The 144,179-nt window shown below is 37.2% G+C and overlaps 1 protein-coding gene across 3 annotated transcripts; it reads right to left on the minus strand.

Moving 5' to 3' along the window:
- Positions 1-4,760: 4,760 nt before the first annotated feature.
- KCTD8 (potassium channel tetramerization domain containing 8) lies at positions 4,761-104,580 on the minus strand. 3 transcript variants are annotated; one of them, XM_084519041.1, is made up of 2 exons: positions 103,647-104,580; positions 4,761-6,065 (listed from the first exon to the last, which is right to left on the minus strand). In XM_084519041.1, exons 1-2 carry the CDS (start codon positions 104,488-104,490, stop codon positions 5,605-5,607), a joined length of 1,305 nt encoding a protein of 434 aa, XP_084375167.1. In that variant the 5' UTR covers positions 104,491-104,580; the 3' UTR covers positions 4,761-5,604. The 3 variants fall into 3 exon arrangements, with proteins under 3 accessions (XP_084375167.1, XP_084375168.1, XP_084375169.1); XM_084519042.1 differs by lacking the exon at positions 4,761-6,065 and adding an exon at positions 89,249-90,107 and having other exon boundaries at positions 103,647-104,571; XM_084519043.1 differs by lacking the exon at positions 4,761-6,065 and adding an exon at positions 97,913-100,051 and having other exon boundaries at positions 103,647-104,571.
- Between the last annotated feature and the right edge of the window lie 39,599 nt (positions 104,581-144,179).

Below are 144,179 nucleotides of genomic sequence, written 5' to 3' on the forward strand. Positions count from 1 at the left end.
GATAAAGCTATGGTATTTCAGCATTAAATGTTGCTTGAGAATCTGGAAAGATTATTTATTGCCAATTGTGATCTCCCTTCTTTTATGTTAATTTAATTTTCTTGTTGTTACTGGTACTCATCTATTATTGGGTGACTTCTTGCTAGGAATTACACTGCACTATAATTGAAATGCTTACTATGCTCAGTACTAGAATTACATCCAATACGTATAGGAAAGATTATACAATCTAGTATCTCAAGACCAATGTCATCAAACTATTTCTACACTCTGTGCATAAAGGAAGATAAAGTAATATTTTAAATAAGCAGATTTTAAAAGGCAATACAACACAGAGACTGTCAAATTCCTACTACCTCTATCTAGTCTGTTGCTTCTTACTCTTTTTTGCTTTTTAGCCCACCAAAAAGAGGACGAGTCCTCAGGGGAAGAGAAAATTCCCAAATATTTATTCCCTTATAATCATCACTCACTGCACTCACTGCATTTGTGGTTTCCCCAATGTGTTTTACACAATATAATGCCTGAAATTGAGGGTTTCCAGGGTGCCAGGCGCCAAAGAGATGGGAGTACAGTCAGTGCTGAGTTTCTCCTCTGGGCACCATTTGTGCTGTTTTCTCAGCACCCCATGCACATCACCATGAGGCCGGTTTCTAAGAAGGAACAGTGTGGTAAAGCAGCAGAGATCTCCATCTGCTGCTATGGAGCTACACGTAAGGACTTGGCCCCATGGGACAGATGTTCTCAGTGCAAGCAGTGATAATCCAGCAGGATGAAACAATGGTCCCAGGTCAGATACAGTAATGTATCTGGGTGTGCCTCTGGAGAGGCAGCTATCCACCACAGCAGCCTGTAAAAAGTGGTATATCTTTATGAACAGACATACTGCTCTTACCTGCTCTGTGAAACCCAGAGTCACTGTGTTTGAATTTGGATCATTGTCTCTCAGCTGCAGTACCAACACAAAGCGCATGTGTATGGTAAGATGAATACTGATGATACTAGGATCTTATTTATCTGTTAGTAACACTATTAGGGATTGCTTCATTGGATGACTTGACAGTGATAAAGAGATGTAGGGTGATCCACCTGACTTTGCCTTTCAGCTTGTGCCTTATGTTATCTTCTTGCCAATAGTATTGAAGTTTCCTCAAACAAGCAGCACTCAGTGTGCTCAGCTTCCCCCATCATCTTCTAGCATGAAGCCTGCTGTAGTCCCTTCTGAATTCAGTTATGTAACTTCAAGTAAAGAACAGATAAATAGAAGTGATTGTAAGAATGTCCGTAGTAACAATGGAGAAAGGAGAGGCAGAGCAGAAAATATGAAATAGGATGAAAATTACTTCTAGATAACAGGTCCTGGAAAAAATAAAGCTATTTGATGGCCTTTACTATATAAGCTAAAGTAATGTGTGAATGCTATTTTTATGGTGAGCTATACCAATAGTGTGATCCTGTAAATAGCTAAAGCCTTCTTGAGAATTTCCTAGCACTCCCAAGGAACTTGGTTCAGGACATGAGTCACTCATAGAGTGAACCCATCATTGCCCTGTTGTTACCCAGTATACTAAATTGAGTCTTCCACCTCCAGTATGAAGTGTATTTTTGAACATCATTACTTGAACAAAGACAGCATTAGAAAGTCAAATGATTTTGAATAAGCACACTTTTTAAAGGTGGACATGGTGTTTTAAATACAATTTATTTCTTTAAAAATTTATCGAAAGTGAATTCTAAAATATATTTCAAAATTAATTTCAAAGCACGTGCTCAGTGGCAATTTTATGGACATTACTGACTTCTGTCCAAACATTTTTGCTCATCTGATTTGTTTGGTAGATTTTTCTTCCAGTAGATAAGTAAAAAGAATAAAATACAAGACTTGTAAATTTAGGTTAGAAATAATCCTCAGAAATAGGTTCAGAAGTAATCTTTCAGCAGTAATTAGGCCACCATGTGATTATGATCTTTCTTCACACGTTTAGAAGGTGTAAAGTCCATTGCATGTACCCCTGTTTCCCATCTGCTCAGTTAGGACAACAAAGAATATAAAAATAGACAGATGTGATATCCATCATGTGGTCTTAAAAATATTTTTTATAGTGAGTAAACATGGGCAATGAGAACCATTTTTGTGGCAGATTCTAATAGAGTAGAATAGAATAGAATACTTGAATTTTGTGAAATATTAGTTCAATTAGGAGATTGCTTCTAAAGGAAGTTTTATTTTATTTTTCTCTGTTCCAAATCTTTAAAAACAGTTTATAATATAGCTTTCTTATTATTCTTATTAGCATTGCTTAGCATGTTAAAACTTAGGAACTAAACTTGGCAGAAATATATAAGGGGAGATGGTTTTACAAGTTAAATCCTCAATAACATAATGATTTAAGCAATTTTGTTGATTTAGAAAAAAACTTTCTGAAAACAAAATATTTTTTTCAAAAAGACTTTCTTTCCTTCCAGAAATAAGTTTCATTTATATGTTATGTGACCTATTAGTATTTTATCTTAAATTGATTTTTATTTTTTACTTTTTAACAAAGCAAGTGTCATCTAAAACTTATAATATCATATGCTGGCTAAAAACAACTTGTTCTATAATGAGATAAGTTAAGGTCATTATTCTAACTATGAAACATAACCCTTTAAAATGTGAAAATAATATGAAAATTATAATTGAAATATTGAGAGAACAATAATAAATTTATTTTTGACATTCTTTTTTAAATTTAAGATTGAAAAAAAAAATCAGTATTTTGATCTATCTTTGAAAAGAATGTGTATTTTAAATGTATAAACTTCACATGGAGTGGAATTTTAATGTACTGATCAGCTCTACTGAAAGCCAATAAAGGACACAGAATTCCAAAGTTTGTAGACTATTCCTCTGTAACAAAGTAAATAGCTGGAAAAGAAAGACAATGAAAAAGACTGAAATGGATAAAAGAAAAAGAAGCTAATTAGAAAAATAAGAAGAAGAAGAGAAAGAAGAATGCAATCAAAAAACCCAGCTCTTACCACTTTCTGCTTAATTACAGAATTCTCTTATAACACTTGGGAATTTCCTGTCAACCCTATCCATCTAATCACCCACAAGCTCCTCAGTTACACTAAATGACATGACTTGCTATCTCCCTAATCACAGCCTGTAATCTTAAACCTGTAAATTAATAAACACATAGATGGGGTTGGAGCTGTAACTGTGTGAACTGTATGAAAGCTTGACAGGCATCACAGAATATGATGGTGGATTCACAGGAGCCATTGTTTTTTCCCAGTCTCTTACTACATGTGCCAATTTTTCACTCTGAAAGAATCAGAGTATGCTCTGTGTAACCCCCAGACCAAAACACTTTATCTGAAGATGCTGGTGGGGTTGCTAAGTAACAGCAATGTGGTTTATGTGACACATCACTCATGCCTTGTGAGCACTTCAGTGCTCTTCAAGAATGAATTAAATATGAGAAATTTTAGGTAGTACATTAAAAGAAAAAAAAAATCATTAAAAAAAATCTACATATTGACAAATTAGAAGGGATACACAGGTCAATCAAATACCTAGCCATACCATAGGCAGGTAGTGACTGAAGTGCAAAGAGCAAGTAGCGCAAAACAGTCTCCAAACTCAATGGCAAGGTTTAATGGAAAGGTTCAAGTTACTGTGTGAACCTAAAAGGCATCATCCCCAATGGAAATAGCATAAAATAAAGACAGTGGAAAACCGTATAACCTGTGAGAAGTGCTGTGAAGTAATATTCAAAAGGCAAGAAGAAAATTCAGTGTGAAGTTCTCAAAAATTCTCATTAGTCTTAAGTCATGAAAATGCTTTCAAAAGATAAAATGCTGGAGTAAACTGATTAGTTGAATGGGAAAGAGCAATAACCTCCAGATATTAATTATATATATTTATATTTATATTTATATTTATATTTATATTTATATTTATATTTATATTTATATTTAAGTAGTGAATGAAGTCACTGAGCTGCTATCAAAATTATGCAAAATTGCCTGTTAGGAGACTAAAAAATAATATAGGTATTAGGAATAATCTTGGAAATGGAAAAACAAGAAGCCCCATTTTGCCAGAAAAGCCGCCAGAAAGAAAACATTTCACATGCATACGTACAGTTCCTACTGAAGAATATGTATGGCATTGAATCCTGATAAATGTGTGGGATAAATACATATGTTTGTGCATTTATGCCCAGTGATAATTTCATGTGTGTAAGAACTCAACAGTTCTCCTGCAGACCCCAGCAGCCCTTACCCATTCCAAGTATGGCTGTCTGCACCACAGTTACCTTGTTATAATGAAAACCATATCAATTTTCCTCTATCTGCTTTGAGAAATTAGGTTTGTCACAGAAAAGACTATTCACAGAAAACTTTATTCTGTAAATGTGTAATTTTTCTGTGATATTTTAAACCCTCTGTTTTTAAGATGATTTTTGTGAACTTGTCAAGTTTGGACTGCTTTCAGTTCTGTTAGTGAAAACACTCCGTGTTTTAGTTCATTCCCCTCTGTAGCCTAGCATAGCTCTTCCTTCTGGAGTCTGTACTGTTGTTCTGATTAAATGGCACTGCACTAAACATTGTTCACCTACTCTTGAAACATGTGTGGTGTTTTCTTTTTTTTTTTTTTAGCAAAGTAGTTATGAAAACATTAAACAAAACAAAACAAAACAAAAACAATTTGCTTGAGTCTCTTTAAAAGAGAGAGGAGATAACAACAGACAAGAAAATCTACCAGATGGTTCTTTTAATAAATACATTAAAGTCTTTTTTATTTTTCTCCAATTTTAGCGACTAACATAACAGAAACTTTCAGACCATCAAACCAGTTTTCACAATCTGTCATAAGTTTGCATTTCACAGAAATAATCCTGACAAGCACTAATAGATGAACGTTGTTGGTGCAATAATAAAACAGTATAAGGCATATTTACACCATCCTTACATACAGAACACTGTACACACAAAAAAATCACAGACCCAGAACAAAGCAAATTCAATCCCTTAGACGTTTTACGTTTATAGGCTTGGTATCAAACAAATAATTCTCCAAGCAACAGACAACCTCTTGTTCTTGTGTGATTTATTTGTAACATTGTGCTCATGCAAAATAGGTATTTGCTTTATTGCATTAACATTGAAAGAACATTGGGAGTTAGTTCTGAAACCAGTTCAATCAAATTTTCAACCCTGTTTCCCTTCATCCATAGCAAGTCTGAGTCATTTTTATTTGTGACATAAAACGAGGCATTAACTGATGATTGAGATTTTTATTTGATAAATTTCAAAATGATAATGAAGCTCAACTGACTACAGTTCAAAAACCATCTTTCTTCACCATGCACATTTTTCTTTGCTATTATGAGGTGGTTAAGATGAGACACTTTTTTGTATTTTTAAGTTTCTATCTTTTTATATATATTTTTAAAGAAACCATGTACTATCCAACATCCACTGTTCACAGAAGGAAATAAGCAGCAGGAATAGCTCTGGTGGCAGAGTTGGCCAGGAGAAGGACATCAGTAAGTTAGTGGCAACTTATTAAACATCAAATGCCCCAGAGATACGTAATGAAAGAGTTGAGTACTATAACCCATATTTCTGTAAGAGTTCAGACTGCCAAGGACGTTTGCGCTCTGGAAAGTAATCTGGAATGTGGATTTTTTTAAAATCTTGGATGCATTTTCTCATTTCTTCCTCAACACTCAGCTTCTCACACACCTTCTTTTTGGAAAGATTTGTTTCTCTGGACTTGCTAATGAGAGTTTGAAAGAGTTCACTGTTCCTGCGTTTGTCTGGAGGTGGCATCCACTGCACTGGGGCCTTCTTAGATGGACGATCCAAAGTCAGAGTATTTGGCTGATGAGCTGTAGACTGCTGAGTGCTAGAAGCATTTTCTTGAGGAGTGCTTGCTTCTGAGTGGCTGTCACAACTTGAGGTGGACAACTCGTTGCAGGAAGTCCCACTTTCACTACCCTTGTCCAAGACTTTGTCGTGCTTCCTGTCCTCATGGTCTTGTTTCGGGGAAACAGTTCTCTGTGGTGGCCCTAATACAAGGCAGGAAAGAAAAAGTATTAAATATACATCGGATTACACAGAAAACTGATCAGCTGCCATTTAGAAAAACATGACACGGGGTCTCAGCTGAGACAAAATGGATGCATTTCCTTTTAGTCAAAAGAATTATGTCAGAGTGGTATGTGACTTCTAGGTCTGGTCCTACATGTGTGTTCAGTTGTCAATGTCCTCACACCTAAAAATGTTTTCAGCAAGAATTCAATGCCTGCCTAGGAAGAATCCAGGAAATTAAATGTGCATAATCCTCACTGATTATCTGCATCAGAAATCCCTGCCTGCAAATTTGAAAGAGTTATTTTGCCACCACATCCCAAGAAGTTTATAATGAGAAATTAGATTTTGTAGTATTGTGAAAATACTGCCATTCAATCTGCAATCCCTTTCCTTTGCTTAAGGAAAAATATTCCAAGGGCATTGATTTTTAATTTTAATTTTTATTTTCATTTTTATTTTTATTTTTTGAAACTCTAATTTATCTGTTCAGAACAGTCTACTGATGCCATGCCCTACAGATGTCAGCTATGCAGAAACCCCAGTCTCCAAAAGAGCATTAATCCTGGAATAACAGAGATCGTTCTGTACTGACAGTCTTTAGGCTTTTTATTATTATTGATTTATTTATTTTTGCCATATACTGATTTCACTCCTCTCCTACTGTCAGTTGTTATGCCAGATTTGCCTCAGTGCACGTACAGGATTAGGTTGTACATCTCTTACTGCACAAGCTGGCAAGGAAAAGGAGGCTACGAAGTTATCAGCAACGAAGCACTCTGTAGCAGCAGAGAGAGCAAGCTGATGGCCTATCAGCAGGAATTGCTCAGTGCTTCATGTGACTGAAAATGGGATCAAGGCTGTATTCTCTCCAGATATTATTTTTGCTTTGAAGTCTGGAGCAGAATTATGAATGTGAAGATGGTTGTCACTAAATCTGTACAAGTATTCTCACTTCCGAAAATTTATTTCAAAACTCCAGCTGTGATGTTATGCTGACATCATATAAACATCATGATGTCAGTTTGGGACACTATCTAAAACTCACAGAAATATGTACAGAGTTCAACAGGCTTCAGTTCAGAGCAAAGATGTTTAAACATCTAAATGAAAATTAAGAGCAGTATTTCAGTGACAGTTATGTGTCTGCTAGGACACAAAACTGTCCAAACAGCATCCAAATGTCTTATCAAACCTAGCTTATCCTTACAGTTTATCCAAACACCATGAGCATCAGTTACTGTCTTTGCCTGGACCAAACCTTTGGGTATGACAGCCCAACCCCAAGTTAGTGGGACAGAGTTGCAAGGAGATTTTTGAGTCACTTATTATTCTGTTTTTCAGAATTACAAATTAGAAATATAATTACAATTATAAAGAATGCAGGAGCAATACAAACACTCTAGTGTCTTTTTGACAGTGCCATTCAAAGGAATCTAAGGAATCTAAGAAGATGGCAGTATTTTATAAGAAACACAGGGGAAAACAAAACAAAACAAAGAAAAACACAAAAGCAAATATTTAATAAACTAACAAAGCAGCACTCAACAGTCTGCTTTTCTTTTGTTTAAGAGAGCATCCCAAGACACTGTGCCACATTTCTGTAGTCCACCTGGAGAAATCCATGAATAATCAAGATACAAAGAGAAGAGAAAACAATCCATCAGGGCTTGTGCTTACATTATTCAGAGTGGAAATCACAAGTGATTTTCTACTTCTTTAGTAGAAAATATTTAGTGCACGGCTGCAGAAATTTTCCTACTCTTTCTCTTCCAGAAACATGTTCACCTTCTTAAATAGATTTACATGCCTGCCTTCTATTATTGTATCTGGCATTTCACTTCATACCTCAAAACCATTGTATGAATATGCTAAATCTAGACAGTCAGCTGGCATCATGTAATTACTCTGCCTGTGCAGTATGCGATTATAAAACTGAGCAGTTAATCAGATAATGATTTCAGTATTGTTACTGTGATTTTCAATAACATAATTAACACCGATGTCTAGTTTACAATCATAGCTTCTTCAAATGTAACAACAGTCTGCAACTGAGAAATTAGTTTAGTGTTATCAACACCCTGTAGACTTCAACTCTCTTTCCTGACCATTTATTTTTTTTCTTTAACCACGTGAATCAAGATATTATGTCTAGTTGGTCTATTACTTCTTTATTGTTATTCCTTGTTTCTCCAGGGCTCAAACCTACACTCTACTAAGGATCTAATTCAAAAAAGTATTGAAACACACATACATACTTCCAAGAATATATAAAAAAAATAATCCATTTTACAGCTACAAGGTTATCCAAGTGCCTGATATTAGCAGGTATGTAAGTGTTTATTTGGATCAGGGTCCTGAGGTTCAGTACCTTACAGCACTGAATTGCCTAAATTCACAATGAATTTAATCCATACATAGGTTTCTCTCACACCTCTCCTTTTAACAGCTAACAGATAGTCCCTTGGAAAGAATTATCTATATGCTCCTGCACTTCTTTCTTGATAGCGCGTTATTAACAGAAGCAAAAGTCCTGCTGGATGAGAGGTTTTTGTTTTTGTTTTCTCACAGTATTTTACACCTGGTGAAACCCCCCAAAAATGTATAAATACATAATAAAGGGTCCTCAGAAGAAATTTGTTTTAATTTTCCAAATTAGGTATTATTGGATTCATTTAGATATCTGTTTCAGAAAGCAACTTCTTATTGCCCTTATTTGTGACTGAGATTGTGTGATGGGGTGCTGGCTCCACTATAACTTCTCAGCCCTTCCAAAATATCACCAAAGATGTTCATACAAGTCAGTCTACCTGGAAATATGTATTTTCCACAAGTATAGATAGAATAGGTCTATAGAATAGAAACTCAGAGAAAGTATATTTGCTCTACTGTGCATGTAACTAAAAAGCTTCACTGACTTCCAGCCTTCACCTGTTGCTCCTTCTCTTGCCCTTTCCAGAACCTCTTACCTGCTGCTGGTTCTCCAACTTAAGGGAAGCTAGAAGTCAGTCACTGCATTTTGGTCCTTTCCAACACATTCTCCTCTACCCCTGTATGTCTGGTTGTCCTCTCCACTGCCCAGTTCTCCCAATATTTCCCAGTTAACACTTCTCCGGGCACTTCCAATACATAGAATAGAATAATTGAGTTGGAAGTGACCTACAAAGATCAAGCCCAACTCTTGACCACTTCAGGACTAACCAGAAGTCAAAGCATATTATTATTAAGGGCATTTATCCAAATGCTTCTTGAATGCTGACAGGCATGGGGCATCAACCACCTTGCTAGGAAGCCTGTCAGAGTGTTTTACCACCCTGACAATAAAGAAAATCAAAAATGAAAACAGGAGGACAACAAGGCTTAAGCTGACTGATTCTCTTAGAAGGCTCGAAAACATGATAGCAAAGAGAACAAATGTTATTTTTATTTGTATTTATATACATATAAAAAAAATCTAACCCAACAACATGGTTTTCAATTTGATTCATAATTTTTGCATGAATGAGAATATTGGCAGTATGTGATTTGCATATGATTTTGCATGACATGCAGACTTTTTTTCTCATTGTTTTGCATAGCTACATAGGATTTCAGTCTGGTACACAGCCTTGTTAATATTCCTGAATGAAATTTTCTTCTACTTAGTTTCTCAAATTACATTATTACACAAATCCTATTGTTTTATGCTTTATTCTTAAAAATCTAAATAAAATAAACTATATTTAATATTCTATTGTAAAACAAAACAAAACAAAACAACAACAACAACAACAACAAAACCCTAATCAAATCCTATATTATGATGGACTCATCCATCTTGTATATCTACCTTTTTTATTACTTTTCACCAGCATTCTAAGTATTGCACTAATCTAAAAGCTTAGAGAAAAGTCACCTGTGAATTTTGATGACAGGTTACAATTACTCTGAGAACATTTTCATTAACAGACTTCTGAGTACTTAGTATGTTACTTTTTTGATAAAGGATTATGGTTGTTTTTTTTTTTTTTTGGTCTAATTTCACCTTTATTTTTTAAAAAGTTTTTTATTTGTATTTATTTATTTTAAGAGCTACAACAGGATAGCACTATAAACCCAATATATTTGAGTTTGCATTGTTACTCTGATTTTCAATAATATAATTAACACCAAAGTCTAGTTTACAATCACAAGGGTACATACTCTGTCCTTGTGAGGTCTCACTTGGAGTACTGCATCCAGGTTTGGTGCCCCCAGCACAAGAAGGAGTGGGTCCAAGGGTGGGCCATAAAGATGATCAGAGGCATAAATCTTTCTTCACCTCTTCTGTGAAGAAAGGTTGAGATACTTGGGGATGTTCAGCATGAAGAAAGGAAGGCACTGGGGTGACCTCACTGCAGCCTTTCAGTAAGGGGGCTTATAAAAAAAAGATGGAGAGCAACTTTTTGTTCAGACAGATAATGATAGGACAAGGGGGAAGGGTTTTAAACTAAAAGAGGGAAGAGTTAGATGTTAGCAAGAAGTTCTTCATTCAGAGGGTGGTGAGGCACTGGAAGGGGTTGCCCAGAGAAGCTATGGATGCCTCATCCCTGGAGGTTTTCAAGGCCAGCTTGGACAATGTCATGGGCAACCTGATCTAGAGGTAGCATCCCCACCCATGGTAGGAGAGTTGGAAATAAATAGTCTTTAAGGTCCCTTCCAACCCAAGCTGTTCTATGATTCTATGATGATCTGTGGCATATTAATGATATTTCAACTGATAGGAGAAAATCCAGCTAATTCCTTGAGACCATTATGGGATTCAGCTTGCCTCTTACTACTAGAATTGTAGGTTAAAACTAGCAACTGTAAGTTCTGTGCTATATCATCTTATTGAAATTTCTTCTGTGAACATACACATTTTGAAGAATAGTGCTTGATGGCAAAGAAGTTTACAAAAGGACCACTACACTCTGTCCTCTTAAATGCATAACAAAATCAAACTAAACAACTGTTCTATGGCCAGAAAAAAGAAATATAATATTTGTTGTGGTGTTTGCTTTTTTGTTGATGTTGTTTTTTAATAGCGAATACAATATTTAAAAAGCAAATAAATAAGTAAATAAGCAAATACTCAGTTTTCAGCTTGCATCTCATCTGGAACAAAATTTCAAACCAGTTTTTGGATTAAAAGCCAGATCCAAAAAATGCTTAGTATAAAATAGTGAAGTATTTTTCAGAAGGAGGATTGAAACTCAGATTTTCCTATTTTTCTTTCACCTTTGAGATGAGTGATCAATTGCTATGGGTAGCCAAATGCTCACATTTGTGTGTTCTTTGACCCAACTGAGTCAATGCAAAGTAGAATATCTTCAAACTGAAGAGAATATTCCCTTCACCTTCAATTACTCCAGTACCTTCAGGGTAATATATACATTTGGAAGTCGTGAGTTAACTTCCCTCAGGCACCAGAGAGAATTAGTATCTGTGAGGCTTTGATTTATTAATGCTTTAAGCCCTGAACTCTTGTATAAAAGGCCAATACTGTTGACAAACCAACTTCAGTACTTGGAGCAAAACCTAAACTTTATGTGACCTAAGAAAGCCAAGCAAGTCAGTTTGCAGATGAGACTGACACAGAAAAGTCTTGTGAATTGCAGCACAGCTTCCTTAACATGAAGAATAGCATTTAGGTTACTCACATCTTAACAAAACAGTTTTGTAAATATGACCTATGATCTGGCAAAGCTTCAAGTTCATGTCTTCAGGGTATGCAGATTAGTTTGTCTTCACAAACAAGCTGATTCTGATCTGTGAATCTGGTTCCAAAACTGCAGCCATTTAAAAAATATATATGTTTTAGATTAAAATATTGACCCCATTCAAGTCAGAGACAACATAATCTGTGACCTTAAGTTATAAAAAAATAATTTCAAAAGAAAGAGTATTCATTTTAGTGTGAATGTAAGATAAATAAATAAATAAATAAATCTTAGAATGAAAGTAATTTAATGGTGAAAGAAGAAGGGGTGAAAAGATACCGTCTTAAAGAAAAAGAAAAGATTTAGAAAGATATATTCTTATAACTTTTCAGTACTTAATTCAAAAAGTGTATTTTTACTGGCATCCCTGGAAAGTTCATCTTTAGGTGAAAACAAGCAAAATTATTGCAGATAATACTTTAGCCCCCAAATATTAGTGCAGGAACATGTGAAACTACTATGCTCTAAAGAAAACCTCACCACAGACTTAACTATCAGCTTCACTAACATACAGAACCTATGATAAATAATAGGATATTCAATGAATCACTGTAGTAAATTAAAAAAATTGTGATAAATTTATATATATATACATATATCATATACATGTATCATATACAAATATATATATATATATCATGGCAATTATGACAGATGAAGGAAAAATATATTCCTTGATTATTCTGATACATTTTACTACATTCAGAACTTAACAGGAAATACAAATTTCCTATTAAATTATTTCCTATTTATTTCAAATTTCCTATTTCATATTTTCATATTTCCTATTTTATTTCAAATTTCGTATTAAATTAAAATATGCTCAGGAGGTATCTCACACACTTTGATTCCAACACAAAATTTCAAAGTGTGAACTGTACACTTAATTGTTTGTGTTACACTTATTGTTAACATTTCAGAGCATTAGGATTTTTAGGAATGTTTATTTGTTGTTTGAATGCTTGGATATTTCAATAGGAAGAATATGTGTGTGATTGCACATTTGATGAAGCATTTTATTTAAATCCCCTTACCTGCCATGAAAAGTTTAAAAGGCACTGTGTAGAGATTTTGGCTGTACTGGGCATAGCTCTCACAGGAGAAATTACCCTTTAATAGTGTTAAACTTGGTGGTGTGTGAATGGATATGTGGTACTTGAAGAGAATGAACCAATTCATCTTTCAGATTAGTACCACATGCCTGTAAGTGATAAGTGCTCTGTCTCAAAAGAAAAACAAAGCAAAACAAAAAACGACATAAAAATATTTTTTCAGTCACATTTACTACCACCTGATGTTAAATTAACTTCTAGAAAAGTTATAGTAGAAGGAGTTAAAAAAATTGTTTATTTATTGAAAATTTCTTTGTTTACTTCCAGTAAAGCTTTATTTTAAATATTAACATTATTCATAATGTAAAGAGAGAACTAATGTAAAAAGGGAACTAACTTATATAGAGGGATGAAATTCTTTATAGATGGAACGACTGAAGCACTCTGATAAGCACTCACAATAAGCACTCTGATGTCCAACTTGAATTCATTAGATACTTCAACCTAATTTTGTTTGAACAAATAACAAAACCATACTCTTTCCATTTATTAGTTTTTTGACTGGGTTCTGTGGTAGGCAGAACAGTACATAAATATAGGAGAGAGTGAAATTCTAACACAATTTGTTGCATTCCAGTAAAATTAATGAAGAGTTCACAATTATAATCATTTTTAAATATATTAATCTGAAAATTATGAAGAAGTACTGAGAAATGTCATTTCTTGGACCCAAATCTGAAACTTTATTTAAGATAAATTTGATACTTAAGGACAACTTAAAAATGAGTGCATTGGTATATATGAAAATAACAATAACAACAACAACAAAAACTTTCATAAAAATCAGGCATCTTCCATACCTTCACTTGCAACAATGAATAGACCAAACTGTATTTCAGAAATATCTCAGCAACTTCTGGTAAACATCCTTGTCATTCATTTCCAAACTGTCAAGTAGGTTTGCACTCAGCTCTATGTGCTAATATTATCTGCCTCTTTTTGATTATTTTTCAGTGGCTAGCAGAATTAAGAGCTAAAATCTTTTGTTCTGTCCATGAGAAACGTTTATTAGTTTTCACAAAAAAAGAGCAATCCTATTCCTTAAAAAAAATAGTTAATTGATATTAAACTATACCAAATTATCTTCAAATTATTAATTTATTGATCTGAAATTTAATAAAACTTATCTAGGGTGATATTCTCAATTGACCACAAAAAGGAGTCAGGGGAACAGTATCAAAAGCAGGACATTTTATCATGCAGTTCTTATAAACTCCCTTAAGACTTCATTGCTTCTTTCCCCTAGCTGGTGCTGACAGAAAGCTTATCTTGTTACCATTGATCACTGGAAGAAAGTTCCTTGATGCAAATCCCAAGCTTCCAACTCCCTCTTTAAAGCTAAAAGTGTCTTCTCAATTCTTTCAACACCAGGATACTGGTCTAGATACTACAATAAAATCCCAGTTTCAAGGATCCAGATGTCTTTAAATTGTTCTAACTATTTTCTTGAAATTACTTCTACCACAGGTTTAAATTACAAGAAAAAAAAAAAAAAAAGTAGACAATGCACTTACAAAAGCTTTATGGGGGCAAAGGGGCAAAGAAAGACAATCATTCCATCTTCATATTGCAGAAACAAACCCTAGATGCATCTCCCTCCCAGGATTCACAGGACAAACTATACATTACTGATTAACCTATGGGTTTATAGACTTACTATTCTCTTTCCTATCCTGTATCCTTCCGCATTCAGAGAAAACAGCTGTTGGGCTGGGGAAGGACTTTTAGATACCTGTGCTTTCCTTGAATTTCTGAGGTTGTCAGATACTTGTGGCAATTTATCATTCACCTTCCTCACTCCTTTCCCCTTTCTTCTAAGAACATATTTAAGGGTAACCTAATCAGGAATTTCAGTCTGTCATCAACTGAATTGCTGGCTGCTTCCTTCTGCTTTGTAAATATTGATATTGGTTGGGCATCTGCTCAATTGTGAAATAGACTTTTAGCCACTGGATCTGTGTTTGGCAAAGCCCTAATAATAGCTTTAGGCAACATGAAGTTGAATCCCTTTCCACCAAGATAAGTAACACTCCTTTTTGAATGACTCACATTTTGTTTTTCCTAAATTAGTTTTAACTTCTCAGCTGTCAGATGTGGCTCCCCTGTGTGGCCACACAAATGTTTGTGCCAGAACAAAAGGCACCAAAGGGAAAGGAAACAATACAAGGGAAGGGATTGCACTTTTCAGAGAAGGCTTATGGCAACTTGAAACACACATGAAACTGTAACCTGTCTTTTTACTATACACACATACAGTAAATATACTGACTTAATAATGTCCTCATCAACATGTAGTTTACTTTCAATAAAAATATACTTGGAATGTAAAAAATATCCACTCAAATAAGATCTACCTACCACAAACTTATTTCAGTGGGACTTCAGTGATTCTGTCACTTCTGGAAACACTGCTATGTCCACAGAAGCTCAAAAATTATTTCAAGACTGAAGGAGAGGGATTACACAACAATATAAGGAATCTTTGTTTTGATATTTTCTTTTAATGTAAATGCATTCACAACTCTTACATTGATAAGAACTCTTCTCTTTGTGAAGGACAGAATGGGCAGAAAAAAAAAGGGGGGGGGGGAGGGGGAGAGATATAAACCATATGGGGACATTTTCCTCCACAATTTTACTTCCAGTTTGTCTGGTATCATCTCACATTTCTCTGCTCTGTCAATTACATTGTCAATCACTTTAGATAAAATGTGTAATATCCACCTCTTCCTTCAGTCTCTTTCAATTTCACAGGTTTCTTTCCTACTAGCATGCAAAATAAATTAATGTTAATGTGAATTTACAGAATGTGTATAAAACACACTAGCAGAACATTGCCAAAATACCACGCACTGGCTTGAGAAAAAGTGTCTCATTAAAGAAATAGTTTAGGCACCAGCAATTTTGGCAGGCTTACATGATACTAATGATAGCACTATAGGCAGTATTCAAGTACAAAATAATGAGAAACACACACTCAAAACGAGTCTGTATTTTAATTTTGATTACTGACAGCTAGCCGAGAATAAAATGCACAGTTTAAGAGTTCACAGTGAATTTTCCTAAGAGTTAAAGAACTAACAGAGTGGCAATTCAGAATATACTCAGATTATACTTGTATAGTTTTATGCCTTTCCTTCCAGGTTCTTGGGATGTGTCAATCTTCAAGAATTCTGTGAAATGTTTGTTGAAAGCTTTCCCTAAGTAACAGTGATGACCATCACTCTCTTACTTCTATGTACAAGCTTTGAAATACATTTCAGACTAACATTTCAGTAATAACAGTGCCATTCATCTATTTTATCATTAATGGCCGGTACATGGAAAATAAAGTAAAATAATATGTAATTAATGAGGCATCGCATCCTAAACTATGTAAAGCACATGCTGATAATAGCACGCTATCTTTAGATCCAAATTCCTAGATCAGCCTTATGGAACATTCAAAGCATTCACCCTAATAACTACAGAAAATGTGAAAACATGGAAAAAAACAGTCTTATTTATCTGGTATATATTTAAGTAAAATAAAAGTTATTAAACATTGAATTCACTCCACACATTTTCTCCTGTGCAAAAACAAAAAGATTTTGCAAATGATTTGTATCTAAAAATATTATATATCTACACTTCCTCAACCAAAATATTATGACTATATCACATAAACCCACAAACAGATACAAAGACTGAAGGTTGAATTCACTGAATGAATTCTCTTTGGGAAACAGTGAGACTGCACAGATCACAACTGCAGTGCAGTAAAGGCAATGTGAAATTCTTAACAGAAATCCTGAGTATTTGCAGAAGAGCAAACCAAATTTGTGACAACACAGAAGCAAAAGCATTTAAGGGACAGGAGTACACTGATCACATTTAAAAATTCAAAACATATTCCTATCAGCAATATTTGAAACATCACAAAATTTTTTCTTTCACTTGGATAATATGTGAAGATAAGTGTGGTGTCATATATCTTGAACTAACCCAAATATGCTATCATTTAATCTGATACAAGACGTAAAAATGAAGACCCAAAATGGATTTACCTTTATTAAAGATGTAGCTGGTATTAATAATAAATTTATTCCTCTTGCAGTTGCAGACTCTATGCTCTATTAATCACCTGCATTGTGCACAATGTAGTTGGGCTGCATCAGCATTAATTAATAGACAACCTTTGCCCCTAAACAGTTTAAAATCTAAGAACATGACAAGAAACAACAGATGGGAAGAGACAGATGGGAAAATACCAAAAAAATGCAGTTTTGGTCAGCATGATAGGCTGCTTGTCTCAGACCTCCAGCTGTCTAATCTTTTGTCAAGACTTATATGAGCAGCATAGAAACAGAGAGTTTTAAGGAGGATTTTGAAGGAGAATAACACAATAGCAGTCCAGATTTAAGAGGAATTTTCTCCCTCAAGTAAGAAGCAGTTTTAGCAATGACACGAATGTGAGCGATAGATAAAGTCACCATGGTCTAGTTGGAGCCATGAGTTACAATTACAACAGGAAATATGTGGGGCTAAGTGAAGATAGTCAACCAAATACCTGGAATGTGAGGACAAACAACCCACCTTTGACACAGAACTGAGAAATTTAATGTACGGACTGAGAAACAAGGATCAAAGCAATAAAATATATTTTTTTAAAAATAGTATTTATTTATTAACAGCACAGAGCACATGCTCTGTTAAGAGATAAAGGTGTGTTTTCCACAGTTACTTAAAGTTTGGATGGAAGAGGAGGAAAATAAAGACCACTTCTTAAAAGTATAATTAATTATCCATGTTTTTAAGCAAGCTCATTTAAGACTAAAAATCCATGTTGCTGTTAATATACACAAAAGTGCCTATAATCAGTTTTCACCCTATCACAAGAACCTGCTTCTTCAATCTATCTGAATTTAATTTATTTTGATAGGGTAGAAAATACCATTTGCCAGAATATTTTTGTGTCCTCTGTTATGTAGGCCAATGGAGCAGGCCGGTCCTGGTTAGCTTTTCCATGATTTCCCTCAACACTTCTTAGAGTACTCTCCTAAAACGCTTTCTTACACCACCCTAGCTCTTCCTAATGTAGTTCTCCCTTCTTCCTGCAGCACTAATCAACAGCTAAATTACACTAGACCTGTTCTGAGCACTTTTATGCTCTTAGGATTGGTCCTGTGGATACATGTATATTTACACTTCTGATTCTACTTAGCTTACATATGCTACACAATGCACGAATTTGTAAGCCAAGGGATCTTAGAGATCTTGTCTGCAATATTTATTTATTGCTTAAATCCCTTGTCAAAAATATTTGCTGCAAGGTGACATCTAGTTGTGTCCAATGGTTGTATTTACATGTAACATTTCCACCCCTGACCAAGTTAAAAATACACTGGTTCCCAGCCCAGAGGAAACTAAGATTAGGATAGGTAGGAGGAATTTATTCTCCCTTTATTTCCAAAGTTTCAGATATCTTATCAGGAGACACAATAAATATGCATTACTGAGATATTTAATCACTTAACACAGTTGCATGAATAAATTATGCCCATCTCAGACTGAAATGTGTTTATTTAAGCTCATTCTTTCTTGAAATATTAACTATATTTGAAAAGTTTTTAAATAATAAAAATGTTAAATAATAAAACATGCACTGATTTTCTACCATCCTGCAAATTGAATACAAAATGAGTCCAAAAGACTATAATTTCTTTCATTATTGTTAGAATTTTGGATTTTATGAAACATACCAAATCTTGTGAGATTCACAACACTTGTCTTATCAGTGCAGAAACATAGATAACTATTAGTCAATTATCTAATTTAGCCCTAACAGAGGCAAAACAAACAAACAAACTACAAGAATAAGTAAGAGAATTTCAGAGAGATACACATTCATTTATACATTTTACAGAAATTCCAGTAAATTATTTGAGTAATGTTTGAATTAAGAGTAGTAACAACATAAACAATAAAAGCAGAAAAGAAAAATATCTTTAATGTCATTTTGGGACAGTTGAAAGTACTATTGAAAGTTATTACTTTAGATTTCATCTGCCAAACAATTTTCATTTTAACATAATTTTCATTTTTCCTACCTAATAAGGAAAACAGTTCATAGAAAATTACAACCTCACTCTGATTATCACTAATAGTTCTGCCTCAGTGTGACCAATGTCAAGCCAATAATTGTTCTACCAGAATTTCATTAAATCTAAACTAATTTATTTTATTTTTCTGTCTTGGACCGGCTCAACAGAGGATTGGCCAGCAGATGGAATAATTACTTGGGAATATCATCACAAAAAAGTTACTGGGTTAGAATAGCAGCATTCAATGCATTTTAGCAAATAATCATTCATAATGAATATAATCTCATTTTGTATTAATTGGCATCTTCATTGCATTCATCTAAGAGCTATAATATCTTAGTTGTACAAAAATACTAAACCAAACATTAAGATTTAGAAGAAGATAAGGGGCAGCTGATATGAAACACTTCTTTCTTGTAATAACCTTAAGGTTTGGGAATATTTAGTCTTTCAGAATGAAATACTCATTTGTTTCCTTACAGGTGACAAAAAGAGCTTAGAGTGAGTCGTAGTTCTGCATTTGGAAGTTTCCAACAGCATCCCAAACTGAAACCTGCTTTTGACAACAGCTGAGGTGCTGTTTCTTTTCTGTCACGATCCAGAGATGACAAAAGACTATATGCATAAGACTGTCAGGGGTGTATGATGTAACTTCAGTAACTCGAACTTCCAAGTGCTATCTGTGTGGTGATTAATCAAGGAAAGGCCTACATGTTACTTTTCTTCTCGCTCTATTCCCCAGAAAGGAACCCAAGGTCAAAATACTCCTCTCTTTTATTGGCCTCAGGATTTTTGTACAAAATATTTTGCTTTCAACATCTTGTTTCTCTTAATATTACTCATGTGATTGCCTCAAATGCTAGTTTCATTTAACCAAGTTTTACCAATGCTAGCATATCTTTCCTAATGAGCTGTACATTGAGCTTTCAAATGCAACAAGACATTTACACTGAACAAATTGGTTTTGTGTCTGAAAATGTTATTTTCTTCTGCTTTTCAATGTCATTATGAACGTCAGTGTGCCCCTGCCTTGGTGCCTGAGTTTCTCCATCTGTTAAATGTGGGTGGTCTCTTCTGAAAATGTTTTCAAGATCTACTGCTGAAAATATTGTATGATAACTGGATACTCATAATATTAAACCAGAAGAAATCTCACTGAGATGGGTTACACAATAAAGTACAGCTTGGGCAAAGAGAAAGTAAAATCAAGATCATAAACTCAGTAACAAGTTTATTTCTTGAGACTATAAAAGATATCCCCTTTTTCTTACTTGGTTCCTGCTCTGCTAATGAGTGGTATGACTGTGGTTTGACAAATTTAGGAAAGCAAATGAAGTCTAAACACATGAGGTGACTACTCTGTCCTTAATGGAAAAGATGAACGAAGATCCAGTGATATTAAGATCCAGTTCTTCTGGCTGCTTCTGATTGACTTTGATTTTCACTCATCAATTGAAAGTTTATGACATTGTTCCTTTTAAAGAAAGTGCAAACAAATGTGGAAAAGAGGAAGAAAAATGTGCCAATATGGAATCCTGCATTTTTCACACACGATATTGTAACTTACATGCTGAAAAGCTAGCTTTCGTGTTATCCTTAGTATGCATGAATAGCAGAGCTTCAGAGCTGTCTGTATTCCAGACGAGGTCACAGATGTGAGATGAACACTGGTAGGAACTTTTTATTAACAGAACAAAAATGTTGAGGTTTCCCTTGAAAGAGAATGTATTTAAAACAGAAAAAATAAAAGAGGAACCAATTTCAGAACAGGAAATAGTTCTGTCTTTATTTCTCATTATCATTATGAGGGTGAAGATCCTTGGCAAAATATATTTGTAATATCCTAGTCATAGTGGAGGTTTTACATTTTTTAAGTATATGATGGACTAAAACAAATTTGCTTCTTCTCTTGCTCAGGATTTTTGTGATTTTTGCTTTTTAAATTTTTGACTCTTGTTTTAAGACATTTTTTGTCATTTCAGCAAGTATACGTAAGTCTTATACTAAGTCTTTAATATTTTAAAGATGAAATCCACATAAGTTAAAAAAAAATATTGAATTAACTTCCAATACTTTGGAAATTATCCGTTTTTTTTTTTCCTTTTCTTTTTTTTTTTTTTGGTCTGTAACACAACTGAACCAATAGTTCTACAGATTATTATTTTATTATATATTTCTGAAGCTATTTAAAGTCTTTATGTGAAAGACTAAAGCAAAGAAAGGGGCAAAGAATATGGACCATTTTAACGAGCATGGTAAAGTAATTAGAATAAGAGTATTTATGGATTGTGCAGTATCTATGGATAATGTAGACATAGATAATGCAGTACTAAAAATATAGATACAGGAATACATTGCTACTAATGGTAAGACATTATATAATATAAAATATGACACATTTTTCCTCAGCAGGTGGAGGCAGGCAATTATTTTACAATCACCATATCCTTTGCTTCCTACTGCTATTGTTTGCTCAGTAATGAGAATTTCAGTTCTGGCACATTCATAGGGATACATTTTTGATAGCATGGATCAGATCCTGATCTGAGTTGCAGTACTGTAAATATAACTTCATTTCAGCAATGCTGAAAATGAAGGAGGTGCTTTGGTCTTTCACCAAACTTAAAACAGAACATGAGTTCACTGACAACATCTCATTTATTATCATACATCAACCTGAATATATGCAAAAGAGACACAGTGCTATATTCAGCAATGTTATAGTTGGACCTGGAGGAACTTAACACCTCTGAAACTTCTCTGTTTCAAAAAACTCAGAAATGCCTTCATAGTCATCATCAAACAGCGCTGCTAGGATTGGAACCATTGTATCGCTCTTGCAGTTCATTTTTATTGTTTGTGTATTGTATTTAGATATGTTTTTAAAGCATAGCTACTAGGAAAGGATTCATCATTTTTAGATGATGAATTATTTTCTGCCTTGTGGAACAATCTCAGTAGGCGGTCCAGGAACACAGACATTGAAAGCTAAAAGCCTGGAAAATAGAAAACTCTGCTATACATTGCACAGTGAAGCAGTAGCTGAGGTAGCTGAGTCAGGTTTCTCAGGATGACAATTTTGGAGTTGTCTAAGTTCCAGCATATATACTTAAATCTTTTTTTTTTTTTTTTTTTAATGTGGTTTTCAGTTTTTCCTAACTGGAACATAGCTTAGAGATGTTTCCAAAACATTCACTTGATTGAATGCTACTCTCCTGTCATCTGTCATGTAAGCAATGAAAATTTTGAAAAAATTCCAGTCATGTTTTCCTCCTTCATATTTCTTTAATAAAGGCTTCACTAAGTATATTCAATATCTCAGTTTAGCCAAAATAAAAGGAAAAACTTATGGCAGGGAAGTAAATGAGTTAAAGAGGCTTGGAAATAGTAGTATATGGTAGTGTATGGTAGTATAAGGTACTATATGGTAGCATATGTGGCAGCTTGATTCCTTAACCCTTGTCCAAGCCTGGATGTCAGGACAAAGTAGATTGATGTGAGAGCCCTCTTTTCCAGAAAAAAAATAAAGCTCTTACTTGCATCAAGGGACACATTGAGAATTGGCTCAGTTTATACAGAAGCAAATATTGCCTGATATGCACAATTTCAGACATAAGAAATAGCGATAGTCACTGAATGGGAGTCCACAGCATCAAACTAAACCCCCTCTGTGAGCAGCATGTCTTTTCAGGATTAACAATTTATGAAGTTAATGCAAATCTAAGTATGCAGCTGTCCTTTTCTATTTTTAATAAACAAAAAGAAAATGTCATGAAGCAAAGGGGGGGAAAAGCTGTTTCTCAGCTGCAACTGCACAGAAAACAGTGGCAACATTATTCTTCGGGCTGTAAAATTGTACTAACCAGTTTTGTCATGGATCTTAAGAATACAAGATAGGCCCAAACATTTTAACTCAATTTATTGTGCCTTCATGTTATTATTAGTGTCCTTTGAATGAACTTATTTTAACTGATAGTAAAATAAATATGAGTTTATGTGTCATGGCTTTGCATAAACAAGCATTGCTGCTCTAAATATTCCAAGATTTCATTGACTTTTCTTGATGTTTTATGCAAGAATTAATATAAATAATGTCTTAGTTTCCTTAGGCATTTAAGCATGAAGAATTCTTAACCGCTTTGCAAAATTATATACACGAAGGAAAAACTTGCAGCATTTGAGTGCTGCAGTCCTCTGAGTGGGCTTTGTGTAAATATACATATTTTTCTGCTTGCCATGGGTTTCTTACACTTTGGTGATGGGTGTGCTATAAATACGTTGATAGGAATAGAATCTGCAGCTGCATGAAGAGATGAATTCTGAGTAATAAATATTTTGCTAAGGCATCAGCACAACTTCTCACTCATTTGAAGAGTATTGTGAAACTTTTGCAGCAATGATCTGCAAAAAGCCAGACAAGAGGAGGACAGATACACAAATACAAAGGTGGCAACCTCTGACTAAATGGGAGGTGAAGATGCACTGCAAATTGAATTGTTAAGCTAGAGAAAAGTGACAAGTGGTTTCCCTTAGGAATCATTCTTGAGACGAGTGTCTCATTTAGTATTTGTAGTAATGACCTCTGCACAGAAGCATGCTGCTAAAATGTGTTGTTGACACAAAGCTGCAAGATACTTCCATTAAAAGGGAAGCTGGAGAAATGAACTGATGCTGAAGACCAAAAATGTTAAAAACAGGATGAAATAGAATGGTATAAAAGGCATCTTAAACATTATTAACAAGAATTTCTTCCCTAAGTATCTGAGGTGGAAACAAAAGGATAGGAAATAATTGGTTGTGCTAATTGATCACAGTGCCTCTGAACAAAGTAATACAGACATTAAAGAATAAGATGTATGCAATTCCTGAGTATGACAAGTCATGCATACCCAGAAGAAAGTACTGAACAGCTCTAAAGGGAAGACCTGACCCAGAATACCACATTTAATTACAACTTCCCACACTCTTGAAAGACAATTTCAAATCAAAGGAGATGTAGAAAGAGCTTCTATCTAAATTTTTTTCCTTCCTTCCTTCCTTCCTTCCTTCCTTCCTTCCTTCCTTCCTTCCTTCCTTCCTTCCTTCCTTCCTTCCTTCCTTTTTTTTTTTTTTTTGGAAACAGACATTACAGTGCTGGAAAAAAAAAAAAAGTTGATTTTAACCAATTATGAATATAGTAGTAGCTTTTTAACATGCAAAACAACACAGTTTTGAAATTTGAAACATTTGTTAACAGGATGCCATGTGGTCGGTTGTGTGATATAGTACAGGAACAAATTCAGTAAAATGGCAATTGTCCTCAAGCCACATCTATGATGAGACATCCAGATCAGCTACAGCTTTGGATTTGCCTAGATATTTTCCTATTGGTAATTCTCAAAGGGCTTTTACTAAATGAGAATTAACCACAACAAAAAAAATGGGTTTCCTTGAGTCGTTTCTGCTGGAGGCTACCAGATTTTTTTTTTTTTTTCTCAGATTAGCAAAACTTTTCCACTCCAAGTGACCCAGTGATGGTACAAGGCAGATGCAATATCCCTTCCTTTTCTCAGCCTATATAAAAGATCACAGTGTCCAAGCTTAAGAACAAACAAATCAAACACGTGCAGTCACGCCACCCTGTCAGAAAAGAAGCTGGTGAGCTATACACAAAATATTTATTAAAAAATCCTACATCTTACTCACAAACAAACAAAACACCCTCCCCTATAGGTGTTTCTGAGAATTTGTTAGCTCCCAGTAGCACGTGTATTACATGTGTGATGTTGAGAATATGGGGATCTTGGCCAAGCTCTAAGACCAAGACTGCATGCCTTCCCAAACAAGAAGAGGCTACAAAATATTTTGAAGTCAGATGAGAATAATGAGAAAAACCCAGAGTCAAAAAAGTATTTCACAGTTCAAACTCTGTACTGATAGGAGAAAAGATGAAGCTGCATTAGAAGAGCTTCTGGATTCAACTAACTTTCATTATCTATTTAAAGCTATACATACACATGATTTTCTTGATCACTTGGAAACAGAAACCTGTCCTAACAGCCCGGTTTGGGTGTAATGGTAGTGGGTCCACTTTTCAGTGAAACCGTGTCATCATTGTGATAAATTAGTGGGGGGGGGTTTGTTCATTGTCTTTGAGGAATTTGGAGAATCTGCTGAGGAGATAAGGTTGTACAATTGAATGGCCTCGATAAAGGGGGACGATTAAGCAGATACCAGGAGGGGGTGTTGGGTGAACATCCTTGAGTAAAACCAGACTCTGTAAAACTCCTTACCACAAGACATCCTTTTTGCCGCTTCACTTCCCCCACCTGAACACGAAGCAGAGGAACAACGACCCCCCTCTCAACAATAGACTGCGCAGCCTCAGCCAGTTCAACAAGTCCTGATAAGCTGGAATTCAACTGCTATAAAACAGCAACACTGAAAAGGGAAGGTGTGTGCTGTTGCGGAGCGGAGACTCCCCAGCCGCCCAGCGCTGTTTTGCTTGTGTCTGCTTACTTGATTAATAAAATAATTTCAATAGACCAGTAAATTGTGTGGTCTAATTTATAACAATTTGGTGCCGTGACTCGGATAAAGGCATCAGACTGAGGCGCATTTCAGGGGAGGCGCCCCGCCGAGTTCGGCGGCCCCTGAGAACGCAGGCCTCACTCGGGACCTTTTACCGACGAACCCTAAATTAGACACAAGCAAATAAAACCGGTAAACCTCAGGCAACCTTTGTGCACGAAGACCGAACGAAGACTCAGAGGAGGAGTGAGTAAAAAACGATAGGCCGGTGTTCCGTTCGGTTGGGGTTGGGTTTCCCAGAGTGTGACAACTGAGACGTCCAATTGCGGACGAAGCGAGAGCGGACCCCTCGGTAGTGCGGTTCCCACATCCCGCGAGGGACTGGGCCACGAAAAGGGGGAGCGTGTGTGTGTGTGTGTGAGGGCACTCTGGAAGATGGGCCAGAAAAAGAGTAAGCTTTCTGGTTCCATGGGTGGGGGAAATAGTGGTAAGGATATGTCCTCCATTCCCCCCGATAGTCCTCTAGGAATAATGATTAAAAATTGGAATGATTCCCCTTCTAGGCGGGGAAAGAGTAAAATTAAAATGATTCATTATTGTGTGGAAGTGTGGGGCAATAAACCCATTAAAGGGGACAGTGTCTTCTGGCCCCCGTTTGGCTCCTTCGAAGATTGGATATGCCAGGCCCTAAATATTTATGTAAACTCGAAGGAACCTTACAGCTCAGAGGAAAGTGAATATGCGCACCTCTGGATAAACACAGATACGAGGACGCGCTTATACCCTTTAAAGGAAAAAGAGGGGCGCAAAAAGAGGAGAGAAGATCTGGAAACTCCGATAATACCTCCGCCCTATAGTCCTCCCCCCGAGCCCACGGCTCCCGCTCTGAATGTACATAGTGATTCAGAGTCAGACTCTGATCAGGAGCCACGGGGACCTACAACTAGGAGCCGAGCTAGAAACCGAGAACTGGCTCCTCGACAGGGATTATACCCTTTGCGAGAAATAGCAATGGGAGGTCCTCAGCCAGGAATGGGATACGTGGTAGTTCCCATTAATTCGGGAGATGTAAGAGATTTTAAAAAGGAAATGGGAAGTTTATTAGAAGACCCATTAGGGGTGGCAGAGCGAGTAGACCAATTCCTGGGACCAAATATATATACGTGGGAAGAACTACAATCAATCCTGGGAATACTTTTTACATCAGAAGAAAGAGGTATGATCAGGAGAGCGGGAATGCGGATTTGGGATCAGCAACATCAACAAGGGCCGGCTGCTGATATTAAATGGCCAATGCAGCCGCCAAATTGGAATAATCAGGACCCAGTACACCGGGGTCATATGCAAGACTTAAGAACTATTATCATTCAGGGTATAAGAGAATCCGTCCCCAGGGGGCAGAATATAAATAAGGCCTTTAATGAACAACAAAAAAAAGATGAAACTCCAACAGAGTGGTTGGAAAGACTGCGAAAAAGTCTGCAGTTATATAGTGGTCTGGATCCAGGAACCCCTGTAGGGGAGGCCTTGCTTAAAACACAATTTGTGGCAAAATCCTGGACAGATATTAGGAAGAAGTTGGAAAAGATAGAGGATTGGCAGGACAGAGGACTAGATGAGCTGTTAAGAGAAGCTCAGAAAGTGTATGTGAGAAGGGAAGATGAAAGGGAGAGAAAACAGGTACGAATTATGGTAGCTGCAGTGCAAGAGGGATTAAGAGTAAAGGAACAAAGGTGGAAATCAGGAAGGGATAGAGAAGAGAGAAATAATGATCAGAGGAAAAGAGATGTGACCTGTTTTTACTCAGAAAGGGTCACCTGAGAGCGACTTGTCGACAGAGGAAGGAGGACGAGAGAATGTTTAAAAATGAATAGGGGTGTCAGGGGCTCTATCTGCTGGGGACCCGAAGAAATAACGAGCCCTTGATAAAGTTAAGAGTGGGTCCTCAGCGCGAGGAAATGGAGTTCCTCATTGATACAGGTGCCGAGAGATCTACAGTCCAGACCTTGCCGTCGGGTTGTCAGACCTCAGGGGATAAGGTACAAGTAATTGGTGCAAAGGGGGAACCTTTTGGGGTTCCTGTCATAAAAGAGGTAGTTATTGAAATGGGTCCTAAGAGAGTCATCGGACACTTACTATTGGTACCCGAAGCCGAATACAACTTATTGGGCAGAGATTTGATAATAGAATTAGGCATTAGTTTAGAAATAGTTGAGGAAAAATTAACAATTAAATTATGCCCTCTTCAGGTAGAAGATGAGGAGAAAATAAATCCTGAAGTCTGGTACACCCCGAACAGTGTAGGAAAATTAAACATTAAACCTTTTGAAATAACGATCAAATACCCGGAGACACCCATAAGAATTAAACAATATCCTTTGTCTGAGGAAGGTCGACGGGGACTAAAGCCCGAAATTCAAAGATTATTACAGCAAGGCTTATTGGAGCCCTGCATGTCCCCTTTTAATACTCCCATTCTGCCAGTACGGAAAAAGGACGGCAAATATCGATTAGTACATGACCTTAGAGAAATCAATAAGAGAACTGTGACCAGGTTCCCTGTAGTAGCGAACCCACATACTCTTTTAAGCCAGCTCCATCCCGAAGATAGATGGTATAGTGTGATAGATTTAAAAGATGCATTCTGGGCATGTCCCCTAGATGAAAATAGCCGGGACTATTTTGCTTTCGAGTGGGAAGACCCTGATACGCATAGGAAACAGCAATTGAGGTGGACGGTCCTGCCTCAGGGATTCACAGAATCCCCCAATTTGTTTGGACAAGCTCTGGAGAAAATTTTGCAGGACTATGACAAAGTGCCCGGAACTACAATGATACAGTATGTAGATGATTTATTGATAGCAGGAAGGGATGAGCAGGTTGTAAGACAAGCAAGTATCCAATTGTTAAATTTTCTCAGTTTACAAGGATTAAAGGTTTCAAAGCCTAAATTACAGTTTGTAGAAGAGGAAGTGAAATATTTGGGTCATTTGTTGAATAAAGGAACTAAAAAGTTAGATCCGGAAAGAGTCCGAGGGATTTTAGAATTAAAACCCCCAACCACAAAGAGACAGGTCCGGCAATTATTGGGGCTAACCGGATACTGCAGACAATGGATAGAGGATTACAGTGGAAAGGTCAAATTCTTATACAATAAACTAAATAGGGATGGGCTCCTCAAATGGACAAAAGATGATGAGGAGCAGCTGCAGAAATTGAAAGAAGAACTTATAAATCCTCCAGTCCTCAGTTTTCCCGAATTAAAGAAACCCATTTTCTTGTTTGTAAATAGCTCAGAAGGCACTGCCTATGGAGTGCTTGCACAGGAATGGGCAGGCAGCAAAAAACCTGTGGCATACTTATCGAAATTATTAGACCCCGTTAGTAGGGGATGGCCTAGCTGCTTGCAAGCAATAGTAGCAGCTGCCTTACTAGTAGAAGAGGCTCAGAAGATAACTTTTGGAGGAGAAATTAAAGTGATCTCCCCTCATAACATACGTGGGGTCCTACAGCAAAAAGCCGAAAAATGGATTACGGACGCTAGGTTGTTAAAATATGAAGGAATCTTGATTTCTTCTCCAAAACTGACTTTAGAAACAACATCAGTGCAAAATCCGGCTCAGTTCCTTTACGGAAACTCGGAGGAACCCTTAGCCCACGATTGTCTCAGACATATAGAAGAACAGGTAAAATTGAGACCTGACTTGGAGGATGAAGAATTGGCTTTTGGAAAGCGAATATATGTGGATGGTTCCTCTCGAGTAGTGGAAGGGAAGAGGAGGTCGGGGTATGCATTGGTGGATGGAAATACTTTCAAGGTAATAGAATCTGGCCCTCTAAGTCCCAGCTGGTCGGCACAAGCTTGCGAGCTGTATGCTTTGCTACGAGCCTTAAGATTACTAGAAGGAAAGAGCGGTACAGTGTATACGGATTCAAAATATGCTTATGGGGTTGTGCACACATTTGGAAAAATATGGGAAGAGAGAGGCCTTATTAATTCCCAAGGGAAGGGATTAGTGCATCAGGGGTTAATTGTGGAAGTTTTGCAGGCTATCCGGAAACCAAAAGAAATTGCAGTAGTGTATGTGAAGGGACATCAGCGGGGTCTGACTCCCCAGATCAGGGGGAATAATGTGGCTGACCAAGAGGCAAAAAGGGTGGCTCTTATGTGTATATACGAAATGACAAAAAGAGCGGATTGCCCAAGTTGTGGCAAAGATTTAAAAGAGATGCCCTGTTATGCTTGTTGGAAAAGATGGGGGGTAGATGGGGTGGAATGTAATTGTTCAGAGGAAGAGGAGCCGCCCTATAAGAACTGCTTCAAGTGTGGACCACAGAAAACCATAATTGGTGGGCGTTTTCCTCTCTTGTGTTTTACTACTAGTGAGAAGGAGAAGCTGACACAAATGGGAGTACAGGAAAATAAAGAAGGTCGGTGGGTTATACCCGATGGGAGGGAGGTGCTACCAAAATCATTGGCTATGAGGGTGCTACGGAGGTATCACGAACAAACACATTGGGGTACTCAGGCATTAGTAGATCAATTTGCAGCCAAATATATGTGTATAGGCATATACAATATAGCCAAAGAAATTGTGAATGGATGCATAACTTGCCGGAGGGTGAATGCCAAAAATATGAGAAAGAGGGTCTTAGGCGGGCGTGAACTGGCCCACAGACCCTTTGCGAAAATTCAATTGGATTTTACCGAACTTCCCAAAGTAGGAAGATACAAATATTTGCTAGTAATTGTTGATCATCTCACAAACTTTGTAGAAGCATTCCCTACGGCAAGGGCAACGGCTAATACAGTGATAAAGACATTACTCGAGAACATTATTCCTCGCTATGGGGTCATAGAGACTATAGATTCTGATAGGGGACCGCATTTTGTGTCAAAGATTTTAAAGGAAATAATGCAAAGCCTGGGAATTAAATGGGAATATCATACTCCTTGGCATCCTCAAAGCTCAGGAAAAGTAGAACGAATGAATGGGGAAATTAAAAAGCAGCTTACAAAATTAATGTTGGAAACTAAAACTTCCTGGATAAGGTGTTTGCCACTTGCCTTAATGAATATACGTACGAAGCCCCGAGCTGACATAGGAATATCACCTTTCGAAATGCTTTATGGTATGCCCTATGATATAGGGATTCCCTCTGATCACCCACAATTACAGGATATACAGCTGAATTCGTACTTAGTGCAACTGATGAACCGACGAAAAGAGATGCAGAAGAGGGGCTTAGTGGTACAGCGACCTCCCTTAGATATGGCAATACATAGTATAAAACCCGGAGACAAAGTGTTAATCAGAACTTGGAAGGATCATGTACTAACCCCTCATTGGGAAGGACCCTATGTTGTTTTACTCACCACAGAAACAGCTGTCCGGACCGCAGAAAAGGGGTGGACACATGCCAGCCGCATCAAAGGGCCTATCCACGACGAGAAGTGGGAAATCGCACCGGGAAACGCAGAACTGAAACTTACCCTACGGCGAACTCGATAAGTACCTTGGGTCTGGGTAAAAGGTCCCCCCCTGAAGAGCATTACTGCTGCCGAGAAGAACTAACAACCTCGTAGTTGGCTGCAATCCAACTGACGAGCGAGGCAGAGTAGTGAAATGGTGGGGAGAGATATGGGCCTGGATCAGCCCCATAGGTACTTGTGGGTTCTCATAATAGCCTCGTTCTGCATCGCGACTCAACATCATCCTCATCAGCCTTTCCAATGGAGTCTGATGAGATGGGAGGATACCACTATAGTACAGCAAATTACCACGGCTGGTGCCCCTAACTTTAAGACTGATCTTTGTAGTCTAACAATTGTGGGAAGGAGTTGTAACAATCGATCAGACTTTTATATGTGTCCAGCCTCAAACCCGGGGAGGGGCTACTGCAACTACCCTAATGATTATTACTGTCCATATTGGGGATGTGAGACCATCGCTTCAGCATGGAATCCAGGGGCAGGCAGGGACAAGCATCTTGCCGTACAGTTCGGGCCTGAGAGATGCGATATCCGAGGTCGTCTGCCGAACTACCATGTAGGAGCTGAAACCTTAGCAAATGGAAAATGTAAATATTTATGGATAAATGTTACTAACCCAAGTGATCAGGGGTGGTTCACGGGAAGGAAATGGGGAATAAGATATTACGAGAAGGGGGCTGATAGAGGGGGGCTCATATTTATAAAGAAAGAGTTACCAGAGACCCCCATGGTGATCAGACCTAATAAAACATTGCTCGAGAAAGAGCCAGGTATAGCTACACAGAGGCCTGTGGTTACACCTACTATAATGTGGTCCAGGGGTATAACTGAAACACCAATACGCATGTTACTTCCAGATGTAAAAAGGGAAAAGGTAAAAGACCCCGATAATAGCATGTGGGGAGTTATAAGTGCCAGCTTCCAAGTACTGAATCAGATAAACCCAGAACTGACTGAGAGGTGCTGGTTGTGCGTGAGTATCAAGCCCCCGTATTATGAAGCTATCGGGGATATAGGAGAGTCTGAATATTCGAATGAATCAAATCCTTCTGAATGTAGCTGGGGCCAGGAAATAGGTATAACATTAACACAAGTGAAAGGGAAAGGAAAATGCGTGGGAACGATCCCAAAAGACAGGAAGGAATTATGTAGTGATACCCAAGAAATAAACCAGAGACATCAGTGGTTAATCCCAGCTAATAATACCAGATGGGTGTGTTCATCGATCGGGGCAACACCGTGTTTATCTTTGAAATTGTTTAATGCATCTCATGATTTTTGTGTGCAAGTAGTAATTGTACCAAGGATTCTATACCACTCTGAAGAGTATATGTACACACACCATACTGTGGCAGCATACCACTTGATAAAAAGGGAACCAGTTACAGCTATTACTATAGCTACTTTGATGACTCTTGGGGCTGCAGGAGCAGGGACTGGAATTGCTTCCCTAATAAAACAAAGTCAGGAATTTACTTCCCTGCGTATTGCTGTAGATGAGGATCTGGCCCGCATAGAGCAATCAATAACGGCTTTGGAAAAATCGGTTAGGTCATTGTCTGAAGTGGTACTCCAAAACCGCAGGGGATTGGATTTAATTTTCTTACAACAAGGAGGGCTGTGTGCAGCCCTACGAGAAGAATGTTGTGTATATGCAGATCATACTGGGGTGGTAAGAGATACCATGACCAAATTGCGGGAAGGATTAGAAAAACGAAAAAGGGAAAATGATGATCGTCAAAATTGGTATGAATCCTTGTTCAATTACTCACCTTGGCTTACTACTTTGTTGTCTACTATCGCGGGACCTTTGATACTGCTTATAATTGTACTTACATTTGGACCATGTATATTCAATCGAGTGGTAGCCATAGTAAAGAGCCGATTAGAGGCAGCTCATCTCATGCTAATACGTGCAAAATATGAACCACTCGAACAAGAAATGAAAGATGCTGGTGACTTCGCTCTCAGTAAACGAATGTTACAAAGGTTCAATGAACAAAATGGAGTATAAAAAAAAAAAAGGGGGGAATTGTGATAAATTAGTGGGGGGGGGTTTGTTCATTGTCTTTGAGGAATTTGGAGAATCTGCTGAGGAGATAAGGTTGTACAATTGAATGGCCTCGATAAAGGGGGACGATTAAGCAGATACCAGGAGGGGGTGTTGGGTGAACATCCTTGAGTAAAACCAGACTCTGTAAAACTCCTTACCACAAGACATCCTTTTTGCCGCTTCACTTCCCCCACCTGAACACGAAGCAGAGGAACAACGACCCCCCTCTCAACAATAGACTGCGCAGCCTCAGCCAGTTCAACAAGTCCTGATAAGCTGGAATTCAACTGCTATAAAACAGCAACACTGAAAAGGGAAGGTGTGTGCTGTTGCGGAGCGGAGACTCCCCAGCCGCCCAGCGCTGTTTTGCTTGTGTCTGCTTACTTGATTAATAAAATAATTTCAATAGACCAGTAAATTGTGTGGTCTAATTTATAACAATCATAATTGGTTAATACATATTCTTCACGTTGTTGATTTCATAAGATTTTATCACTTTCATGGCTGTCAGTCTCAGCACTCTCAACACAGTGTTTCTTCCTCCCGCATTCTCTTTCATTTCTTTAGCAAAGGGCAGGTAGTAGAGCATGATGTTTATGCTGCTATCTTTGCTGCTGTTGCTTCCACATCTAATGCACCTAAGACAAGTTGTTAAATCATCCTGAGAATAACAGACATTCTGAAGCAGATTACTTTATTTTAAAAACACTATAGAGTAATGATATTTTTAACATAAAGCTAATTTCTTTTTATCACTACAATCTGCATAGGGCCAGTGAGAAGTCTAGTAAAAATCAAATCATTAGTACTAAAGGATATTAAATAAATTCATAAATTCATATGAAGACCTTTCTTCTAATTCAGTAGGGTAACTCTTTTGAGGTTATGTTAATAACCTGTACAATTCTTCAGTGCATCTGCAGTGGTTATCACTTACTCTGAAAAGAACTATACTGTGTACCTTTCTGGGGCAAAATTTAACATATTCCTATCTTTTGAAGGTCTCAGCAGCAACTGAATATGATACAATATGCACTAAGCAATGAAACTAAATATCTGTTCATGTGAGAGGAACTTTAAAGATTTATTCAATGCTCAGACTGAAAACCTTATATTCACCCAACAGTTCACAGATCTGTGATTCCAGGAGGAAAATTTAGACTTCCCAGTCCCTCTGGAAACCAAAGTGTTGCCACAACATCACTGTACATGTACACTTATCTCTTCTTCCTAGTATATTTGTAGGGCAGATATGACCATACATCAACTAAAGTGGTAATCAACAGGGCTAAAATTAATGGCTGTATAAAGTTAACAGGCACAGACATCCTCTGGTGAATCTTCATGAATGGGGACAGAAGATCTTACACTTATTCTCATCTGTTCTCTGTGCAACTCTGGAAGAGGTTATAGCCCTCTGAAACAACAAAAGAAAACATTGTGCCTGTATCTCAGCTACCTTTCAACACAGCCCATTAATCAAATCTATTAAAATTTATACACACAAACACACACACACACACACACATACATATCTAAATCAGTGTTGTTTTAAAAGAGTAAGCACTAATGTATGTTTTATTATTCTTGTTTGGTTCCATCATCATACATCAGAGTTGTTCCTTCTATCACTGAAATACTATATATTTCTAATATAAACAACTGTCAATTTATATCCTGTATTTTTTACAAACTGTTGTGCCAAATAATCATGTAGTCCATAAATAACATTCTTGGTGAACAAGTCTACCAATATGTACCAAATATACCAATAACAGAATATTTTTGATATGGACTCATATTCTCTACAATTTCATCAGTAATACTTAACTGAAAATTTAGAGAAAATGTGAATAGGTATGCCACTTCATTAATTAGCATCACACTGTGTGCAGAACACTCCATATAAATACAAGATATTGTATGCTATGGAAAGAGATTGCAAAATTATGATTTGCTTCTGGACTTAAAATATCAGGCAGTGTCTATGTAAAATAGTCTAACAGTATCGATATCTACGCTGTTATGACCGCTGCAGAAATCCATTTGGATTTATATTTCTTTTGCAAATTTTTATGTAGCCCAACCTCACTTTTACTACTTTAAACAGACGTTTCAGTGTTGATTTTCTTTATGCTCTGACCTTTATTAATGAAATACTGCACAATCTTCAGATTGTAGTTCAAGTCTGAATTATGCAAAGAAAAGCTCTACAGATAAATAAACACTAGTAAATAGATGAAACTTCAGCTACTGGCCAAGGAGATTGTTCAGAACGTGTAAATGCAAGCAGTTTTCTTTGAACAATTATACCCAATGCCAACAACCTTTTTACCAGACAATAACCCTATGTTATAAATGAAGTCTCAACTCAATCTGAATTTAGTAATATTTATAAAAGAATATTTATAAAAGATATAAAAGGCAAGTAAACAGCGCTGGGTGTGTGGGGAGTCTACACTCCACCAACACGCACACACGAACATCAAACATTCTAAATGTATAGAACATTGCTTTTACATACTAAACCCGAGTATGCCTATACAATCAGAAAAGGTTACAAACAATCCTTTAAGTTCCATGACTTAACAGTCTCCATTTTCCGTTCCTTTTCTTGACTACAATCGTCTCCATTTTCCATTCCTTTTGAACAATATGTCTCGCTTTAAGTTGTCAAGCAACTCGGTCTTTGGGCTTTATGTATCCCGTTCTTCCCGGATCGAAGAAAAGCGAATCCATCTCCTTTTCAAGGCCAATAAGGCCTGGGTCAAAAGGCACGTCCAGGTCAGCAGGGGCAGAACAGCAAAAGCCTTCGATGGCTGTAGCAGCAGAGGGGCCCATGGCGTAGCAGAAGGATCAGTAAAGGAGCCCGCAGCGCCCGCACTGTCTGGCAAACCACACGTTTCTGACTGTGGTCCCACAGGGCTCTTTAAGGCCTCTGAGACTGCTCACCAGGTGCTGAGCAATCCCACTGCAACCTTGTCGTTTTTAGTTGCAGAGCCCCACACCTTGTCCTCAATTTGGTCCCATATTTCAGGATCATTAACTGTCTGATTGTTAATAAGGAGAATAAGCTGTAAGGTTACCAGGACAGTTTGTTTCTAAGGACGTACATGTATGATTCTCCACAATGCGCGGCTGCTTACCAGAGAGAGGCAGCTGCGTGCACAGGTCCGCTTCTCTCAGCTCGAGCTTCTTCCCAGCTCCGATGCACCCATTTCCAGCGACTTTCAGTACGAGCTTCATGAGCCGTTTGCTGAGTTTGGCCGAACCTGTCTTCATGAGGCAATCAATGTGCCTGTTCCCGTCCCGGTCTCCGTTCTGCTAGTCTGCTCCTCTTCATTCCTTCTTTCTGCCTCCCCATTGACATAACTTCATTACATCGTGTTGCCTTTTTTTTTTTTTTTTATCTTGAGGACAGGCTCCCCTCTTATACCCTTCTCCCCACAGCAGTTCTTTTCAAAACAACTTTTTATTGGTCAAACAACTTTGAATATAACAGCAAACACCCAGAAACTTCCATGCCTTAACGGCTGGAGAAGAAGCAACCCGAGACTGCATGGAGTCTCCTGAATCACCCTTCTTTGTTCCCTCTAAACTCTTTTATATTCCTGATGGCCTCACCGTTAAGAGTCTGATGTTACCATCAACCAAGGGGATTGCCGACCCCCATGGCCACACTCCCAAATCTCCCCCTTCTTTATTAATATCAACCATTTTCTCGACACGAATTACCACTCCATATATAACACCCACAACAGCTCTGTGATACAGAGGTATCTGTGAGGCCACTACGTAGGCTTAAGTTTCCCATAACAGCCCCACACATCTTTTAATGCTGCATTATCCTACACAGTCAGTCTTCTAATGACAAAAGATACTCATGATGAGAAGTGAGAAGACTGTCCTGCAGCAGTGTTTCATAATGAAGAAATTGGGCATTGCAGTTTAGCAAGATATAGATAAAAATCACTCAAAGTTTCTTGTGGCAGAAATGGTTTGGAATAAAGAAGACAATTCTAGCTTGAATGCAAATTTACATATGGAGCTTAAGTTGTCAAAGTGGGGGATGCTTTCAAAAATATAGGTGGAAAAAAAATAGAGAAGGATGTATACCTTCCTGGTATATAAGCATACATCTTCATAGCCTGCATACTTTCAATATATAAAACTCCTATTTTCCAAATAAATAAATAAATAAATAAATAAATAAATAAATAAAACACCCTAATTAAAAACAGATATGTTGAAAAACAAAGGAAGAAGCACTTCCTAATCCTATAAGGTAAAGTAATAAAATGCCAGCTAATGGCATAATAAGATAAGGAATACAGGCTAATTGGTGATAAAATGTCAATATTCCAATAGACGCATACTAGCAGTCCATTAAAATTAATTAGTCTCTCTTAGCAAGCAATAGATCATGCAAAAGACAAATTGAAAAGGAAATCAGCTGACTACAGTGAAACACTCACAGGTTGGTTTACCAAAGCTAATCTTTGGGCAAATTAAGGAGTAGCCCAGACATGTTAACCAGAGGATTTGAAAAAATGACCAATGTCTAGTATTAGTACAGGATTAAGAGACTACACCTGAAAATCTAAAGGCATTGTTGATCTGCTCGTGTTTTAATTATGATTTCATTTATTGATATCATTAAAAAAAAAAAAAAAAAAAAAGTATTAGGAAAGCTTTGAGTGACGGGAAGCACTAGACTGGAAAACTGGGCTGCTTACACACAGCCTTGTTCCAGAAGCTGTTAATAATTAGCGTGCAGCATGTAGATGCTGTAGCTTCATTCCATGTTCAGAAGGGCTCAGTGTACCTGTTTCTGTACACACTATCAACTGGATTAAAACCTACGGGGCATGAATGGAAAATGAAGTGTAAATGACTCAGAGGCCTCATTTGCAGGATCAGGGCAGAGGAGTAGGAAGTGCAATATGCATTGGTTGAACGCATAAAAGCAAGCAGACAGAGGGTATGCAACTATGAGATAATAAAAGCAGCATTTCTTGGATTACCACAACACAGAACAGTGTTGTGCCAATAGGATACAACATATCTGACTAAATTAAAATTATTTTTAGATTGAGATCAATAATGGGATTTTATATTTCTATGACTATTCTCAGCTCTTTATCAAAAGACATGCAAAAAGGAAAATGTGACATTTAAAAAGGTGAATTAAACACAGGGCACGAAGTAGCAAAAGGAGAGGTTTTGTGTTAATATTTGGTAGAGGCAAAGGGAAGATAGGAATAAGAGGATACAAGAAAACACACTTTCTGGACAAATCTGAAAATAACAATTGAAACCTTTCCCCCTCCCCCCCCAAACTAATCACAATAATGAAAAATGTATCTGATGAAAATAGGACAGAACTGAAACAGAGCTCCATTTTCCCACAAGCTAGACCTCCTCTAGTTATATGCAAAACAGAGTAAATAGTTTTCATTTATTCAAAAAATGATGCTCTGACGGTTTGCATTAATGATGGGATCGGTGAGAGGGGAAGGTTGGAGAGATCCTTCCTGGTCTTGGGTGTTGGTTTGTTGGTTTTTTTTCTTTTCTTTTTGTTTGTTTGTTTGGTTTGGTTTGGTTTTGGTATACAGTTAAAAAAATCTATATTCCTTTAAATTTCTGGTCTTAATCTGCTCCCTGGGAAATTTTAGGGAGGAGGAAAAGGAGAGGAAGTTAAAGGCAAAGTTTGACAACTATTTGCTGGATTTAACTATTACTTTGTGCTTGTTTCCTTTTAACTATATATTAATATTCTATGAAATTATCTCTGTGGTAAAAGTGCTAACTGGAACGGTGATTTGCAGTGAATAATGGAGAGTAGCAGCAGAAAATAAGCTTTCAATTTGTAATCCTGTAAACTCTCAATTTGTGTCTCTCTGTGTGAGATTGCCTTAATGTAATATCAAAAATATTTTACACCAGAAGTTAATAACCCATCTCTATTAACTTTCTTTCATGTAAAAATAAGTCGAATATTGGCCTTTTTAATAGTTGTGCTTGATGTCTGCTCAAAATTGCCTCAGGAAGAGAAATTTTGTACTCTGTTTTTTAAATAATTAACTGATTTTCATCTGTATCCTGCATCTCTCTGTTGGACACCAGTGTGATTTCCTCCAAGAAATTTGACCTCTCAAAAGAAGTCATATGCAACATGGAAAAAGTGGTCCTGAACTATAGATCGGGATTGGCTATCCCATACTCACTGAACATCCCCTTGAACAGAGGTCTTAGCTCTGTCTGCTTCAAAGAACAGGCTCTCCTGGATTTTGTTTTTCTCATTGTGCCTCATTTCATCACATTTCTTCATATGGTATACCTCAAACCAGACTTCAAAAGCCCATGTATCATGGAGTCAATGACAGTACTTTAAGAAGAAAAGTAGTGCTTAACAAAATGTGCTGCAGTCGTGAGTATGGATTTATTTTCTTAGCTTATGTACAAAACTCTCACTCTGATAACAATCACTGGCTCTGTTACACTTCCATTTCAGACTATCCAAGTTACTGACAGCTAACACATTACACCAAGAATTATCTATGGCATATTTTCAGTGCTACACCTGAGCACCAGGGTAGCACTAACATGCGTCAGGCATATCACTTCTGGCATCAGATGAGCTTCATCAGCCCTAGCCTGGAGATGTGCTCCACTTCACCGTATAGACCTGTCCTATGGGAGGGAAAAGATATCCAAGCTCCAGTAAGCTTCAAGCAGCTCATTCTTCTTCATTTTGTTTTTCATTATTAATTTGAAGATTCTCCTTATATTTTCCATTTGTAGAAATAGAATTCTCTCTATACAACCTCTGCATGGTTATTATGTTTTATATGCATTACTATTATGTCAGCAACCAGTGTGTCTATGCAGGAAAATGTAATCAAGTATTACTTTGGTATTGTGTGGTTTCTGGAACACTGGGACGTTAACACCTGTCACTTTCTGATACATAAGGACTCTTCCATTTTTCAGTAAGTTTACCGTTAAAGTCAACATTTTCCTAGGGAATAAATATATAGGAAAAGTTGAAATCTCCATGTAAGTTTATTTGCTGGATTTGTTTTATGATTACCCTTAAGAATGCAGTATAGATGCTAGAGTATAGCCAGCTGTCAGTTTTAAACCACTTACCTATTCACACTACTGAATGAAACAACTCTGGGAAAATTCTTTAGTTAGGATTTGCACCCCATAGATGCAGCCACTTTCTTAGATTCACTTAGAATACCTATAAAGATAGGCTATTTCTGGTATTAATTTCAGGATTTAATTAGCTTGTTTATCTAATTCCAGTTCAGTAAAGACTAATTTGCTGATTTGACCTTGCCATGACTAAATGTTTTATATTTGCTCAGTTAAAGATTATGTACAGTAGCCTAGGTTTGGTGAGGTGTTGTAAGTGTTCTATTAAATCTTACTAATACTGTCTTTTAATATCTCTTGATATTAGAGGTGACAACAGTTGGTCCATGGGAGACTGTGAAACCTATGTTTAACAAAGAAGTTCTAATCAATAATAGGTTTTACTATTAATTCATGCTCTTTCCTTGGTTTTAAGAGGTTATTTTCACTTAATTATTCTCAAATTAAATGGTTGGAAAGTGTATGATACTGCTTTTACTGGCTTCACCAGAATTTTGTATCACATAGCCAGAAAATGTTAGATTCTCTTAACTAAGCTGTAAAGGCTTCTTTTACTTCTTTTACTCAGAATGGGAAGGAGTTAGGATGGGAGTGGTAAGGAAGAGCTTTCTGGATGATTTTCTCATGAAGATTCATGATAGAGGTGGCTACTGAAGCAGAGGCCTCTGTCAGGCTGCCGGCAATTCATCAAAATTTACAAGCCATGTATGTTAGCTCTGGGGAGAGCAAGGGAGTAGCAGATTATCCTAGTCTCCATTACTGTACAGAACATAGGAAAGAGCAGGAGATACAGGAGCATCCTAATAGGTTATTAATATGTCTCAAGAAACTTTACAACTCTTGTCACAACTACTGTGTTTGCTTCAAAGCTTTCTATTGCTCTGTTGGTATACTCCCCATCATCTATGCTGCCCTCAACCCTTCCTTCATATAAAGAACTAAAATGCTTTAATATTCCTAAAAACTATCAGTTGTAAGTAAGGAAGAGTTCTTATCAAACTGTCAAAATATTAAACTCTTTTTTCATAGCCATATCTGCAAAATACAAAAATGAGAAACAGGAGGACAAGTGGACTACCTAATATTATTTCTTTCAAAACATTAAGTATGTCTCCAACCCTGCATATTTATCAGAAATGGGAGCTTCAGAAAGAGTTCAAAGTATTCCTGTTTCAGGTATCTATGATACCTATGTGCCATTGTATCACTGTTTATATAGCATCACTTCTCTACTGTAAGGAAAAAGTGTTTTACTTACTACTTGGGAAAAATAGGCAATAAACACTTATTTAGAAAATGGAAAATAAGTGATTCTGAAGTCAGGGCCTGTTGGAAATATTTTGAATGCTATACATGACAGTTCATTTATTTTATTCATCGACTCCAGATACTATGAGTAGGTATGAGTATGTTCCAATATAACTAAATTTAACACCTATAAATATTCAGAAGGAAAATGCTTTTCCTTCAGGGCATATATTCATTCATTTGTTCTACCTAACTAGTATCAGCATCCAGATAAATTCCATGATGATAAATTGATAATACCCATGCATGGTGTAAAGGTTGTAATTTGTGACTGAATACTGTATTTTATTTTATTTTATTTTATTTTATTTTATTTTATTTTATTTTATTTTATTTTATTTTATTTTATGAATATGAGGCAGCAATTTCCCAGTAGCGATATCTCTAAATGAAACTGAAGAATTCTGAAGGTTAGTACTTCTTGAAGTTCTGAAGGTTTTAAAGCTTAAATAAAATTTTAATAAAAAAAAAAAAAAAAAAAAGAAAAAAGAGAGAGAGAGAGAGAGAGAGAGAGAGAAAGAAATACAGGGTACAGGAAGCCTGAAGGAGGTTTTTAGGCTGGATGACATGAAGTAGGTTGCAGATCATCACTTCAAAGCTATTTGTACAAGGTACAGAGTAACATTTTGAAATCTCTGAGGTTTGCTTTTTGCATTTTCATTTTTTTAAACATTTTGAGTCACAACCATATATGACTAAAAAAGCTTTACCTTTGATGATAAATAATTACAGTTCAGGGATATATTCATTTAATCTGTTCATCAAATAAAACCTTTATAAAAGTCTGGATTTCTCATGTCTTTTAAACAAATGAGAAAACATTAAGAGTAAGCATGTAATTCAGCACAAAAAGTTGTTAATATATAGGTATAGGTAAATTCTAATTCTAATATTCTAATTAATTCTGATTTTCCCAGGTGTAATAGACTGAATTCTGCAAAGAAAGTTAGAAGTAAAAGGAGCAAAAAGATTAATGAGAAAATAGTTTTAGAAATATTTAGAAAGTACCTTCTTGAAGGAAAAAGGCTAATTAAAGAATATTTTCCAATTTATGGATCTTAGTGCAGTGACTATGTATATAAATTGGAGGAGTTACAGGAACAGGACATGAAGCCTCTGACTTTTGGGACTGCAATCCAAATTTTGTCAACAACTACTGCAGAATAAACACCACCAAATGAGCACTGTCTTGGTGAAATGGGTGTTTATTTTCTCCTTACTAATTATCCACAGACAGGCTGACTGGCTCATTATTAACTCAATTGTGTGGAAAAATGTGAGTTGGAATTTCTCTGCTGTGCATAAACTCCTTTGACAATTTGAAGTTGAACAGCAGCATGTTTTGCTATTTTAATAAAATTGTACAGTATTCTGAATAAACATCCTAGTGTCTGAAAAGTGAAAATGTAACATACAAGGAAGGTATGTAGATAATTACAGAAAATGAATTATAATTGTTTATTGATCCAGATTCCACCATTTCTTATTGTGATGGGAAGGGGCATACTGCTCAGCTGGTCCTTAGACCTCTACTGCAGTGTGTTTGCTTACACAGCTGCAGAACTGAAGAAATAAGAAATCTCCATCCTCACAACGGAGATCAAGAAAAACTAATACTCCAAGAAGATGTGCTAAAATTATTATTTTTTGTTTCAAACAATACTTAATAATGGTAATGACAAAATCTCCTCTAAGGGTTCTATAAACTATTTGATAATGAAAGTAAGACCCTAGTAGACTTAAATTATTGAATTTTACAGTGAATATTAGCTATCAGAAAAAAAAAAAAGAAAAAAAAAGAAAAAAAAATCAGGCATCTAATAATAAATTATGATAATAATAAATAATTAATGGTATAATTCTCAGAAATTTCAGTTACTTAAGTTGTATTTTGGATAGTGAGAACAGCAAAACAGTATGACATAGACTTAAAGGCAAAAGTCTTTTATTACAGTACCCAAACTCAGCAGTGTGAGAGGCATCAGCATATCCTAAGAACATATTGGAAAGAACTTTTCTTACTTTTATGTAAAAGAGAGCAATTACAAAGCCAGCTCAAGTGATCTTCCTTATACAAAGCATCTACAGCATGCCCACCATAGTTTTGTGCCAGTAAGCAGCAGTAATCATTTTTTTCTGTTTCAGTTTAGGTGTGGATGCATTTTCAGCCTGTATGACGAGACTGTCTGAAATACAGAATCACAGAATCACAGAATTTCTAGGTTGGAAGAGACCTCAAGATCATCGAGTCCAACCTCTGACCTAACGCTAGCAGTCCCCACTAAACCATATCCCTAAGCTCTACATCTAAGCGTCTTCTGAAGACTTCCAGGGATGGTGACTCCACCACTTCCCTGGGCAGCCTGTTCCAATGCCTCACAACCCTTTCAGTGAAGAAGTTCTTCCTAACATCTAACCTAAAACTCCCTTGGCTCAACTTAAGGCCATTCCCCCTCGTCCTGTCACCAGGCACATGGGAGAACACACCAACCCCCACCTCTCTACAGCCTCCCTTGAGGTACCTATAGAGAGCGGTAAGGTCGCCCCTGAGCCTCCTCTTCTCCAGGCTGAACAAGCCCAGCTCCCTCAGCCGCTCCTCGTAGGACTTGTTCTCCAGGCCCCTCACCAGCTTTGTCGCCCTTCTCTGCACCCGCTCAAGCACCTCGATGTCCTTCTTGTAGCGAGGGGCCCAAAACTGAACACAGTACTCGAGGTGCGGCCTCACCAGAGCTGAGTACAGGGGGACGATCACCTCCCTAGCCCTGCTGGTCACACTGTTTCTGATACAAGCCAGGATGCCGTTGGCCTTCTTGGCCACCTGAGCACACTGCTGGCTCATATTCAGCTGACTATCCACCATCACTCCCAGGTCCTTCTCTGCCTGGCAGCTCTCCAACCATTCCTCTCCCAGCCTGTAGCTCTGCATGGGGTTATTGCGCCCCAAGCAGAATACAACCCTATTCTTGCCTGACAATCATGTCAGCCAAATAGAGGTGAAGGTCTTTGACCCTCTCTAGAAGAGAACCATTGTTTGACCCTGAAAGACTTGACACAAAAGTCAAAGAGTACCAGTTATCTACTGGACCAGAGCAGTGGGTATGTGAATGGGTATGTGAAACACAATAATCTTAAGTGTTCCATAGACACCAAAAGGCTTCCTCCCATATATCCCATTACTCCTCCCTACCCAGCAGTTGCCATAGTTTTCTCACCTGCAACACATACACTAAAATGGCAGGAGATAAGAAAACCAGATGAAATGGATGGATTATTTGAGTAACGAATCTCATCCTAAAGCAGTGGCTACAGGTGAGACAAAAACATATTTTGACTCCTTCAAAATCCGATTATACATGGCAGAGAGTTTGAATTTTCTGCATGTAGCTTTTTTTTCCAGGAAAGAAAGCTGTATGCAGTCAGAAGTGATATAGCTCACAGAGAGATATATTATTATTTTTTTAAATATTTTTTAGCAAAATGCAGTAAGTCAAAACAGATGTACTTCACACTTAAAAGTGAAAACTGAAAGAACAAGAATGTTTAAATTATCATAAGTAAATAAAAATCATAAAAGCACGGTAATTCACTTTCCTTAGTACTTCAGACTGCCCTTTTCTTGAGAACTGATTGAGTAAGAGTAGTTATTTATCCACTCCAACTCAGTATTACTGGAATTAGCTCTTAATATTCAAGTTATAAGAAGCATCCTCTCAGCTCGCACAGTATAATCAACCATTTTATGAAAGAATATATTTGATTAGTTTTACTTTAGACTGGCAGGTCTTGAAGAACAGAGAGATGATAGATTGATTTTTCTTTTCTATATAATATGCTAAACAAAAGAATTGCAAGGTATAATTTATAGCTCAAAATGATGAACTACTTTGGAGACAGCTCTGAAATAGTGATTCTAGGATTTCTCTCTCAACATTTTTTTTTTCCCCATTCTGCTTCAGCCCCAAATATGGAACAGTCCTTCATCAACAGGTTATTTTACTGCTCTCTTTTCACCTTTAAGAAAGCAGCCAGTATGTTAAAACATTAGGTAAACTACTGAATTCCAGGCCTATACTAACACAATCAAAAAAAGTATGTGATTTTACCACAAGAACTGTTATCTTAACTTATATCTTTCTGTAATTCATGTTATTATGCTTCTTTAAAGAGTATACATAATTAAAAAATAAGTTGCAAACTTCAGAAAAGTATTCCTTTTTAAAATTTATATAGTTTAAAAAAACTATTTTTACGGGTACTGTAATAAAGCTCTTTTACATTTGTCACCAACTAATATTTTGTTAGTTTTTTGTCACTCAGTTTTAAGGAAGAAGATTATGACAGTATGATTTTGCTTAATGTGCTCTGTCTATGGAGTCTGTCTGAAAATAACCTGTAGTTCACATGGAATGTGAAAATTTCACATCTGCTGTATATCACAAGATGAAAAACATTTTAAAGGAACAATGTATATTCACAAATAAAGAACTGGCTGGAGAGAGGGAGCAAAAATCCAGCCAAAAAAAAAAAAAAAAAAAGCATCAGAGTGGAACTTGGACAGGATTAAATTCATGCTTCTTAAATTGATGATTCGAAAGCTCTCTAGAGTTTATGAATTTATTGCCTGTAAAGGAGGCAAAAACCTATTGGCATCACAGTATTCAAGTGCTGGCTAAACTTGAAATTCAACATACGTAGGAGGTAGTTAGGCCTCTGGCAAAGTCAAAGCTCTGTGAATTGCTAGGTATAGAAATATAGTATTAGACATTGATTTCCAATGCACTACATAACTTTGACAATTTTCTCAGGTGAAGCCTCACTGTAAAAGACTGAAAACCACTGATACACACATGTAGGCATGCACACATTGGTCACCTGAGCCAAAACCAGATGCTGTGCAAAATTTGGATCAGAGCTAGCTTTGAAGGGCAAGCTTTACCTGTAAATTACCCTGGGCAGCTTTCATCCACAAATTACCCTAGAACAGAGACCACCTGCAATAGGGATGAGAGGATCCTTAATGAATCTCTCAAGGGCTTTAGGCTCACTCATCTCAAAGCATCACATAGTCACCACCATTTGCCTGTAAATGACTCCCCAAAATCTGCAAATCTACCTGTGCAATTTTCAGTATTGAAAAAAACACTGGCAAAGATCCTTATTTAAGAGAAGTTACGCAAGTATTTCTTTGTAGAAGATGAAGAAGATGCTGTCTGACAGAACAGCAGCAAAAGCATCTACAGAAGGAACCCAAGGGAGCAACCCTACAGTCTTTATGTTTTGTTTCACTAAAATCTTACTGTTTTGTTTCATTTCATAAGAAGATTTATGAGCACCCTGAAGAAACAGTATCATTTTTAGATAAATTCTATCTTTATCTACAGGAACCAGAAGACAAATCAATTTTAGAATACTAATTACAAGATGAGAGATACAAGTCAAGACACCCAATCAAAATCAGAAAAGCAATAGGGGCAGATGGCCTGAAAAAAAAAAAATCTTTCATTCAGTGCAAAATCTCTTAATCCTTAAAATGGTGAAAAAAAATCAGACAGTTTCTAAAAGTATTTGGCCTAAAGAGTTATATTTTTCTTGTGATAACTACTTCTGATATTTTTCTTTTTATGCAGCCTTCAGTGTAGGCTGTAATGTATTTTCAAGAACTTCTATGTTTGGGAAAATATTTTACTTAAAATACTTCAGCAGGATGAGGTTTAACAATATTTCATTGTACTAAAAATAGTTCTGATAGGCTGTATTAGAATTTAATTTCATTTTTCTCAAGATTTCCTATATTCTTTGATCTCAACCTCTTTTATTTGGTGATTCATACTAAAACAGCAAAATATCACATGAAAACAAGGAAAGATACATCCATGAAGAACAGGATTCTCTCTGGAAAATCTACACACTGGCTGATGTAGGCAAAAATAAAACAAGAGCAGAAGTTATCAAACAGAGCTCTAAGTCTGAGAAGTGTAACTGATCCTTAGTATGATGGAACAAAGCTGTGAAATCTTTTTAGAGAGGTACTTGTTCCATAAGCTGGCAAGAAAGTTTTTGGTGAATTCAGGTTCTTATCAGGGATTGAAGCTAATGAAAAAAGCTCATAAATAAACTCAAATTTTCAATTTCTATTATATTAGACAAACAAAGACAGTAGTAATTAGCAACTGCTTCCTCAGCTAGGACCTGCTTGGTAAAGTTCATACAATCTCTTAAAACTGTGGTGTGCTAATTATGATTCAGATAGGCAGATGACCATTTCAGATGATCAGAGGGTTTTAGTGCCTAAAAAACTGAATTGATCCTATGAGATCAGTTATATGAATTTGTAGGACTGCATCTCACAGGTTTAGAAAAGATTGAATCAACTTATACCATTATTATTAAGTGAAAATGAGTATCTAGCAGAGATGTTTAGTTTGTTAATGAAGTTATTTCATTAAACATATACTTATGAAATAAAAGAATTCCTCCTAATTATTATGATCACATCACTCCACTCTTTAGCAGATTGGTTTCATTACTGGATTTACAAGTTGACTTTTTTTGACCTTATTTTGTAGGGAACCATCCAGATGGTATAACCTGTGTGCTGGCAGCACTAGAGATGAAGCCGATCTTAGCTCCTGTTAAATTCTTGCCTGCTCTTTGATCACACTAAGCAAGGTTGAATTTATTTTACCTGAAGGTGTATCCTGCAAAACTTAAAAGAGTAAGTGCTACAAAGAAGCAATAGAAGCATACATAATTTAAATGATAGCATGCTTTATACAGGGGGTTGTCAAGGAATATGACAAAACTATGAAGCAAATTGAGCAGAATTTAAGGAATCTAATACAGCTGATAAAGCTAAATGAGAAAGATTAAAAATCCTAAATGAAAGAAAGGTCAATGGAAATTAAAATAGCTATAGATGTACAATAATTTTGGTGATTGCCTAGCACATTTCTAGTATTTCACAATTCTAAAAAAAAATGCCAATAGAGAGAAAATGGTTATTAATAGCTTAATAAAGAAAAGAATTGGAAGACAGAAACTAGAACAAAACTTAGAAGATGAGTCAGACTGCAAACAGTATTTCAATCATTGGTAGAGGTTTTCTTGGTAGTTGAAGTTTTCTTGCTGATGAAAATATGCAAGGTTTGCCAACACAGCTCAAGTGACCTTTTATGGGTGTCATCATGAAGATACTGTATGAAGACATAATTTAAGCAAAAATGGAATGGTTTGCACTCACTTCTTCAGGTTTTTAGTGCAACACTATGCAACATTGACTCGGGCATTTTATTTGATTTGCTAATAGTAAATAAAACAAGTTTCTTTTTCTCTCTCCAATGCATGCACATACACACAGCAATCTTAGAAAATTTTTGACTCTAAGTATCAAAGTACTGCAAAATTATTTATCTAAAAATAAAACTTTATGCTCTAATTAACAGCAAGCTCACAAGAGATAAAACTACAGTAAGAAAAATGAGAAGAGCCACTGAAATGAATGAAGCAGTGCAGACTTCCTAGGGATAGTTTCCATCTGTACTCATGTCCCTGAGATGTCCTCATTTGCCTGGCAGTATCTCATTAAGATGAATGGGCCACTTCACAAGTCTTTGGAGAGTTTCTGAAAGGGCACAGAGACACGAAAGAGAAATGATAGTATTTACCTTCTGCACCGTTTAATGGCTATTTACTGGCATGGGGATCGGGTGCTCTACATTTTAAAGAAAAACGACAGAAAGATCCACTCAAGTTCTTAGGTTTCAGAGTTTATTAATTTTATTAATATTGATAACCCTCAGACATACCTTCATGACAGGTAAGTGCTAGCCTAAATACCTTCAATATGTATAGGTTTAATTGTAATAACATTAAAGCAGCGCATTTCCTTTTGGTACCTAAGGCACATTCTCCAGCTGATCTGAGAGTTGTTAGTTTGTCTTCAGAATTCACTCCAACTGAAAGGCAAGCAGTACTTAAAGCAGCAGGATAAACCTGCTATTAGACTAGCTTAATGGAAATTTCAGCCCACTTATTAAAAAAGAAATGGTGGTAGGTAGAAAGAAATGGTGGTACGTAAAGTTCTGGTACAGCTCTAATTATGCCAATATAATATCCTGGGGAGTTGTAAAAGCTAAGAAAATTTCAAATCAATCTCCTGTTCAAAATAAGCACAGTTGGTACACTCCATCCACCACAATTTCTGGTGGGATCTAACCATGCTCCCTCTCTTCTAAACCAAATTGGCTCTGGATGAAGTTGAAGATTCAGTGATTCTGTGAAGACTTCCTTGCTGCCTGGGAGTAATGGACTTTTCCTGATAGAAAAAAAGGACATCCCAGTAAACCAGAGTCACTAGTGCACCTTCTAATTCAGTACTGATTCCTTCTCTACCTTCCTACAAGTAATTACAAAAGTAAGTAATGGTGCTATTTTTCTACTGATAGTTTGTGAAGAGAAAAGATTTTAGCGATACCTAACATCTCCAACACTTGAATGGGAAAAGAGGAAACTGATTGACCCCATAGCTATTTGATGGTTGGGTACACGTGATGGAGCTAAATGCCTGATAAAGGCAGGCGATGTATCTTTGCAGCAACATGTGGCAGTTTGGGATATCCAGGATGCACATTAGGAAAAACTTCTGCACCGGGAGGGCAGTGTGACACTGGAACTACATAGTTCAGAGAAGTCATGAAACCCTTTCCTTTGCAGTTTTCAGGATTCAGCTAGACAAAGCCATGTTTGACCTTGTATAAGGCTGGTGACAGTCCTGCTTCTGGCAGAAGATTGAACTAGACGACCTTGGGAGATTCCTTCCAGCCAACATTTCTAAGATTAGATGAGAATTACAGACATAGATAGGCCAAGTAGGATGCCTTAAATCAAGAAATGGAACAATATTTGTAGAACTGGAAGTCAGATGGTTTGGAGGCATTTGAATCTCCTTCACTCTGGGATCACGTATTAATTTCTAATTAGGTTCTTCAAGTATGTCATGTTCATCAATCCATCATAGTAAAGCTTTAGCCCTAAGGAATCTGTACCTCTCTTGGTGAGTTTGTGAAAATGAGATCTGAATTCCTTTCTCCTATTTTTAAAACCATTGTTAATACCATAACATGTTACAAAAAGGTGGCAGACTATTTTTTTTTCCTGAATTGGAATTCCTCATACCCATATTTTAAAATTCACTAGATATAATATGGCAGTCAAATCCTCAGCTAATGATATAACACTACAGATGAGTTCATTTTTAAATCAGTCCTTCTAATGCTTCAATCTTTTCTGTTTAAGAGCTGAAAGGAAAACATAAAAAACACACTTTAAGCCAGTTGGGTTTGAGACAACTCTGTTTGAGTACTGGTAGAATAGAGAAATTAGAACACTTGTAAGCAACTGAATTAATAAACATTTATTCTTCATGAAACAGAATCATACATCTATGGACATTAATTCTGTAATTAACATAAGTTACAATAACAATGTTGGGTAGCCAAATGACACTATTTACTAAAAGATTGATTTTGATAATTCTCAGATAAAGGAAGTAAACTTGGGATTCTCTCTTTCCCCCAGCTTTTAAAAATTCTAGTGATAAGAACAGCTCATGTGGAGTCAATTAGCTTCCCTTTTTCTATGTCGATGTCAGTTTTGCAGTTATACTTGGCATAACAGCTTTGATTAAGCATTTTATATAATTGTAAGCTTCCTGAGGGGACTTAGAATGGAGCTATCAGGTGCTTGGGTTACATTCCAGATGGCAAGAGATTTGCTCAGCTTCACACTCGTCTTCCCACTGATGATACTAAAACACTGTGGAGTTCATTTGCAAGTAATTCCGGGAGCCATCAGGTTGAATTTCAAAGAATTTTAAATATCATCAACTCTGCTTAAAAAAAAAAAAAAAAAAAAAAAAAGCAGATGAGTTGCTGTGGTTGTTTTTTAAACAATTCCCAGGTTTTCCCTTGAGTAATTTTTAAACCCATGTCTGCATTCATTACACTCTAAAAAAACACTGCTGCTGGGGTAAGGCTACAAGTGAACTGAAACAGCCACCTACAGTTAATCGTTTCCCATTCCTAATCAACGTGAAGCTACATGAAGTAGAGTCAACATTATCTAGAAGCAGATAGGTATGATAAGAGAGTCAGGAGAAGGCAGCCCATAATCAGATACATTTGGGCTACCATCACACCTGGGCTCTATTTAGATGAACATACTTTAACATCGAAAGTTAGCTTCTGCATGGAAGGAAAGTTAGGAAGGAAGTAATCTCCCCTGCAGAGACAGCAATGTTAAGGACATGTGGAAATAAATCTGGGGACACTGACGCTCCATATTCTAGAGAACTGCAAGCATGGAGGGCTGCAAGGACAAACAGAATGACCATTCTCAGAAATCCCTAATAACCTGCTCCATTTTTTTGCTGTTCCTGGTGGGTTGTCAATTGGATATACAAGTTTCTGAGTTGCAAGAACATTTCTATGTGTGTTTATAATGTGTAATGATAGAGGTGAGCTGGCTTCTGGATTTTTCCTATCCCATGAAAATGGGTACCTAGAAGGGGACTTGAGCACTGTGGAAGTATTTACGCACAAAGCTGCATTGCCCAAATTCTCTTTGGTGACTGAAGATTCCTAAATTCAGTAGGCACTGTTTTGAGTTTAGAAACACTGCTTCTGGTATACACAAAATTGACCCAGTCTGAGCCTAGTTCCTGTTTTGCCCGAATTTGGCATTATTTGATTTCAGGCATCCTAAAAGACTTCATCCACTGGATTTTAGGCTCAACAAGAATTGAGTCAGGTTCAGCAAGAGAACTGGCTTTTTCCCTCCCATGCTGAATAACACATGGCTGTGACAGCTTGAGGATGTCTGAGGAAGAGGAAGTGGCTGTGGACGATTCAGTGCTGTTTTTGCAGCAAATGACCAACAACCACAAAGTGACTGTCCTGCAAGAACTCTTTGAGAAAGTGGCTACAGATACCCAGTCAGAGGAAGGTGGAAGACCAAATACTTTAGTAAAGTATAGGTTGACTTGACACTTATAGCAGAAACTACTGGGAGAATGGCACAACTTTGAGTGGACTTCACTAGTACACCAGTAGACTGTAGTTTTCAACTGAAGATTCATCAAAATACTGTCTGACATAACTCATTATGCTCTGTAAAACAATCAAGCAATGTAACTGTGGGTAGTGATTTGAAAAATTAGCATCAGCAACGTAGTGTCAGACTGTCTTAACAATGTAAGTCAAAGCCAAGGAATTCTGTTTGTTTTTTTTTTCAGGGCACAGCTATTTCGAATCTCCCTTGCCTCTGTGCATGAGCAGAATAGAAAAACATTGCGCTGGAACATCTTAATTTGGTAACAGTACGAACATGTATAGTTTCATTCTGCAAAAAGACCTCTGCTTTCTTATCACTAACGTTTGCAGGTGTTACCTTCAACTGACAGGAGAAGAAAATGTTAAAATGATGTTTCACAACAGGGGATTTTGTGAATCAAAGAATCAAGTAATGTTAAATACAGAGTAAAGGTCAGATGAATACGATCTTGAAAGATCAGGATGATGAACTGCAAGTCTTTAAAGCCTCTGAAATCTCAGAAAAATTTTAAAAAGAAAGGTCAATAAAGGATTTAGTCAATTTGCTGATGAGTAACACTTTAATGAAAAATAAATCTTATGTTCTATCAGATGATTAAAATGTCATGCCTGAACTATATTACTTTCTACAGTTGTAGCAACAGTTATAGCTACATAATTGAGAATTAAAAGAGTTTTTTCAACTCAAATAAGGATTTTATCAGACAACTATTAGAAGTTTTAAACAGTGATGTATAGGTTTACAGAATTTTTCATTAAAATAATCCTTAGAAAACAACACAGTAATAATAGTAAAACCCCTATAAAGCTGAAGTTAAAGAATTAATATACAGCCGAAAGGATATAACTTTAATAAGATTTTAACTTTGAACCCTGTTTTGAACTTACTATAACAGGCATTTAAATGTATTAGTACTGATATTTTTTGTGTGCTTAGAGCTAAACTCTTAGTTCTAACTTTTTAATCCCTCAGGTTTTGTCTGTTGGTTTGTTTTCAAACATGAAAATACCAGCCCTGTATTTGAATGAAGTGAAGCCTTCAGAACATAAACATCAATTTTAGCCCACTATTATTTGTCCTATTGATTAAAACGAACAAACAAACAAACAAAAACCTTAACTAAGTCTGACGTGATAGGAAACAACCCAACAAACAAAACTATTTTCTGCCACCTTGGATATTTGAACACAGAGAAAATAAAGAAGCCATTCTAGAAGTGACTACTTGAACATAAACAATAAAGGTTTCCTTTTCTGCAGTTTTTGCAGGTGTTTTTGTTCAACAGGAGAGTCAAAAAAGCACAGAATTCCTTCTTCTTTCAAGGAAATCTTCAGGAGCAAAATCAGGCAGGATAGCAGACTTTTGCAAGTTTGCTTGTGATTCAGCTGATTTCAATTTATGCATTTCTTTTTCTCTTACCTACTTAAGTTCTGTGAAAAATAACCATTTTCAAAAGAATCTCTGAAGTTATTCTTTCCATAAATAAAACTGCCAATAATTATCTCATCCCATCTAGAAACTGCTGTGTAATTATGTAGCATCCAAAAGTTAGGAAAGTTAGATTTCAATATAGTAACTATTGAGACTTCATTTGTTCTTCACAGACTTTTAATCTATCATTAATGTTTTATAGAATGTAAATGCAATCACTCAGTTTACACAAATAATTATTCTCTATTCCTATTGAAAGCATATAATCCACAGGCAATAAAAAATCATTTTAAGCTCCACTAATTCTTCACATAAAATTATTTTAGAACCTATGCATTATGTTTCCTCATACTCATGTTTTGTCACTGCCAATACTCGTCAGAAATCTCTAAAGAGATCACATTCTTAGTTCATCTCAGAGCAATGTTCAATTTTTTTGCATTTGCATTTTATCATTCCTCCTGAAATAACGTAAAGGAACATTGTAAAAGTTTGCTTGTTGTTCTTGTATGGATAACCCATTGTTATTTGGCGAGGTTTGAGACCATGTGAAATGCCAAGATGTTATGAAGACATCATAAAATTATTTGCAGCTATATGACGATACTACATTGATGTCTAGTCGAGAAACAGATTTGTCATGCTTTCAGGTACTTATTCAAACAATAAGTACCTGAAACCTGATTAATAATAAAAAATAATAATTAAAAAAAAAAAAGCATCCAATGGATGTCTTCTGAATTTTCACTCTTGCAAAGTCTTCCCTGCTCAATTTTAAGACCTATTTCCCACCTCTGAGATGGAAAAGATGACTATTACCTACAGTGAGATACAATGGAAAGTCCCATCAAGAAACTCTTAAATGCATGAATAATTTCATAGCTAAGGATGATTCCTCTCTTTTTGGGACTATAATCAGTCTGAGACTAAGGCAGCCTGACTGACTTGCTAGTCATTTCAAGTAATTAGAAAATTTGTCGGAAAGATGTATTGATAATGAAACCATTCTTCTAGTGCTTTTTCTTTTAATGTACACTTGTATTGTCCATTGCCTTTAGTTGTTTCAGGATACACACATGAATGTTTCAAATAAAAATGCAGCAGCTTCTTAGGAATTTACATTACATATATATTTCAAAGAGCAATTATGGGTCAGATGGTCCCTGGCTTCTGTGAAGCTGCAAAGAGCTGCAGAAAAGGGATAAATCCTCCTTAGCCTGTCTTGTGCAGCCATCTGGGAAGAAAAGCAGCTCTGATTCTGAATAACATAGCAGTGCTTTCTGCATTTTTGAGCAGAGAGGAATCCCCAGGCTGCTCGGACAATCCCTGAAAAGGTGGAAGGAAGTGAATCTTCTGTTCTCTTTTAAGAGATGTTGCTTGACGTGCGTATTATCTGCATGTCATGCCTTTGTGAGGTTATTGAAAGGATAAGAATTTTGATGAAGGATTCAAAGGAAGAAAAGGAAGTACACTGGAATGCTGGGATTACTAAAACTCTGTTTCATGTGACAGTCAAGTGTAAATAGACCTGACCCTGTCCCCTGTCAGATGTTTCTGTGTGGAGGAAAGTAAATCTTCAGGTACTCTAAAAAGAAGAAAGGAAATCGGGAAGATAAGAAAATAGGCTTTTTTTTTTTTTTTTTTTGCGTTTTTTTTTTTTGCTTTTGGTTCCCTAACTATAATCTCTGGGAAATAAGGGCCAAGTCATCACTTGTAAATTGGTGGCAAATATTAGCATAGTCTTTACCCCCAAGGCAAATGAGACAGCTCAGATTAACAATGAAAATCTCTCATGACAAACAGTAAATACAAGGTTGTCTTTTTTAGGACAGAGGCTCTGGGTCTGCCTACCCAAAAGATCCAACTAAAATGCATTGAAGTTAGCAGTATCCTTTTTCCTAAACTTAAATAGGATCACAATGAAATCCCACAAATGCTCAAACTGTTCTAAGAAAATTGAGTATTCTTTTTTTTTTTTTCTAAATGGACTCTTGTAGCAAAATTGTCTCCTTATATCAAAAATAATTTTGTGATGAGAACTTTCACAACAGTAAGAAAGAATTTAAGGACAATGGGAAAATATATCAAAGTATGCAACACTGCAAGAAAAGGAGCAGCAAATCAATTTTGGCTGTGATTTTAGGCCAATTTTTTTATTAACTACTCTGACAATCACAGAGCGTCACCTATGGTAGAATAAATGTTAAGGAAGAATGAGTGAAAAGGAACAGAAAATATAGAATTAGAATATATATATATATATATATATATATATATATTTAAGAAGTACTTACAAAAATGCACAAATCCCATGTTTAAGTTTTCAGATGTGCATTCTTCCTGAATACAAACCTTGTATAGTGAATGACAGATACAAATAATGTAATTTTTATATAATTTTTTGCAACTAATAAACTAAAAAATACCGATGTCACAGGAAACTGAGAACTTTATGTGTAATCATAGAAAAATAATATTTTGACATAGAAATGAAAACAGTGTAGCTTTAGCTTGTATTCATGGAGGTGTTTTAAACTTTACTTATATATCTAACCTAATAGATATCTTTATCTAATAGATATATCGTATAAATCTATTACTATTCCCCATGCATCCCAGAGCTCTGTACATCCCTAGATAGCAACGTTTAGCCATTTCACATTTATTAAGACTTATAGGGAAGGTTAGCACTGTCCTTTCTTACTGAATGCACTTCTTTTGCCAGAATGGCCAGAGAGCGATCTCCTTCAGCTGAGCCCCTAGCTATGCTTTTTTTGGTGTGTGTGCATCCATAGCATAGTGCCAGGCAAATTTTCACTGTCACATAACCAGTTGATGCTATACCACCAAAACGAGTAAATACCACCAAAACTATACAGCACCACTCTTGATTGAAGAAGATGAGAAACTTGAAAGCTCCAATGCATTCCTAAAAAAGACTTATAGTAAAGAACCTGTAAATCTTGTTAACTTCTATGTAGCTCTTACTACAACCAGTAAAATTCATACTTTCATACTAATTCATACCAGTAAAATTCATACTCAAAACATGACGAAAAAAAAACCTAACACTATCAAATCAATTATTAAAACTGAAGCTGTTTTTATTGTCTTGGCCTGAAATACTTACTGAGTTTATGAATTTTCCATAATTGTACCTAAGGAATTAAAAACGTGGTTCTAACATGCATTTCTGCTATTAACATTTTTATTCTAATGTCATTTAAATTAAGTAATTTATACAGTTTTTATCCCTAAAAAATGAGGTTTATTTTTTATTTTCCAGGATAAAGAGTTATCAGTTTTACAGTCCAATTAAAACAATCATTGTAGCGGGCACTTTCCAGTTGAATACTTCCCTCTCTGCCCAGGTGTTTACACGTCCCTTGACATATGTCTCTCTTCTTGCTAAACATTTTTTCCAGCCAATGGTATAAGTTGGGTTTTCAAGTGCTGTGACTGAAGCTATGAAGGCAAGGAAATAAAAGATGAACAGGTTCTCAAATGCCTTTATATTTCTTCTTTCTTTCTTTCTATATTCCCTCTTTTCCATCTTACGAAACATCATAAACTCATCAGCCATCCTGGGACCACAAACGTCAGGCGGCAGGTATTAGCAAATCCCAGTATCTCAGGAGAGGCTATACCCAGAAATATGATTGGTGTGGTTGCCCAAGAGACAGCTCAGTACAAAATGCTTCTTACCCACATCTGCCATAGGATAAAGTTATAATCAAAAAGCCTCCCATGAGCTCTCATGCAGTATTCTCTGAGATGCAGGACAAAATATGCCTGACTTAAAAATTACTCCTGTAAGCAACTTGTAACTATGTACAATGCCCTTCTTCTGTCCAAACAAGCTTTCTCCCCAGAATACCATCTTTTTTTTTTCCTTACTTGTGAAACATCTTACATGATTCACTTTTTTGAATAACACCTTACATAGATAAAAAGTTTAACAATATTTTAATACAAAGAGCCTTTGCATAATTGCAACAGAAAGACATAAAGCTAATATTAAATACAAAATTGTGTCACATTCTATACATTAAATCCAGTTCAGTTCTGAAAGAATATCTTTAAAAGCCTCCTTGTGCTCTCCCAGTATTTACTTTTGTGTGAACTAGGTTCATCCCTCCAAATTATGGTAGTTGTCAACAACTTTAAACTACTTGCAGTGGATGAGGAATAGGAAAGCCATCAGCACTTCTGAGGTTAGAAGCCCAGACAGAGCACTAGCCTGTAATTCTGTCACCTGTGAAGATAGGATAGGATAGGATAGGATAGGATAGGATAGGATAGGATAGGATAGGATAGGATAGGATAGGATAGGATAGGATAGGATAGGATAGGATAGGATAGGATAGAACAGTTGGAACGGACCTTCAAACATCATCTAATCCAACTAATGTCTGTATGGCCATTGCAACAGCCCTAAATTAATACTATGCCACTCCAGCAATGAATAGCAAAGGCTCTGGACCCCACAGTTCAGCCCATATTGTTTTGAGAATCCCGTAAAGTGAGAAGATGCTCCTGATACAGAGACAACAATCTAATAGGCAATTAAACTAACAGATTAATAACTGCAATGTTTTAAGAAAGAACAATTTCTGACCTCAGTTATACCAGTACCAATCTACTGTAACTTCCCCACAATTCATTAATGTTTTGTTTTGTTTTCTACAAGGTTCCAGACTAGCTATGAAATACATCTTTTATTGTTCATTAAAAAAAATATATATATATATTTTTTTCTACATCAATCAATTCAGTTTTCTGGATTCCAGGATGCTAACAGACATGAGGACATCTGTGACAGAAAAAAAAACCAAACCTCACTTCTAGAGCTGACAGCTCACATAACTAATGCTTCATCTACCATATGATCTATTGGAGACCGTGATCAATCATAGCTGTGATCTGCAGACTTAGGCATTCCAATTCACGTAAAAACTTTGCAGTGTAACACAAGACTATGAAGAAACTATTATAATTATCTGTTACGAGTGCTGTGTTCACTGAATACAGTCTCCATCATCTGCTGTTTCCTGGCATTTCCAGGCATTTCCACCTTTCCTCTTCTTTCTTGCCCAATAAGAAATTAGAAAACTATATCAAACAGTACCAGATTATAAAACCATGCCTCAGTGACAGCAAGCCTACTGCAGAATTCCTCAATATAAGACAAATATTTTGTTGATAGTTGCATATGACAAATTCCGTATCTCATTTATTCAATCTTGTTACATATACTGTCACTATTAATAGTTTCCTGTTAGAAAATCATTCATTTTGCTATATTTTTCTAAAGTAAAAGATGCTTTTGTATAATACATTGAAGTCAATATATGCACTGTATTTTTGTTGTCCATTATGCTAATATTTTATTCTGAAACAAATCTCCAAAGGCCTGCTATAAGCAGACAGCAGATGGAGCTGATGAATGCATCCATATGTAATCATGGCTGCTTTTATTCTTTTTAGTGGCTGGAAATATATAAGAAATATATATTTTATCCATGTACCCATACTCATTTCTGATGTACTCTGAGAAGTTCTCATGTTAGAATCAAAACATAGAATTAGAACTGAATGTATTATCCATTTTCAGGGAAGATTAATTCTTCAGAAAGGTGCACCAGAAGACTTGGGAGCATTCACTCAGCAGTGTTGAATGTTGCCTGTGAGGATGTGAACTTTTTTGACTTTGTGGAAAGTCAGTGACGATGGAAACACTTAGGGCTTTGATGCTAAAACTGACCTTTGATAATTAGTTAGAAGAAGGGAAAAAAAGCAGTCTATTACATGCATGAATAACCTTATCTTAATTGCCAGCAAATGAAACCAGCCTTCTTTTTTTAATGCCTCAGACTTCATTCACCTTAGAAACTTATGCTTATACTTGCAAGTTGGTACTTGCAGGAAACTGAAGCGTAGGAGAGTTAAGATGACTAGAGCCAAATGGACCCATTTTGACACTGGCATGGATAGACCAAGAAAGAGTAAATGCTTTGATGTGAATCCCAGCTCAAGTGAGAGGGCACATATAAGGAAACCTCATTACAAAGCACTGACTCTAGCAGTAAACTGTTGCCAAGAAAAGGAGATTGGGTTTCACTCAGGTAAAAATGTTAAATTAACACTGTGCTAATTCAAGATTTTGGTTTATTTTCACATCTATCTCTAGAATGAAATAAGGCTATATGGTAACATGAGTGGAATATTGAAAGAAATATTATTAAATTTGGAAAAATAATCTTCTTTTTACTGAAAATTTCACTCATTGTGGGAGTTCACAACAGTTTGGTAGCCCCCATGCTCTTTTATAGGTTTTCACATGCACGCAGGTCTTTCTGAAACCCCAGAGTTGCAGAAGTCATATGAATATAAGTCCCAGCCAGTAACAATTGTAAAATTTCACAGCAGGGTTTGCTGTTTCTGCCTGGGGCAGGATCCTTGGGGTTGCTCCTGTTGGCTTCTGGATAAATGCTAAACCACAATTAGGGTCCTTTGCCCACCACAGAGAGTGAAAGCAAGAAACAGGGAGAGGAAAGAAGAGGAAAAACAGATGCCTGCAGCTAAAACGCCTCATGTTGTGTTTGAGCAAACACACTGAAGCAACGCAGCACTATTTCATCAAGGTTTTCAGTGGACAGCAGGCAGTTGATATCACTCACAACTAATCACATTGACCAAAAATAAAAATAAAAATAAAAAAAAAGGAAGAAAAGGAGGGGGGAGGAAGCTGAAAGCTACAGAATTGTAGCACCCAGAATGGTTAATTACCAGAAACTTGGAAACAATATAAACACAGCTCTGAATTATTATTACCTTTTTTACAACTCAATGAAAAGTTTGTCAATTCCACAGAAAGACATACATGTATAGCCTAACCTACACCTCCTTATCAGTTCTGGTAGTCTGAAAGTGTCTCTCTCCCAGTTTGGATTATGAAACTATTATGGAATATTTAAATTCTCAATACAGTCTCTATACATGATAGTTATTTTAGGATATTTAAACAGGTAGACTTAACTCAGTATGGCAACTTCTACATTCTATCTCTTCTGCAAGACTAGGTACAGGGGACAGAAGTCCACTAGTCTAAATACATAAAATATATTTTAAAATAAATCATACCAATTCCAAACATCCAAAAACAAAAGGCAAGTCTAAAACAATCGTAACAGTGGCTTTAAAATCTTGACAGGAAGAAGGAAATAGGATTTTTCTTTTTACTTTCATCCGTGTGAAGTATACCTTTCAATCTTTTCTTTGCTATCCACAAGAGCCAGTACTCATTTTAAAATATAATTTAAAAGCTTGAATTCTGGTTAATTAGATGAATACAGGAACTTGGTTTTGACTTCTGGAGGAAGAGGACTGAGGTGTGGTAGGAGACTTTTGGTAAATCATGGAATGTCATAAAATCTGGGGTGAGAAAAATGTTATATAATTACTTTTTTATAAATAGTTGTACATTCATAAACCTTACGCTAATAAAGTGTTAATTGTATGTGGCTCTTAACAATATTATCTTATAAACAGATATCAAAACACTTCAGGAAAGTAAACAAGACCAGTACAACTACTTTACAGATGGAAAAAATGAGTCAAAAAGGATCGAAACAACCTGACAAAGGGAGCATCCAGTAACAGCCTCATATTAATGCTACACCTTAGAAATCCCACAAAGGTATTCCTTACCAAATACTGTCTCAAAATAGGAATCTCTATGGTTATGGAATTTAGTCATAGACAATAAATTGACCACCTTAAATAAAAAGCAAACTGCAAAGCCATGCAGTGTCTTGCAATTTGCTCATACATTTTTTCTAAAAATCCTGCTTCAACAGCTAGCATAACCACCTGGTAAGAACCATTTTCTGCAAGCTTCAGATTTGATCCAAATATAAAAACCTGTTCATATTGTCTTTTTGATTATGCAAAACTTTCAGGACTTAAATCAGAGTAAAAACACACCAAAAAGAATCTAATTGCTTTGACTCTGTGTCTTTCACACCAATGAATTAAGCCAGGGCAAAGTATAAAAAGAAAAGGGAAAAGTAGGAAGGATAATTTCAATGTAGTGATTAGATTCCTCATGTACTTGTCACTAAGGCACTGTGAAACGTTAAATCATCGGAAGACCCAGCCATAGCACAGCTGTTGGTAGTTTAGCGGTGTGATACACCAAGATCTCCCTCTCAGTAACATTTCTTTGTCTTTGCTCTAAGCAGTGGAAAAAAAAAAAGGGGTGGCATATCATTAAACTGAATTTATCAAGTAGAATACATTTTCTGTATTTAAATACTTGTCAATTAGCATCAAAATTTTTGGATTTAATCCTGGGAAGACATATAATTGTGATCATCTAAGACATCCGTTTAGTCCTTGTGATATAAAATAACATACTATAAAACACTATACTATATAAAATAAAATAATATAAAGTATTGCATTGCTGTCGCTATTTTTGCAATAGGAACTTCTTGGAATCTCACTCTGACTACATGGGCAAGGCAACATTTCCAAAAACCCATGTGGACACTTCATGCAGGAAAAGCTGGACATGGGAACATTCACAATTTTCAGAATTACAGTACAAGGTTTACAAATCTCAGTGATTTGGGAATATAAAATCATTTGGCCAATTATTTACAGGTTACAATTATGGCTGAACTATGATCTGCCACATACAACAAGATGTTAAATTCTGAAAGAAAAAAAAATATTGAATGGAAGCTTAGCATAAAAAACAAAGCATAAAAAATCAGCTTACACTTGTAAAGGCTCAACTATATTTTTGAAAGACAGCTTCCGTTCATTATGAAGCATGTTTCTAATTTCCTACTGCTGACTCACAGCAATTAAACTAGGAAACATAGTCCGGATAGAAAGACTCAGGCAGACAACTCACCGTTGGCTGATAAGCTTATTCACAATGGCGAATTTGGCTCTAGGGGCAAGAAATGAGGTGTCATGAATCCTACAAAAGAATGGTTTTCGTGTGCTTTAATTTGAAAATTACAGAAAATGGAAAGAGATGTATGGAATAATTATGCTGACAACACTGTGCTTTTAGTGACAGAAGACAAAGTCAGAACAAAAACAAGCAACTGAAAACAGAAGCAAGCTAGATAAAGCACTGCGTTCCTTTCCACCTGAATGTTTCTTTAATGAAGCAATAATCTCTGTCTCCTGCATTAAAGGAAAAGGTTTGCATAAGAAAATAAAATCACTGTTCTTCCAAATGAAAGCAGCAAATACAAATAAATAAATAAATAAATAAACAAACACACATTTAAAGTGACAAGTTGCAATGGTGTGAAGCACAACAGAATTCAAGTAATAAATGGGGCTTTTGCATAGGATCTTGAGAGACATCCAGTTTTCAACAGTTAGGCAAATATACACAGAAGTTTCAGTAATGCTTTGTTGTAGCAATTGTAGAGACATTTCCAAACCTGTAACCTTTAATTGCATGTGTTTTTTATTTCTTTATTCATAGATATCAACTGTGAAACTAAGTGGCCAATGTACAAAATGACAGAATAGAGAAGCCTCGGGTAGCTGATTCCAGGCCCCTGTTCCCGTGTTTGCACAGCAACAAGCCCAGACCTGGCTATGGCACATCACTGAAATGCAAGGTCCCAGAGAGCTGCCTGTGACCTGCAAGCTGTGACAAAACATCAGTATTGTCTTCATCACACTCTCACAAGTATGACCAGGACAAGAATTAATAAAAGAAAAAGCCACTTCAGCTTTTTCAGCTATCTAAACTAAGGGAACTTAACACCTTTACCTATACCTACAACTGAATAATAACATTTTAATATTTTAGATGGTTCCTTTTTTTACTTTTCTCTTCATGTCCCATTCATCTCAGAAACCTTCTTTTAACAGGAACTTTAGCTAGCTAAAACAACAAAAACAAAACAAATTTGCTACCCAGTATTAAATCCCTCTTCCCCCCCCTAACCCCCCCCCCCCCTTTTTTTAATCTTTTCTAATGGTACTGTTTTTCATTTGGTAAAGAGTTTCTACAGCTTTTAGAAATAGGTTATCTCAAACACCTCATAAGTAGATTTTGTCTGGGATTTATACTGCTTTGCATTTGATATCATGTCTGTTGAATCCAATTGCCAAGATATGCATTTTTTCTGGGTAAATGCCTTCTAAACTGTGAGGGGAAAACCATACTTTTTTTTTTTTTTTTTTTTTTTTATAGAGCTAATTTTTACAAGCCATTTTGTCCATGTATCTTGTCTTCTATTTATAAAATAGGTGTATTTCAAATTTATTTGGGGTATTTCAAAATAGATTTAGTTTTTACATAAGTGCCCTTCAAAGATGGAACAAATAGCACTCATTACTGATATTTCAGAGCACCAGTAATAGAGAGTATTTTGTATTGTAAGATCATGCATGTTGAAGAACACTAGGAGTTAGTTTATATTACAAAGTGTACTTGCAAGAGATAATGTTATAATCATCATTAAGGTGCAAAATGCAAAACTATTGGTCTGGGCAAGCCTTCCAGGCCAGACAGGCTGTACCTGAAGTCGGGGATTTTCAACAGCCAAAGCAAGAAATAATTGTTTCCCACTCTGTCCCTGAGCATTTGGAGCAAAGCAAACAAATGAAACAAATCTCTGATTGGTAGCCAACTGCAGAAAGAAATACTGAATACTAGTGGAAACATTGCACAGGAACACTATGTGCCTAGTTTTCTAAGTTAAAGTCTGTGTCTGAATAAAGATATATCCATTTTAAGTAATAACATATGTGAAACTACAGAGCTTACAAATATTTTACAATCAATACAGAAAGGAACATGACTTTTTTTTCCATATGCAGTCTATGTTAATTTCCATCACCATTGCCACTGAAAATTCTCAAGCACATAACAATATTACTTAGAACTCCGAGACTATTTATCATTCTCAAGATCAGATGCTTATCTACAACCAGCTAGACCTTAATCAGTGCTACTGCTGTGTGACAGTAAAGATCTCAGACTGTAGATTCTTTTCTATGCTATGAACAAAATAGGAGTGGGAAATGCCATCTTACCCAAATACTGTAGAAGCACTTACAGTTCCCTGCTACTGGTCTCTACTGCTTGTCTATTATTTTTTTTCATCTTACATTTCATGTCTCATTTATCCCATAATAAACTTCTCCTAAGTTTATAAACTTATATAAACGTTATACTCTATTTTTCATGAGCATTCTCCAATGAAAGAATTTCAATATCCTTGTTCACGGACCTCTGAACTCCAGACAGAAAGTCTCAGAGGCATCTGAAGACTGAGATCTACCAGTCCTATCAGTCAAAACATGTTCATGAATTCAGTGACTAAAACTTATGAACTTAACTTAAAACTAACTCCATTCTCAGCAATTAAAACATTTGATACTTCAAAACTGTTCTATTCATGAAAGAGAGAAAAAAAAATCAGCAACTAAATTATGAATTATTTTCTCAGCTCTTTTCAGGACATTGCATGATGTGCTTTGTTGCCTCAAAGTTTTCTCTACATTAAACATAAAACATTACCATATTTTAAAATTTAATGAACAAGTCATAAAGAAATTACAAAGGATCTGTGAATGAAAGCTACATTAGAAGTGTCTTAGGTAGGTAAAGTTTAATGTTGGATTTAAAATAAGTAGTTTAGCATCTATGAACATAATCACCTACCTTTTACTATCAAGACATTTTCTTTTGGGTGAGATGCACTATATTCTATGGAAATTGCATGGTTTGCAAAATTATTTTCCAAAGAACATCCAGAAATCTATTTGCTTTGGTGTGCCAGCATCTACATTTCAAATACTAACACTAAAATATTTTTTTCTGTCTTTATATATAAGGAGAGGAAGTATCACTATTGGATCACAAAGTATCTATACACTTTTCAGGGCATTTGATATTTGACATTATCTTACCTGTTCTTCATGCCTCTCCCTAACTAAATACCCTATCCGTCCATATACATCTCTGATTAAATACCCTCTCCACACACAATAATGTGGCTACTGACTACACAGTTTTGGTTTGAGACAGCACAGCCCCATTAATTAGAAGTCTTAAGGCAAGATGTGTAGTTGGCACTTCATTTGGCTACATGACACTTTCTATATGTAAATCATCTTCCTTTTGATATTTCCATATGCTATTTCTTCTAAATGGATAAACAGCTTATTTTATATTACAACATTACGATTAGTTTAACAGAACCTCCTGAAAATATTTAAAACTTATTAATAACTTCAGTTTTATTCAGATGAAGCTTTACACTTGAGAGCATAAATTTATCCTGATGTGAAATGATATTAACGGTAAAGGAGGTAATCTCATTGTCTTAAAAGAGATATACAACTTCAATCCTTCCAGAATCCTCTGGAGGTATCTCTCTGTCTCTCTTAACCATAAAATTAATAAATAAATAAATTTCTAATGACAGATGTTTTAAACCTTACCTACATTAGGTACTTAAAGGTAGCCTAAGGTTTACAACATGGACATTCAAAGTGGGCATATTCATGTCTCTGAAGTCCAGATATAACTACTAGTATTTAGCAAAAATCATGGTACAGATAAGCTCACATATAAAATAAAGGCTTTTAAAACACAAATTAAAGTAGGATATCCAACTTGCAGTGGCCTGAACTTACTAGTTAAAAGGCCTTATTTGAACTGTGACCTAAAACCAACAATATCATTGCACCAAACCGCTAGCAAGCATTTATTTTCAGATTATTAAAATTATATCCATAATAAAAAACAAAATATATCCATCATAAAAAAAAAATAAAATAAAATACTGCAATATGGTTAAAAATTGCTTCTGGATAAATATTTTAGATATTAATAATATAACTTTTGTTTAAATTTTGTATATTGTGCCATCCATTATTATTATTTCTTAATTATGTTTTAGCACCAGGAAGTAATTAATTTTCATCATACTTTTCAACTTGAAAGACTTCAAGAACCTAAAGGCATTCTGTGAAAGCTTTGAACTTTCTATTTCCTTTGTACTTTCCATTTCTCTCCCCTGTTCTGCTGGTTCATACTTACATGCTTAAAGATACAGCAAAAAGGTCACAAGTAAAAAAGGCAGCTCAACCAGCACTGAAAACAAAACATAACAAAGCAAGAAGAATGAAAAGTAAATCTCTATAAACATAGTTCACAAAGGCAGCACAGACTGTTGTTGAAACAATTTAGTAAATGCTTCTGTAGTGATATTGTTGCCAGTAAAGCTTCCATCTCATCTCCCAAGCTTCTAAACAGAATGTCCTTGGCATTCCAGTTTTCTAATCCATATGAGTGAAATTAGTTCTCAAGTGGACTTAAATTACTACACCCTGACGTTTTGCAAATTTCCCTATGAATCTCTGACTTTTCAGATGAGAACCCTTCCTTTTATTTATTATAGACATCTTGGAAACATAAACCATTGGCTATTCCCAGCTAGGATTATCATTTTGTATATAAAGAAGTAAAATCACCCAAGTATCTTACATTTTACAGTCTTCTAAAACAAAAAGGCTACCAAATTTATTTCAAAGCATTTCCAAACAGCCATAACTACATAATATCAAGGTGGAATAATCAGAGCACAACTGAAATCTTCCAGAAACTTGTTTAGGAACAAGGTTTTCAAACACACTTGGGATGCCTTAACAGTTACATACTTTACTGAGGGTGATATATGATCACTGAGGGTGATATATGATATATGGCACTTTAGTCTGCTATCTTAGCTATATTTTGCATGGCTTTTAAATTAACAGTATTACTTTTAATGTAAAGCATGTGCCCAGAAATAGATCTACTGGTGTTATCAGCAGAGCATTAAAAAAAAACAAAAAACAGTACCAGTCATATTAACAGCAGTTTTTTTTTTTTTTTAATGAATTAGAAAAAAAAAGGCAAGTTTCAAAGTATTACTGAAGGCAATTAGTAAGCAGCAAGTCTATTGCCAACAGTTTGCATTTTCAGTGCCAGTCATGAGATGACATATGGATAAAAGCAGACAGGCTGCTAGCTGGCAACAGGATAAGTCAACAATGAAAAGGACAACATTAAAACAGTCAACATTAGTGTTTTCCATGTCAGGCTGTTGATGAGTCCTTGAAGAGATTCAGGGACTAAAGAAGCAAAGGTAAATGGAAACCTTGGTACTGATAAGTGCAAAGAGGCAACAGCAATAATGGCACTGGACTTGCTGTTTTTCTCTCTGAAGAAGGCAGCAGACTCCTACACAGACGGGAAAATAAGAGCAGGTGGCAAAAATGTGATGTATGTGTAAAAGGACACTGAAGTTATTTGATGTATGAATATCCAGATGAAATGCCACTACTATATATGCAAAATATAATTTATTGCCCGTGAGGAAATCAGATCATACACTGTTCCTCTATAAGAAGATCCAGCTCGAGTGTTTTTGATCATGTTATTACCCATAAAAAGTTACATTTTCTTGCTTTCTGCTTCTTCAGCCCCACAGGTCCCAATCCCCAAACACCACACCAGGGCTGTGACATGAGTGGTGAAATCCTGCTGAGGAATAAACACAACCAGCATGAGCGTGTGGCATTGCTCCTCGGGGAAAGCAGCAGCCCTGAGCACAAGCAGCAAGCACTCAGTGTAAAGGGCTGCTGCAGTCACTGAAATAACGTGCTTGCCTATAAATTAGATCAGCCCAGCTGGGATGCATTGAGGAAGTCAATGTAAGTGCATTTGCACCATGGGATTTGGTTTCAGAATTATGTGAATTAGAGAATAATTTTGAAACAAGAGAGATTACTCCCAAGTAAAACCATGCGGTTCTTTCAACTGCCCATACTTGCCATTACATTTGCTTATTGTGCCTGCTGGGCCAAAGAACGAGACATAAGATGATATCATAGCCAGTTACATTTCTGCCTGTGTCATCTGTCATTGATTGGGGATTTCAGCCGCATAAATTCAGCAAACTGATGAGAGCACTGCTGCCCCCACTGCTGAGCTCTGATGAATCATTGTGTGCTGCGATGTTGGCCTTTCTTTCAACTACATCTTGTGAAGGCTGTTTCATCTCTGCATTACTTCATTGCCATCGTTGTGCTGTTGCCACTGCCATAACATGCTGCCAGATCCTGCCATTCCACCTGTAGCAAATCTTAAAACATTAAGAGGTAAAAAAACTCTGGAAAAAAAGATTCAGAAGGGAAAAAACACATTGCTATTCTTGAAGAAGACCACTGAGCCATCTTAACCACATTGTAACATCTCCAAAAAATTCTTTGTTTGAAAGCATATCCAGAAGGAAGCGGTAAATGAGTACATCACTAGACAGATTATTTGATGTGACTTGCCAGATGCCATCCAATAAGCTGTTTTTCTTGTATCTGTGTTGGGGCCCCTGAGCTTTCCAAAAAGAACCTCCACTCTGTGGCAAACTCTTAACTGAAATTAGTCAAGATTACAAACACCTACTGTAGAACTTTCTGCTTTTTGGCAGGTGTGACTAATGAGTTACCAGCTCTTGTCATATGCAATGGACCTTCATTTAACATAAAATGAACTAGTTTAAGCTATCATCATCTCCAGTTAAAAACTCAGGGTGGATAATGATGCAGGCAGTTGAGAGTGTCATAAAGAATTGAGGACGACTGGCTGACTAAGGCATGTGTCGTGGTTTTGGCTGGAACAGAGTTATTTTTCTTCATACAGGCTTGTAGGATGCAGTGGTTGGATCTTTGGAGATACCACACCAACGTTTTTGGATGTTGCAGAGCACTGCTCACACAGAGCCAAGGACTTTTCAACTTCTCATGCTGCCCTGTCAGTGAGGAGCCCGAGGGGCTGCGATGGTGTTTACCTTCCCAAGAAACCGTTATGTGTGATGAGCCCTGCTTTGTTGGGAGTGGCTGAACATCTGCTTCATGATGGGAAGCAGTAAACGGATTCCTTGTCTTGCTTTGCTTGGACATGTAGTTTCTGCTTTACTTAATGAACTGCCTTTACCTCATCCCATGAATTCTTCTTGTGCTTTATCTTTCTAATTCTCTCCCCTATCCCACCTGGGGTGAGTGAGACCTGTGTGGTGTTGAGCTGCTGCCGGGCCTAAACTACAACAGCGTGTCAGATACCTCACCTCAGGGCAGGTTATTTCCATAGCTGGACAAGGGCAATCTGACAGCGCTGCTACAGCACAATCTCCACCTGTGTCTCTGTTGCATGTATGGGATTTTATTCCAACACTGACCATTCCAACTGACATCCAGTCACTCCTTACTTCCTGGCACTGTCCCTTAGGAGACACACAGCTGTTGTGCTCAAGATACATGGAGGGTTACAGTCTCCCAAAAAATGTGCCCAGCTGAGAGTTGTATAAATATGGCAGATACATCATCCGAGTCTATGTTGTGTGGATGGGTATTTCCTACAAGGAGGAATACATGTATGTACAAGGGAGGCTGAAATTCTGGTGGACAGGATGAAAGTTGACAGCATGTAGACAAAATTAAAATAATATACATGGAAGAGATTAAACTGGACTTAAGAGTTGCCCCCAGAAACCTCCATGATAGACCAGGCAGTAGAGGCAGGAAAAAGAAGTCATACATACCTAAATATACATAATATGCTGTAGTATCGTACACTGTGAACAATTATACAGCTATACATGGCATTGCCCTGTGCAGATATTTGCTCTTCACTGCAGGTGGGTTAATCACCAAGTTGCCCTGGTAAAGCAGCCCCTACAGATCTTCTGTGGAGACAACCCTATCATCAATGGCTAAGGCTCTGTCTGAGATAGGAGACACAGGAGGCTTCACTCACACTACTGCCAGAAATCTGACAACTTCTACATTGGGGGTTTCAGAGAATCTGGAAGCACAAGACAAACATTTTAGAAGACAGTGGAAGAGCAAAGGTTGTGGTTATTTCACATAATCTGGCTTAGAGGAACCAAAAATTGGCCAGATGATTTATATTCTTCTGTTCTTACAATGTTGAGCACAGGAATACTTAGTGTAGAGGAGAGTGTGCCATCTATTCCAATTTCCACCCACTTGCTCTTTTAGAAAGGGGACTCTGCCAAAATGTGCTCTGATGAGAGATACACACGTTTCAGCCCCATATAGTTTCATAGCCAGGAGGAATGAGCAGAGTTTAATGCATGCCTCTTCACCAGCTGTTGGCAGGCAGGAGATCACTGCAGGATTAAGTAAACAAAAGCAATGCACTTAATAGCAGATCAAGGTACCTGTACAGAACCACGAAGCAGGCTTGAGGACTTGCAGATAGAGGGAAAGAAAGCATTGAAAGGGAGTGCAAGAAAGAAGGACCCAAAACAAGACAAAAATCATTGCTTGGAAGGGTTGTTATTGATGGAAACTTTTATGATATATAGCTCTAAGGATTTTACTTGGGCTCTTCTAAAGACTGGAGAGAAAAAAAAAATAACGTAAGGACTATATTTCAGGGACCCTCAACACTCTTCTTACATTCCTTGCCTTCTCCCTTCTCTTTCTCTGCCTTGCTCCCATCCTGTCAGCTAATCCATGCCTTGTACGCTTCTGGTGACACCTTGAAGGTGTGGAGCACAGCCAGCCACTGGGGAGGGGTCCATGAGGTGAAACTAATAAAGAATAGTCTGATTGTCACTATTTAGCTGCTAAGACAGAAAGCTGCATTGCTGCTTTCCATGTATTTTGTGCACACTTCACAGGCTCGTATCTGCTTACACATCTGGGTGAGCCTAAAGGAAGAGGTACTACTCAAGACGAGTACCTTCTTCAAAAATGACAGAGGGGGTCTTGCAACACAGATTCAGTAGGAAGTTGCAAGGAAGTTTCACTGAGTTTCACAGCTGGAAAAGGCAATGACTCAATGACTGAGAGCTACTCAGCAAGAGGCAATCTTTGTGAACATAGCTGAAATGAACAGTCAGTTTATTAATTGTATGAAAAGGTCACAAAAATAGGTCACAAACACAACAGGCTGTAGTAGCATGGGAACGATGAACAAAGGCACATTCTGCTGTGAGGCAGAGTCAGAAGTCAAAAATCTGAGTTGATATTGAAGTGTGAGTTACCAGTGAAGCGCTTTCCTAACAGAAATTGGTGTTTATATATAAATGTATGTATCCTCCCACCATTTTTCTTTTATATATAATCATTTGCTAAAGATTATGATGAAAGTGTCTAGGAAATTGAAGACAAATAGTTCACTTTAAGAGCTGAAGCTATACTGATTTTACTGGTGGTTGTGTGCTGGTAATGAGGAATTCTGGAAACTAAAGATTTAAATATGAAACACACTCTTATCTTCATTACCATATGTTCCAAAAACAAATGCTACCTATGGTCTTACTAGCAACATCAAAGCTTTTGAAATTTTTGTGAAAGTCTTACATTTTCCACTTGGCTCAAAGACACAGAGGAAGGCTCTTCAAAGCCTTTGGGAATACATTGTAAGCACAGTTACATTAATAAGAAAATGCCCTGGCCTTGTAACAAAAAGACCAGCTTGCACATTATATCCAAGTCCACAGGGACATATGCAGGTGGACTAATAGGCAAAAATACCGATACCAGCTTATTTCCATTTCAACAGGAGCCTGATACAACATATTAGATGAGAAAGTTGGAAATCTTTCAAAGAAAAAACTGTTTGGTATTTTAAAGGCAACTATCATTTTAGCGTATTATGTGGAACTGAAGGCCAGAAGAAAAGATTGTTATTGAAAATCCTCATCTTTTTTCTTTTCTTTCTTACTCAGATAGTGCCTGACAGACACATGTGAAAATGTAGATTTTAACCTTTCAGATATCTACTTCACATAATTTCAGTGAGTGTAATATTATACTGTCATACTTCTCCGTGAAGCAGTTGATGATGTTGATGAAACAAATGGCATCTCATGATTACAGAGGAAATGCTACTGATTGACCAAGAATTCAATTATAGGCAGCTTGGGGAGAGAATGTGAAAGATTCCACAGCACTGCATTTTAACACACAATACACTACTCTGGAAGTAACCAAAAAGTGTAAAGGTTTTTACACAAAACAGAAGTTTCTCTTACATCTTTGAATATATCTCAAATAGAAATGGCTATGCTAAGCATTTAAAATTACTTTTGTCAAAAAAAAAATAATTCAAAAACTTCATATTACTTGTAAAATTTACAATACTATCTGTCCTGGTTTCAGTTAGAACAGAGTTAATTTTCTTCCTAGTAGCTGGTAGAATGCTATGTTTTGGCTTCGGATGAGAAGAGTGCTGATAACACCCCAATGTTTTAATTGTTGCAGAGCAGTGCTTATACTAAGCCAAGGACGTCTCAGCTTCTTGCTCTGTCCTGCCAACAGGCAGGCTGGGGGTGCAGCAAGAGCTGGGAGGGGACAGACCCAGGACAGGTGATCCAAACTAGCCAAAGGGGTATTCCATATTATCTGATGTCATGCTAAACAATATATAGGGGTGGCTAGCCGGGGGAGGGGGGCCGGACTGCTCAGGGTTAGGCTGCGCATCGGTCAGCGTGTGGTGAGCAATTGCATTGTGCATCACTTGTTTGTACACATTATTAGTAGTAGTACTATTATCATCATTGTATTATTATTATTATCGTTATTATTATTATTGTTATTATTATTTTCCTGTCTTATTAAACTGTCTTTATCTCAACTCACGGGCTTCACTTTCCATTTCTCTCCCCCGTCCCAGAGAGGGAGGGGGGAGGGTGAGTGAACGGCTGCGTGGTGTTTAGCTGCCGGCCGGGTTAAATCATGACACTATCTAACTTAAAAACATCATGATTATATCTTTTAAGTGGATTCCCATTCTACTATTTCCAAATAATGGGGCAAGTAGTGCATAAATAATAAGCAAGATACAGATCAGTGTTTATGGTTGAGAATCAATGGCTCTGATAGTACCAATGATGCCTTCTGTTAAAATAAAATAAGGTTTCACAGCCAAAAATAACATGTGAATGTGTATAATTGACTCTCTAAAACTCATGGCATGCTATGACAAAGCATTCAAAATAATTGATGAGAACTTTAGAATTCTGAATGTAGAAGTGAAAATATCATAAAGTGGGGCTTAATACTTGCTGTGAAAGGTATCTGAAACAAAACCGTATGAAATTTAAATCGCATGCTACTTCCTATTTCTTCCGAAGTGCATCTACTCCACATAAAGTTCTGAAGTGGACTGCCTTATCAATTTGCTGCAGAAGAATTACATTGCAGGAACAGTTTAAATTCAGTTTGCACCAAAAGCCCAAGGCGAGCAAAATGTCTAAGTTAGTAGTAAGAATGCCTCTTTGCCACTAGGAGAGATAATGAATCCTATTACTAAAACACAGCAGTATGCCTAATTGTGAAGTCACATGCAAGTTATGGCTTTAACATTAGCATTTTTAATTTTAATCCTATTTTTAATATAGTTTCCTAGCAAATTGGTACATAAAAAATGTAAAGAGGAAACAGCAGGCAACAATCAGCTTTTGATTATGCACTCAGACTCTGAAGGGGTTGGATAACCTAAGTAACCCCAAACCACATATAATACAAAATATGAGTAATATTAGGCCCTGAGAACACATAGCAAGGTTGTTACAGATGAGCATGGAGCACAAACATCCCCAGGGTGGCACCCACCAAGCAGTTAGGAGCATATTGTGCATTCAGTTTGGGCATTGCTGTACTCCTCCTGCAATGAAACCAGCTCAGGCAGAGCCAGCTCCGGTATCTCTGCACCAGCAGCATATTTAACCCTGAAACTGAGTAATGCATCCATGGAAAATCAAGAGCTGGCCATACCTGGATGAGCTGAGTCCATTTGTTAAATGCATCACCTATAACTGTGGCTACAGCAAAAGAACGGAAGTTTCCCTTGCCAGGTACTGTGTATTGAACAGTGTTTTAACTGTTCAGATCTTCAGTGCATTAGCTATTTTTTCAATTTAAAGACTGCAATAACATTTCACCTAACAAACTTTCACCCAGTATTATGGATGTTGCCTTAGCCTGCCATTTTGCTTCTATTAGTTATTAAGTTCTGTGCATACACTCAGGATGGAGAAGCAATTTACACTGAATTGACTCAATGCATTTTCTTTCTACTTTCCTTTTCTTCCATTCTATTTCAAACACTCACATTTATTCATGTAATTCCTCACCTCAGTTTTAATTCTGCAATACACTGTAATCTCCACTTACATGTTTAGTGCAGCCCTAATAAATTCTCTGATTGCCTTACACTATTTAAAGCAAATGGTAATCCCAATATGTCCTAGAGATGATGGGAGCAGTAAATCACACATTTAAAGTGCATTAAAATCTTCAGGTGTAAGGGACTATAAAATGTTTAAAATATCACTACAGAATACTCACTGTGGGAAATAAGACTAATTGCTGTTATACTTCCTCATAATCTTATTCTGCCACTGTCTCTGGCAGAAAATAAACAATATGCTAGAGCCTATTTGTCTTGCTTCAGTTAGGAGACCTAGAAACATTTTTAGTACAAATTGTGGGAACAGCTACCAAATACAAAATATGACTGAAGGGTACTGCCAAACTCACCGACTAGCTGACTGAATATCACGTTAATGTTATTTTGTATTTACCTGTACAAGATGTAGAATTTTGAGACTACAACCTACTATGATCTTTTAATTAACAGATACTAAATTTGTAATTTTCCCTTAAAATTACTAATGTTTAATAAATCACATAGTACTATTTGAAATACAAAAATTGGACATGACTTTTAAAACATTCAGATGTTTAAGAATTCTATGCAGTTAATTTTCCTGAATATCTACATTAAAGCTCAGTAATAATAAAATTCAAAAACAAGAATGCATTGGGTAACAACATACCTATTAAAAATTTAAAAAAACATATTTTAAAGAAAGGATAATTCAGTACTGAATGTACAATGTAAAGTCATTTTAACCTTAATGTATGTAGCTGTATGGGTACTGCGGTTCAGCAGCACAGTTAAAAAAAAATGTAATTAGACCAACACTTTTCTACAGAGAAATATGCTGCTATTATCTCAGTGGGAGATAACCCTGGCCTTTAACTTGAAATAACTCAGCAAGTTACCTTCCTGATAAACAATGCAATATTAATATCACAGCTGGGAGCAGTTCTCTGAACACTCACAGCAGGTATCAAATTTGTTGCTCAATTTTTGTTGGAAATATAGCATTCCTTTCTAATGGACATATTTAGCTTCAAGAAAGAGGAACAGGTAGAGTTCAAGATATAATTAATTTTATATTAAATTAAAGGACAAAACAAACCGTGGAGCAACAATTATTAAATCATAGCAAGCCTAAATGTTAACAACTGTTCAAACCACGTGTGATGGTATGATGCAAGATTCTTAAATTTAATATACGTGTTAGTAATACACAAATAAGCATATAAAAATTGGAAAAAAATAAGGAAATACTTGTGTGTGAGTTCAGTTTACGTTGAGATTCTAAGCCAAAGATCATGATATATTATGGTCTCAGAGATAGTCAATTTTATTTTTTTTAATCCACTTTAAAATACATCAGTGATAATCTTAAGCATTTTCTACAGTTCAGAAATACAAGAAACGATGCTGTTTTTAATTGGAAAGGGTGAAAAGTCTGTTATAGTTATTTATTCCACTTTTGAACATCAGCAATCCTAACAGACCACTTCTATACCTTTTAAACCACAAGAACATCATGCAACGCACATCATTTTGCAACAGACTGAAATCAAATACAATGCAGAAGTGCAGTAGGCTACTTGCCTAGTATCAATCAGAAGTGCAGATTATTGCTACTTGCATAATCAAGGAATTCTCTTGAAAAAAATAATAAGCTTTACTTACCATGAGAATTTCATAACAAGATATTTTCCAATAGCACATGGTGACAAATGCAGCTAAATGTTATGTTATTTCATTCTAAGCTTAATTTTAGCCATAGCTCATATTGTCATCCATCACAGCTCTTCATCCCTTCTATTAACACCTGAGATACAAGCACACTGAAAAACTCAAGAATGGAAAAACAGAATTTTCCAAAAGAAAAACACATGCTGCAGACCAAATTTGAAAATTGCTGATTCTGTCTCTGATGTTTAACTAACATTTCATTATGATGGGCCCATTGTGAGGATTTTTGTTTTGCAGTAGTCAAGAGTTTTAAAAGCAACTTATCCATAAATTTCAAAGAGCAAGCTAGTATCTGTTTGAAAAAGTCTTTATGAAAAAAAATACTTTATTCTAAAATATATAAATGCCACAGTAACAATAAAGTCTCATTGAATGTACTCTATACAATTCTAACTTCCCCCCCCCAGAGGCTCAGATGGGGAAAATAAAGGTATTGGGTAAATCAGAGGAATTATAACACTATCAAACACAACAAAATCATACCTTGATCATGTTAGCAAACAAACACAGAAAGAACACAGCTGTTCCTAGAACAGACAAGAAGGCCTATGTAAACTACCAGCAAATAAGAGCAAATCACAAAAAAGAATAAACTGATTCTGGGTAGAACTAAGGCTGGACATTTCAAGGTGGCTTCTAGCCAACAAAAGTAGCAACAATGGACAAAGTGATAGGTTTTAAATTGACATAGACATATTAACAGGACTACTGACACTTATTTATTGAGGCAAGGGGCTGGACCTGAAGATCTGCAATGCCATGTCCAGGCTTGTTTTCCTACAAACCAACCAGTGCAGCTAAAAGTTGCACTGAGGCTGCAACAAAGCTATTTGCTTTGTTGTCTCAATAGGTTGCTGGAGGAAATCTAGTGTTTTATCTTTATCCTCTGCCTTAAGATATTCCACGTATTGTATTCTATGTATGTATTCTAAATAAAGATTGAGAGACCAGGTAATTCATCTCATCTGATTCTTAGGGATATTTGATTTCTAATTATATTTTGTTATTTATTGATGAGATTTGAGTTACCATACCTTTCTTACAAATGTACACACTGGATTACGTGAAAAAAATTATTCATTTTTCAGAGAGCTTTGCAGGAAGGAAGACTGACTGTGAACAGAGGAAACAAAGGTGCTGTCATTCATGTCCCACACAGCTGCACTAGAAAGAACTGAGAATATCTAATTTCTGGAGACCATGGCAGAATGATTGCCATCAGCTCACAGGAATAAAATTATTACTGTATCCTATTTATTTACATATGTTTTAACCTATGTGAAAACACATCAGACCATAGCCAACTCCTCACTGGACCTTAGCATGATCCTTCATACTCTTCCTCAGCAGAATCGCGTAAGTATTAAAAATTTGTATTTTTGTCCACTGCAGTATTGCAGGAATTACATCTGACAAACAGGTATTGCATTTCAGAGAAGAGAAAAACAATGAGATGTACAATGCTACAAAACAGGCAATTTTGGAGATTTTGTTAACACAAAGGCACGAAATCCTATATTTTAATTAGCATTGCATGTTTTATTACATATTTTTTCATAAAAGGTCTGTAAAAAAATGAAGCTAAAGGCTGAAGCTATCTTCCCAAAGCTCATCCATCCTACAAATATAGCAGATGAATAAAACTTTCATGGCAATGGGAAGTTAAATCGTCTACACAGATTGCCACTGAACACTTCTGCCTTCATCCGCACGTCATGCTGATTGTTGTTCATATTGCCACTATGAGCCAGGACCCAGAGAAACACAAAGCATAACTCAGGATGCCAAACTGATCTGTTCGTACCATACAACAGAACCACATAATAAAAATCAAACTTTTGCAAATGTTCTACAGATGTTACTATGGAAACCTATATTTTTCAATTTTATTTTTATTTTCAGAGTCCCTTCCCGTTTGTTAAAAAGTTTTAAAGTTCTTTTAAGTCCTTAAAATCTTTTGTAAGCTGAAAGGAAAAGTGAGGTAAAATTTCCTTTAACAAAAATCACTATACTCCAGAAAAAAATCCACCCTCCAACCAAGAAAAGGAGAATTATAAACACAGGGTGAAGCTGGCCAGATCAGTGATTCCGCAACCTCTGTCTAAAGATTTTTTGGTAAATACTTCAATTAAAAAAAAAAAATTAGCAATCCCACTACTCCTCAGTGATTTAAAAAACGTGAATAGGAAGGAAGAAAAATATGATACAACCTTTACAAACAGATGGAAAAGTGTGATGTGACTTAGAAAAAAAAATCTAATTTCCCCGTGTTATTTCATTCTTCATTTTGTCATACTGAAATATGGAGCTGCTCTGAGGAATTCTGAACTGGTTTCTGACAGAGTAAATAAATAGTTATTAGTACTAAAAGTTATGGATTGAAGGATTTAGGGCAGATATTCTATTTTGCAAAACTTGTTTCAACTGATTCTTTAAATGTCAAACAGTAAAGCAAGTACACTAAGAACACAAAAAAGTATTAGGCACATTCACAAAGTCCAAAAGGAACATACACGTGAACACATCACATTCTGGGGTCTGTATTACTGTGTGATTAAATAAACTGTATTTAGCCATTGTGAAAAGAAGATGGAAAAGGTCTCTCTCTCAACTGCTTCTGTCCTCATTCCCATGTCTTTGAAGCATCTCAGCTCCTGCTGTGACAAACTTGGCTTTCCAAAGCCAGTCCAAGGAAAAGCAGAGCTGGCACAAGCTGCCCCCTCTGGATGTCAGAAGTGAAGGACCAGTGGTGGGCAGTAATTTCCAAGAGTTAGGTGAGCCTCCAGTGTAGCATCCTGAAGGTACTATAGTTGTGAACTAAGAGAAATAATTTTAATAGTGATACTTAGGATCCCTGGGACCAGCAATTTTAGATATTTAAATTAAAATGCCAGTTCTGTTTTTGCCTCCTGTCTGTATACAGCACTGTGATCATCACAAATAAATATCCTGTCTTCTGTTGCTGACTTCTTAACACATGGCATGATTAAATATGATCTTCCTTTTCCTCTCAAAGAATTCTTCTTGAATTTTAATGGCTTATGATTCTCTTGTTGTCTTTGAAGAGAATATTGTTTTCCATAAAAACTCAGTTCAATATTAAGTTTCACAAAGTTAACATGACAATGAGGTAATGCTAAAGTTGCACATCTAAACCTAGAAAATCAAGTCCACAGAATACAGAATGGGGAATAAAAATAACACAGCATTAATTTTTAAGATAGATGCTTTTTGTGTTTTCTTAAATATTTTTCAAGTTGGATAAAATTAGCCATTTTCCCATTAATTTTGTATGGAATTTTTCAAAGAAGAAAATTCATTACATAATTGCATAGTAATATTAGCACAAATTATTTTATTTCAATTTTGTAAGTTTATTGCCTCTAACTGGGAAGGACATAAATCTACCTCACTACCTTTGCTGCTATTGTATGAAGGGAGGCAGAAAGTAACTGCAATAAATAAGAACAAGGAGAAAAACAGATTAATATCTTAGCAGCTTTTATTTTTTTGTCCATAATACTAAATAAAAATGCATAAAGTGCATAAAAATGCCTTTATGCTATAAGTGCAGCCACAATTTGGCTTTTCAGCTGGACTGAGGATTTGAATCTAAAGGAGAAACCAACTAGTGAATGGAAACAAAGGACTTTGAGTGTGTTGCAGAACTTATGAAGGAATAAAAAAAAAATGAAGCCTTAAACAGCGAGATCATGTATTTCAGCCTCCATTTTAAAACATGAACTGAAAGAAAGAATAAGGAAGCGTGACATTTTACAAAGAAAATACAAACCTCTTTATCTCTATTATGCCACCCAAAGAACTTCCACTGCTGTGGAACCATAGGAAGTAACAGTTAAGGAATGGAAACAAGGGAACCAGCTGTTTCCATATGTCTGGCAAGACAGAGATGAGAAAACAAAGACAATTAAGAAAGAACCAAAACTGCTGTCTTTTAAAGGTTTTAATTTTGCTAAAAACAGAATAAATCATAATATAAGGTAGAGGGGATTGTTTTTTAAATCCCCTGAGTACAAAGTCTTCAACTGCTGGTAGAATGCCTTCCATTTAGAAGCAAGCATATAAGGCAACAGAGACTTTTAAATTAAAATAACAACAAAACTTAAAGGTAATGAATTAAACAAGAAAAAAAGAAGAGTAAGGACAAAACACAGTGGCAGAAAAGTAAGTGACAACAAAGAAAGGAGTTAAAAATGCATTAAAAAATCAAAACAAGTAAAAGAAAAATGATATCACAGTCAAAAGGATAATGAACAGATCTATAAGCCTCTCAAGAGGAAGATGATGGCAAACAAATAATAAAGCTATATAGGTTCAAGTAAGAAAGGAAAAGGCAGAAATTAGGAGGACAACAGGAGTGCATAATGAATATTTTGCAGGAGTATCTGTGACAGGAAAAGCCATTCAAAAATTAATTTATGATAGGATGCTTTTCCCAAGTCCAATGACTTGGAAGGATATCTCCCAGATGATGTTTAGAGTAACTCAAGTGTAATCTGCAAAACTTGACTGGTAAGCAATTGGATGGTATAAAAGCCATACCAAGGAATGCTAATGTACCAACAGTAATAACTCCATGTGGAGGTGACATTTCAGATCCAGGAGGAGGCAAGCAAAACATTGGGGAGGGAAAGTAGTAGTAGGAACCCATAATGAATGTGCTCTTCATGAATGTCAAGATTATCAAAACTGGATAGGTATGACATTTGGTTTTGTTTTTCAAAAACACAGCCACAGTAAACTCAAGAAAATAGTCTGGAAGAGCACATTGCCTTTTTGAGAAAATAAAGCTTGGATTATGGGTGTGCAAATTTAACAAATGTGTGTTCCTTCTGCTTGCAAAGCCTGATTCTTAAAAGCAAACCAACTGCTTGCAAATAAATCACAGATATGAGTAAAGACAAGTCATTTGGGTGGTTTGAAGAATCCTGTCATTCATTTGTTCTTTAGATCTAATCAGAACTGCCATATGAGCAAGATAAAAATCTGCTATTAGAGCAAGATGCTCATGGATTGCCTGAACACTAAGATTGCTGCTGCTTCTCCAAATGCTTAACATTGCTCTTAAAAAACATGAGAATGGCTACAAATCTACTGATGAGATAAACCAGATTCTAATGAGACTCTCTAATTATTTTTAAAATACAGATGTTACATTTCTTTGCTACTTACATTGAATGTTTACAATTTATCTTCTTTTTAAGCTGGATTTTGATCTGCATACTACCCATATTGGTTAGCGAAGCCTCTGAAAATGCAATCATGTTAATATTAAAGAAATTCTAGCAGAGGGATACCCAGAGGGCCCCTATATCTCTGGCTACCATGTATTGTCCAGTATGTGAAACTATGTGCTCACAACAAAAGACTGAAAGGAAGACAAACTCTGGGAGTAGTTCACCTACTCTCCAACTTCTTTTTTTCAGACTTCCCAAAGCAGAGCTACATCAAAAAGAAAATCCAAATTCATCATCTGACCACAGGATGTTTGGGAAAGAAAACAAAAGCAAGACAGAACATAAAAAAAAAAAAAAAAAAAAAAAAAAAAAAAAAAAACCACAGCAGCAGCAATAACTCCTCTCCATTTTAAAGTTCTGCATAATACTGTTCATATAAACAAATACTAACTCTTAGAAATACTGATTGTATATGTTATAAATGAAGTCTTAATCTGAATTTAGTAATATTTATACAAGAAATATTCATAAAAAGTATAAAAGGCAAGTAAACAGCGCTGGGTGTGTGGGGAGTCTACGTTCCACCAACACGCACACACGAACATCAAACATTCTAAACATTGCTTTACATACTAAACCCGAGTATGCCTATAAATAGGTACAATCAGAAAAGGTAACAAACAATCCTTTAAGTTCCATGACTCAACAGTCTCCATTTTCCATTCCTTTTCTTGATTACAAACAAGTCTCAAATTTTCCATTCCTTTTGAACAATGTCTTGCTTTAAGTTGTCAAGCAACTCGGTCTTCAGGCCTTATGCATCTTCCCAGATCGAAGAAAAGCATATCCATCTCCTTTTCAAGGCCAATAAGGCCTGGATCAAAAGGCACGTCCAGGTCAGCAGGGGCATAACAGCAAAAGCTGTAGCAGCAGAGGGGCCCATGGCGTAGCAATCGGATCAGTAAAGGAGTCCACAGCTCCCTCACTGTCTGGCAAACCACATGTTTCTGACTGTGGTCCCATGTCTGAGGTCTTTAAGGCCTCAGAGACTGCTCACCAGGTGCTGAGCAGTCCCACCACAACCTTGTCGTTTTTAATTACAGAGTCCCACATCTTGTCCTCAATTTGGTCCCATATTTCAGGATCATAAACTGTCTGATTGTTAATAAGGAGAATAAGCTGTAAGGTTACCAGGACAGTTTGTTTCTAAGGACTTATGATTCCCCATAATGCGCAGCTGCTTACCAGCGAGGGGCAGTTGTGTGCACGGGTCTGCTTCTCTCAGCTTGAACTTCTTTGCAGCTCCGGTGCGCCCATTTCCAGCAACTTTCTGTGTAAGCTTCTCTGAGCAGGTTCGGCCAAACTCAGCAAACTATCTCCAAGAGGCAATCAATGTGCCTGTTCCCGTTCTGGTCTCTGTTCTGCTAGCCTGTTCCTTTTCATTCCTTCTTTCTGCCTCCCCATTGACATAACTTCATTACATCGTGTTGCCTTTTTTTTTTTTTTTTTTTTTATCTTGAGAACAGGCTCCCCTCTTATACCCTTCTCTCCACAGCAGTTCTTTTCAAAACAACTTTTTATTGGTCAAACAACTTTGAATATAACAGCAAACACCCAGAAACTTCCATGCCTTAAAGGCTGGAGAACAAGCAACCTGAGACTGCATGGAGTCTCCTGAATCATCCTTTTTTCCCTCTTAACACTTTTACATTCCTTATGGCCTCATAGTTAAGAGTTTAATGTTATCACCAACCACAGGGCTTTCCGACCCCCATGGCCACACTCCCAAATTTCCCCCTTCTTTAATATCAACCATTTTCTCGACACAAATTACCACTCCATATATAACATATAGTGTGTTTTGTTTTTGTTTTTTTTTTTTTCCCCCCCTTAAAATACTTCAGACATTTTTCCTCTAACAGCTCTGTGCCATGCCTCCTCTTGATTAGAAGAAGCCACCTAATTGGAAAACAAGTTTGTTTTAAGTAAATCTTCAAGGCACCATATTTATATTTGAATTCAGAAAAAAAAGTTGCAAAGCAAGTAGGTATTTTTCTTGACAACCTAACCTGATGATTAGAGAAGTCAGAGATGGGAGGTCTATATTCAGTCATTTGTTCTCTCTGATTTAAAGAACTGGCAACTTCTCCCTCCCACATAATTGTCCCAAGAATTAGGCCCACTTTCTAACACAAAGTTCCTGATAAATTCTGACTTCACACCATTTGTTGCTTTTCCTAACAAATAAGGAATAGTTTAAGTCAAATACAATTTGAGCTGCATTTTTATAGCAAGCCATCTGCATCTTCTGGCAGAATTATGCAATAAATTGTAGGCAGGACTACCGCTTTCTGTGAACTACAAAAAAATTACAGCAAGTAACAGCAGCACATTTTGCTAAAAGATAAAGTTTTTATGAACATCATGGTAGAAGATAGGCAAACATTCCTTTGGCTTTTCTGCCAGCAGTATTAATGAAATTTCAGCTAGTGTGGCAGACCTAGTAAAAACCAGTGAGAGAAAATTTGTTTTCCTGCATTTCAATTTGTTTTTATCCAGCTCATTCAGTAGGGATGTAGCAAAAAATAAAATAAAACTGAATAAATAAGGCAGAAGCTGCATGCATTGAGGTCCCAGGAGACACCAACTTTAGTTAAATTTTCTTTAAGAAAATATATTCATGGCAGTAGTCTTCCAAGCCCCAGGCAAAAACTTTCCTGATTTTAAAATGCTTAACTCCAGTGAGCAAGATAAAGGTGGTGCAGTGAATTTATCTCCTGTAAGTATAAATTTGAACGAGACTTGAAACAATGATCTTATTCCTGAGCAAGCCCCCACCATTAAGAGACTACTCAGGAAATCCACATAGAGAAAGATATTTCTTTGGTAACTCTTGACTTCCTGATACCTTTTTTTCAGTCTCTTTCATACCCTCTTTCTTTCAGCTCTTTTTCATACGATCAGTTATTCCTGCATGCAACCTATTTTTTTTTATTTTATTATTATTATTATTATTATTTATTTCAACTACTGAATTTCTTTTAAGGTGTTTAATTTCTCCTGGTACTGCATGTGACTTTTTTTGACCGCAAAGTCTATTCATATTTGTGTTTTTGCAAAGTCCTAATGTCCTTACACAGGAGGATTAAAAATGAGAGACAAGGGGTGGTAGGTTTTTTTTTTTGTTCCCTTTTTTTTTTTTTTTGGGGGGGTGGGGGGGGGGAGGAGGAGGGGTCTGCTTTTTAATAACCTTATGTTTTGTAGGCCCTCACCCGTAAATTTCAAGCATTATATCTTAATTTCAAGTTAAATTTCAACTCCATGCTTACTGCTTTTACATTTTTCTCCAAGTGCAACCATTCATCCAATCCCTTGCCCACCAAGTGGTCCATCTATAGAATTCAGGTCTCTCCAATTTAGGGACAAAAATGTCACGCCAGACAGTGTCAAAGTGACTTTACACAAGTCCAGGTATATTACATCAGTTGCACTTCCCTTATCCACCAACACTGTAACCCTGTCATAGAAGGCCACCAGATTTGTCAGGCGTGATCTGCCCTTAGTGAAGCCATGTTGTCTGTCACTTATCACTTCCTTATTTTCCATATGCCATAGCATAGTTTCCAGGAATGACCTTGCCAGGCACATAGTTCAGACTGACTGGCCTTCAGTTCCCCAGGTCTTCCTTTCCCCCCCCCCCCCCTTTACAAAAATGGGGGTTATGTTTCCCTTTTTCCAGTCAGTGGGAATGTCACTGGACTGCCAGAACCTCTCAAATATAGTGGCTTAGCAATTTCATCCGCTAGTTCCCTCAGGACCTTTGGATGCATCTCATCCCATGGATTTGAACACCTTTAGGTTCCTCAGATGGTCACAAACCTGACCTTCTCCTACAGTGGGCACTTCTTCATTCTCCCTGTCTCTGCCTTTGGATTCTTTAAATTGGGTGGTATGGCTAAAGCCATACCTAGAAACTACCTTTCCTTCCCCCCCAACCCCAGTCATCTCCCTCTGCTCTCCATCCCCACCTCCCCAGCACTTGGTTTTCTTGGAAAGAGAAGGAAACTGTGTTTTTTAGTCTCCCTGACTTCTCAGTGTAGACAACACATGGCTCAAAACTGTGAGGCAATCTGCTCTGAGTCTGGATGTATTCTCAGCTTTAACTCAATAAAATGTTTCATATGAAGTTTCTATGGATGCAATTCTTTAGGGACAGCACAGGGAGAGAGACCTGGTTCATCTCACCTACAATGCAAGCCTAGTTCAATCAGTTTGAATGGATTTTCTTTTGTTCAACAGAAGAGGGGAAATAATTTGCATCTTCCTTTGCACACCCATGCGTGGCTGATTGTAATCCAGTCTCCTGTGCAATTCTTTGAGCTATGTTTGTGTAAGGAAGCACGAAATAGAAGGATTTGTTCCCCCCTGGACAAATTAAATCAATTCCCCTATTATGGACTAGTGCTAATGCACTGCCATCTAGTGTGGAAAATCAATATAACAAAAACAAACCAAAAAAAAAAAAAGGTTCAGCAACATGGTAGATGAAATGCTATCAGCTTCCACCAAATGTTTTGAACATCCCATTCATAATATTAGTCACTCTTCTTTAAATATATATATATAAATGCTGCCTTTTATAGAAAACTGCTTGACTTGACAGACTGCAATGGCTTCCATTAGATTGTACTGTGTCAGGGCAGACAGGCTCATCAGAGCTCTTCATCCCTGTAGCCTCATTTGAAGTGACTTTGTAAAGCTAAAGATAAAATTTTACAGTATTTTAGTAAAAAAAAAATCTTGCTGTTAAAGAGTTTTTTCTTAATTAGCACAAACTTAATTTCAGACTTATAATTTCAAGGCTTTATTCTCTAACTCACAGACTATGAAAAGCACTGCATCTTAACAGATGGACTGCACAACCAGAGATCAGGGACTCTTCAGTTTTGTCTCTGCATTAACGGAAGATCTTCTCATCTCTTTCAAGAAGATTTCTCTCAATACAGCCCCAAGTTTCTGTTGTTTTGCATCCTGTGCAATTATCTACAATTGCTCAATGGGCACACAAAGGACCTGACCTGTTTTGCTTGGACCAACTTTGCACTGATGAAGTTATGTACAAATGATATAAACCAATAGCATATAGCATATAATTTTACAAAAACTGCAGATTTTTTTTTTATAAAGACTGATTACCATAAATTGTTTCTCATTTCTGTAACTTGCTATAACCTCTACATTACCACTCCGCTAATCAAGAATTACTCAAGTAACACTGTAGTCTGCCTCTTTCCCAAACTATACCATGACAGTGTTATTTAACTGGTACAGATATTCCTCATCATCCCCACCACAACAAAATCCTGCTTTGAATCCAGGTTGAACCAATGTTTCTTAGAGTCCACATAGCTAGTTTCTGCATAAATTTATTTATTAAAATTATTTATTAAGATATAATCACTTTTTGGTCTCCAGTAATGCTGGAGAGATACTGTTAATTTGGAGGAGGGAAAAGAGAAAATGTATTTATGTGCCAGTGAGACTATTTTCCTATCCAATGAGGGGTGAAACGTTATAATCTTAAAAGAGAAATATGTGGATAGAAAATTCTGTATAGAATTTGGAAAGAAGAATTATAAAAAGCAGAATTACTTTAGCATAATCTTCTATAATGGATAATATAATTCTTATTTGATGTAGGATTTAGCACTACATACAATGATTGCTAAAATCAATAATTGTATTTTGATAAAATTTACATATAAATATAAACTGAACTAAATGCAAAGACTTCAAGAAGCTTTCACCCATGATGAAACAAATAGTTCTTAGTTTATGCAAAATCATTTAGGAATTCTTTTGTGCTACAAGTCATACAGTAAAACAAATTATTTCAACACTAAACATTCTAATGATCAGGAAGGATCAATGAGATATTTGTTTGACTACTGAAGAATGTATGAAAAAATAAAAGGCATACATGATATGGCAATAACATCCTGAAACATACTGGTGCAGCTATCTACTTCTTAGATGTTAATAAAAAAGAAAAAAAGCAAAGTATCTTGCCAAGAATTTAACTCCTGACAATAATTTTATAAGGGAAAATACTTTATGAAAAGTACTTTATTTGTATTCCTCCCAAACCACCACAATATGACTCAGAGTACTGAGCCAGGGTATCACATCTAGCTAATGCCTTTTCTTTAAACATTTATAGATAGTTAAATACAGATACAATATAAGATATATAGATTTAAGGTTATGACACATCAGATTTAAGAAATATTTGGAAATACTGCATTGATAATTTGTTACTGTAGTTTCAATGGTAATATACAAATAAAGGTAGAAGGAGAGTACTGAAAAGAGGTCACAGCACCAACATACACTAAGCTCCTCATTCGCATGATCATGCATAAATAAAAGGCTTTTATCTTTAAAATAAAAAGCAATTATCTGCCCCTCCAGGAAGAAAGGATGACAGACATAAACAGAGTTATGAGATCAATTAAACTCTGGAGATGAGCCTAAAAAGTCCTGAAACGAGGAGGCCAGCCCATGCAAATCACTGAGGGGTTAAACTCCACGGCTCACTGCATCTATGACATAACACCAACTTAAGCACAGAAAGTATCTACCAAAACCTCATGGCTGCGCTTCCTCAGGAACCCTTCCTTCCCTCTCTGCTATCGTGAGCAACTGGTCTATGCGTAGAATTGTCCTATCCTAGACAGAAGTTAGTTCTTTGCTGAGGGAAAGAAGAAAATGGAGCTCATAGTTTTGAATGTCTAGCAGTTTCTTCTAGGTATACTACAGCAGATATACTAACTAGCAGGTATACTAACAACAGAAGAAACCCATAATAAATTTCTTCTTTTGTCATAGACTGTACACAATCAAGACTTTTTCCTTTTCCATTAATTATTTGGATAATTAAAAACAACTTAAAAATACACACATTTAAACTCACTATAACTTGTAAGGCAAAAAAATGTAACATGACAACATTTTATTGGTAGCATCTTAGCATTTTATTGAAGATGCACCACAATGGAACATATGGTGGACATGAAGCCTTTAAACATCAATAAAAGGGAAAAAGTTCTAATGCATGTTCTTTTTTTCTTCACAATTTGTTAGTTTTTCATGCTGGTAAATCAGGCATAATGATAAAAAAAAAAAAAAAAAAGACTTTCTAGCCACTAGAATACAAAACCACAAATACAACACTACAAAATCAAAACATATTTTCCCCCTGTGAGGTTTCTGACACATCCCTATTAGGCCCTGGATAACTTTAAAAATCCACTATATCTGAGGCATATCTTAGGAAGAAGGTATGAATTAATGAATCAGTACTTACAGATAGATTAATATAAATCCAGGAGAACCACTGAAAAGTAATTCAGCATGGTTCATGTTTGCTTTATGATTTGTTTCTTAAGTTTTCCAAGCCACCAAAAAAATTCTGCTCAGCACATTTTCAGTTACTATGTAAATTGACTCAAGCTGTGCTGGGGAAAAATACAGAGGCTGAAGAGCTCAAGCAAAAATATGTCACGCTAAAGAAACCAAACACCAATCAAAAATATAAAAATGAGGGAAATCCTAAAGAAATCCAAGGTGATCTGTCATATTTAAATTTTATAGGAGGTATCTATATCTCAAGAATGGCAATGAAAATGGTTAGAGATTTAAACAGTAGTGATTTAACTTTTTTTTTTTTTTTAACATGTTTCTCTTCAAGCAAAAGGTGATCAACTACCATAGTAATATCCAACATTAATTTTGTAAAATTTGTGTAAGGTACTTTCTTATTTGTGGCTTGTTCAACATTCTACGGTCTTGAATTTAAGGCAGAAAGTCCTGTAAAAAAAAAAAAAAAAAATTTCCTGGAGTATTTGTTTCAGTTCAGACTAGAGGAAAGATACAGAAAAATAAGTAAAATGATAACTAAGTTCATGTTTTGAACCTTGTGACATTTGGAGCGATCAGAATTTAAAGCTCTCTATAATCTACTTCATTTACCTGCAGCAGTTCCAATACTAAGTTAAAACACCTAGCACAGAATCATAAGGTAATTGAGATGATCTCTAATCCAACATTCTGCTCAAAGCTTAAATCAAAAGGAAAGGTCTGACATCTATAAGTCCAGACCAGGTTAGCAGAACTTGATCCTGCTGAGTCTTGAAAACCTCCAGGTATGCCCAACATACACAGCATCACAGCACAGCCTATTCAAATACCTAAATGCAGGAGACTTTTTCCTTCTATCACGGAACTTGTAAGTCTATTAAAAAGCTCTAAAGCTGAGTGTTACACAGCTGCTACAAGTATTATGGAATAGTCTTAATTTACTGATTCATAGTCTAACACCACACACCTTCTTGGACAGCAATTACGGCAACCCATTCTGAACAACCAGTAATTACCCAGTAACTTGCAATAGCTTTGCTATACAACTACTCGATAATACAGTAAATAGCTTTTACCACTATTGCTGTTGTACAGTAGTATCACTGTTATAAACTGATTTAATTGAGCAAAATAATGACTGAGAGGTAAACACTAACAGAAAATTTTAAAAAGTGATTTTGGATAAAAATGTCGATTTCTGTATTGCTAAACCTCTAACATAACCACAGGATAAAGAAGAAGTCAAACAAGTACAGTTTATCACCAGTCATGAAGGTAAGAACCACTAAGTCTTCCAAACAAGCAACACAAACTTCAGGCCTTCTATTCCTACTGTTGACTGGTACTCAAACTGCAGATGGAAATTCTCCCTGAACTTATCTGAATTTTCTGAAAATACATTCGAGACTATATGCGTTGATTTGGAGCTCAATTTTAGACTCATGCTATTCTCAAAAGTGATTAATTATATGGTTCATTAAAAAGGATATCTGTTTTTGCTGGTAGCCTCACTATTGATTAAAAGAAGATAACTGTTTCCAAAAAGATGTATTGAAGATTAAAAAAATACATCTTCTCAAACTTCAGAGTATTTTTACTGTTTTCAGAAAATGCAGCGAAGCAACCCCCCAAGCTCCTTTAAACATTTCATGCATCTTAAGTGTGACAACACATATAGGCTTGCATGCAGTCACTTTGTCAATACTAATTAAAAATCAAGCGCTTTTACATAAGTCTAAAAAGCAAGTACTTTTTTTTTCCGAGATGTTTTGTTTCCAGGTTACCTACTGCTTATAACACTTTTTTTTTTTTATTCTCCATATTTTGTACATTTAAATTTAAAGAATATTTGGATCAACGTTACTAAATTAAAGATTGCAATTAAGTTTACACCATTTCAGCAGCACCATTTAAAAAGCTCAGATAACGTGCTTTGTCACTGAATAAACATTTGCTAGGTATCTCTTGCCTTCCTGGTGTCTTTGACCAGAAACCCTTGCTTTTCATGTATAATAATAACTCAAGAAGTTATTTCTCATTTACTTTGTGTCATAAGAAGTTCATGAAATTACATAGAAGGAGGGGGGGGGGGGAAAGCCATGAGTCACTGCCCTGGGATTTCAAGGCTCTGAAGCAATCTTGTGATGGTGGCCTGCCATGAGTCCTTGGAGGACACAGCTCTTGGCTTCTCTGCTTGTAGTCCCAGAAAGCAGACAGTCGCAAATTCCTTCCACCCACTGCTTCCAGGCCTGGCTTTAAGGACCCTGGCCACACACGTGGGACTCCTGCACAGGCCAAAATCCTGTATCAGGCCCAGGACCCCCAGCAAGGCCACAGCAAGGACAGGCTCCAGCTCCCCAGAGCCCAGCCTGGGCCCCTGCTCAGCCCACCTAGCCAAAGACACCGAGAGGCCCCCACATATTTTTGGCAGCATTGACCCACATCCAGCTCGCCCCTAACATGCCACATCCATCAGACCAAACAACTAAAGCCTCTGAATAGACCCAAACATATACTTGCACAGACCACGCAGGCTTTATTCATCACCTGCACAGCAAGAGGATTTAGGAATAAAGCACTGCCAGAGCTCAGCCACCAGGGATGTGATTAGACAGGCAGCATTTACCCTAATCTCTTCTACAGCAAGTGCCTTCTTCTTCCTGTAATTAAATGTGATCACAGATGCAGTTATTTAGGGGCATAATTTCACCAATTTAGACACCAAACTACTTCCATTGCAGGTGGAAAATGCAAGTAATGAAAGGGTGTGAGTGAAAATGTGAGTGTTTTTATGACTGGAGGCCAGGCTGATGGCTAATGATCATATGAATATATATAATCTTGGCAGGTTATGGGATTAAACAGAAATTCAATCAGTACTCAAAATGTCACATACTAAATAACCCATAAATGTCTGAAAAGTTTGTATCTTTTATCTTATGGAGTTAGTGTTATTCTAAAGCTTACAGATATTGTTATCTGTTATTCTCAGTTTTTGGAGGGTGGGGGAGATGATAGACAAAATGTATATCCTTAAGCTATCTCTGTCTATAACATTTAGAAATGCTATATTCATTTATTATATCCCCAGAGACAAACTGACAGCATGAAAAGATTTCATGTGAAAAAAAAGAAAATGGTCAGAAATTGATGTTTGAGTTATGGTAAAACTGAAACAGGTAGCAGCTATGTGTAGCTTTCTAAGGAATTGCTAACATAGAAAATTAAACTCTACAGGTATTAGTAAAGTAAGAACTGCAAGCGGGATTACAAATTAGTGTTCATAGTTACATTCCTTTCACATTTTTTGTTATTGTTTTAATATGATAAGGCATATGCACATACAGAGATACTGACAGTTCCTGCTCTCAAGAACTGGTTCTGAAAATGGATGCTACTGAAAAAGGAAGGTGGGGAGGGGGGATAGATGCCAGAAATTTGGAAACAAGAGGACAGATCCAATCTTACTTAAACACCTGCCCTATTCTGTCTTGCACCATATACAGCTGAATTGTTTTGATATTTTTTCCGGAAGTCCAAGTAGCTTCAGTAATATTGATCACACTCTTACAAGATTGCATGCAGTTATTTTTAGAAGGATGGAATGAGTGGTATTTTTGTTCCTAAACACTGGAAAGAGACAAAAATAGGTGAAAAGGCAAGAGTAGCCATGCCTCCATTTTGTTTCAGATCAACTAAAAAGTCACAGTAGGCATTAACAACATAAATAGAAACAGCTGTCTACGAACAACAATACTGGCTGTTACTGGCTGTAAATGGGTGACTTAAGAAAAAGGGAAAGAAACTGTCTTTATTAAGAAAGACTAGCAGAAAATGTTGTTCAGCTTTAATGTGTAGACAATACAGTGGAGAAAGACAACCCCGATAAATTTTCCAGACTTACTTTATCTGCCTTCTAACACTTATGTAGTTTGTTTTCATATTATTTAGTATTCATGAATTCCAATGAGAACGAAAGAACCTTGGATTAAAGACCACAAGCATTACAGAATACTTCTACTTACACATAATAGATATTTATCATTACTCTGGAAGTTTTGCTGGTATAGTGGTTTTAGTGGGGATTTGATTAATAGGCAGGAAAAAAAAAATCTTGTTCTAATAAACTGTTTTTAAGTTATGAAAACATATTGAAAAGAACTATATCATACCTATTTATTTGTATAATGGGTATAGATGTAATTCTGTACCTCTTTAAGATCAGTCATTCTTAAAATATATTCCACTATATACAAATATTGACACTACCCCTTTTTTATGATAATTATAAAGGGTCAATAATGCGTATACTTCACAGACTCTCCAAGTTACATTCATGCTCTAACTCAGCTATTACAGAACACAGTTAGGAAGGAATAAGTCAATTTCTCTTTTGTCTTTTGATATTAGAAATACTGTGAATCTAAACTTTCAAAATCTTTAGCTAAGCCCATGTTTTTTCACTGAAACTAGATATAGTTGGAAAACAAAACCAAACTTGCATGTCCTGTCAATAAGGCATAATAGTTTAAATACATGGACCAGTGCATACCACTACCAAACTTTCATCTTGATGTAACTTGTATCCAGCCTACTCAGAGCAGGGTAAGAAATCTACATGAAAACTTTAGATCTCCAGTTCTGGAGCAAGTGGTGGAATTGAGGCAATTAGCTAAACAGAAAGATGAAGGAAATATGCAAAGCATGGGGGAAGGAGAGAAAAAGACAAATAGAAAAAAAGATGAGCAAGTCTAAGATGAGAAGCAAATATGGAAGTAAGCAGCAAACAGCCAAAGGTGGAAATGTTTAATGAACATCCTCTGGATATATGTACGTCAAACAAAAAATGAAAATCAGCCCTAGAGACTCTTACATCTCTCCAGGACGGGGGAAAAATTAAAAAATAAATTCTACTTTTACTAAGTGACTTAGTATCCACTGAGCCCACGTACAGTTGTTTTTTCATATACAGCTTGCCACCAAGTAAGTAAATGAAATCAAGACAAGGAAAAGTGTCCAGATCTTCCAAATGAAAATTCTTCCTCTCAATAAGTTCGTTTATTCTGGGAAATTGCTTATTTGTGCAAAAGGATAAGAATGCCTTGTGTTTGAGCATTTAAAATCATACTGCACATGTCCACTTTAATTCTTTTGTACCTTAAACTGTGACCATCAGATAGGATGGACATGGGTATTTCATTAGTAATCTGAATAAAGAAAGGAGCTTGCTAACTCTGCTGGGAAAAAAAAACTTTGAATCATGAACAATATTGCCAGATTATATACCTCTGAGTATCACTAACCATGTATGTATACATGATACACATACCTATATGCATATAGACGTGCTTGCATTAGAATTTAGACATAAATTTCTTCTTATTTAACAAATATAAAACGCTTTACAGATATCCAACAAAATATTTACTGGTTAAAAGCCTCTGTAATGATAGCACACTTTAATAACTTCCATGGAATATGCTTACGTAGTTATAAACCTTGAAATAACCTATGAATATCCTTGTTCAAAGATGTATATACACAACAATTTCACTATTAACCTATGTTGCAGAAGTCTGTTTACAACAAAATGTGACAAGAGTCCCTGAGCACCAACTCCTCTCTCTCTGGGAGTATTTGTTAATACTACTAAAGAGTAATTCCCAGTGAGGATGAAGAAGAAAAGATACAAAACACATCTGAAGGTTTTAACAAATAAATAATATATTGCCTGATTTCGTTTCTGAATCACATCTTTGTGCTAATGCAAAGAGAATATCTCTATATATTATGTACAGTAAGACTAAATGCATGCTAAATGAAAACCTGGAATATTTAATTTCATTAATAAAAAATAATGACAGTGTTGATTTCTTTTTAGTTCTTCATCCCTCTCCTTTTCCCCCAAAGGAAACATGCAGCATATCTACTTCTATGCATTAGTTACTCTTGCTGTATGTACTTGCACTTTGGATTGAGTTGTTTGTCTCTGGATTTATTCATAGTGTTGTAAAAGTGTTGCAGAAGCCCCTTCAAAAGGAATTTCTATTACTTTTTTACTCTATAATCCATTCTGGTTTTCCTTATTCACTAAGAGCATATCATGGAAACAGAAAAGAGGTCGGGCACAGCGTACAGGAGCACTACAAAGCAAACCTGACAAGCACACACAGCCCAGAGGCAGCAGAAGCTGCCTGGAGGCAGTGGCAATCCCCTGAGGCAGTGGCTCCTGTCTCTTCGCCTCCTTTACTCAGAGCCCCTGCAATAGAGTTCAGGAATATGAGAACAATGAGAAAGGGAACAACTGAATTTTGACCAGGCGAAATGATGATGATGAATGAATCACTGTATTAGCCAGAGCTGAACAGTCCTCCCACTGCTTATGGCCTGTCTGGCACCCATAGGGTAAAGAATGGATAAACACATTGCTCACAACCTTGGAAAGACAGTACCAAGACAGAAGTTATACCATAAATATGAAATAATATTTGCTTAAACATTTTCAAACCATTGTATTCATCACTAAAAACGTGAAACATTTATCGACACCACTGTGTTACATGTGTGGTGAAGTCCTGAGAAGATTTAGAGATGTGATTACATAAATGGAATGACACCTTGCAGCTAGATGCACACTTTCATTTAAATGTCTTCTGAAACTCAACTGTTAAAATGTAACAAACATAAGTTTTGGTATCACATTCTGATAAAATGCAACCAAAATTGAATGGTTGCATTCAATTCTTTTACAAGTGCCATGAAAATTATAAATCCTCCTTGCTTGCCTCCTGCCAGGATTTTGTGTACTAGGAACAATTATGACACTAAATAATTACTCACGTAGTTTTAATTTCACTTTGATGTGAAAGACTAGTGCAAGGCAATTTGGTGCTTTAGTCCCAGTGAAGGTCTATCTTGCAGCTGTGAATGGGGCTGGAGCGTGAGTTTCACATGCTGTTTATGACTAATCCCATTTAGGTTAAAAAAACAAAAACAAAACAAAAAAAAAAAAACAAACTGAACAATCCTTAATGTGTATGAGGCAAAAGCTAAATATACAAAGGTCATTACTGATTTAAAAATAAAAGAATAGAAGTAATACAAAATATTTAAAGAGATGTACTTAAACTCTACTGAGAATGATAATTTCATTTCAGACCTAGCACTTTTTTCTCCTAACATTTAGTTAATATATGAACTTTAATTAGAATATAAATTACCCCTTCTCAAAGAGAACATGCAGTTTTATCAAGCTAGAGTGAACAACCTCCCCAGGAAATCCATCATGAAGCGTTTGATTTGCTAAAGAAAAATGAAGTTTTGCCAGGTAATTTTTTTTAAAGGATTTTCCATTGGGCTTGTGGCTCAATTTAAGAGCCATGATTTGAGAGTGCCATTACTATTCCTGCCACTTTAAGTAAGAAAAGTCTAGCGATGAGAAATGAAATAAAGTCATCCTCAAATACAAAAATATCAATACCTGCTTGCCAAGTAAAGATGTTATCTGGTATCGTGACTCCAGCTTTCCTCAACAATTATATCAAGTCAAACAACCCCCAACCAAATAATCAGCCCATAGTGTAGAAAAGCTCTGTAAGTGTGACCTTGGACAACTTACATGACTCTGGCAGTAGAGTAATCCAAAAGCGGAGATAGAAAATGGAGGGCATGTTATTCACATCTCCTACAGTGACACCAAGAATGTGCCTAGCTGCTGAGAGAACACAGAGCAATGCTGGCTGGGAGCTGTACCAGGCACCATGTTGGTCCTGGCCACCCCACAGAAGTGAAATGCATGTATACCACCCTCCATACTTTCCTTCTTTGTCCTAGGGACCTTCCTCAGCAAAAACCTCACCCTTAAACAGATAGCACACCAAAATGTGACTGATTATTTCTGGATGGTTTGTTCAGGTCATGATGATGTTCAGCTGGGTGAACATCATCATGATGGGTGAAGAGTGCCCTTCTTAGGCTTAGGTTAGTAGAAACCACTTCAGTCTTTCCTCACACCCATAACATTTTATCTTTGAGAGTTGGCTGACAGGCTTTTCATTTCTAGGGAAATATGTTTAAATGCAGAACTGTGGCAGAAAGAGGATAACATGAGTATTGTTGAGCTCCCTCTTTGTGCAGCACTCAGTGAATTTTTGCACACCACACAAATTCTCATCACAGCATAATGAATTCCGTATTTGCTGCAAAGGAGAAAAGCAGCAGTGAAATTACCAGCCATATCACACTGTGAAAGCAAATATGTTTCAAAATATATTTTATTAGCAGTAATGTTTTAATTTTAAATCACGATGTTGGAACGGTATACTGTGAAAAACTTTTGCACACAAATTCTGCACTTGAACAGTAGATAACCAGAAATTCATGTTGACAATAAAGGAAAAAAATAAGATATGATTTGCTCATTCCACTGTCAGAATGTAAATGTTTCCCTGCAACCACTGTCATAAATCCTTGAAAATGCATGAAGTGATCTGACACCAAGAAGCAGTTTTCCTGCAAAATATTAGGAAACCAGCAAAGTCAGCTTCTCCAACATTGTAACTTTATTCCCAAGCAATGCATAAGAAGTGTAAGTCTGGAATAGTTATCAAAAAAAGTATATTTCCATTTCTGAATACCAGAAATAACAGCTGCTTGTATCAATGAATCTGTTACTCATCTAATAGTGATCCTAGTATATAATACCAGGACAGATGTTTCCTCTGATAATCTCCAATTTTCCTTTTAAAATACGGTGCAACAGTCCCAATCCCCAGCTCCACACATTAAAGTGGTTATACAGTACTTAAACATTTAACTTTATTTTAATAAGAGCAGAATGTGGATGTAATGATTCAAGTTCAATCATAAATCATTGTATTGAGTCTTGCATACTTCTACTTGAATTTAAGAAAATCAAAAGGTTCCCAGTATCATTTTTAGAGCAGTGTCTTCACACACTAGCTGTAGAGAAACTCTGGTTTTCATTATTTATTGAAAAGAAGAATTTGTTCTAATTCCTTTTTAATTTCGCATCTTTAAAAAAAAAAAAAAAAAAAAAAAAATCAGTCCCTGAAATTGAGTCCGTAGATTGAAATGATGACTGAAATTAGAACACCAATTTCAGTAGTCTAGATTATTTCACTATGTCAAGTGGTGGCATAAGGAAAATATTTTCATAATAGTGATTTATGACTGTATGCTTTGATTCATCCTTTTATGTTCAGTGACGTGCATTTTGGAAGATGACAAGACAAAGCATATCCTATTACGCTTATATTTTTAAACAATATTAGAGTTAACTGGACTAATAAACAGATCATCATGACGTTTTATGTCAATTTGCCAAAGTCACAACTTACAAAATCACTCTTAAATTTTAAAGAGCTTCACACAATAGTGACCAACATTTCTAGATTCTGATACTGTCAGAAATCTAAAGCTTTCCTACATCACACCTGTGATGCAGGGAGACATGATGGATCAAATCCACCAAGAATACCCCTCAAATATTTGAGACTCCGATTCAGGCTCAGAAAAAAATAGCCCACCTTAACATTCCACAGAGAAGCAATATCCTTATTTTACTTTTGGTTTAGTCTCCTTTCTCTTCTAAGCCTAGTAATTTCTAGGTATACATCGCATACATAAAAAGGTTAGTTGAAAAGAGTATCCCAAGACACTCCATGTAGCAAAAACACTACCAAATAAATAGTGATGGATGAAGAGCAGCTTGGCATTGCCACAGAAACCACCCACAGAATGGATCTCCTTACACTGTTCCCTCAGAGCAGTTTAGGGTTACCTGCCAACACACCACCCCCTAGCTATCCCAGTGGGATGATGAACTGGATTTGGCATTTACAGAACAATTAACATCTCAATCTATTTCACTTATGTTTTTTCACCATGTTTCAATTATCACCTTCTGTTTTATTCTCCTCTGTATTACAAAGATCCAAACAATGAGGTGTTGGTATGGTATTTTGTTTACTTGTTTGTTTTGGGGGTGAGTGTTGTTTTTTTTTTTTTTTTTTTTAATTGCTTCCAACAGATTATTCCCCTACTGATTATGAAATTATTAACACTTGTTTATGACAATTTCCACAGAAACCAGTGTAATCTCTGCATACTGTGACCAAGCAGAAAATAAGTGCCATAAATTCACGCAAGTGTCACCCATTACGAATAAAAATAGGCACGGAAACAAAATGTCACGTGAAACAGGGATACTGAAACAGAATACAACATTTTTTTCATGAAATATTACTGTCTTCTTACAGTATCCATGTCAATTCAGAGTGGATAGCTTCCAGCTGAGCATGATGCTCTCAACACCCATAAGTCAGATTGTGTAGCAGATGTTAAATGTAAAATCCATTAAGACCAATTAGATTCTACAGAAGAAAAAAAATATATAGTAATAGCACGCGCTGGCAATTCTACATTACACAATAGCACCAAGAGATACAGTGAACTACAAAAGAAAAGCTTAAAAATGTAAATTACACAAAATCCTTACAAAGAGACCTACTAACAGAGGGCTTGCTAAGTTGTCTGCAGCCATGTGAAGTAAGGTCTCCTTGCTTCTGGTCTCCCATCTCCACCTACATGGAACTTTTGTGAGGACTATTACCAACAGGTAATTAACTAAACAGTGGTCCACATGATGGCCTGAAACTAATGCAGCAAAAGAGCTTGAGCCTCTTTCCCAAACTGCAGACATGTTTCACACTGTATTAACAGAACCAAATCACTCTCTCATGGGCTAAGGTCTGTAAGCTTTAATAGCCCTAGTTAGTCTTCAGGATCTGAGCAAGTATAGCTCAGAGCTGAGCTATTGGGGGAGAAAAAAAATGAAAAGTGATGCACTCTCGTAGAGCCCTTTCAATACCACATTAAAAGCTACCAATTTTATCAGCCATTAGGAGAGAGAGTTTGTAATAGATACATGGAACAGATCTGTTGAGCACTTTCCAGAAATGAGCCATCAATATGTAGTAATTGTGGAGACAAATGAAGCAGTCCCTGCATAGGTGATAGTTTGCACACCACTGGAGGCAAATAATATATATATATATATGTATTTTTTTTTTTTTTTAAAGAATTATGCATGCTAAGAAAGCGCATCTCTCTATGTGTCAGGACATGTTACCAAAGTCTGAAGGATCATCTCAAACAACCCCTGGTTCTTGAGTCAGAGTTGAATCAACTAATCCATCCACTGATACTAAGCAATCTAAAAACTAACTAAATTATGTTTAGTACCCAAAGTGAATTTCATCTGCCACAACATTTCAAAAAGTGGAATTTATTTTTTTAAAAAGTGAGATTGTTTTTTTAAATTCAAAATACAGAAGATAGAGATATACTAGAAACAGACCTGAAATCCATTTCCCCAAGCAGAGACTAAAGGCCACCTTTGGCCTTCAAATGTTCCTTAGTAGCTTGGGAAGAAACTCATTCAGCTTGTCCTGATCTAAGGCAATGGCTACAATGTGTATATCCTCATGTATTTTTCCACACCTCCAGAATTGTCCACAAGTCCTCCGGAGAAACAGTTGGAGAGAAAACTGTGTGGCTGCTATAGAATTACAAACCAACAACTAATATAGCTGCTGGTAGCAAGTGCTCATGATGTGTACAAAGCTGTGTTTATGTGAGCAAATAAACAAATATGGTCCTGGCAAATGGTCTTGGAGAGACCACAGCCAGTAACTTTGATCAGTCTTCTCCCCCCGGTATATAGCAGCAGGGCAGGCTTTTAAGGTTTGCTGTCCCTTCAGTGGGTTCTTATGCAGGAGACAGAAACTACAGAAAGCACCCAATCCACCCAGAGCCCTCCATTATAAAGCATTGTTTTATCAGAGATCTCCATCAACTGGACATTTAAGTCAGTTAAAAAGAAAAATAATCCCTAAGGCATTACTTCAGACATCATGCTCTGCCTGTTTCTCTTCTTATTTGGATTTTTTTTTTCTTTGTTTATTTTTTAAAGTTATCTCAGCATTGCTACATTTTGGAAGAATCTATCACATAATCATACAGAAATTTATAAAATTACATTAAGCAGAGGTTGCCAAACTAAGCTACGAAAAATAAAACCTATTCCCCTTCTTTTAAGCCTACTTTAGCTCAGCCATTGTTTGCAACCAAGAGTAGGGGTAAATAATAATATTAGGCAAAAACTGAAGTTTTCAATTATCAAATTAAGTAATTAACTACCTGTTTTACTTGTTATAACACGATAAACTGGAAGCCAAAAAAAAAAATTAAAAAAGAAATTGTGGTGTACGACATCTAATTCATCCCTGGCATGATTCCACATAAATCAGTGGCATTACACTGGGGATTAATTTGGAATGCTGATCTGAATTAGAGCACTGTTCTATACAGCAACCTCATCATAACACACACACAAAAGAATCCAAAACATTGTAAGCATCACAAATGCACACAAATAATTAGGCACCCAAAAAATCTATGTCTGAGCAAACAGAATAGGCTATTTCATAGTCTTGATAACAACAGTAAGGAATTTCTACTATTTCGAAAATTAGGTCCCTCTTTTTCAGAAAGGAAAATTAATTAACACATATTTTACATGATTAAGTCCACACAGAAGAAAGTAAAGCCCCTCTGACAACTCAGTTTTTACATCTCCTAATCAGATATGACCAGCTTGATGGGTTACATAACGAATCTTCAAAAGCTGTTTTAATACAGTTTTGAATATTGAAGAACTGAAGTTTGTTCACCAAAGGGTGGTCACCACCTAAATATCATCGAACTATTGAATGAATTTCTCTTCCGAAAAGAAAGCCATTCACATCTCCCTCCTCTACTAAATCCTGTGCCCAAGTCTGGTTTTGCACACAAAACAGGTTGCTTCTGTTTAGCCCCACTCCTGGTGAGGTTTGGGGTTGTGTATGCCACCCAGGGACAGATAGATAGATGCTCAACAAAAGCTCTCCTCCTGCCCTCAGGCAGCAGGAGACCACACAAAGGTAGAAGGAACAAGACAGGGGATGGAGAACAGCAGGGCTCTCTTAACTCCCCAAACACACCAGTAAGGTTTAAGGCTAACCTCTGCCTTTCAGATACAAATCTCTGCCAAGGGCTGGTGTTTTCTATCCAGCTGCTGTTTCAGCAGTCCAAACCCCTGCCCTACAGAGGGCTGAGTACTTTGCAAGATAGAAACACAGCATTCTCCATCGCTTGATTCCCCTATTTGCGAGTGACCCGCAACCTTTAAGGCTAAGCAGAGCCAACAAGCAGAGTTACTTAAGAGCTGTGTACACACCACAGAGCTTTTGTGTATGCATTTGGGTTTTTTCCTCCCTTTGAGCCAGGCTCCTTCTTGTTCCCCAGGACGTGGCTCTGCCCTCGCTGCCCTCACCGGGAGCGCACCCGCTGCCAGCAGCGTGCTTACTCCGCAGCTAACGAGAGCTGAAGGCGATGTTGTAATGAAATATTAAAAACCCTTCCTCTCTCCCAGCTCCAGCGGCGCAGTCCCCACACCATGGAGCGGCACAGCCAGCACTGGGACCTGCCGCGATGCCCCTGGGGGAGACCCCGGCACGGGGCAAGGGGGCTGCTCCTCCCCGGGGTGCATTCACTTCCTACTAAAAGGTGCAAACAGCCCCGATTTCTCCAGCTGGGTCTTGGGGGGGGGGGGGGGGGGGGGGGGAGGGAAGGAACTGCTCCCGTCGGCACTCCAGAGACATCAGGCATCCCCGGGCTCCCCCCCTACACAAAGTACTGTGGCAGTGACAATGCTTAAAGAGGGGTCGCAGCCCCCTTTTTCCCCCACCTGCACGTTGCTGCGGGACAACAAGGTGTTTTTAAGGGTATTTTTAAGGGGTTGGGGGCAACAAGGTGCTTTTGTTTTTTATTCAGGGTAGTGGGGAGGCAGATAAATCTGCCTCCCCACTACCTTTTAAATCTTAAAAGCAGACACCGCTGCGCACCCACCCCGGGGGCAGCACTTACTGAAGAAGATGTACTCGGTGTAGCTGCTCCAGATCTTGTCGTCCCTGTACTGGTTGATGAAGGCGGCGGTGCCGGTGGAGTTGCAAGCCACCATGTGGAAGCCCGCCTCGGAGAGCCGGTCGAAGGCTTGCTCCAGGTAGGTGAACTTGAGGTAGAAGCGGGAGGTGTACTTCTCGGGGGGGCGGTCGGGGTCGCGGCTCTCGTTCAGGGTCTCGCCGAAGACCTCCTTGGCCAGGGCGATCCTGCCGCACACCATGATGCGGGCGACGCGGCGGAACTTGGCGTCCGCCTGGTTGTCCCGCACCGTGGTGTAGGAGCCGCGGTAGCCCACGGTGAGGAAGCCCGAGCGCTTGTCCAGCGCCGCCCGCTGCAGCCGGTCGCTGCTGCCCTGCGAGTTGCTGTCCTCCAGGTCGCTCTGGCAGCCCTCGTCGTTGAGCGAGCTCTGCTTGGTGACCTTGGGCGACAGCAGCTTCACCAGGTCGCCCAGCTGGAAGTACTCGGCCTCCCGCAGGAGCCGCTCCTTCTCGGGGAAGTGCTCGGGCAGCGCCAGCTGCTTGTCCCGCAAGTAATCCAGCACGTACCTGAAGAGGAAGCCGTCGCGGTCGATGAAGAAGCGCGCCCGGCTGTCCCTGGGCAGCTGCCGGGCCGCCGCCGGGCCGCCCCGGCAGGGCGAGAACATGGTGGCTAGCGTGCTGTCCGGGACACTGAGCAGCGTGGAGTGCCTCGTCACGTACACCTGGCCCCCCACGTTCAGCTCCACCACCTCGGGGAACGGCGAGCCCGACGGCCCCGACACCATGTCGCTGATGGGCAGGATGCTGCCGCCCGCCTCCTTCAAAGCCATGGCTGCGAGCGGGCGGGCGGGCGGCCGCGAAGGAGGGTCTCCCTCCTAAAAAAGGCGGCCTCCCTCCTTCCCTCCCTGCCTGCCTCCCTCCCTCCACCCACCCCACCCCTCCTCCTTCCCCGCCGCGCCCGGAAGCGCCTGGACGGAGCTGCCGCTCTCCAGCTCCGCCGCGGGGCGCGGCGCCGGCCCTCACCTGCCCCGCGGCGCCCCCTCGCTGCCCCGCCGCCGGGACGGCCCTGCCTGGCCCTCCCCTGCCCGGCCCCGCCCGGTCCGGCCCCGCCCGGCGGCGGGGGGCTCGCAGCAGCCCTGTCCCCGCGGCCGAGCAGCCCCCGCAGCCGGCTGGCACTTGGCGAAGCGCTGCCAAGCACGGCCCAGGGGAGAGCCAAGCCCCTAGCCCGGCTCCTCCCCTTCGCCTCGGCTGCTGGGTGGCTTTTTTGGTTCGCTTCGGATTATTTTTATTTATTTCTTTGTTCCTCCCGCTTAAAAACCTCTCAACCTCTCCCCCAGATCCTTCTGTCTCCCATACGCTGCCGCGCCGCTCGGCGCTTGCAGAGTTTCACAGCCAGAATGACGATGGTCCGTCCAAAAGTAGCATCCAGCAGGGTGCATATGACAACATATTTCAGCGTATAATCAGCACGCCTTCACCGCGAGGGAAGGGGAGGAATTTAATTGAGGGCATCAAAGAAACGGGTATTCAGCCGTGCCAGTGGTATGGCTCTGACAGGCCGTGTTGGCACGCAAACGCTGCATGCATCGTGCTGCTGCTTCGCTGGGGCACAGCGTGCTGGGGTCTTGATTTTCAGAGCACTGTGGTAGAAGCTCAACATACTCTCTTGCTTCACAACAGAATTGGGGTGATTCAAAGCAGAAAAGAAACTCAGCTGCCACCAGGATCCAGATGCCAAACGCAGATTTTGTCTTGAAACACATCACCATCTGGATTGTTGGCTGTGTAACAACTACATTTGTACTCTATCTATAGAGTGGGTTTTTTAATTTTTATTTATTTGTTCTTAGCTGGAGCCACAGCTCACCTGCATCCAGATTTCTGATGCATGTACTTTCAGTCTGTGCTGCTGGAACGCACTAGAGTGCAGACTTGTGCCCATGTACTGGAAGAGAGACGTGTGATTGCTCTTGCCAGTAGAAACTAAGGCCTAAAACAGACAGGATTTCTCAAACTACTAGTGCCAGATCTAAGTGTGACTCTGTCTTGCTGGGTACTTCATGGCAACACTAATTTTTTATGATTCCTTAAAAGTTAAGAATTCAAGCCTTAATTATACCATATAGATGCAGTAGCCCAGTTTGTTCATAAGTTAAATAATGGTCACACTTCAGTCTTCAGAACACATCCATTCACAGGTACAGTTGCAGTCTCTCACCTGCTCACTAGAAGGTGCTGGTGAAGAAGTTGTTTCCTTCAGCAGTCACCAGAAGCTCAGTCATGTTCCTCAACCTATTTAGAGAGAACTTCTTTTAATGCACTAGCACAGATATCTCTCCAGCACTTCATCCCATCTGCCTTAGGTACGTCTTTCGACATGGGATGAATCAGTCTACGGTGCTACCATCTCCCTCCATTTGCTGTCAACAAATGCTACGTCTAATGTTTAGAGAGCATTCCCAACTTTCACATGGTTAATTTTAGGGGAGGTGCATCTCACCTATCCGTTGGGTGGGGAATGTTGGAAAGACTGAGAGAAGACTTCAAGAAAACTAGGTTATGCTATGCTTCAAACTTAAAAATTACTTGGGTCTGAAAGAGATTGTTATAAAGAATAAATGTACAGAAAAGACACCATTAGTGCCTCTTCTTGACCACACGCCGAAACTGATGAATAGTTTTGAAAACGGATGACTGTAAGAAATTAAGCCACAATTAAGCTTTCTCTTTGGTTATTTGTTTGAAATGCTCTTGAAGGTCAGAAAAAAAATATTCAAACTGCTAGACAAGAAGAAAGTAGAGCATTATTGTTTATTGACCATTTTGTCACATATTTCTTTAGGTGCAAATCCTTAAGGCATGAGAGAAGAGAGTTTCCTTGTCTTATTCTTGCCTGCAGGGTTTCTCCTTGAGAATTCAGTTGAAAAGTTTCTGCTGATTTCTAAGAGGACGGATTTCATACCTGCCCTCTTATGTGTAGTATGGAATAATAATTTGTCCGTGTCTAAGACAACTTGTGTCAGAGCACTGCATGACTGTGATGTTGCAGCATTACACCGATGAATGGCACTGAGCTGCTACCATACCCAGTACAGTGCCATTAGCAAGGAAACAAATGCTTGTCGTTCTCATCTCCAGAAACACATGGCTACAGCACAACTGTGTTAAACTTTCTCTCTACTGACTTGTGTTTGTAAGTACGTAATCTAAGGATATGCAACTTGACAAATGTTAGAGTGAGATCATTTACCATGTAGGATTGCCCAAGTTTGGCAGGTTGCATACAAGTCATGCATAAAACAAATGTTAACATGTTACTCAGGGAAAGTAGAAATTTCTTCTCAAGATTATTGGGGGGGGAGGAAGGAAAAATGAGTCCTTCATTTTTTCCAAGCTTAACAGCCATTGTCTGAAGCACTGGAAAAATCAACATACTGAATTCTTGCTGTCACTTCTGCATTAAACTCCTGTATGCTGCCAATTATTTGGTCAGCTTATGGTTTCCTTTGTGAATAAGTACATTCTGTGCTCAAAAATGCATATGTCTGGGTCAATGACCAAACTTCGTATAAATTGCAAAGATAATTTTTCACGAGAATGGGGCAGAGAGAACATATTTGTAATCTATAGAATAAGAAGCCTCTTCTTCCTTACATAGTATGTCCCAACAATGTCCTTCAATGCCATGTGGGTGAAGCCTGAGCCCAGTTCAACAGAAACAAGTAAACGTGCAAGTACATAAGTAAATTTCCTTATGCTTTAAATGGGTGGTGGTGTTTGATTCCTAAAGCAGAGAGGGAAAAAAAGATGCAGGTGAAATCAAGAAAGTGATTTTGGGGAGCATTTTAAGATAGGGCAGAAGACCTCATATAGGCAAGAATTTCTCTTTGAGATTCACCTTAGGTAGGCACACTGGTGCAAGCAACAGACAGCAACAACAGCCCCTGGAAAAGCAGTCAGCCTGGGCAGACACAGGCAGACCATATTCCTCAGAAAAAAAGCGTCCTTTTACCTTCTTTTACGTTCTTCCTGCCATGGAGTCATTCCAGGTGCTGGCCTGATCAGGCTACATGATAAATCCAGACTTCTCTGTGACAATCATGCTGAGAGGGGAAAGTAACAGAAAGGAGGGGCAGGGAGATCATCCAGACTGTATCATCCAGATCGACTGGGTCATCCTTATGAGAAATTCATATAGATACAAGCACGCATTTACTGCTGCTCAGACTGCTCGGTTCTGAAATGGAAATCAGGATATTAGGGACTAACACATTTACTTGGCTTATTGCTCTGTCAGTTTTTGAACTGATAAAGGTTTAAACCTGTAAATTTTTTACACCTGTAAAAGGCAAGTTATTTACATTAAAAAAAAAAAAAAGTTTCTCTAATCTGTTATGAAAATGTATTTGGTTAAAAACTGATAAATAAAATATTTAAGGTTTCTGAGAAGAAGAGTGCTGAAGGTGAGAGTTACCTTCACAAGTGATTTGTCCCCAGACAACAGTTAAGATTAGAGCACATATTTTAAAGATACATTTCAACATTTTTTAAAAACAAAATTAAAAAAAATAACTTCACTATTACTATCCATGGTGGTTTCTGCTGTTAGTCTTATTTTTACATAGTTGAATAATACAAAATGAAAGATTCATAAGCACTTTTCAAATTAAATTGCAAAATACATCATATTCCCCTAGTGAAAATGAACAACAAAGTAGAGGATAACATGTAGGAGAAGAACAAACAATGAAATTGGCTGCTTAATCAGAGGTTCTTAGAGAGAAAATTATGAAAACTCTGTAATCCCGGTAAGTGAATAAATTAAGTGAACTTTTTTTATTTTTTAGCAAGAAGAGTCTTCTGGCAGATTTCCAGTGAAGTCAAAGGGAATTGTTTCTCTGTCCAGAATTTCAGGATCAGGCAGGAAGAGTATCAATCAGAAAAAGTTCCAAATAATTACAATGAGAAGGTCTATAATAATTACAGAAATCACCTGATAAGCATTTAGGATGATTATGTTGTCTTTCAAGAACTCATCAGCCTCCAAAAAATGACATTAAAATTGTAGACAAGAGTGTGACAAACTGCCAGCAGAATCGGATTTCTCACTCAGTAAGCCCAAAAAGAATTGGCCACTTTCATGGTTCTCTCCTCTTTTTGTTATAATTTCTGTAATTTTTCTGGTTATTAATATATTTGTATTAAGAAGTTGTACATCTTTCTTGTTCTGTGTTGACAAGAATGCAACATTTCAAAGAAATGGTTGTTGCTTTTTTTGTGTTGTTGTTGTCTTTTTTTTTTTTTTTTTTTCCTAAAGACTATGAGCTTGTCACATTTCCCTTCATCTAACAACGGTCAATTCAGTATATGTATTGTATTTGCTTCTTCTTGGGTCTTCTCCTTACTACATTTTCCTTCTAGTCCTGAATCCATCTTTTATAACCTTAGAAGTATTTCTATGTAATGTTTCATTATTCCAAAATGATTAGAGCTCTGTCATACAAGACTTTAGAAATAATTTTATTCATGTGATTAATTCTCAGAGTTAAGCAGAAGCACACATGTAAACTTAGTACTGTGGGAATTTGTACATTCAGGACCTAAACAGCACTGCGAGTGTACACAACATTTCATACATTTAAATGAGTATTATAGATTATTTAGTTGTACCGCTGGGACTGAAATCAGGAGAAACTAATCTGCACACTTGATTCTGAGAATGTGGGAACTTTCTTCTTTACAGTCTGTAGTAATTGATTGCTCTAATGTAAGATGCATTTTGAAATGTACCTGCTGTTTATTAATGTTTCAAAGATTATACATTCACAGGGAAAAAAAAAAAAAGTTGGTGAGAAGTTTTTTTCAGTCATGTTAATCAAGAAGAATTTAGCAAGTTTTGCTTCTCAAGGACTGGAAGTTTTAGTCACTAACAGTTAACATACATGTTCCCTTAAAGTATTTACAAAGATTATCATTGTTAAATCAGCTCCATTGTTCTGTGGCTGAAGTGAGTTGTTTGAATTATTCATTGCAACAACTGGACAAACTTTACATGATGAGTTCTTGGGGTCCAAAGTCATCTATGGAAGTTAAAATAAGCTGGGTCTTTCATACTGTAGTTGTTTGAATGCTCCCTATACTATGTTACAGAATGAGAGAATGCACACACAAAAAGAATAACCTCAGGAATTCTTCCTATAGGAACCAGCCTAGCTTCATTACAATATTTCAACTGTATTATTTTATCCAAACAAATATGAGAATAATTTGATATTTGGTGTTACTGGACTCGTTACACAAAGAAAGCACAAATTCTTTTGCTTCATTAAGATTAAAACATAGTAGAAAACAATATAGCACTCTGAATTAGCATACCCAGAGTATTTAGGCTCTTGGTTCCTTTTTAAAACAGAAATTTGTCTTTGTGAATTTACACTAACCTAAATCTAGCTAAATTCTAGCTTCACTGGAGCAAATTTTACATTTAGCATACTCTGCATCTAACCAGCCCATAGTAAGAATGTGTTAGCTCATTGTTAATTAGGCCTAGTAGCCTGAACAGTTATGCAAGTGTAACCTGGGTATAAGGATATTTTTCTCACTTTTCTCAGTGTACTCTGTATTCAGTATTTGAATGTACTATTTTTTCCATCTTCTTTCATTTATCTTTTTAAAAAACCCTCTTTTAAATGTTGATCAATGTGAAGCGATCTCCATAAAAATCCTGTGTATTGACGTTCTGCTCAGCTGCTCATTTCTTTCTTATTCTCCAGCAGCAATTTTCCAAAGCCTGCTAAAATGAACAGCCTGACAGAACACACATATATCTGGCACAGCAGTGTTTCATTATAGTGAAGTTAGGTTACATTTCATTAACACCTGGCTTCTGAATATTAAGTTTATAATATGTCCCCTTCATATAGCAACAGATATTATGCAGCTATGCTCCTTTTTGCTATTGTCCAAACAGGGAACCTCATATTCTCTTGCTGCCATTTCTTTATGAACATAAGTCGAGTCAAATCCAGAAGCATCAGGAACTGATAGCACATATGGGTAGTGGTACGCACTTGTGCTGGAGAAGCTAGAGTCTGACTGTAACTGTTTTGTCAATAAAAATTTTGATTTTCCTGTTTTTGATAGATTCTACATAATCACAGCTCCCTTTGGCTTCAGCTTGTGTTTGTGGTATTCAGGAGTTCTTATAAGTAGGCACTTAATGTCTGAGTGGGTATATATCTGCAGTCTAGCACATGGAAATTAATGCAGCAGTGTTTATTTCAGGAACTCCCTACAGTGGTACAAATTATGGCTCCACTAAACTTGGTATAGATTTTTCCTGTTTGCTGTAGGTTATCTAATATTGGAATGGATGATGATAATGATCTTTTCCTTCTTCATTAAGGTATAAAGTATCAAAGAAAATATAATGCACAATACTTCTGCAATATAAGATTATACTTGAGTCAAATGCACAAATCCAAGAAATGTCATGTTTCTGGTAATATCACAGCTTGCCATATTGTACATCAACACTGATGTTGGATGAGTCAAAAAGGATGTGTCAGACATGGCTCTTATTCTACAAAACACTTAAGGCCAGATCTATAACAGGATATACAAGACCCTATCATGATGCACTGGAATTAATGTGAGTGAAATGCCTAAACAGGAGGTAAATGCTTCAATACTTGGGTCTGGACATATAGAAACTTCTTCAATAACAGCAAAAAAGAGCCCCAATGGATATGATGAGATGGATATTCACATGCTATGCAGAATCAGAGGTTATACTGTCTTTGCTTCTCTGTCAGTTATACTGTTATTCTGATGTTTCATTAGTATGAAACAATATTTATATAGAGCATAAAATAATAATTCATAATGCTTTAAAGCATACTGTCTACTCATTTCGCTCTGAAAGAGACAAAATTACATAGTGAAATATGAATTTCTGTTTGTTTCTTCTGTATATTTTTTCTTCTTTCTTTGTGTACTTGATACTTTCTTCCTAACATTCCTTTGAAGAACAAAATCAGAATATAAAGATAGAGTTTCTTTGTCATGCAGGGAGCAGCATTCACAAAAGAAAGCTGTGGAATGGATTATAATGATAAATTAATGATAGCTTTAAAGTAGAAGAAAAATTATGAAAGTGACAAGGCTTCAGTGAATAGCAAAGTAAATCTACACGTGAATGCAAAAATAAGTATTAACTACTAATAACAATGTGCATTTGATTTTTCAGCCAACAAAATTGTTGTCACTATCAAAATAATATTAATAAAAGCCATAAAGTAGAAAGAATAAAGTAATTTATTTTTGGGGGGTATGTGTGCTGGACTGACTGAAAGGATTTAGAGAGGGCTACAACCCATTTCTGAGAGAACAATAAAAAAATGAAGTTGGGATTTTCACAGGTGCTATGGAAAATATAAAAACAAAACAAAACAAAACAAAACAAAAAACAGACACAAAACCACACATACATGTATAAGGGGACAATAACACCAAGAAAGGCATATTTCAGTAGAAACACTGTACAACGGTTTTCTCCTTACTGTCTTATGAGCATTCATATTGTGATTGACACTTTTTTATTTGTAAGAAAAGAACCTCCTTGTAAAGTGTATATGTATGTATTCTTTATAATAACGTATGTCACGTAAAATGTTGTTAATTAACTGTAAATAACTACTTCACTGTTACAAGATTTTTATATCAAAATAGGCAATTATATCATGTATATACTGATATACATATATTCATTCCTGCTGACCTTTTCTGATTTAATATATAGAGTGGAGGGAGGAAAGACATCTAGAATTTATCTGAGTGCACCAGTATTCAACTGTTTATTTGTTTTCTATCATCATAAGAGTATTTTATGATCGATAAGGTAGTATCTTATAGTCAGCTGAAGCTATTGAAGAAAAGCCAAACCCCTCCCAAATATGGCCTCTCTAACAATTGTATGCATAGAGATGATGAAAACAAAAAATAGAGTAAATGCTAACAGGAAAATGTACTTTTATGGTGGAAATGTGCTATATAAGAGATTAATGGGGAATTTATAGACATTAATATACAGTAATGTAAGCTCAATAATAAAAGGTTGTTAAAATGCCTGTATAAAATGGAAAGAAGTCTAACGAAGTAGGTAGGAGAATGAGAGAGCTAGTCATATGAAGAAAAGTAGGACATTATAGGCATAACTTAAATATGGCTTGAAGATTACATTAACTGGGCTATTAACAATGAAAGATATATATTAGATGAAGCCAGCAGAAATGTGAAATAGGAAGTCTGTGAAATGGGAAGCCTGTACCTTCCTTATGAGCAACTACTCTTATGAATGGAACTACTTCATCCCCCTTTACTTGGCAGCAGAGGACCTGGAAAGGGGTATAAACTGTTGTTCTATCAGCTTAAATTGGCCATCCAATTCAATGTGGAGAGCCCATGCCATGAGAGAAGGGTTTCCTTTTTCCTTCTTCCCCATGACAGGTGTTCATATTGGCACTGATTAGCTTGTTCTTCAAGTGAAGAACAGTGGCCACCCAACAATTCCTGAGGCTGCAGTGTCATTAGGGGTTGAATTTGAATAGGTCTCAGAGAATAAACTAGTTACAGAAATATTGTATATTCTGCCTTCTCCAGAAAGAACAGCTCAAGTGTGAAATGACTGAGGAAATGAAAAGGCATATGGAAAGGTCAAGAGAGCTTTTGGAGTAATGGGAGATTTTCTTAAACTAGTCATAGATTTGAGAGAATCAAGTGGAAGAAATGAAGCTAGTAGCGTGTATGTGGAGATAAAACACAGCTGCAGTTTTCTACATAATAAATTTTAAAATACTTTGAGAAAAATACTGCTGATAATCACAAAACCTACAAATGTGGAGACGAAGTATGGAGGATGTCAAGCTTAAACCTGAAATTAAAGCTAAAAATAGAGGTGAAACAGAGGTATGTCCTATTAAAAATCAAAATGCAGGAACTAATAATTAAAATACAAAAGGCTGAGGTACTAGAGAGCTCAAAAGATAATTCAATACAATTATTGAACATACTAAAGGTAGCTGGTGCTGCAAGCAGGGAATGAATGTAATATAAATACTTGTACATAAAATATTAATAAATTATTAGAATTAAGGGCAGAAACATTGCCACACAAATTCGGATTTGACAAATAAACCTTTTATTGTAAATTATATTAACATTGATTTCAGTTTTATGTAGCATACCTTGTATTAAAATTCATGAAACTTTATTGGTTTTGTTCATTTTTCCTTCTGCTGGAAATTGGGAATTGAGAGATCATACTCCTAAAACAGCAAAACATTTGAATCTTCAAACTGACCCTTTTGTCTTTTTAGACTTTATTTATTTTTTTCTTTGTTTATTTTCTGATTTTTTCTGAAATTGATGTTGGCAGCCTGTGTTCCGTCAGCTCTTGGGGTTCACCAAAATGTAGCTAAGGTAAGCAGAATTAATACTGATCTAAAACTAACATTAATTCTCAAATATTTTGGTGCTGTGCAGCAAATTACTTCAAACACCTTTTGTAACTGGATTGGAGAAAATGCAGAAAAAAAACCTTCAGTATAATCTGGTTGGATTTTTTTGATTTATTTTTTTTTTTCAGAATGTGATCTACATGAATACTTACACTGTTTTTTCTTGTTTTTATTCTTATCTCCCAAGCTGATGACAGCTTCTGTTGTTACACACAAGAACAACTGCATTTCTCCAAAGTGAAATACGTCTTTTTTTTTTTTTTTTCCTAACATGCGTGATAGAAAAAGAATTGTGCTAAGCAGCAATACGCTAAATGATCAAATTCTAGTAATTTAACCTAGTGAGACTTCACTGTGTGTAAATCAGTACAATTTGGCCTCTAGAATCATGTGTATCTCTGGGAGTAAAAGCACATTTTTTTTCAGTAATGTTAAACAAGGAATGAGTGTAGCCAAACTTTGCACATGTGGAAGGAATACGGTCTCAACCAGTTTATTCATCCTGTAGGCATGATACTGTAACATATAATTAGATTTCTACTGCATAGTTAATCATAGAGGCTGGTTTCAGATGAAGTACAGTGTCTGGCTGCCATCCATGCATTTTTACTGTGTTAAAAGAAAATTTGTTGATAGTGTCAAAATCACATTCATGAATATCTGTGGTTGAGATTGCCCTACCTAGGAACACATAACACTGCATTTTTATGGTGACGTGATCAAAGGATCAACACTTTTAAACTCTCCTATTTGTAAAGAGGTAGAAACCAAACACTTTTTTTGGTCTTCTTGAAAGCTTCCTGGTTTAGTTTCCTCATGGTTATGTTAAGAGTTACCTCTATCTGTTCATTGATGATAATGGGCTCAGGACATAGATCAGAACAGACATTGGCCACAGGAGCCTACAATTCAAGAGAGGTAATAAATTATGTGGTGGACCAGGTGTATTCCTAATAGAGCAGTGCATCAAATATATTTTCATACTGATGGGTAATAATACTTCCTACATAATTGATTAAGGCTACCTGGTCATTGGGAGGCATATTTCCAGGGAAGAAAATTATTGCTTTCCGTAGCATGGAAGTCACTTTGGAAGAAGGCACCTTGGTGTTCCACTGATCTATAAGAATAACCATACGGGGACACTAAAGGAGAATGCAGCAGCATAGGATGGCAGAGCCGAGATTTATCTAGATGTAGAAGGTAAAGAAATTGAATAAAATCCAGGCCTCCCTGAAATCTCTTGCAAAACTCTCATTTACTTTGGTAGGATTTAGTCTAGGAAATCTAGAGTTTATCTTTAAGCTCAACTAGAACTCTGATTTAAAAAATTCCAAGTAGACAAATTCATAGTTATTAAAACGCAGAACAGTAATCTAAAGACTTTAACCCTGATATGAAATAAGTTACTTTCCCATCCTCAGCCTTTTTTAGACCAATGCTGGCTTGAGGGGATTTGTTACACTTGGATGAAATATCTGAGACAAAAAGCTCAATGAATCATGCAAAAAAGCAGTGAAAGTGCTGGGAGGTGCAGAGGGAAAGATTGCCTGTTAGGGGCTTAAATAGAAGGGAGAGTGGAAAGGAATTATTTTTTGAACACATAAAAATATCACGTGAAACAAAAACCTCCAGCTCTACAGAAATATACTCTTAGGGAAAATATACTTTAGGGAAAACTAATTTTAAATGCTGTTTTTCCATGTCTTCTTTTATAGAGGTTTATGTCTGATCTACAGCTATTAATGATGAAACCCTCCCATGTTAAGAAGCAGTACTGGGCCTAGGTACTCCCTAAATCTCACTTAAACCTTCCAAATTGGGTGTAAGCGAGACAATAAAATGCAGTGCGCTATTGTGAATAATGCCAGAGAGCACATTTTCAAGTTTTTATAATGAGATAGAAATACAATTTATTTTTTTTTCTTCAAATGAGCAGTGAAATGCTCTCACCATGGGTCAACAATGCCCCATTGTTTTGTTATCACCTGCATGCTTTAGGCAAATATTTCATTTCATATTCAGTTGCTATACTGCATAGGCTTGTTATACAGAGAGTTGCCTGAGTTAGGTTACATTTATATTCAAATGACAAGTCATGATTCATTTTTTAAAAGATCCTTTGATAGCACTAAATAGCCTGATTAGAAATATATCATTATGGTACATTATGTCAACCAAATCTTTATGAGGCAGCATTCAGACCGGCTTTAATGTTTATCTTCAGTGACGTCCAGAAAGGGAGACTGAAGCCAAGCATGGTCATGCCGAGAATGGAAATTTGAAGAGTCTTTTTCATTTATAATAAACACACCCAGCTGGGAGCACAGCTGCTAACTAGGGAGCCAAAGCTCTAGCTTCCTGCTACCTGGGAGAGTCTAATTACAAAACCACCTAGACTGGCTCTCAAAACTACAATAGCAGGGTCAGAAGTAATTTAGGCATGGGCAAGAACACTATCAAAATAAGGCATCTGAAACACCATATCGCTAAGCAGTGGGGATATTTTATACAGTAATATAAATCCAAAGAGCTATTAAATGAAACTGAAGTAATATGCTTCCAGGGGTATTTAACTTCAAAATCCTATTTGACCCACTGTGTTTGATCTCCTTTTACAAAGCCATTTAGAAGATAAACAAACAAATAAATAAATAATGTAGGAAAAGAGAAGAAAAGAAAAGAAAAGAAAAGAAAAGAAAAGAAAAGAAAAGAAAAGAAAAGAAAAGAAAAGAAAAGAAAAGAAAAGAAAAGAAAAGAAAAGAAAAGAAAAGAAAAGAAAAGAAAAGAAAAGAAAAGAAAAGAAAAGAAAAGAAAAGAAGAGAAAAGAAAAGAAAGAAGACACCGATAGAAGTGGAAGTTTAACACTTAAACAGAAAAACATTTTAAATAAGTCCAACTTATTTAACAGATCTCATTAAGTGAAGATCTAGAAAATCAGATAGAAAAGTATTCCTTACAAGTCCATCTTTCTTATTCTTGTTATAAGAACAAATGCTATAATAAACAAGGAAGCATAATTGCCTTTACTATATTTAGGTATTCTTGTAATTGCACTGCAATTTCCTGTATTTGGGGAGATTTTAAGGTAGTACAGGAAAAAGATTTTATAAAAAGTAAAAATTGAATGTAATTAGTGAGTAGTGAGATACAAATACGGATCAGTAGTTCCAATAGGCCCCCTACTCCCAGAGTTTGCAATTGTTTTCCTTTGTTTTGTGTGTATCAATAACCATGTTTCTTTATACTTCTAAAGGAAACGGCCAATTTCTGTCAGCCCCTTTTCTCCATTATGAACATTATATCAATAAGGTATATTTTATCATGGAACTTTGACACACAGCTTTCTATCTGACAATTAAATCTATATTATAGACTGAATTTTCCTTCAAAGTTTGTTGATTAAATCACTCAGTTTTATCTTTCCCCTTTCAGTCCATTTCTTCCTGTCTTTTTTTTTTTCATTTTTCCTAGTGTAGGATACAGCTTGCCATAAAGGCTTAAAAATAGAAAGTTTAGTTATTGTACATATATCGTACCATATGGAAGAGAATAAGCAAACCAATGAACTTCCAAATATGACACTTCACTTAAAGGTAATAATATAGATTAAAGGTTTTTTACCCAATTAAATGATTTTTCCTGCATGGTTAGAATATCAGTGAGCTAATTAATTAATTAGCTAGTGATGAATGGCAGAAGATAATTAGCAACTGGACAATGCGTGACATAAAACATGATTCAGTTGTATATGGTCAGGTTATAGATCCTTTGGATTCACACTTACACCCCATGGTATCTAGTACTGTTGCCATATGTCAAACTGGCTTGAACAAAGAAACAACAAATCCAGAGCTGAGCTGAGCTGTGGAGCTGAGTGCACCCAGTCCTTGGAAGAGTAGAACCAGAAAAGTCATATTTAAGTTTTCACTGGTTTGCTTATTCTCTCTGGCTTGGGGCAAGCTGGCTGTGGCCAGTGGAGAAAAAATTTGTCAGAAGGGAAAAGCCTTCCTCTTCTTCAGTCTCCCACTTCTTTCTGGACGTGCATAGTAGGGGGAATGAAGAAAGGACAGAAAATTGTCACAGAAGAAAAAATTAAGAAGTTATTATTTTCTTAGCACAGACTGCTGCTTCATAATATATGCACAGAACATCTGAGAAGACAAAAAAATTCTCAGAAACCTTGTAATACTTTTACTTTAGGATTACTTTGTCTGTCATTTCACCAAACAGTGAGGGATGCAAAATTTCAGGATAGGGAGAAGCTCCGTTATGTTTCTTTTTTCTTTGTCCCTGGAAACATTTTGATCATTCCTGAGTTCTTTGGCATTAATAGCCTGAAGACTCACCAGCATATGACAGTCTTGTAGGACTTTATGAAGTGCAGTTCTCCACATCAAACCACTGCATGACATGTTGTGATGTGCTTTTTGTGCACTCTACTCCTGTGTAGTTGCAGAAGGAACACAATGTTCAGACATACTAAGGGAACTGGGCAGTGGCAGAGCTATGTTTAAATGAGATTTGGATACCCCCAATAACTACAAATCATATCCAAAGGTTGATCCACATTGATTTTTGGTATAGGAATTTATGATCACCATGTTTTTGAAAAATGGGTAACACTGAGATAACAAGTCTTATAGTCTTTTCCTTAATAATAAACTCATGGCAAACAGTGGCAAGAGTTCATGCAACTATCTTTACTGACAATTTAAAACCTCTATAATAGCTATCACTCTTCAATCACTTATTCTTTTATTTTCTTTCAGAATCAGAGAAGAATTCCAGGTATTTTTTCAAATTCTTGCATCTATAATTAAAGAATACAATTCTTTCCTGCAGTCTGCTCTTCAGCATATTTTTCCTTCATTAGAGTTACTAAGGCAATAACTTTCTCACACACTATATTAACTGCAGTTCAGCCTGATCTTCACATTCTTGCAGGTTCCCTCAACACACTCTGGAGTGCATTTGCACAGCTGCCTACATAGGTACCTCCTCTTGGGGTTTCATTGAGGGCTACTCTGAGCATCATTCCAAAAAACATGTAAAAGAGCAGCTGCCATCTGAAGCAGCTCTGATGAACAGGCTGGAAGTAAACGGCAAACAGTTAAATGAAGGAAAACATTACTTACCCTTCTTCCTAGTTTTCTACCATAGGGCTATGTTTCAAGAGGGTTCAGGACTCAGGAATAGATGCTGTCTTATAAGAATGCAGAGTACAAGGTGTACATGCATTTTCATGTGTATTTTGTAGGATCAGAAGCTAAAAGCTTCTCATTTTTATGAATTCATCAGCTGCAAATCTGCTTCTTTTAAGTGCATAAGGGTTCTATTCTTTCTAAGTATCAGCTTCCTATTGATATTAATGAGAATTAAATGAGCTTAAGTTATGGTGATATTAATTTAGTCATAGAAAAACGTTTTTCAGTTTTAAGTAATCTGGTTGTAATTTCCTAAGATATATGTGTATTTTTAACAATAGATGGTCCTGTGGTTTACACTAACACTTGTTAAATACAGTATGGTATTTATTTCAACATTCAACGTGTACTACTCTACCTCACTGGAAAGATCTCATCTTGAAGATTTCCTCCTACAGGAAGGAAAGATGTGGAGAGTTTGATTTGTTTTTCAGTGACTTATCTATTTCTATTGATTTTTAAAACTCTTTATCAAATTGTTATTGCCTAGACTTATAATTCCCTAACCCTGAGCTTTATTTCCACTGTAGACATGATAACTGTATTAATTATTCAAGAGGCTCAGACAACTTTCTACCAGTAATTACCAGTACAATAATGTTAAAAATAAAGGTGAAAAAAAAAGGGGAGGGGGGAGGTAGTGAAAAAGGCAAGATTCTTCTAAACCCTAACTTTCCAAATGTTTCTTGCTTATTTAACATGGGAAGTAGCATTCCCATGAAATCTACTTTGCACTAACAGCCTAACAGATGATTTCCGTATACAAGTGGTCAACAGAGGGAAGTACAGATCTTACATCCCCTCCTTTATGTAAGCATATATGATAATCTTCCATCTAGTTCTTAATCAGAGGAAAACTCAGACAAAAAATGCAGGACAAAAATCTACTTTAATCTACTGCAGAGATTAAATGGTGAAGATATAGTTAATGGAACTTTATTTGTTAGTTCTGAGAAAGATTGCTACAGCAGCCAAAAGACACACACCTATACATCATAGAGCAGTGCAACATATAGCAAAATAAATAAATAAAAAAAGAAGAAGAAAAAGGCTTGTTGCTGTAAGCTTCCTGGTAAAAATCCCTCTTAAATCACAATAAAAGACTCAATCCCTAGCATAATACTTTCTGAAAAGAAAAATATGGCCTGCCAGTATCCTGCCTTTAGCTGGGAGGTTGGGAAGATTTCATTCACTGTTTATCAGTGTTTATGTCCATGCCCTTTCTGTACAGATGGAAATGTAGTGAAGCAGAAGCTATTTGGGGAATATAAGCAGGCTGGCAAAGGCTTACAGCAAGATATGAAAATAAAAGACTCAGTCCTATGTGTCAGAAATGGCAATGCAAACTAGCTCCAAATCTGGGATGAATCCTTCATTTTTTTTAAGTGTTCCTAGTTTTATTTTTGAAAAGTTTCTGGTCTTGAATTTCTGTTAAATAAGAGCTGTTAATCAAATGGTTGTTTTGTGCTTCAATTACATATAGATGGATAGCTGACAAAGAAGGAGGAGAAATAAAACATCAAATTATTGTGTCTGAAGGTTTGTTGAACCTTCATCACAGTGTTTATTGTGTCAGTGTCAGTGGTGGCTTCTATCATGTATTTATCTGGCTCCTGTGCTAATAAATGAGCTTGATGTCTCCCCAGGGATTGACACAGTATGGCCTTGGAATAAAGAGGATATTTTGTTTTCTATTGAATACAGGATATCTCTACAGTCTTTCAGAAGTGTGTGTTTCAAAATAATGAAAACAAGAATTGAAATCATTAAACGAATGTATCCAAACATGCTTAGGTACTTTCCCTCAAAGGCTAGGAAAATCACAGATCCACAAAACACAGGCAAGACAAAACCCCTCAGACACCTCTACACAGGTCTACAGTCTTGAAGCCCGTGCTTGGTGCAGGCAGCTAAGCTTAACAACAGACAAGCAAGGAAGGAAAGGAAATTTATACATATACCTAGGTTATTAACTTCTCTGGGATCTGCCTTAATCTTTGACTCCTCCACTTTATCTGATTGCTGGAAACCATGTCCACTGCACTGTAGTGCTGATCTAGGACTTACTCTGCTCGTTTCCAGATTGAATTTGTCTATTTTTTTCTAAATCTGTTTGTCTAAATCTGCCTATTTAAGAGTGATGGCCTCTGTCCCTAGCATGGTATTCTCATCTGCTTAACAAAAGCAAAGGGTTGAGGTGAAGTAGTTTAAGTAGTTATCTTATTACTATTTAGTTTAATACAAGATGAAATGCAAATTGAACACTGAGAGCAAAACCCCTGCTTAAGGAGAGTCTCTCTGGAGCACTTTAAGCCCTTCACAGATAAATTAAAGTCATGACAGATTTTAGTGTTTTGTAATCTGCCCCTTTTCCTTACTGGTTCCACAAAAAGCTTGATTTTAGAGGTAAGGAAAAGTTTTTAGATTGCCTTGTCTGTCCCATGCCAGGCTTGGATTATGTTCACTGGTATTACGCCAGTTTTCTAGCCACCTCCAGAGCAGCAGCTTATTTTTTCTCTTTGTCAAGGATACTGCTCTATTGGCAAGAATAGTATGAAAAAAAAAAAATAAATACTGCAGCATTTTCTATGGAGACCAGCCAGGAGAAAAAAAAAAAAGAAAAAAGATTGAAGTAAGAAAATGAGACTGAGAGGAGAGACAAAGGAAGAAATAATGGAGTAGAAAAGAAAGAATAAAGGCATGAAGAAGCAAACAGAAAATTATCAAGGAAAATAGCAGAAATCTATTCCATAGCAGGTTTTTTTTTGTTTTGTTTTGGTTTGGTTTGGTTTGTTTTTTTTTTTTTTTTTTTTTTTGGTCCTTAGTATTTTCCTGCCTTTTACCAATTAAATTCTATTCTTCTATTCTTCACCCCACTTTTTTTCTTACTGACTTTTTTTTTTTTTTTTTTTTTTTTTTTCCCTAGCCAGGTAGCTTATGCAATATTTTACTAGATTATTGGGGCATCCCCTTAACGCTTTTTTTTTTTTTTTTTTTTTTCCCCACGGTGAATCAACTTTTATTATGTCTCAGTGCAGTGACTTACTCATTACCACAATAGCCACAATCTTTGGCTCTTTAGTATTACATTCAGTTTGAATACTTCTCCTTAAGCGATTTTTTTTTTTTTTTGTCCTGTTCAAAGAAGTGGAATATAATAATGGGAACTCAAAGACTGCACAAGGACAAAAGCAATAATGATTCATATTTCAAATGAAATAAGAATTACTGCTAACTTGCTTACCTTTGGATATCTGAAAAAAATAATAACGTTTTCATTATTAATCTGGGAATAAAAGGACAGGGCAGTCAAGAATAGGCAATAATTCTGGATCAGATCTCTTCTGTAACAATATTAATTACTACAGAGGAGCATAGCTATAATCCAAGTTTGTATATATCCATATATACATATGCAAAGACATTATTAGGCACAATAAAAATGTGGACATTAGCCAAGATTTTAGAGACTAGTTTTCCAAGCCTTATTTCTCTTAACTGTCCCTAAGTTCTCTCTGCTTTGCTGAAATACAGTTTTTGTACTCCCACACACAGGAGTGACGTTGTGGCCATGAACATTCTGGTTATGCATAAAGAACTTTCTTTTTCTCTCAGCAAATTGAATAATAGAGTGGATTTTCTTTTACTTTGGCAATTGTAATTCCCAGAATATGTATAGGAATATTCTTCTGATAAGAATTATTAGGTCATTGAGTCCAGTGGAGTGAAAATGTAAAAAAGATTTTATAAACATTTTGTTCAGAAAACTGCAAAATACTTCTCAATGTATGTGTAAGTCAAGAATTTGTATCATAAGGGATAAAAGGGAGACTCTGAAGACAGCGTCCGAGAGCTGGGTAGCGACTGGGAATTTGTTAGGTGAAAATTCCCAGGATATCACTTCTCATTGCTCATTATTACAGACAAACACATTGGCTAAGTCTTTTAGATTCCTCTTGTAGATAAATTCTCCAATTCTCTTTCATGGCAATATCACATTGGCATCTTATCTTTTTCTTTTCACATGCCAGGAGTTATTTAACAGAAAAGAAAGTATTTCTACTACTCTGAAAGAAGGGTTCTGAACAGAAGAGTCCACTGTTTATAGAATAAATTCTTTTTGTAAGTCCCTAAGTTCATGTCCTCCTATTTAACATTATTACATTTCCGCTTCGCTTTAGCCTAAGGCTGGTTCTTTTATATGACATTCCAGTCATTCTCTTAGCAGGAAATATTTCACTTCTGATGTTCCCACATTTTGCAGCAAAAATAAATAAATAAATAAATAAATAAATGTGGAAGCACTATCAAAGTTGCAATACTATCAGTATTTTTTTTCTAGTACAGACAGGATTTACATATTGATTATTTTCTCCTGTTTTCCTGATTGAGACTATGGCTTTTCATTTGTTTTCAATAATAAAGGCAAGTCAGCCAACAGAAAACTCAGTCTCACACATCAAGGTTAGTAGCTCTTTTCATGCCATCTTTCAAAAACTTTTCTTTATATGTTTTATCACAATTGGTAAAAAATCAAGATGAGTTTGCCAAAAAACTTTCTCACAATATATGGCCAGCCAAAAGAGCATATGTTTCATACATAGCTCTTCTGGCTGAGAGAAGGAAATTTGCCACAACAGTGAGTACCACGCTCTCAGGTACTGGTGGGGAAGAAGCATGAATAAGCAGTTCTTACAGTAGCCTTTAAGAGATATATTGACCTATAGGTGAAAAAATATGCCAGGTCCTTTCAATGTATGTATAAATAAAATAAAATACAAATAATATCATAAGCTTTTATCACTTATTAGCCTGCCTTGAATATCAGAAAAGTAAATCCCACTGAATCCCATGTATACCTGCAACCAGATGCAAAGACTGCAACAAGAGTATAGCACTGATTATTATTTTATTTTTCTCAGTGTTATTGTTTCTAGTATTGTCTTAACATTTCTCTAGGTTAACACCTCTGAGGTAGTTTCATTACTGGTAACAACTGTGAGAGTGGTGTTTCAAGTAGGAGAGTGTAACTATTTAAATATCATGCTGTTTACAACTGCTTCAAACACACTCAGGTAAACTACTCTAGTGGTGGAACTCCTGATAGCCATTATGACTTGCGACATTTATGCTCCATTCTAAATGCTGTATGGAGTCCTCAGGACAAAGATGTTCAGGCTGTTGCTTAGATACTACTTTCATGGGCTTCATATGAAAAATCTACTTATGCAGGCAAATAAATACATAAGAGTTAATAGGCTGAACCTACAATGGACAAATACAAATCACTGCTTTTACAATATATTTGGATTGGAAGAAACAAATGTGGAATACACAGAGCACTTACACTGTGCAAAATGAAAGTAGCTGTGCTTAGCTGGGACATGTCCTCCAAATATTTGAGGCCAATCTGTCTTAATGAAAAGAAGTTACAGTAAGAAATTACATTAATTCGAATCACAGTTTATCAATAGGTATTCTTGCTATAAAAGTATGCTTGAATACCATGTTTGTTTGCCTATGCCAGAGTATCTTACAACTGGGGACCTTGCAATAGCAGATCAAAACCTATATCATATTCTGAAATTTGAAAATCACCTTAGTCACGTACACCATCAACTTTATTTCCTACCCCAGAGGAGTTAAATTTGCAATGGTTCACATATTGTATTCAGCATACACAAATTATATCTAGTGAAAACTGCTTTACTAAAAATAGTTGTTGCTCTGCATAAGTATTAGATTGGTTCCTGCTATAACATTTCATCAGTAGAAAAACAAACAAACAAACAAATCTCCAATAAATTCTGATATGTGTTCTGCTTCACTAATATAATATAATATAATATTTATTTATTTATTTATTTATTTATTTATTTATTGGCACCAATAATTACTGACTGGGAGCAACACACTGAACAAAAAGGGTTCTGTGTAAAAGCTGACAGTTACAATATCACAATAACAAAGCATGATGTAATTATGGTGACACACACCATTCTTGTGATACACACTTACAAATTATATAGGATTTTTGAGTAACTCCATTTTGTTCTATTGAGCAAAATGAAATGACTACACAAATTACTGCATTTTGCACTTTTTTATATTTTTTGTTAATCCCCTGCAGGATAAGTGTGTGTCTTCATAGGCTTTGCATTAAGAAAACAATTGCAAAGGCAGCAGAAGCAAAGAATTCAATACCCAGATTATACTGTCTGAAAGAATAGACAGACAAATAATTTTGAGTGATAAAAACAGTTACGTATTCTAAGACACCATTCAAAATCTTCCAGATTTTCTCTCTTTGAACTAGCTTTTAAGTGTTTGATTCTGCCTTAATTCTGCCTTAAGGATTATATATATATATATATATATATATATATATCAGTTTGTCATGTATTTTATATGATTACTACAAAGATTTAAAAAATCAGTCAAGGTATTTAAAATGACAAATCAATCTAATAGATTACTTACTCCACGTTACTTGTACTTTTCATCAATTTCCGCTATAAAAGCATATAATCTATTATGTACCACTTCTCTTGCAACTTCGAGATGAATACATGCATATATATGCCATTTTTTATATTTTTGAACCTGACTTATACCTGGTAGTGAAAAGGAACAGAGTAACTACTGACAGAAACACCTGTCTTTAAAATACTTTTATAAACAGTATAACAGGGATGACATTCTTTACATTATATACTATCTCTGTATAATTATCCCATGGTAGATTATCACTTTCCAGACATGGGTTTTGATGAGAGACACTGAATTTTAATGACTGATTCCAATGTTTATTTTATGAAATAAGCCATGTTCAAATATTATGAGTATAAATATCCTTAAAAAAAAAGAACTTAATCTCCTCGCCTGGAATCACATCTCAGCAGAGGTGATCAGTTTTGTTTGGTTTTCTTTTTCTCTAAAGGAAAATAACCTTATTAAATATTATATTTTTATAAAATATTATGTTTAATTATTTTTTTCTCAACTTCTACTTGAAGGATGAAGTGTTGATTTGTTTTTTGTCTACAGAAACATGTGATTATTTATCTATTTTCCAAGCAAACCAAGCAAAATTAGCCCAAACATTTAAATATCTAGAAAATGAAGTGACCTGAGCCATTTAATTACTTCTTTTGACAATTTATAACCAAAAAAAGAAAAGTCATGTTATAAACTTGCCAGTACGAATCTAACACTATTCCTCAGTTCCATTCCCCTGCATAGGACCACACTTTCCTTTCTTTGAGGAAATACCACCTTGTCACAGATGACAAAGAGATGGGGGGTGCCTACACCGAAAAGTAGCTTAGCAATCCACAGCTATTTGATGCTTATGAGTTTTTCAGAATAGGGTGTAATGTATTCATTTCCTTAAAATCCTTGCTGAACGGGTGCAGGTAAATGGGAGGAAAAAGTCTACTCAGCCTTCAGGTCACACTCTGTATGCTCAAGAATCGATGTGCCATGCAGATCCCTGATGTTCAGGTCAGGCACCCAGCAGGGCACTTGGCAGCTCCTTCGTGGCTCACAGCCACAGAAACCAAGGTGTGCAGATGCAGGGGATATATGCTCAGGTCTTGTTCTGGCAAGGAGTCCAAAAGCCTGGAGGTCATCCCTCACAGTGCAGGATTCTTGTATCCCATGCTGCACACATAGCCTGATTTACCCACATGAATCTTCATACTTCTGAACTTCTCCTTGTTAACTAAAGTCTGGTTCTTGTTGGATTAACTTTCCAGAAATGCTATAAGTACATATATACGCCTTGATGAAAAGTGGTGGAAAGAGATATCACAGAATCACAGAATTGAAGGGGTTGGAAGGGACCTCGAAAGATCATTGGGTCCAACCCCCCTGCCAAAGCAGGTTCCTTAGAGCAGGCTGCCCAGGTAGGCATCCATACAGGCCTTGAATATCTCCAGAGAAGGAGACTCCATAACCTCCCTGGGCAGCCTGTCCCAGTGCTCCGTCACCCTCACCGTGAAGAAGTTCTTTCGCATGTCAGTGCGGAACTTCCTGTGTTCTGACTTGCAGCCATTGCCCCTTGTCCTATCCCCCACAAACCACTGAAAAGAGGTTGGCCAAATCCCTCTGTCTTCCACACCTCAGGTATTTATACACATTGATGAGCTCCCCTCTCAGTCTTCTTTTCTCCAGGCTGAGCAGACCCAGGTCAGATCTCTCATAAATAAGATGCTCCAGGCCCCGTATCATCTTTGTGGACTGCTATTGAAATTCCACTGGACTCTTTCCAGGAGATCCCTTTCTTTTTTGTACTAGGGAGACCAGAACTGGACACAGTACTCTAGGTGAGGCCTGACCAGGGCAGAGTAGAGGGGGAGGATCACCTCCCTTGACCTGCTGGCCATGCTCCTTTTAGTGCACGTCAGGATCCCATTGGCCCTCTTGGCCACGAGGGCACACTGCTGGCTCATGTCATCCATCAGGACCCCCAGGTCCTTCTCCTCAGAGCTCCTCTCCAGCAGGTTGTCCCCCAGCCTGTACTGGTACATGTGGTTTTTCCTTCCCAGGTGCAGGACTCTACACTTGCTCTTATTAAACCTCATTCGGTTTCTTCCTGCCCATTTCTCCAGCTGGTCCAGGTCTCACTGAGTGGCAGCACAGCCTTCTGGCATGTCAGCCACTCCTCCCAGCTTTGTGTGATCGGCATACTTGCTGAGGGCAGACACTATTCCCTCATCAAGGTCGTCAATGAAGATGTTGAACAAGACCAGACCCAGCACCGACCCCTGGGGAACACTGCTAGTCACAGGTCTCCAGCTGGACTCTGAGCTGCTGATCACCACCCTCTGAGTTCAGCCAGTCAGCCAGTTCTCAACCCACCTTACTGTCCACTCCTCTATCCCACACTTTCTCAGCTTTGCTATCAGGATGTCATGGGAGACAATATCCAAAGCCTTGCTAAAGTCAAAGTAGATGACATCCACTGCTCTCCCCTCGTCGATCCAGCTGGTGATGCCATCATAGAAGTCAACAAGGTTGGTCAAGCATGACTTCCCCTTGGTGAATCCATGCTGACTACTCCTCATAACCTTCTTCGCTTCCAATTGCTTGGAGATGGCATCCAGAACAAGCTGTTCCACCACCTTTTCAGGGACAGAGGTGAGACTGACTGACCTGTATTTTCCCAGATCCTCCTTTTTGCCTTTCTTGAAGACCGGAGTGACATTGGCTATCCTCCAATCTTTGGGCACCTCTCCTGTTCTCCAGGACCTTTCAAAGATGATAGAGAGCAGTTCGGTGATCACCTCTGCCAACTCCCTTAGCAAACGTGGATGCATCCCATCACATTTCCATATCATTTCAATGGAAATAAATCTGATGTTAAAAGTACCACAGTGAGAGGAGCTAGCACATTATTCCACTGTAGAATGTACCAGCATTGCGAAAAAGGACTTTGTAGAGGAATGTGTCATGACTTATGTCTCGGTATTTTTTTTTAACAATGGTGTGGTGCTACAATCTGATGGAGGTTTTGAACAAGTGCCTGAAGGAATCACACTATATACAACTGTGCTTTTTATTGACTTTTGAGGTAGTTTAATGTCTCAGGTTCAGAATAGGACTTGATTCCTTTTCATTTTCATCAGAAGTGATGCAATGCATAATATTGGAATGATCATAGATGCAGGTACTTCCATTCATAACTTATAATCAGTAAAGTCTACTTTTATGTGTATATTGTGTGCTGAAATGTACTTTTAGAATTAATTAATGCTCAAATGCAGTGTATGACAATTTCAGATAAGCCCTTGGAAGAGTTAATACTACATCCATTCTCCCTCTCAGTGGAATTTCTTCCTCTTTCCTTCTCCCCTCCCCATTAAACATTACAGTTCACCAACAGGAGTAACATTCAGACAGGTTCAGCTAATGTCTACAGTCATATAGAAAATAATAAGAACTGCTGTTTTCAATGCCTAGCTGATATTTGTACTAATAAATTGTGCATATAGAGCTCAAAAATTCAAGATTTTTTTTTTTGTTGTTTTACTATAGTTTGTTGATTGTTCAAAATTGACTGGTTTCAGTGGCCCTGGTTTCTCAAGATGGTGTGGATCCTGAGACACACATACAAGTCTGCTAGAAATGTAGCAAAACAAGGTTTAATTCAGCAGACCATTACGGCTCTTGTTCTGATATTGAAGATCTTTGGTGATAGTTTCATCTTCAGAGGAAGATTGTTTTTGTTTCAGTCATGAAAACTGTCATGTCATATATAAAAAAAAAAAAAAAAAAAAAAAAAAAAAATCACCTTTTTTATTATTATTGGATCTAATCAAATACAACAACAAAATCACAACTTATTTTTTTCCACTTGTTTTATTAATTTTGGCTAAGCCTGTGCTTAATTTTTTATCTATAAAAGTAGCTGTCCTTCAAAAGGGCATGAAATGGGCATGTAAAGCATTGCATGTTTTTAATTTATTGGAGCAGTACCATCTATTTATTTTTTAATTCATTCATTCATTATGCTCTCTTATGATCTTTACACTTATGAATAATGAAGTCACAGAAAACTGCAGTTCAGCAATATGTCACAATTTAAGTTTATGAGCTGCCCCTTTGAAATCACATATATTAGAGGGCAGAGTGAACAATTTGGAAGCTCAGTCATGAACAACAACAACAACAATTTTTTATGTAACTTATCTGCAGCACATTCATCAGCCAATGTAACTTACAACATCAACACATATCCTAGCATACTCAATATTCTGTACAAAGAAGAATGGAAACACTTTTTTTTTTTGGTAATTACAAAAAAGTACCCAAACAATATAACCACATGTTTTTTTTGTGTTATCCATGACAAAATTGTAAGAGAGTGGACCAGTAAATGACAATACTGTTTCCTCAGTTTTCATGTTGCTGAACTCATTAATGCTTACTCTGTTGATGTTAAAAACCTTAAATTATATTCTATGAAAACAATTCAAAGACATAATCTACTGCTTTTCTACGGGAGACTCCTGTTCAAACCACAAGGCCAGAGATAGTACCTAAAAAGGTACTATCTCCAGGAGGGCTTTGCCACTGGTTGCTTGAAATGTCTCAATATATCTTTCAGTCAGTCTCTTTGTGACAGGACAGTAAAGAGGTGATGTTACATGCTTGATATGATTTCTTCTGACAAATAATAGAAACTCTTTGAGCATGAATTGATTTCTATTGTCACGTACAATCTGTTCAGAAGCTCTCTGTCCTTGAAGAGAACAGTCTTAAGAATTCACCATCTGGGCTGAATTAGCTGAATATATATGGAATAATTCAAGCCATTTGCAGTAGTCATCAACTACAAAAATATATGTATATACAGGACATATGTATATATATATATACATATATAAGCATGTATTCTACTAGTGATCCATGTAATTTTTGTGGAGTCCTCCTCATGGAGTTGTAGGAGCTACACTTGGAGACTGACTTCTGAAGGACATTCCTGCAGTCAGGGAAAACATTTTAGAGTGGCAGAGCACCAGGGCTTGAATGAATGCAAACATGCAGTCAATATGAGCAGCCAAAGTCAACAGCAGTAATCTTCCAAGCAGAGAGAGTTCAGTGAGGACAGAGAAAGCTGCTAATCTTTTCCTATTATTGTTTAATGGGTGAAAAAGGGGAAAGAAGAAACTGAATATTTTTAACCAAATACAGCCCTCAGTTAATTTTTTTTAATTCTCCAGACAAACCTAAGAGGTTTTATGTCAATCTGGACAAATCTAAAAGAACCTTAGAAGTCAACAGTCCTTATAATATGATTATCTTCTATGTATGAATTATTACTCTTCCTTCATATGGAGAATCAAGTTAAATTAACTTTAAGTTCTTGTATCATGGCAGCTTTCGATGATATAAACTTCTCATCTCTGGCAGAAACTTCCTGAAGGTTTATACATCAACATCTAAAAGTTAGTGCAGAGGAGGCAACATTTCTCCTGTGCTAACCAAGAATGACAGATAACCGAATACCCACACAGTACTTCTATTGTAATAGGGACACCTTAAATCAATCTTCCACTACAGTGAGGAATACATATGACATGTATTAGATTCACAATAGACTCTTGTTAGGGTACATATATGTGCATATGGCCAGCCCCAACACACAGCTGCACTAACAAAATAACAACTGGAGAAATTATAAAATGCTGTAGAGAGCAACAAGGGATCAAGGTATTTGCAGATATTTAATCCTGACTTGTGGCTACACTAACAACACAGTGACATAAGTAGCAGTAATGAGAAATATTATTGATTAGAAAAGAAGGTTACTACATTAAAGCAATTGCTGATCAAAATAGAAATTACCAGTGCAAACATACCACTGAAGAATACTGAAAATACTGAAGAGGTATGAAGTACCAAAATTAGGGAGAACAGGAAAGAACAGAGACAGACTATAACTTGGAGACGATACAGGTAGTAAATGAAAACCCTTGGAAGAAAAAAATAGAGAAAGAGTGAATACAAGCAGAAATTTTTCATTTTACTACCTGTACTAACTGAGTACTTGTTAGGTAGCCTTCTGTTGACCTGTCTGGAGAAGGAAAATAAAGCCTTTATTGCTCTGAATGTATACGTATCTGATTTTTTTTTTTTTTTTTTTTTTTTTTTTTTTTTTTGTTAAGGGTATATATGAGGTGTTTCCCCTAAGGTTAGAGAAGACCTGGAGGGGGTGGATTAATCCTAATAGCTGTGGTATTTAACTTTCTGTAGAATCCATATTCAGAGCTAGTCATCTAAGCTCCCTTATAAAATTAATGGGCTCACAAAGGCCAGCAAGCTTAACAAGCCATTCCTAAGTGCTGCGAAACACTCAGTTCCTTATGCTAAGCTGAATTCAGTATTCAGCATGGATGCTAGCTGCCAAAACTGGTTGTCACTTACCTGTGCTCAGAGTATTAGCATGGAGGTAGTATGCCGCTTTTTTACTCAGTGCTGTAATGGGAGAGGCGCAGCTTGATTTCTTACCTGAGTTAGATCCACATCTCCCCCAGCATAATAAGAAGTTATATCATGTGGAAGATTCTTGATCTCTTCCAATATATTTTGTATAAAATATTTATATAATTGCTGAATCAGAATTTATGTTTGCAAATCTTCCAGTGTAAACTACACTAAAATGTACTTTTATCATTGTTTCTCTCTGTGACAAATGAAAATGGCATAGCACAGAAAAAGGGAAAAATCTTGGCACACCAGAAATGTCTGACCCATTAATACTTTCTAGTCAAAGGCTAAAGCATGTTGCCAGGATGAATAACATGGAGGGTTAATTTCTGATGCAGAGATAATTTTGTACCTACTATTTTCAATGACTGTTCAAACTCTAGCCCTAGGAGGCTCCTCCTGCTTGCCTTCTGCAGGAGATAAATACTAACATCTGTAGCAGACTGGCCTCCTCCAGTGAGAAAAAGATTAGATGTCCAGTCTGGGAATTTTACTGGGCCTCAGGCATAAGATACATGCTGAACTGCTCAGTGTTGTCAAAGCTTAGTTTCTACAAAATGGATATCTGGAGTACTGTTACATATCTGAGGCACCTTTATGTTTATGACTAAAGTTGCTTGGATAGCCTCACCAGAGTTATACAGAAATTCAGAATATATGTTTTGTATGTCCAAGCTTTACTGGTAAAACTCAAGCACATACCTGTTTTTCATATGTTCCAAAGTTCCATTTCTAATGTAAAAGATCCCTCATGCCTTGTGTTGAGTATAGCTAACTTTTCATGGGGGTTCATCATTTTTAGGAATCTGCAGGAATTTTATACCTTGCTGATTACAAATGAGCTTCTTACAGTCGTTTCTGAAACAGAGGATGCTCACCCTTTGTTCTACAGTACAGAAGCACAGCATATGCTGTTTACAGTTTTATGTTACCTTCAATATAATAAGACCCAGGCGGGTGATATCTGCTTTAGAAGCATTGAGTTTTTCCAAAACTTTGTGGTTTTAAGTAGTCTCTGATTGCTCTGCTGTGAAATTAGAGAAACAGCATACTTTGTACCAAACTCCATTTTAAGTTTTCCCCCTTCCACTTGTAAAGGGAACAAATAACCCTTCATTTATTGTCTGCTAAATTAAACAGTTGTGGAATTGCTATAATGTTCCCAGTGGCTGCCATGTTGCTATCTACAAGCTGACAAAACTGAAGTCATCTCATAATGTCCTCCTGGGACAGTGGTTTGTGTTTTGTGTTGATCTGAACTTCTACTGTATATGTTACAGGTTTTTGTATTTTTTTTCTTCAACCAACAATCTTTTGTGTTATACGACCACTTTTTACAAGAAAAGCAGACAGTCTAATTTTATTTGTTCACTAAAATATGGTAAGGTGAGACTCATTAAATCAGAGCTTTTTAGATATCTCAGTAGACTGTCAGGCCTTAATTATAAATACACGTAGTTATGTATCATCTCATATGTTTACTTTTTTGAAGTTATTGGCAGTTCTGGTACAAAAATATTGATAATTATCTCAATGTTAGAAGATAGATGTATTCACAGCACATGCCCTATGAAGAGAGGCTGAGGGAGCAAAACTAGTTTAGACGGGCAAGGAGAAGTTTAAGGAGCAACCTAAGGGCAGCCTTCAGCTTTCTGAAGTTTTTTTCTTCTGAAGTTCATAGGATGGCTTGGGTGTTGGAAGAGACTTTAAAGATCATCTAGTTCCACCCCCCTGCCATGGGCAGAGATGCCACCAGCTACCTTAGCTTGCCCAGGGCTTCATCCAACCTGGTCTTGAACACCTCCAGGGATGGAGCATCTTGGCAACCTGTTCCAGTGCCTCAGTACCCTCTGAGTGAAGAATTTATAAACATGCTGAGCCTAACTCCTCAGCTGTGGTAGGTGGCATAACAAGAAGTGATAGCAACAAAACATGGCTTGGGTGGTTCAGGTTAGACATCAGGAGATGGTGCAGTACTGGAACAGGTTGCCCATGAATGCTGCAGACATACCTGGAAGAATTCATGACCTGGCTAGACAAAGCCTTGGCTGATATAACTCAGTGTTGGGGATAGTCACCCTTAGAGGGGCAACGTAGTTGGACAACGTGCTCCTTTTTTGTTTCTTCTAAACAGCATTTCTATGAGTCTGTGATGTGTTTCTGTCATTTTCTCCCCTCAGTTCAGTAGAAATACATATAGAAAGCTGTTCTTAATCTACAAGTGGATTGTTACACTGATGGTTAAAATAGTTTAACAGAACTGATTTTTTTTCTACAAAAAACGTGTACAAGCATGAAAGGCAATGAGGATTCTGGTTACGTAGCAAAGCTTCAAACCATTCTTCCATTTCGCATGTGGAAAGCATGGTGATCATTTAAAGGCAGAACTTACTGAGAGAAATCAAGGCTGGCATTCACCAAGACAGTAGAAATAATCATGGGAAACATTTTTATTTCTATATTTTTATTTTTATTTTTTTTTCCCATGGAGTAAATATATGTACTTTGTGCGTTATAATGCTTGGGGAAGCGATTTTACAGGCGTGATTTATGGGGGCAGTAGTCAGACTTCATCTGTAATGTTTGTAAATCTTTTCATTGTTAGTTTACAAAAACAGCCTTAAAAGTAAATAAAGGTATACTCCTTGACTCCCTTAAGGATACATACAGACTTGCTATAGATTAGACACCTCCAAAAGACCTTTCAGAGTGCTATCAAGGAAAACCTTTGGGATCTAAGCAGAGTTCTTTGATGGATTCAAATACAGCCGCTGCACTAAATATGCATCTCATGAAGGGAAAGTTTGGTACTGAATAATGAATTCTGCCCAAGCCTCAAGCTCTGCTGGACTTCTCCCCATAACTTTCTGATGATTTGGTAGTACTGCACTAAAGAAATAGATTAGAAACTGACTGATCCCCTTCACAACAGTGACCTCAATTTTGTAGATGCTAAGAATCACAATCCAATCAAACAGTCTCCGTCTTTTCATTAGAGACAAGCATTTTATTTTACTTCTGATTTGTATTTATTTCTTTCTTGAGAACGTCTTTAGATTCTAACACCAAATAAGACCATTTTCCCTGAGGTATATTGTGATTTCTTAGCTTGTGAAGAGAAAAAAGTTTACAGGAGGCTACGACATCAGTTAATTTATTTACAAGAACCTGCTTCTACTGATTAATGTTTGTCTGAACCAGAAGGAATCTGCTTTCAAGTTTTTTCATTAAAAACGTGAAAGCAATTTTGCTATCACAAACTATTCCTTGTCAGGCATGTCACAGTTATTTTACACTCCATAGAAAGTCAAAAACTCTTTTTTTTTTTTTTTTTTTTCCAGTCCTTAAGCCTAAACCCTGCCATTATCCAAGTATTTGGTGTTGCCCAGACATCTCATGTCTTGATATTCCTAAGATCCATTCACTGATATTTTTTAATGACTTTACTCCAGATTTACTGCGGTGTAATTCAGAGTTGTGTTGGGTCTGTCTGGGATGGAGTCACCTTTCCCTGTAGCAGCCCACACAGTGCTGTGCTCTGCACTTGTAGCTGGAACAGCACTGATATCACTCCAGTGTTGCTGCATAGTGCTGGCACAGCATCAGGACTCCTTCCAAGCCCCCAGGAGCCAGCAGGCTGGGGGTGGGCAAGTGATGGGGAGGGGACATCGCCAGGGCAGCTGACCTAAACCAACCAAAGGGATATTGCATAACACCTGATGTCACACTCAGCAATAAAAAGGGGGGCTCTCATGAGGGAGAGGGCTGTTCCTCCTGAACAACCACTACGCGTTCTGAGGCCCTGCTTCCCAGGATGTAGCCAAACCACTCACAGAATCAAAGAATCACAGAATTTCTAGGTTGGAAGAGACCTCAAGATCATCGAGTCCAACCTCTACCTAACACTAACAATCCCCACTAAACCATATCCCTAAGCTCTACGTCTAAACGTCCTTTAAAGACTTCCAGGGATGGTGACTCCACCACTTCCCTGGGCAGCCTGTTCCAGTGTCTAACAACCCTTTTGGTAAAGAAGTTCTTCCTAACATCTAACCTAAAACTCCCCTGGCACAACTTAAGCCCATTCCCCCTCGTCCTGTCACCAGGCACGTGGGAGAACAGGCCAACCTCCACCTCACTACAGCCTCCTTTAAGGTATCTGTAGAGAGTAATAAGGTTGCCCCTGAGCCTCCTTTTCTCCAGGCTGAACAAGCCCAGCTCCCTCAGCCGCTCCTCGTAGGACTTGTTCTCCAGGCCCCTCACCAGCTTTGTCGCCCTTCTCTGGACTCGCTCAAGCACCTCGATGTCCTTCTTGTAGCGAGGAGCCCAAAACTGAACACAGTACTTGAGGTGTGGCCTCACCAGAGCCGAGTACAGGGGGACGATCACCTCCCTAGCCCTGCTGGTCACACTGTTTCTGATACAAGCCAGGATGCCGTTGGCCTTCTTGGCCACCTGAGCACACTGCTGGCTCATATTCAGCCGACTATCCATCATCACTCCCAGGTCCTTCTCTGCCTGGCAGCTCTCCAACCACTCATCTCCCAGCCTGTAGCTCTGCTTGGGGTTATTGCGCCCCAGGTGCAGGACCGGCACTTGGCCTTGTTAAACTTCATGCAGTTGACCTCAGCCCATCGGTGCAGCCTATCCAGATCCTCCTTCAGAGCCTTCCTACCCTCAAGCAGATCGACACACGCGCCTAGCTTGGTGTCATCTGCAAACTTACTGAGGGTGCACTCAATGCCCTCATCCAGATCATCGATGAAGATATTAAAGAGGGCTGGCCCCAGCACTGAGCCCTGGGGAATGCCACTAGTGACTGGCCTCCAACTGGACTTGACTCCATTTACCACGACTCTTTGGGCCTGGCTATCCAGCCAGTTTCTAACCCAACGAAGCGTGCACCAGTCCAAGCCAAGAGCAGCCAGTTTCTTGAGGAGAATGCTGTGGGAAACCGTGTCAAAAGCCTTGCTGAAGTCAAGGTAGACCACATCCACAGCCTTTCCCTCATCCACACAGTGCGTCACTTTGTCATAGAAAGAGATCAGGTTCGTCAGGCATGACCTGCCTTTCATAAACCCATGCTGACTGGGCCTGATCACCTGCTTGCCCTGCAAGTGCTGCGTGATGACTCTCAAGAGGATCTGCTCCATGAGCTTCCCTGGCACTGAGGTCAAACTGACAGGCCTGTAGTTTCCCGGGTCTGCCCTCCGGCCCTTCTTGTAGATGGGCGTCACGTTTGCTAGCCGCCAGTCAACTGGGACCTCCCCCAATAGCCAGGACTGCTGATAAATGATGGATAGTGGCTTGGCCAGCTCCTCTGCCAGTTCACTCAGTACCCTTGGGTGGATCCCATCTGGCCCCATCGACTTGTGCACATCCAAGTGCACTCATTGATGGGAAGTAGAGAATAATTTATTTTTTTTTCCTTCTCTCTGTGCTTCCACATGGCCTTATTGTTTCTTTTGTTTCTTTTCCTCCCCATTCCCTTTCCCCTTAATTAAACCATTCTCATCTCAAACCTCAAGCTCTTTGTGTTGTATTTTCTCCCCCTTCCTCTTTGAGGAGAGGGGGAGTGAGAGAGAGGTTGTGGTGGAGCTCGACTGCCCACCCAAGTTAAACCACCACAAGAGTAAAACCTGATCTTCTTTGCACTAGTTTTCCATCATGAGTAAGTTGTGTTTAGTATCATTCTTGGACTTGGAGGGAAGACTAATTCCCCTTACTGAAGGAACCTGTGGATGGGATTGTACATTCAACATTAGCCTGGAGGTCAGCCTACAGGATCAGTATTCCTTATTACTTTAAATGACAATTTGGATTGATGGATTTACAAAAGGCAAAGGGCACAAGCTGAAACACAGGATGTCCTATCTGAACTGAAAACACTTTTTTACTGTGCAGGTCACTGAGCACTGGCACAGGTTGCCCAAAGAAGCTGTGGAGTCTCCCTACTTGGAGATCTTCAAAAGTCACCTGGACATGGTCCCAGGCAACCTGCTGTGGGTGTCCCTGCTTGAGCAGGGGGTTGGACCAGACGGCCTCCAGAGGGTCTTGCCAACCTCAACCATTCTGTGATTCTTTGACAGACAGTGTAGATGTAGTGATGGATCAGGATCCAAATGAGGTAAAAAACTATTTTCACTACTTGCTGTTTATTAGAAATTGATCTAAAGAACAGCAGACTTAAAAAGAAAATAATGAAAATATGCTACTCAGTCTAATTGCTTTGATGTTATAGAAGTATTTGCCTAGCATCAGATTAATTGGTATGAAAGAAACATTTTGGACTGACAGAAAATCTTATCTTTCATTTTCCTTGCTGCTTGATTTCAGCTCAAATTACTTAATAATGGAAAGCAACTTTATAAAATGCAATTGCATGAGAAAAGGGATAAGCAAAATAATACAAGCACTCCTGTGATGAAGGCATTGAACTATTTCCCTGTGTTTGTATAAAGTATAGAGAATAGCACAATTTCCTCTTCTCCATGCTTCCAAGTAATAAAAAACTACACAGTGCTTTTTCAGTGATCCAAGTCAACTGAAATTTGAGACATAACAGCTTAAGTCAGCTTTGTATTCCTGAAACTGAAAACAGTCCAGCTTTGTCAAATTACTCTTTTTGGTCGTCTTATCTATTTGTGCCTATGCCTGAACAAAACTTGCTGTCCGCCTAGTGATATTTGTTGGTGTGGGGGTTTCTTTTGGTAAACATGGTCCAATTAAGCACATGCTGAACATGAGTCAGCACTGTGCCCTGGCAGCTAGGCAGGCAAACTGCATTTTGGGGTGCAGTAAAGACTGCTAAGCCAGCTGGTTCAAAAGAGGTTATTCTCCCACTATATTTAGCACTGAATATTGCATGCTGTTCTGGGTTACACAATATAAAAAATGATATTAAGATACTTGAATGCATTCAGAGGAAGGCAACAAAGCTGGCAGAAGGTCTAGACAGCATGCCTTATGAGGAGAGGCATGAGAACACTTGGGTTGTCCAGTCTGGAGAAAAGAAGGCTGAGAGGCAACCTCACTGCTCTCTGCAACATCCTGAGGAGGGGACAGGGAGAGGGAGGTGCTGGCCTCTGCTCCCTAATAACCAATGACAGGATGCATGGGAACGGCACAAAGATGGGCCAGAGTAGAGTCAGACTGGACAGTAGGAAACATTTATGTACTGTGAGGGTGATCAAATACTGGAACTAGCTTCCTAGCAAGGTGGTCGATGCCCCATGCCTGTCAGCATTCAAGAGGCATTTGGACAATGCCTTCCTTAATACGCTTTAACTTTTAGTTAGCCCTGAATTGGTCAGACAGTTGGACAGGACGATTTTTGTAGGTCCCCTCTAACTGAACTGTTCTATTCCATTCTATTCTACTTTACTGAAGTAAAACAGGGTAGGATTTTCCAGTTCTTCCAAAGTTTTGATGACTGCTGAAACCCTAATTCCCCCTCAAATTTCCAATACTCAGGCTGTGTTGCTGTTTGTTAAGATGAAAAGGTGATTTGTATCTCTGCTTTGAACAAATAGGCAAACTTGTCAGGAAAAGTGTTTCGTATTTCGATGATCTCGAGGTCTCTTCCAACCTAGAAATTCTGTGATTCTGTGATATGAAAACTTTCCACCAGATCTATCAAAAAATCACATGTGCATCTATTTGCTAAAATAGAGTATGCCCTGTCAAGGACAAAGAGAAGATACTATAAATAGTTGTTAATAAACAGAATATCAACAGTGTATGATGGATTAACTGTAGCAATGAGTTACTGCTGACCATGCACATTATCTTGTCACACTGGACTGCATAATAATAGTATTAGTGGATTTGGCTGTAAAGATATTTCTGGAACTCATCAAACTGATTATTACCTGCAGAAACAGACTGACTAATAGAGTTACAGATGTTTGATTTTTTAAAACGCTACAGGCTATTTATAAAATCAAGCTCTTCATCAATTTATCTCAGAACTACTGAAGTAATGTCTTGTAGGGTTCACTTGAGCAATTTACCAAGTTCCATCTAACAAGGAGCAGTGTGCTGGATCCAGCTCTGCCAGCCAACCTGGTGTTGTGATCTGTGTGCACAGCTGGAAGTCATCATTGCACACAGTGACTGCAAACCAACAAGTCAGGACACCTGCAAGACAGACTAAATTGAACACAATAAACCAGGTCACATCACAAGTTGGGGATGCTGAGTGTCTAGGTAAGAGTCATTCAATAACTCCGACTTGGAGTCTGAATTTAAGAATTGATTTTTGGTAGAAGCCATTTCTAACCCTTAGCTGTTGTGGGACAGACAGCTAAGTCTTTGCAATGGCCAGTACATACACAGGTTTGAATGCTGAATTTAATTTGACATAAACCACTCGAGAGTTCTCAGCTGTGATATAGGACACACTCCTCATGCCAATAATCTATGTAACCCCTTCGTTTAAAATCAAGATACTCAAACAAGGAATGTGAGTTGCTTACAAATTGCTTCCTATTCATTTTAATCTTTGTCTACCTGTATTTTCCACTCTTCATGTTGATCCCTGGAGGATCACCAAAGGTAGAGAGAGGGGGACTCTGAGGTCTTTTTTTTTTTCTTCCTCATCCTAGGGAGATGTGACCACTAGGAAGAAGCAAGGTGTTGCACAGCAGCAAGGGAAAAGGCACAGAAAGAGGAGGAGAACATGACAAGCAGGACAGCATGCTGATGGCCTGAGGCTAGCCATCTGGTTCCAGCAGGCTGGGCAGGCAATACACCATTCATGATAAGGGCTGTCCCAGATGAGATGCAGACCATTAGGTATCTAGGTATCTAGACCATTAGGTAGGCTGGAGGCCATCTGTCATGGGGAACTTGTGTCCCAATGAAAAGATAACTTGACAGTTTGGGAAATGGCTCTTCACTACTATTTTATGAGAACTGACTTTAGGCTCCATCAGCTGAGTGCCTGGTAACCTTTAAGGAGTTAAGCGCTCCCCACAGTATATTCGTGAATTGTGAAACTATCATTATCCTCACTGAGGAATCACAAGACCAGATCCTGACAGATGCCTGTCTCTCAAGAAAATCAGCAGGATGCATCACTAAACACCTTTGGGATTCAAAGCCCAAACCACTGCCCAGTGTCCCATAGAAAATCCAGTGTGAGTTGAACCTCTGAGCACAGCCACAATCTGTGTTAACTGCTATCCCTTTTCTCTTGCAGACAAAACCTTTCACCCTAAACTCCTTGGGATATTAAAAAAAATAAAAAAATAAAAAAGTAAAAACTTGTACAAGAAATTTACATAAACGGAATTTTTGTACAAACTGATGCCTATAGCTACACATTGTCCAGATCGTTCACATCTGAATGCATGCCATTGTGTGCCTTGGGATTTGTAGGCACACAGGATATTATTGTTGTTGCCATGCTTTGTGTCTGCATTACAACTTTCTTTATATGTACAGCACAGTTTTGTTAAGCAATCAGAACACAAATACCACTGGTATAGCTAGAAAACACTGAAGTACTCCAACAGCACAAAGTATGTAAACTGTGCAGTAAAACAGACAAATCCTAACAAGCTCATTAGTACCATACTGCAGTGATTACAGAGCAAAATGCTTTCTGGGGTGCACCAGTCAGGCTATACTTAGAGAAAGCTTTGCCATGTTTTAATGCAGTGTTACATCAACTGTGCACTGCTATCACAGTCATATTTTGCTAGTATAAGCTGTTGTGGGAAAGAGGCACTATTCTCTGCTTGTACCTTGCCTAGCTATCATTGTTGATTAGCAGCTAGGCACTACATAATAACGGTGAGGATGAGAATAATAATTATAAACATAAGAATGATGGTCTCAAAGCCTCATCTGGCTCAGTATCCCATTTCTGACAGTGGCCAAAATTATATTTTTTAGCAAAGAATGGGAGAAAGTGGGCATGCATAGAGTGACTCTTCCCCAGCAATCAGCATTACACATGTCAAATCTGAAACTAGATTCTCTAGGTGTCTTCTAGTGGCTTCAGTTGCATCATCTTCTCTGTTGTAACTTAATGACTCAAAACCAGAAAACCAGGAGATTGTTACTGTGCCTTTAGCATCTGTGCCAGTACGTAAATATTTGTACATGAAACAAACATCCACTGCCCAGAATATGACACCTACCATTTAAGATAGGTGTATATATCTTCAGTACAGTCATTTGAAAGATCTACTGAGAGAAAGATTAAAGTTTCTGCTGAAAGTCACTCTGTTGTATCAGAAATGTTGTCAGTCCTTTGTGGTAGAGGATTGATCAAATCTATGATTATTCAGCTGCTATAATGGTTAGAAAGTTCAATTTTAATTAGTGAAATAGGAAAATGTTTTTCTTTCTGCTTGATCACGTAATGCATGCAATACTTCATGTGGTGGTCCCAGACATAGGACCTGTAAGGACTGTGGTCATGTCAAGAACTTAGCTCTTTGGTAAGCCACAGATGTAGCACAGGAGCTGAACTGCTGTGCATACACATATCTTCTGGCCAAGAGCAGCAGGGAGACAGACAACAGCAATGTGGGTATGCTCTGTCTTAGCAAAAACATCTCCACTTTATTCACCATGCCCAGCTTGTAGCTCTGATGGACACTTACACGGAGGAGATCCTTGCAGCACCTCGAGGTATTCTCAGCAACTGATCTTAGCAAGTGATTTGAGCCTCCACCTCTGCAGCAGGACGTGGTCAATAATCAGACCAGTGTGCTGGAAAGAGACAATAAAGTATATAGGCAGTGGTGATGGTGAAGCAAAGCACTCTTTTAAACCTATCACCTCAGCGTCTGCCCTCAGAAATTCATGTGTCTCCAGGGTGAATTCCTCTTTTGAGAAGTGGTCCTTTTTACAAGGCAGGAAGCATTAGGTATGCTCATATCTCAGTCAAAGGGTTTCCTACGCAGTGCCAACAGTTATTCAGCAGCACTCATTATGCAGGTGAGATGTATCGCAGTGCTGCTACTCTGCAACACTCTGCAGATCTCTATGCACCATGTGCACAATGTCTGAAATATAAGCAAATTTATGCTGCACTCATCCTTTCTGTGGTTATTAGTGTCATTTAGTATCATCTTCCTCCAGCAAATTGACTCACCAAGCAAAATGCACAAGTGCACTTTAAAGTGGATCACATTATCACGCCTACTTCTTCTGAAGAGCCAAGTGCCGTTACTACTTTTCACAAGGAATAACTGCCTAAACTATTTCACATTCTGCAGTGCATCAACAGTGTACTTCCTCCATTCAGTTAGCAATTCAGAAGAGTGATTGAACAGTAATGCACAACTATCATATTGTTCTACAATGGGGAGATAAAATCTAATGCATCACTTTATGCCTCTTATATGTTAGGATGTTCTTTTCTGGAGCCTTCTCATCTAGATATGCAATTGTATCATTCCTAAGGTCCTGATTGTATTTGGGGCTTCAAGAAGGTATTCTATTGAATATACTACTTTTATTCATAAAACACACTAGAGGTTTATCTATCAGTACTACTTTTGAGATGACATATAATCCTAACTGCACAGTTAATTTCACTGAAAGTAGACCAAAAGGACTAATGATGGTCAAGTGCTAATGGGATTTTTTTATTTTTTTTTCCAGAAATGTTCTCACATTACTCACTAGCACTCCTTCTTCCTTTGTGTGCTTTATTTTCTAGAAGGGAAGTAGAGCACCAATGAAATACAGCATGGATCCAGACTGTTGAAAGGTAAAGATTATAACTAAAACAATAAACTTGGAACCAGAAGACACGAAAGCTAAATTCAGAAAGAAGAAGAA

This window comes from Aythya ferina, assembly GCF_964211825.1.
Source record: "Aythya ferina genome assembly, chromosome: 4".
In the NCBI taxonomy this organism is placed as follows: domain Eukaryota; kingdom Metazoa; phylum Chordata; class Aves; order Anseriformes; family Anatidae; genus Aythya; species Aythya ferina.

Coding starts and splice junctions, on each gene's coding strand:
- KCTD8 (XM_084519041.1), bottom strand. CDS start 104,490: ATGGCTTTGAAGGAGGCGGGCGGCAGCATCCTGCCCATCAGCGACATG. Junction 6,066..103,646: donor CACCGAGTACATCTTCTTCA/GTAAGTGCTGCC, acceptor GCCTTGTATTAG/GGCCACCACAGAGAACTGTT.